This window comes from Nyctereutes procyonoides, unplaced genomic scaffold (assembly GCF_905146905.1).
Source record: "Nyctereutes procyonoides isolate TBG_1078 unplaced genomic scaffold, NYPRO_anot_genome, whole genome shotgun sequence".
Classification (NCBI taxonomy): domain Eukaryota; kingdom Metazoa; phylum Chordata; class Mammalia; order Carnivora; family Canidae; genus Nyctereutes; species Nyctereutes procyonoides.
The window spans coordinates 20,545,855-20,658,855 of record NW_026575047.1 but is presented as its reverse complement, the minus strand read 5'-3'; the positions used below and the strand labels follow the sequence as shown (position 1 = coordinate 20,658,855).

Sequence of the window (113,001 nt, the reverse complement as noted above, 5' to 3'; positions counted from 1 at the left end):
GGCCCACCTAGCAGTAAACACACTACAGAGTCGGCTGTGGGCCAGGTGGGACCCTGCTCTTTCAAAAGGAGAGATTCCTTGCATGCAAGGTCACTTAAAAAGGTGTGTTATTAATTGCAACAGTGCTTCTGTCCGGGTTTGCAGAATGCATACCAGGTGACTATGCATGCAGGAAAGAAGTAGTTATGGAAATGAAACACAAATAAAAAAGGCAAAATATTGCAAAAACAAATTATTTTATTAAGTGCAAAACAAGCCGTAGGCAATAAATAGATTAGCTCTGGTACATGTCCAAAGACTTCGGTGAGCATTCTCTCCAGAACATATTAAGGCAGTGAAATTATTCTGAACATACAGATTTAAAAAAAAAAAAAAAAGAGGGCAGAGGGAGGGGGAAAGGAAAGAAAAAAAAGAAAAAAACAACTCTACCACGTCCCTTTACACATGCTGGAGGACATCTGGGAGCTTTACATGAATTTCAGTTTGGGTTCAAAGAGAAGGTCTGCTCCGTTTGAGAGCGCACAACAGATAGAGTCTCTTACTTCGAGCTCCAGCACTCGGAACTCTAGCAGCTCGTTCTGGTCCTTCGCATCTTGCATTTCATTCTTCAGCTGGCTCTCTTCCATTTCCAGTCTGTAAATCTAGAGCAGATGCACCTGGGGGTTAGCAGGCGGGAGGACCACCGTCTCCATGGGCACCGTGGGAGACGCGGCCTACTCAGTGCAGACCAGGGTCCGGGCCGGGGCCAGGGCAGGGGCGGGGGTGGGGGGGTGGTGGTACCCATTCTGTCCCTGCAGCCCCAGAGCCTGGCCCGGAAGAGGGGCGCCTCAGAGACTTGCTGAATAAATGTCTGATGGGGAAACTGAGGCACAGAGCCATGGAGTCCCTTCCTAAGGTCAAGTGTGAAGGAGGCAGGGGTGCATCATGAGTGCTTCTGATCCCAAAGCCTGTGTGGGTTCTTTTTGCGTTGCATGCTCTCCAGCCCCCCAGGGTGAGCCCTCCCAGACAGAGTGGGACAAACCATGGCAGGAAGGCACACGCTGCTGTCATGCTGGCCGGAAGGCTCAGGAGAAGGCTGAGTGGAAGCAGCTCTCCTGAAGGTACAAGTCCATCTGGGAAGGTGGCTGCCCAATCTGGCACCCGCCAGGAGACCCTGGAAAAGCACCCTAATGGCTCTGTGCCTCAGTTTCTGTCCAAGGAGCATAAAGCTGCCACCACTCCCCTGGCTGCAGCCGGGTCCAAGAGAAGGTATGCCACCTTATCGAGGGCTTCCAGGCGGCACAGCTGCCTTTGCCTCCCCCTCCTCCTGCCTGGAGAACCACAGAGGGTTCTCCACTGATGGGGGATGCACCCCAGGGGACATTTAGAAACAGCCTGTTTTCCCCAGGGCTCTTGGAATTTAGTGAGCCAGACCAAGGGTATGAAGTGCCTCCCAAGGCACAAGCCCAGCCTGTGGGGCAGTGTCAGGTCCTGTCTCAGTGCTCCAAATGCTATAGGGAGACACAGGGCAGTGAGTGGCCACACAGCTGGCCAGTGATAGGGCTGGGGCTGGACTAAGACCCCCTCCCAAGAGTGCAAGGCCTGGCTCATCCAGGGCAGGCATTCTAGGATGCTCAAAGACTAAAGCCCAACCTAGGTCTGTCTGGTTCCACTAGTATGGAAGGTTCCAGAAAAAGCAAACCTATATGGACAAAAAGCACAACAGCAGTTGCCAGGGGGTGAGGGGTGGGAGACAGGGAGGGACAGAAGGGACCTTTACGGGAGCCTGAAAATGTTCCAAAAAATTGTGCTGTCGTAATGGCTGCTCAACTCAGTAAATTTAGTAAAACAAAACAAGTCTGAATTGTACACAAATAAGAAAAAAATAAAGCTATGGTCTGGTTCCAAAGCATTAAATCTCTTCCCCATGCTCTCTCTCAAGAAGAGTCTGGAAAGTTCCATGACCACAGAAGGAAGACAGGCTCAGCTTTGCCATCGCCATGGCCTCTGGTCCACAAATGAGACTCCGACAGCCGGAGGGCCTGCCCAGCGTTTTTGGTCTACACCAGCTCTGAGGCTTCCCCCCAGAGGACAGCACTGGGACCAATGGCTGGGAAGCCTGAGGAATCGGGCTCTGACTCAAGGTGAGGGACAGGTCTCTCCTCTGAGAGTTGGTCAGGACCTGGAGGGCTGCCCCAGAGGCACTGCGGCAGACCCTGCACAGCTCTGTGGACCTCTGAGGTCCCCGACGGTCTGGGCTCGGTGATGCTCTGAGGGGCGGTGACAGGATCTCTGCCCACATACCTTTTCCAGCAAGTCCTGGTTTGTTCTGATGAGCAGCTGCTTCTCTTCCACCCACTTGGAATCCTAAGAGAAAGCACTAAGTATGTTCACAGTCCTTGAAGCAAACAGACAGCCAAAGAGCACAGGCAGTGTCAGCGACCAAAAAGCAATGCAGAGCTCTCAGTGCAAAGGTCAGAGGAAGGGATGTGGCTAGAAAGACTCTATCGTCCCTCTAAACCTTTACACCCCAAAACGAGAGCTGGCAGGTTTGTGGGGCATCCCTTCCCCATGGCTCATGCTCCCCAAGAGCGCACAGAGTTCATGCCATGAGCATCCTTGACAGGAGCCACCACAGAGGGGCCGAATCGGCCCTGCAGACTCACACTGGCTTGCTCACCACGGCCCCTGGACTGGCACCCAGGGCACACCCTGAGGGTCTGCCCCACAACCACGGACTTGGCATCATCACAGGGACACGCTTTGGTGCATTCTGGTCCCTCTACCCATGATGCCCTAAGCACATTTCTTTGCCTGGTCAGGCCCTATCCTGGGAAGTCCTGTGAGCACAGGGCACTAGGTCTGTTTCCACTGTGGCATCCCCAGCACCTAGCACAGGGCCTGGCACACAGCTGGCACTCAATAAATACTGGAGGATGGATAAATGGATCATGAATAGTCAAAGAACTCTTCCTCCTTTTCTCAGCTCTGATGGCCTCCTGTGCTTCCTTCCGCCCAATATGTATCACCCTGTGTTGTCACTGGGTTGACATGTAGGACCCCACGAGGCTGTGAGTCCCTGTGAGGACAGAGCCATATTCCACTCATATTTTTATCTGGAGCAGCTGTCCCTTCCATCTGCATGCACACAGCCCTTTGCAACGTGACTTTGGAGCTCCACCCAGTGAGCGATGACAGCTGTTTCTCCGACCCTGAAGCTGCACTTGGCTGTGGTGTGCTTTGGCTTCTCGGATGTTAGCAAATGGGACTCAAACAGAGTCTTGAAATGTGCACGTGCAGTGAGCCCTGCCGTTTCTTCCTGTCCCCAGATCACTAGGCAAAGAAGCCAGGTTAGCTTCCTTGAGAATAAGAGACCACGACTGTGATCTGTCCTGTCCACTGGCACCAATGCCCAGACAGGACAGAGAGGCCATTGCAAGCCACCTAGCCCCAGCTGATGTGTTGGCAAAGCAGCCTCTAGAATGACTTCCGGTGAGACCAGCAGAAGAACCACACAGCTGAGCCTAGCCCAAGCTGCTGACCCAACCCATGTTGGGAGCAAATAAAAAGTTTATCATTTTAAACAAGGTTTGGGGAGGTTTGTTACACAGTGATGGCTAACTGACACATTTTCCCTGCACACCTAGCACAAAACCTGGGGTGGGGCAAGGGCTCTAGTGGGTGCTCCCTGAACAAACTCCCACTTGTTTTGACCCAAACTGGCCCTTCCATGCAGCAGGTGCTAAGGGCCAAACAGCCCCACAAACACAGGGCCGGGCATCCTTGGGTGGGAGCGAAACTGAGTTGAAGACAGTGGTCAGGCGACACATGAGCTCAGCCTCGAAGCAGTGCCGAGGTCAGTGGCAGGTAAAATAGGAGTTTGAGAACAGCCTTGTCTCCCACCTAGGCTCTTCCCTGGCTGCTACTTCTCCCCATTTCTGCTTCGTCAGTGTGTAGAGTACTATGATCACCCCGTTTCAAAGATGAGGAAAAGACATAATGTCAGCTGCACAGGACATATGACACGTCAGGCAAGCCTGTCATGGGGTGTGTGCTGTTTGCCACTCCCCTGCCTTGGTGGAGCATTCTGGGCCACAGTGACGGAAGCAGCACCCAAGGGCTGGCCGCTCGCCTACCCGCTTGTACACAGCCATGTTGCAGCGAGCGGCTTCCTGGGCCTCTTGAGGTCTGCTTACCGGCAGCCTGCCTTAATTTGAATTCTGGTCACCACCCGAGCCCTCGTCCCACTAACCAGACCCCAGACAGAGTGAGTTCTAAGGCACCTGTTGAGAATCTCGTAGAGCCCCTTCCCTGAACACCCCTCCAAGCCCCAGGGTGCCAGCCCAGGACCTCAGGGAGCCCTCACCAGACATCCTCAGCCCCCACGGCCTGCCTGTGTGCTGGAGCAGTGGTACCACCAGATACTCCACCCAGCCCCAGACAGCACTTGCCACCCTCCCAGTTAGGTGGGGCCACGTGACCGTTCTGGTGAAACGTGTGGAGGCAGCAAACCGCCTTCTGCCCTCCTCCTCCCATGCAGGATTCCTAAGTAACCGCATGGAGTGGGCGACCCCCTGCCTACTGAGCAGGAAACTCACTATGGTGTGCCATTTACAAATTCTGGTTATCTCTTACCCCGGAAAGAATGGCTGACCTTAGTGTGACCTTCTGAGAAGCTGGCCCTCCACCCAGAGTCCTCCCTCCATGGTTGTCCCCCAACCGAGGGCACAGGTCTGGGTCTGGGCTGTGCCTCCCGACTATGCCCTGCTGTCCACCAGGCCCTGTTGCACTCAGAGAATGGACACACGGAGAAACCCAAGGGCTGGGAGTCACAGCATGGAATCCCTAAGCACGAGCTGCAAGGGCCAGCTCAGTTTCCCATTTAAATCTTTGATAAATGCAAAATACCATGGACTTTCTTCAGAGAGTTAGAACAAATTATTTTAAGATTTGCATGGAATCAGAAAAGACCCCGAATAGCCAGGGGAATTTTAAAAAAGAAAACCATAGCTGGGGGCATCACAATGCCAGATTTCAGGTTGTACTACAAAGCTGTGGTCATCAAGACAGTGTGGTATTGGCACAAAAACAGACACATAGATCAATGGGACAGAATAGAGAACCCAGAAGTGGACCCTGAACTTTATGGTCAACTAATATTCGATAAAGGAGGAAAGACGATCCACTGGAAGAAAGACAGTCTCTTCAATAAATGGTGCTGGGAAAATTGGACATCCACATGCAGAAGAATGAAACTAGACCACTCTCTTGCACCATACACAGAGATAAACTCAAAATGGATGAAAGATCTAAATGTGAGACAAGATTCCATCAAAATCCTAGAGGAGAACACAGGCAACACCCTTTTTGAACTCAGCCACAGTAACTTCTTGCAAGATACATCCATGAAGGCAAAAGAAACAAAAGCAAAAATGAACTATTGGGACTTCATCAAGATAAGAAGCTTTTGCACAGCAAAGGATACACTCAACAAAACTCAAAGACAACCTACAGAATGGGAGAAGATATTTGCAAATAACATATCAGATAAAGGGCTAGTTTCCAAGATCTATAAAGAACTTATTAAACTCAACAGCAAAGAAACAAACAATCCAATCATGAAATGGGCAAAAGACATGAAGAGAAATCTCACAGAGGAAGACATAGACATGGCCAACATGCACATGAGAAAATGCTCTGCATCACTTGCCATCAGGGACATACAAATCAAAACCACAATGAGATACCACCTGACACCAGTGAGAATGGGGAAAATTAATAAGGCAGGAAACAACAAATGTTGGAGAGGATGCAGAGAAAAGGGAACCCTCTTACACTGTTGGTGGGATTGTGACCTGGTGCAGCCACTCTGGAAAACTGTGTGGAGGTTCCTCAAAGAGTTAAAAATAGACCTGCCCTACGACCCAGCAATTGCACTGTTAGGGATTTACCCCAAAGATTCAGATGCAATGAAACGCCAGGGCACCTGCACCCCGATGTTTCTAACAGCAATGTCCACAGTAGCCAAATTGTGGAAGGAGCCTCGGTGTCCATCGAAAGATGAATGGATAAAGATGTGGTTTATGTATACAATGGAATATTCCTCAGCCATTAGAAATGACAAATACCCACCATTTGCTTCAAGGTGGATGGAACTGGAGGGTATTATGCTGAGTGAAGTAAGTCAATCGGAGAAGGACAAACATTATATGTTCTCATTCATTTGGGGAATATAAATAATAGTGAAAGGGAATATAAGGGAAGGGAGAAGAAATGTGTGGGAAATATCAGAAAGGAAGACAGAACATAAAGACTCCTAACTCTGGGAAATGAACTAGGGGTGATGGAAGGGGAGGAGGGTGGGGGTTGGGGGTGAATGGGTGACGGGCACTGAGGGGGGCACTTGACGGGATGAGCACTGGGTGTTATTCTGTATGTTGGTAAATTGAACACCAATAAAAAATAAATTTATTTAAAAAATCTTTGATAAATGATGGCAGCTTTTCAGATTCATGTCAAAAATGATGTTGGTCACCATTTTGCTTTTGGAAGGGTCTCCCACTTTTGCATATTTGGCCAACAAAGAGCAAGCCAAGTGAGAATTTCATAGCACATTTTGGTTTTTTAAAACCCTGCAAATAGGTACCTCAGGTAGGATATTCTCACCTGGGTTCTGCTACTATTTTTTCTCTAACGACTCTGGAGCAAACCACATAGATCCACTGAGGGCCCCCGTTGGCACCAAGGCCACAGGGACGGCACGAGGGGACAAACATGCAATTACCATACACTCATTTCTGCTCACCTGTCCCTTTTCAACCAGTAGCTTCTCCAAGTCTTCAATTTTGGCCTGACACCTCAGCAAGTCAGCTTGTAGCTGTTCCCGAGTCTGGAACGAAAAGGATCAGAAAGTGAGCAGGTCACCGTGATGGGCGACGGGAGCGGCAAGGACAGTGCTACAGTCTGGACCTTGGAAGTGCGTCTAGGTATAGGAGAAGAGGTCTGAAGGTGGCCTACCCAGCTGCATGTAGGTACTGTTGCCTACACATATATGATTTTTAAGAATGGAAAGGTCTTGAGATGTCGTTGGCTCTAACCCCCTTAGTTTTCTAGATAATGACATGGAAGCCTAGAGTAGGGGTTAGTGTCTTTAAGGGAGTGAGTGAACCAGAAGCCAGACATGTCAGGGCTCCCTGCCATGGCTTTCTGGTCAAGTTCAGTGGCTGCCTTTACCAGCACTACCAGGCATGTTTTGTGGACCTTTTATCACCTACAGTAAGGGCTGAAAAGCCAAAATCCCTCAAGGACCAGGCCGGTTTGTGATTAAGGGAAGCCATCTACGTGCAGGGTAATAGAGGGCGGTGAGGACTGTGGCACATATTCCATCTCAGGGGAAATCATCACCTGGCTGCAGCCAAAGCTGCTCCCACATGAAACAGGAAGCCTGTGGTTGCCAGACTGAGCATGTTTTGAGCTGCCGAGAGAGGTTAGGAACCTGGATTTCTATGTGAAATCTCTTGACTTTTAAATGTTGGCAACTGAATGTAACTTTCAATGAAAACCATATAATTCAGCCCAAACTGAGCCTGGACCTCTACCTCCTCTGACCTGTAGGTTATAGGCCGAACCCTTCACTGTGGCACTGGCAGCTTCCCTCCCCACCAGCCTCGTCCACCACCTCCTACCTCATGGGGCTGCTATTGGAATGAAATGGGGAATGTGTTGAGGTAAAGCACTGGCACCAGTGGGGTGCTCTCTGGGAGTCCCCTCGCTTTCAGAGGAAGGGCAAGGGAGCTGCTAGTCCATGTGACTCCCGCAGGCTAGATCAGGGCCAGTGAGTGGAAGTTACTGGAAGGCAGAGCTCAGCCCAGGAAAATGGCAGGCATGGCCCTGACCTGGGTGGCCAGCAGGGACCGGAGTGCCTTGAGGGCACACCCCTCGACAGTCCCTGCATGGGCTCTGTGGGGGTGTTCACAGGGCTTTCTCAGCCTAGGAGGGGGAGGTGGGTGAAGTCTACAAGGCCTCCACGTCTGGGATTTCATTGCTGAGTCTTAACGTCTGAATGCATTCCTGTGTGCCAGACGACTTTATCATTTCTCCTGGCAACTCCTGCCGTCACACTGAGGATGGAGGGATAGCACCTGTGGGGGTCGCCAAGCCTTGTTAGGTGCCCCCCAATGCCCCAGAATCCCCTCCCCATGTGCCACAGGCAGGGCCGGCGGTCTGCGCTGCCCCTTGGGGCCCGCTGCACTTACCCGGGCCTCCCTCTCGGCATCCAGCGTCCCCCCGACCTGCTCCTGAAGCAGGGCATAGGCCCGCTGCAGGGCCTGGTACTCCCTGGTCAGTTGACAGAACCTCAGGTCGGCCTCCTCCCTGGTTGTCGTCTTAGCATCATGGAGAAGAAAGACATAACAAAGCACGTGACTCGGTGTGCCTTCTAATGCTGGGGTCCACTGAGACACATCCAGCCCTCACGGCCGCTGCCAACGACTCCTTAGGGAACCAGTCACTGCCAGGATGGTCACTGGGACCCTGGAGTGACAGGCTGCGGGAGGAGCCACCGTCTTGCTCGACAGCACCCTTCCCGGGAAGCCTTAAGCCCCACGCGAGGGAGAGAAGGCAAGAGTGCCCCTGAGCCGGCCCCTCCCACCAGAGCGCCCCACTCTGGGAGTTTCTCCAAAGGTGACAACCCCCTAGGAATGCAGGGCTACAAGTACTGGACGGGCACCAGCCGTCGTGGGGGACCTGTCACATTAAATGCACGTGAGAAGTCCCGCAGCTCGTGAGAGATGGCGACGTGGAACATGCTGAAAGCTGCTGCTACATACTGTTGGTGACATGTGTCTGGTACGACCATGTTTTACTTGGGTTTCCTAAGAGAATTCAGCTGGGCAGGTGGGCAGGTGGGCGGGTGGGCAAAGACCACGCCGCCCTTCTCACCTTTGTGAGTCCAGCTCACTGGGTGCCACCGTCGTGAACCTGGATGTGCGTGATGATTGGGAAATGTCGGGGAGGTGACTCGGCGTGGGAGGGCTTCTGGCGGTTTTCACCGCCCTCCGCGCTTGCCAGCATCCTGGCTTTCTCTCCTGTGTGACCTGCCATCTTCGTAATGAAAAAGCAGTTCATGCTCTTTCCGCTAGGTGGTGTGCCTGTGTGTGTGCACGTGTATGTGCATGTGTGTGCATGTGTGCACGTGTATGTGCCTGTGTGTGAATTTGTGCATGCGTGTGCATGTGTGTGTGTGCCTGTGTGTGTCCGTGTGTGTGCGTGCATGCACAAGGGGGGACCAGGGACGGGCCACCACGCAGCAAGTTTAATTGCGAAGATAACAGCAAGGTGACCACAGATTTCCTTTGTGAGAGCAGCACTGGGGAAAGGAAGGGACCGCCACATGCCGCCAGCACTCCCCTTGCCATTCTCAGAGCCCAGCCCAGTGGGGGCCACCTGCCCTCGAGGCTACAGGCTGTGATGACACAGGCCCTCCAGGCTTAGATCTTTAGGTGAGGGAGTGACTGCGGTGGCCATCAGAGGCTGGAAAGCGCCCCCGAGTCACCTCTGATGTGGGGGTGCTTACATCTTCCAAGTCTTCCTCGGGCGTGGCTGGAGCCCTGTCCGTCCTATCTGTGTTGCAGGATGTTTCTGACAATGTTTCCGAGTCCACGGACTCCTCATCAAATCCAAAAAATGTCTCCACAACATGCTTCTATAAATTTGAGACAATGCACATGACATCAGGATCGGATTCAGAATTGCTGAGTGCCCCCCCACCCTCCCACCCATCACTCCAGGCACAGGGACAACTACACACATCTGGGCCCCACAGGCATCCCAAGCGGCAGGTGGTGGGGATCGTGATGGACTGGGTGGGAGAAGAGGTGGCCGAGGACGGTGGACGGGTATGAGTCCACCATGCCTGACTGAGCAGAGCACGCTGGCCTGACCCCGGTTCCTTCTGCGGTCACCTAGCCCCTCTGAGCGCCAGCCTCCTTCTCTATCAGACAGACGTGGAACCCCCACCTCACCCAAGAGCAGCATCACACGTGTCCTGTTCCCCGGGGCTCTGATCCTTGACCCGCAGCGTGTGTGTCCCACCACAGAGGGGCAGCAGGGCCATGTGAGATGTCTCATTCCACGTGCCAGACATGGGAAAAGGGACAAGGGACAGAGAGTCCCCAGGTGGACCCTGGCTCTGACTGGCTGGGTGAGCCTGTGCTCCAGGTCCTCACCGGACCTGCACTAACAGGCAACTTTTGTTTAACTTTTTATTACAGAAAGCTTGGAATACTTAAAAAATTAGAAGGAAGAGTGTAAGGGACCCTCGTGCCCCACTCAGTCAGAGGCAATTTTAGCACTCTGTGTGCCGGCTTCCCGGTCACCCCACCCAGCACTTCTCCCACCCCAAATACCATGATACATGGGGCTTCCTTCAGCCATTTACGCATACATTCGTTCAACAAACACTCGACGGAGCACCTTCTATGGGTCAGACACTGGGTGGGGCCCGGGGAAAACACAACAGGATTAAAACCAGGCATGCTCCCCTCCACAAGGAGCTGCGGGCCCCTGGGGGCTGCAAACAGCAACCCACAATCACCAGATCAACTCCCTATGTTTTAGGGACATCGGCTTTTTTCCCCTCCAAAATAGCCCCTAGGAAGGATTTTTATTTGTTTTCACAACCGATGAATACTTCTCACGACCACAAGGAAAGAACCATAACCCAATCCGGAGCCAAGCCCCAGGCTCCTGCTGATTCATCCAGAACCCGGCTTCTCCCAGAGCCCCCTCCCCGCTCCTCATCTCACAAGGGATCAGGACGGCAGGGTGCACAGTGAGGGCACCCCCCGCTCTGCTTGTTTAAGTCGGCATGTGTCTACAACCTCAGGCGCCCACATGTAAGAAAAATGTGGCTGGTAACACAATTAGTAACATCATTAAGGAATAATTCCGCCAACAGGAAGGGAAAAGGAGACCGAGTGGCTCGTTCTGTCCTCTGGTAGAAGTAGAGTTTCTTGAGAGGTTTGGCTGGAGGCATCCACGAGGATGGGGATTTTGCTCCATGAGCGGTGGGCTCCATGGGCTTTTTTATTCTCCGCTGTGGGCCAGAGCCCAGCGCACTCAATAAATGCTGGTTGCTAAATGCGTATTCACGAACATGTCTTCATTAATGAGCTCAAAGCTAAACTAACGTGTTTGCCCACAGATTTAGGCTGGCACGTGACAGCCCTTCCCTTCATTCTCTTAGCATCAGTTAGGGCAACCACCTGGTCCCACAGCCCAGGTGACTTTAGCAGGTAGAACTATGGGGACCTATTAGGCTCCATCGATTTCAAATGACTTCTTATCCTAAGTAGAGGTTGGAGACAGTCCTATGCTCCAGTCCCCTCTCCAGGGGAGACACTTCGCTTGAATTCAGGCATCAAAAACGCTCTAGATTTCCAGGGAGCAGTGAGTGACCATGACATCCCGATGGTGACAATGGCACCTGTAGGAGTGACAGGTATGTAACACTCAAAGCTCCTCTGTGCACACACGCGGCTTACCTCCCCGAGCTCCAGGCTCCACATTTTTCTGGGCAGCCATTCACCCAACCTTATTTCTTGTAAACACTGCTAAATGCGAGGCCTCTGGGGACAGGACTGCATCAGCCACGGTGTCACTGGCAGCCAGCAGGGACGCACACTGACAAAGCGCCAGGAACCATCCCGCCATACTCTCTCCAAACCATCAGGACACGAGCAGGATGGTCAGCATCACGGACCATTCTGGGGGCTCACAACTCAAGTGTTCGTTACCCAGGAAGATGAGCTTCTTGAAACCTTGCGAGACGGCGACTTAGGTCCTCACTCACCGGGCCCCAAACAGGGCATTCACTACAGATGCTGCAGATGTGCATTTAAGGTAGCGATGCCTTTGTCAACAGCCTAGCGCCCCGGCCCAAGTGGGGCCCTCTGAAGTCCAATGTGGCCCCGGAGACCGAGACTCCAGGGAAGCATGTTGCGGTGAGGGAGGCAGGATGTGGCTCTGACGGGGCGTCAAACCCAAAAGGGCATTCCCATTATGTCCCTCTCACAGCAGGAGGCGAATCCCAAGGACCCCTCCCCGCCCCCCCCCCCAGCAGACACAACATCCCCAGCGGCAGCAGGGAGTGGCCTAAGAAGTCCCCAACCTTGTCTACAATATGGGTTGGGTTAGTCTTGTTTTTTTTTTTTTTTTAAGTGATTGTATTATATGGGAAGCCAAGATGCACCACATATATTTATGCCTTTGTTAATAAAAACAAGACACAAAAAGGCATTTTCAGGCCTCAAGTGAAGATCTGGGGATGGCTTCTTTGACGACGTGGCGACGGCTGCCTTACACCGCCTTTTCAAACTCTATATGAAACAGCACCAGCCTCGGAAGAAGGACAGAATCACCCAGAAAACAGTTTCCTCTAATGCTTGGCTCTTTAAGAAAGAGTCAAGGGCTGGGGCAGCTGTCAGGTTTTCCGTCCACCTCTCTCAGATTCCCTGGGCATTTTTTCCCCAGGAAAAGACTCGGCTCAGCGCAGCACACCTGCTGGAGGCTCGTTCCTCCTGACTTTCATGTTGCTCACCCCCAGGGTCTTGCCTTGCCCACTCCTTTTTATGAACCAACCCAAATTTTTAAGATGCAATTTGAGCAAAAATGAAAAACAAATGCATCTGCTCTGTTTACACCTTGAATATGTAGAGGTGCTCCTTCTCAGCTGAGAGGAAAAGAGGTGCCTCCAAAATAAGCCGCCCCCCATGGACTCCAGCCTCCGAGCCCCCTCGCTTCCTGTCCCCCTCGTGTCATGTCCCTCCTGACAGCTGCTGGTACAAGAAGAGGCTTTCCATTCTGGGACCGTGCATCCTTTCTCAGGACTGCCAACAGTCGCCCAGAGCCAGCCGCTTACCTTCATGCTTGTAGGTCATCTCCTGGCAGCCGGAAAAGTACAGGCACACCAGGGCACAGAGGCAGAGAAAGAAGGAGAAGTACAGCACGAAGAGGATGTACTCCATCGCCGGGCATGGAGGCAGAGCCCGGCCGCTGGCCCGTGTGTGCCGGGGGGGCCCAGGCAGCCTCACTGGCACCTGCTTCCAGGCCTCTCTCCAGTCCTAAGGGGAAGCACCACTTCTCCCCCAGAACATTCTCCTGCCCTCCACTACGCCTGGCCTGCAGTGTCCAAGGCTTCCTGCAGACTCCTGTGCCACAGAGCTCTGAGCTCAGGCTCCCGGGCGGACCCAGGGAGTGAGAGAAGCTGGTTTCCAAGGGCCGGGCTGGCACAGTAGCCACACAGGACCGCTGCTGTGCTGGCTCATTCTCTGGGGGTTGCCCTGCGTCAATGCTCTGCCACAGGCCCTGGGTCCCTGGGTGATCACCAGGCCCCTGGGAACAGCACTAGCAACCGTGACACGGAGAGAGCTTTCTTTAGGACCAGAGCCAACACCGAGGAGGCGCCTCCTGCCTCGCGTGCTTGGGCTATTTCTCTGTCCATCCCACAGCCACTCTACGTGTGCCCCAGACTAGCTAAACTCATGAGTTTCTCAGCAATCTTTCCTTCAGCATTGGTTTGGCCATTTAAGCAGACTGACTAAACACGATCCACATGAAGACTGCAGCGGGGCAGGCCACAGGAGCCTGCGTTTCGTGGAGAAGCTTCTCTCCGCATAACATCAAAATTTAAAATCCCACATGTTGGAAAAAATGGATAGGTAATACCATTAAAAAGGAAAATGGGTTATACTTTGAAAAGTATTCGAGCAAGATGAAAAGGCAAAGGACAATCACAAAAAGAAAAATACAGACAATCAAGTTCATGTAGAGATTTCAATTTCAATAACGCTCCTTCCAAAGTATCCATGATGTGTGCTATGTAACCACATCATAGTACCCCACTAAGCCTTTCACTCGTGTTTCCAAATGAGCTGCTCCCCAGGCAGAGTGGGGACTGGTTCAAGGATAAGCCTGTGACCACACTGAGCCAAGCAGCACCCGCCCTGGGGCTTTTGCTGGAACCACTGAGGAGAGATGCCCTCCTGCCACAGAAGTCTCTAGGCAGGTGTCACACCAGCTTATAGCTGCTGAAGCCCACTGGGCCACCCCATGGGGAGAGCCCGCCTGAGAAAGAGGCCAGCCCACGAGGAAAGCAGAGTAGGAGGGTGAAGAGAAACAAGTTCCAGGCCATATTGTGTAAGGATCTGGATCCAGCTGTGCCTGAAACCAGCCCCCTTAGACTTCTCAGTTATATAAATTCCTTTCCCTTCTTAAATGACTTTCAGTTTTTAATATTCACAATAGAAAGAACCTTGGCTAATGGGCGAGGGGGAGATGATCCTAGAAACCATGCTATCTGTGAGCTGTGGCGCTCTAGGAGAAGCCTGGGGCTACTTTCTCTCCAAGCTGCTCTGCACCTGGACTCTCAAGAGAAAACAGAGACCACCTTTGCCTGGCAAATGCATTCCTGGCTCTAGCAACCAAGAAACGTGTCCTGCCCATCCTGTTGGCTCCTGGACCTACTAAGAGTGGAGACACTCCCCTGCGCCCTGTCACCTGACCTTCTTCAGTGCCGATGATGATGGCCAGAGGGATGTGTGATGGGAGGGGCTGAGAGCAGCACTGCTGCCTGCTTTCCACGCTGCCACCAACCCCATTCAACCACCAGCATCCTCTGAGGCCTCTGGGCACCGAACCTCAAGAGAAACAGATGCAGAGACTGAAAAAACAGACACTAAGCCATGTGCCAGGGCAGGAGGAAGAGAGGGCCAAGGAAGCCCAGAGGAAGGGCCTGCCCATGGAGGGTGCAGGCTTGTAGGAAATGGGGACGGTTAGGTCGGATCTTGAGGGGGCGGGAGGCAGTGAACAGAAGAGGTGAGGGGTGCTGGCCTGAGCTAGGGGTCTGGAGATGAGGCGGCACACCAAATCCAGGGGAGAGGAGCCAGGCTGTGTAGACAAGGGTATAGCAGGAGGTGAGCAGGGCCAGATCCCCAAGGCCCAGTGGGTCAGCCAAGGAGCCACAACTTCATCCCCCCCAGGAAATAGGAAGCCAGCACAGGGTTTGTAGGAGGGAGGTGGCAAGGCCAGACTTCTGTCTTCATAAGATAGTTCTGATAGCTCTGGAGGGAGGAAGATGCTGGAAGCAGAGGGGGCAACCAGGAAAGTGTTGCCATGACCCCAGGACAAGCAAATCAGAGCCTGGAACCACAGAGCCTCAGCCTCAAACCCCCTCATCACCCCCCCAGCTCTGGGGTCCCCTCCTGACACCAGGCAGGGGGACTGGGGGCACACACCTTCCCCCAGTCAGCTTTTCTCCTGAGGGCTGAGACTCACCCTCACACTCATGCCCAGGGTTCGGGTCTCCGGCCCATTGGAATACCTGGAACCACCCTAACTTTCTGTCTCTTCCAAAGTCTTCAGGTGTGGCCTCAATGTCTGTGGTCACTGCTGGGCCAGATGAGGTGGCCCGGGCAGCCCTCCCTGCCCTCCCTGCGCCCCCCCCCCCCGACCGCCCCTTGCTCTGCTCTCTATCCTCCTCCTGCTGCCTGGAAACCTGTGATGTTGCCCCAGGTTGGGACACACGGACAGCATACATGGCTGTGGTGCTCAGCTGCCCTCGTGTGGCCCAGGACACAGGCTCTGTGTCTGTACAACTGTCCCCATGTTCTACCCACAGGACTCAAGTCTTCCTGAGTCCTGCACTAAAGGGCCCACACTCCCAGCAGGCAGCACACACAGGAACAGCGCCCAGGGCTTCTGATGTGAGGCCTGGCCAGGCCGTGGAGGAGGGAATGAGGTGACCAGGTCACTGCCCATCCTGGAGGGAACAAGCCCTCGTCCCCTGCAGGGAATAGCACACGCTGCATGCAACCTCAGCTGCACGCCAGCCAAGCGTGGGGAGCCAGGCAGGCAGGCAGGCAGGCAGGGAACCTGAAATGACTAACATTTCATTCAATTCATGTTACTGGGTCTGCTGCAGGGGTGGGGTGTGGGGAGCCATGCTGGGTGCCACATGCAGCTCCGTAAATGAGACATGCGCCATCCAGCACACCTCGCTCAGAGGCTGGCTGGTGACAGAGCTGTGACAAAGGATGGCCCAGGAACAAAGTTGAGCAGAAACAACCCTACAAGGCAAACAAGACTCCTTTGGCTACTTTGCAGTGGAAAGAATGGCACAGGACGACAAATGCCCCGGGGTGGGAGGCCCAGCCAGGGAAGGCAGCATGTATTGGCTTCTCTTCCAGGGCAGCAGCTAGTGACCTGTTCTTCCCACCATGAAGCAGCAGGCTTGGCCTTAGGGGGCACAAGGTCAAGTTTAGATAGGCCCCAAGTGTCTGATGAGAATGGGTGCAGCAGACACTGACCATGGGTGACCCCCCAGAAGTCCCTCAGGTGTCAGCTGCTTCCTGGTGACAGCAGCCCCAGGGGCCATTCGGAGAGGAGGGGACACTGGGGCCCAAGGAAGAGCCATCCTTCCCGGGGTGCTCTGATGCTTCTCAGCAATCTTCCCAGCCTCTCACAAAGGATGGCCACTGTCTAAAGGGCATCAGAAGCTCACCTCACTGTTACCTGAGATGGTCTCTCTTTTGAAAAGGGGGACATGAATTAGCCCTAGGGAAAGAGAGCAGGGCCTGGGAATCTGCATTCAACAGGCCCTCCAAAGGAAAGCTACTGATTGAAGGGGAAGGGAGAAGGAGAAATCATAATTTTTGGAGCCTTGACTACATGCCAGGCACAGAGGCAGATGCTCTGTTGAATCTCCTGGATGTGACGGTCGTGGTAAGAACCAGGAAACAGGCTCCCGAGGTCAATGTCACAAGGCCAGGAGCCAGAGCTGACTCTCACGTGGCTGCCAGGCTAGTGTCTGCCTCTCCCCAGGTCCCAGCCCCACTTTCACCAAGGCTCGGGAGCAAATTGTGCTGATGTTAGCCATCTTCCCACGCTCGGCTCTCTACGGAGACACAGCTCTTGTTGCTAGATAGCAAGTTTGCAGACAGCAAATCTGCTGCCCACCCCAAAGCACGGGCTGCATTTAGGGCTCACCCATGATGCCAGACCTTCTGCAGAGCAAGCCTGCCCTCCCCAGAGAGGGCCTGAAGAACTGTTCGGGGTTCTCCTGCAACTTCCCATTGGCAGGGGCGGGGAGCTGAACCAGCAGGACCCTAGGGCAGAGACTCCCACAGCAGTCCGGTCCCCAGGAGCACAGTGAGACAGGATTGGCAGCCCTCGGGTGTGCAGGCCACCCTGGGATGAGGGCTGCCACCACCACTCTGCCATCACAGCATCTGGGGTGTGCGTGTGGAAATGGAGAAGCCCCTTCTAGGGGAAATGAAGAGTCCAGGGAAGCTTGCAATAGCTGGAGAGCAAGGATGGGCTGTCAGACTTCCAGAAAATTCTGGCACAAAAAATTGTGCCAAACAAAGGCCCGGGCAAAGCAGTAAAGTACACAGATATCCAACGGACAGAGCATGATGGAGGTATTTAAGGGGAGCAATGAACTACTGAATCCCAGCAGCCTGTGGGGGGAAGACAGGGAAGCTGCCCAGGCCTGAGACACAGTGCTGGGAGGTTAAAAACCTGCTCAGCTCCCCATCTGGCCCGGGACAATGCCAGGACTAAGTAGGTGCATGTGTGGGAAGCCGCTCTACCTTGAATCTTGAGAAAAAGAAAATAGGCTTGTGGATCATAGAAACAGAAAGTGGAAAAAACCCTGAACCAGCTCAGAAATATTCCCACGGAGACCCCCGAACTCTGCCTTCTAGTGGTACTGAACTATTTCAATTAGTGACCGAACATCCCCATCTTTTGAGATGATCCTGCATCGTGCAAATGCACTTTGCCAGCAAAAGCAATTTGCTTATTCAGTCAACAGCTCTTCAGAGACACCTACTCTGTGCCGAGGCAGTGAACAGGGTGCGCACGGAGAGCAGGACAAGCTCCTGCCCTCCTCACCGGCTGTCCACGCAAGCCTAGCGAACCACAAATCCATAGTAGGCCTTTGTAACGTTCTCTTCCCAGAAACACATTCAGAAATCAGGAAAAGGAAAAACAGAATCCTTCCTTACTCCCTGAATTCTGATACAGGTTTGAAAAACAGAGTTACAGCTCAGCAGTGGGTTTCCCGAAAACCCTACTTAGAAGCTTCATGGGGTGTATAATGCCAGGCACATCTGACTCTTCGTCAAGCTGAATGCTTTCAGACTTGCTTTTTCTTGGTTTTTTTTTTTTTTTTTTTTTTTGGTATTGATTTCATTCTATTTTTTGTATAACTTTAAGTACATAAAGGTTTGTTTCCACAGGTCTCAGGAAATGGGTAGAAGTCAACAGGACAATGTCTCTTCCCATCAAAAAAGTTACATATTTTGGTAAGTGTCCTAGAGAGAAAAACTGTATTTTACATTAGCAGTGCTGTGCAAGATTCTTACATAAAACCTAAAACCAGGCTGCAGTGGAGACTTCAGTCCTTTGATCAGGTGGCCAGACAGAAACCAAAAGCAGTTGAGCATGACAGGGCAAAGAGGCAATGAAGGCGGACAGGCACCTAGCACGGAAGGAGGAAGGAATTCCAGATTCCTTGGAATGGTGTGTTTTGCTCTTTTTTTTTTCTTTCCTTGTCTAAGTTGTCTCTATAGGAAGATGCTGGGCAGGGACCGCAGTGAAAGGAAGGGGCCAAGGCTCCTTTAACTGGCTTGGGTGCAGGGCACTGCCAGCAGCTGATGCCGGAGAACCTGCACCCAGGTTCAGGCCCACCCAGGATGGAATGCAGAATAAAAAGAAAGCTTATAGGAAACAAAGTTGCTTGGAATGCTGCTAGATGGCCAAGCTTCAGCCTTTGGTCCAGGGCAACCCCTGCCTCACTGGTCAGCAGTGAGAAATTAGTTTGGTTAGAAGAACCAGCTAGAATCACACCAGCCTCTGCTACCTTCATGCTCATTGTTAGAAAAAGATGAACTTGTGTGAACATTCTGATCTGTTAATCCTTAGGGACTGCTTTATTCTTCTGGAAAAGACTGTTGGTCAAATAACCCTCAAAGGCTGAAAGCTAAACCACACAGTCCTGGTGTGCGTTCCCTAAGAACGGCCTGGCGGTGTGGTTGGGGCGATAGGGAAAAGCCATACCTTCCTACAGAAGATCAGCTGACCTGCTCTCCGGCCCCAAATCTCAGCCTCAGGTATATTTCAGGGAGGGCAGGCAGCTGTGCTTCTCGGAGCAGAGAAGCAGTTTAAGAGCAGAAAGGTAAAGGAAATCTAGAGAAGAACCGTCCTGATACAGATTTACCCCATGGTGTGAGGCAGAGGCACTTCGCTTATCCAGCAATTTCTGTCACTGTGGTGACCAACTCCTCCCCATTCCATAGGGTCTTGAACTGCTCAGGGACTGGGGATTCATTATAGCCACCGCCTTCAGTAGGAATGAGGACATTCATCTCAGAAGATTTGGCACTGACTATCTCGCAATCCAGGGGATTCTCGCTCAGGTAGACATGGCAGCCATCTGTTTTGTTGATGGAAATGGTTGGCACTTTACCCATTACCTGAACTTTGACATCCCTACTATTGATTGTCTCCACAATGCCCACCACGTCATCAAACACCAGACCGAGTTTCTTACAGTTATCTACTGTAATGGAGTTTATTTTGCCCTCGATGCGCAATGTTGTGTTGACACATTAGTATATGTAAGCCACCTGTTTCAGCTCTGGGTCATCAATCACCAGGTTGGAAACATTTTCCTCATTTTCCACCCTCCACTTCTTCCCCTCCAGTTCAAGTACAGCTGGCTCCTTCTTTGTGGTTGGCTTGGGGGATGGGCTGACTCCTGGTTTGGGGCCACTTCGTACTGGACCACTCTGGGCCTTCATGGCGGGGTTCTTGTGAGTCTTCATGTCATCAGATACATGTTTCAGGGCATGTGTGATGCTTTCCCCCTGATTCATCTGAGCAAACAGTGCTGACCAGGAAGCAGACTCATCTGAGCCTGAACTAGGGGGGACTTGTGGGGGAGGTGGGCCTGGTGAGGGAGGAGAAGGACCTGGTCCAGCAGAGGGTCCGGATGGCAATCCACTCAGTTCTTGTGCCAAGGCCCCGTTTTGCTCCAGGCCAGTCCGGTGGTATGGAAGTCCTTAGTGTAAGCCTGTAGCTCTGTCTATATATTCAAGTAAGCTTTGACCCAATCCACATGCTTCTTATTGACATCTTTGTACTCCTTGAGGACTCGGTTTGTGTGAAACATGGCAGCATCATTCATTTCTTTCACATAGAGACCAGGCTTGGGAGCCATAGCTACCCAACCCAGGGCCTGGATACTTTGGCTGACAGCTGACCAGTGATTGAACAACTTGCTGCCTCGGTTCTTCTGGAAGGCTATCACTTCTTGGATCTGCTCTGAGATGGGTGCCAACAAGTCAGAAAGCTTATTGCCTGCCGGCTGCTGACACTGAGAGGCTGTAACCAAGAGAGCTTGCTCCAACTTCAGACCTGTGTGGGCCATCTCCGCACGTTCCTGCCCATTTCTCCCAGTCTCTTTACTGAGCTTCCTCAGAACCAGCAAGGAGTGAGTCAAATGCTTGCACATATGGAGCTGCTCCTGCTTTTGGAGCGCTGTCTCCATACCCACAGTGCATGTCAGAGGCATTGGACACGGCCTCCAGGCAGCCCACCACCTTCTCCAATCTTTCCACCAGGTTTTGCGTGTGAGCCATAATATGCCACCTCAGAGTTGGCCTCACCTCCCAACTGCGATCAGCCGCTCTCCTAGACTGTTGCTTTATCAACATGCCCGATGGGGACAAGGGCTTTCATGCACATTACTGGCAGCCGGGCAGCACGGGGGCGGGAGGTCCCACAGTCTGCACCAAAGCTTTCACACACTGTGATCCGTATTCCAACTTGGGGGACTCTACCCATGGGAATAATCCAGACCCTGGACACAGCTTCCTGGACAAAGGCAGGGCACTGTGGTGGCATTTGCTGAAGCAGAAAGTCCAGTCCCTTCATGGAACGCTCGACACTCAGGGATTACCATAGACCTGGCCCAGAAAGAGCCGTCTACATAGGCATCAACACACTTACTTACGGCAGCAGTATTTAGAGCCGCAGGAGCTAAAAGCAAACATGCCACACACGCAACAGTAAACAAATTTATGACCCATCCACTCAACGGATTATGTAGCCATAAAATTTTGTATTTATGATGTCAGGGTCCTAACATGGATAAATGCTTTGTAGTACAACGTTACCGGGAAAAAAAAACAGAAAGCAAAGTATATTCGACAGTTGCAGTTACATTGTTAAGAAAAAAACGGGACAGAACAAGGACTGGGGGTGTTGCATTAAAATGTCGGCACAGATCCCCGTGGGGAGGCACCGTGGGTGATGCTCCACTTGTAATTGTCAGGTAGGCCCTGGTGCTGTCATGTTGCTTCCGTAATAAAAGTGAATATTTAAAAATAAACAAGTTCTGTCCTGCAACTTCCCATTTCTGAATTTCTTTTTTAAAAATGTATTTATTTATTTTATGGGCAGCCGGGTGGCTCAGCGGTTTAGTGCCACCATCAGCCCTGGGCTTAATCCTAGAGTCCCAGGATCCAGTCCCATGTCAGATCCCCTGCTTGGACCCTGCTTCTCCCTCTGCCTGTGTCTCTGCCTCTCTCTCTCTCTCTTTCTCCCTCTTTCTCTCTGTCTCTCATGAATAAATAAATAAAATCTTAAAAAAAAGAAAACGATTAAATATGTATTTACTTTAGAAAGAGAGAGCAAATGGGGAGGCACAGAGGGAGAGAGAGAATCTCCAGCAGACTCCTCGTTGAGTGTGAGGCTCGATCCCACAACCCTGAGATCACAACCCAAGGAAAAATCAAGAGCCAGATGCTTAACCAACCGAACCACCCAAGCACCCCTCGTTTCTGAGTTTCTGATGTCAGTGCGTAGAGACACACAGCTCGTCCAACTTGATGTGGCCGTGAAGACTTGACTTTGAACCTCCACCTTATCAGTTTACTTTGTCTCTTGGAGCTATTTCTATATTTTATTATTTTATGCCCACGTGCTTCCTATAGCCATCAAATGGAACAAACAATACCACCCTCTGGGGTTGCCATGAGGATGAGATGAGGCGGTAGACATAACCACTTATCAAGTGTCCAAGTTCGGCCACAGACATTTTATTTGGGCCACAGAGTGAACTATAAACCATCGTGCCAACATTTAAAATTCTTGTATTTTGGGGCACCTGGGTGACTCAAGTCAGTTAAGCGTCTGTCTTCGGCTCAGGTCATGATCTCAGGGTCCTGGGATGGAGCCCTGTGTGGGGCTCCCTGCTTAGTGGGGAGTCTGCTCTCCCTCTCCTTCTGCCCCTACTCCTGCTCATCCTCTCTCTCTCTCTAGTAAATAAATAAAATCATAAATAAATAAAATCCTTGATTTTATATAAAATAAGGTGCCTTGGGGGCGAATTGGGTCCCCCAAGAAAGACATGTTGAAGCCCTACCCTTAGCACTCAGTTAACAGGAGGTCATAGTGGAGCAGAGTAGGCCCCTGATCCAATATGACTGGTGTCCTTATAAGACGACAGCCATGGGGCAGACAGGGAAAACGGCCTCTGACAACAGGAGCAGAGGCTGGAGTCATGCAACTGCAAGACAAGGAATGCTAAAGAGAGCCAGGAAATCACCAGAAGCTAAAAGAGCCTAGGAAGGATTCCCCTCCGGGTCTCAGAGGGGGCACAGCCCCACCACCACCTTGACTTTGGATCTCCAGATTCCAAAACTATGAGACGATATGTTTGTATTGTTCTAGGCCACCTAGATCGGGGTTCTTTGTAACAGCTGCCCCGGGAAACTAAGGCAGAAGGGTCCCCACTTCTCTCAAACAACAGGAACATGTGACAACTCCTGCTGCTGGGGGCTCAGTTTGCCACAGGCCCGGCACTCCCTACTGCCACACTGCCACGAAAGCCTTGCATCTGTGGCTATGTGGTTGCACATCTGCACTGCTGTTTTCCTTAGAGAAAGCTTTCTCCACAACAATATCTCTATCAAAAGATAAAATTGGAGGAGCTTCCAGTCCAACAGAAAGAAGAGAAGGCCCACATCTTTGTGGCAGTGAAAAAATATTCACAGGTTTAAAAGCAAACTTTTTTATTTTTTAATTTTTTTTTACACCTGTTCCAATTTGCTCTTTTTATTCCAGTCACAGCACCTGAATTTTCCCAGTCCAGCTGTGCTCTCTCTGCCAGGACATTTGGGCACTGTCTATACAGAACCATATTTTCCAAAGAGAACACAGTTCTGTGTTATTCCAAGAAAGCCCAGAGCTCCTGACTTTTTCAGAACAGAATCTATGATGTTACAAACCAAGCCTGAGTGTCCTTTAAATCCTTCAAAAGGTCTAAGTATTTATGCTTTTAATTTTGGTGAGTGCCCCTGAGGCCTATATACTGAATTCACCAGTAGGGTTTCCATGAGTAAACTACAAGCACTGTCCATGGCCATGACTGATGTCACTTAGAGAGACGCTACGGCAGCTTTCTCACCATCAGACATGCAGAGATGTGAGTGCCTCTGCCTTGAGGGCTCCTACAGATTGCTCATGGTTCCCCGCTCCTGGGCCATCTGCCCTGCAGACCCTGGCAGGGCCATAGAGCAAGGCAGCTGTACCATTGTGGGCTTACCTTGGGGGGCTTCAGACTTTTCCCGCGATGTCTTTTGGAGCGCAACAGCCGTTCCCTCTCCTAGAAGGAGACACAACCATTGACATTTGCTGCCAGCCTCATGTCATACCAACCAACACTACCTGGCACATCGGGTCAGTCCAAGTTCTGAGCACTTGAGTGACAGACATTTCCCCAAACTGCAAGCTACAGAGCCACCCTGTCTACTCAAGCCCTTAACAAGACTGGGACTATCTTGAAAAAAAAAAATTGCCAATCCTGAAAGCCCCAGCCTGTCTACTTTGGGGGCTGGAAGCTGCACAGCACTAGGCAGTGTCGACTAGTGATATCCGCACTGTCAATGACAGAGCCCAGAATGAAATAGCTTGTGGCTTTAAGCTCAGCCTGAGCTGAGACCAGATCCCAATGGGCCTCCTCCAGACCAGGTGAAACACTTAATTTCTCTGACTTCAGGTTCCTCCTTTGCTCTGTGGGGCTAGAACCTACTATGAAGTGTGGCCCCAAGAAAGAAACAGGAGCCTGTGGCCACATGGTGGCTGCTGTCAGTAGCAATGGTGTCTGCAGAGCAGTAGAAGGAGTGACAACCTTCTGCCCTAGGCAAAAGCAGGACATCTCTCTCTTCTAACCAAGCCCTGCTCTTCCCCTTGGCTGCCAGGAAACCCAGAGACAAATCTGGTGCTTGGTTATAGCCCATATGGTCCACCCATTTGTCCCTCCTCATCTCAATGGATGTAGCTATCTTTATTTCCTCTAGTCTCATTGGTTTATTACTCCTCTTTGAACTGTATCTTTATTTTATCAAAGGTGTGTTTTCATCTTATGCTGTATCAAGTCTTTGTGTAATGAAGAAAGATGAGTGGATGGATGAATGGATGGACAGATGGAAGAAAGGAGGGAAGGATGGGAAGGTGGATGGATGGATGGACAGATGGATAGATGGACAGATAGATGCAAGAAAGGAAGAAGGGATGGAAGGAGGATGGGAAGACAGGAGTATGGGTGGATAAGAAGATGGATGAAAGGATAGGAGGGAGAATGGATTAGTGAGTAGAAGTAAGGAGGTAAGGAGTTAAAGAGAGAGGAAGATAGGCCAGCAAAGTGACCTTGATAATTATGGTCAAAGCTTTTTCTAGAATTTGATCACTGGCTTTTCTATTCTTGGAAGACCCATGAATGGAACCACCACATTCCCTCTTGGGCAATCAGATCACAGTTTGCTTCTGAGATCCAACTGCAGCTTACTACAAATGCTCCCTTATGGTGTCTAAGCTCCTTTCACTGGCGCCTGGAGAACTCTCTGGATAGAATATTCCACCTACTAGGACACAGTCATCTCCCCTTAATCTTACACAAACACACACAGTCTTAGCCAGCTCTTCAAATTCTCATCTGATTATAAGGTTCGGGCTTTCAAGTCCATGGTCTGCAACCACGAAGCTAAAAACAAAAACAAAAACAGACCCCAGACTTCTCAGGGACAAATTGTGCCCACTCTGCAGAGGCCAGAAGACTCATTCTCAAAACTGATGCTGCCTTTTAAAGACAGCAAATCAGGGAGAAGTTTCAAGAAAAAGAGTAGTCATGGCAACTGCTTCCAGGCACTCGTGGTGTCCTTTACATGAAGTCGAGGCTGCTTTCTGGAGGAACAAAGCAGAAGGTGCCCAGGACCAGCTCCATGAGACCCTGCCCACTGCAGCAGCCACACCCTGGAGCCTCAACGCATTCCCGACACGCTGTCACTTGGCGCCACATCCAGGGGTGTCGCCAAGCATGAACGTACCAGCGAGAGGTCATCAATGACGTGCTGCTGCTCCAGCACCTGCAGCCGCAGGAACTCGATCTCCTGCTCGTCCCTGGTCAGGCTGAGGTCATTCAAGGAAGTGTGCCGCTTCAGAGATGCCTGGGCCGACAGCTTTTCTTTCTGTAGCCAGAGGGAGAGAGCATCGAAGGGATGCCTGGCCGGCAGCTTCACCACAGGGCACAGGCTGTGAGCTCAGGGATATGGGATGGAAGGAGGGATGATGGCCACCCTGTCCCCAGGCTGGAGGAAGTGACAAATACGGACCAGAAGCGAGCCCGGGGCAGGGCCAGCAGTGCCCACTGCTGACAGAAAGGACTGGGCAGGCACACGGCTGGGCAGGGAAGCTGGACAGGCAAGCAGGCCACCAGCAATCACGCGCCCTCACCAGGGCCTGCAATGGGGTCCCCGGAGGAGGACCCCACACCCCACAGAGCCTCAGGCTTGTCATCGTAAGTGGGGTGACCAACGTTGCCTTGCACAATCAACCTCAGCCTCTTCCACAGACCATCAAATACAAGACACCACGCTGACCACAAAGGTGAACCACTCTGTTGGAGCAAATGCAAATGCCTTATGCAAAGATGGCCATTGCTTTCACCTCCTGAGCTTGCACAAGAGCCAGGTATTCTGCGAGGCCTTTCTCTGGCACCACTCCATCCTCCGGACAACCCCGCAATGCTGATATTTCCATGCCCACTTTCTGGATGAGGGCACTGAGATGCAGAGGGAATGAGGGGTGTGTCTAAGGACAAGGGTGTGGCAGCCAGCAGGGTGGAGGTGCAGCTCCAGGGGTGGGGTGCTGCCTGGCGTCCTCCCTCCAGGCACAGAGCCCAGAGCACTGTGGGTCTCAGAGAAGCAGGAGCAGCGGGGATGGGCTGAGACCCCTCACGAGCTTTCCAGGGGAGGCAGGGGCTGGGGTCAGAATGTGGACCGTGGGTCAGGGGCTGGAGAACCCCAGCCGGACACAAGAACACAAGGCTGGTCCCAGGTGGCCTGTGACTCACCATTTCCACATTTTCCCTCGTGAGGTTCTTAATTTTCTCCTCCATCCTCTGGATACTCTGCAGCAAATCCTCATTCTTCTTGTTCATTCGCTTGTTCTTCTCCACAAGGGGCTTCAGCTGGACCTCGGTCTCACGGGAGCGTTTCAGCTGTGATCAAAAAGATACAGGAGGCCGGTGGTTTTCAGACCCAGTGAACTGCTGATGTCGCACATCCATTCTGGGCCTTCCTTGGGACTGGAGCTGCCATCATTGGGACCACATTTCCTGGATGGTACAAACCCCCAAAAGATCCCACAGACACCTGGCTCCCAAACACAGTGTCCTACCTGAGGCTCAGAGGGCCCTGGGGAAGGCAAGAGGAGGAGGTTACAGCCCAGCGGGGGAGCCCCGCAGACCTGCCTCAGGGCACCCTGTCCTGTAGTGTGCACTCCCTTCACCTCTGGGCATAACCCCCAGAGGTCAGGAGTCACAGGCATGAAACTCAGTCCCCTGACCCAGCTGCTCCTGGCCACCATTCCTCTCCAAGTGCAGACCTAGCAGAAAACTGTCTTCTTCGGACAAGTGGGCACTGGCCCCCCATCTGTGCCAGACTCAGTGCTGGGGGTACAAAGATAAGTAGGGTAGGCATTAGCCCTGGAGGTGCTCCCTGAGTCCTGACAACTGGTGGGGTGTCCAGGGAGCCCCTCTTGGGACTGGAGCTGAGTCAAAGGGATAGCACAACAGGGTGCCCTTCCAACAGACGGAAGAACAGGGCAGAGGCAGTAAAAGAGGTACGAACGCAGTGAGACAAGTGCAGGCAGACATTGCAGGCAGGGAAACCACATGCTCAGAGGTTCAGAGTGGACAAGAACACAGCTTGTTCAGTATTCTCAGAGGGAACAGAGAATGTGGGGTAATGGGCGGAGGAAGGGGGGGCATGGTGGGGCCTGGTCTAGGGAGCTGGAGAGCTCTATCATTTAATTTCTACCCCTGGCCCTCGAGAGCTTCAAAGCAGGAGCGCTCTGTGGTCCCGTTTGCCTTCTAGAACAAACTGCAGGAAGCCCCGCCAGGATTGTTCAACCCTCAGCACAATCCAAGGAGGGAGCCCCATCCCCATTTCATAGACAAAGAAACTGACCACAAAGAGGCGGGGCGCTGTGCTGGGGGTGGGGGGGCATGCAGAAAGTGCTGGTACTATGACTCAAACATAGGGACTGAACACAGATCCCGGATTTTGGTGACCAGGCTGTAAAGTTAAGATAAAATAATCGGGTGGCATCCATTCAAATATAAAATGGACCTTTGACCCATATGTTCTACTTCTGGAACTCTACCCCACAAAAATAAAGGGTCAGGTGATAAAGATGGAAATGTATCTTCTGGGTGGCATGTTTGTAACTGCAAAGGAACCCGAACATGTTTGTACAAGCATTAAAACCATGTAAGAACCACCTCAAACCGCTAAGAGTGGTTATTTCATGATTTTAAGAGCAAGATTTCAAGACCTGCTTAATTCAAGATTTTAAGACCCACTGGCTAGCAGGTCAATTTTTGCTTTAAATACTTCAGTGTACTCGGAATTGTTTCCAGCAGGCTACATGTATTTCTAATCTTATTAGTAAGCTATTATATAGCACATGAGGGACTTTTTTTTTAGCTACTGAATATTTAAATGTAAAGTGTATATCTAATATTAGATGTACAGTCTGATTGAAGCCATTTACAAATATGCCCCTAAAAATACTTGAAGGAAATAGATTTATTTAATCCTATTAAAACTGAAAAGGTGACACTCAGTAACACTGTTCATCTCCTGTGTTTTTCAAATATGAGAGAGGCATTCACTTTCCTAATAAAATTTAGAATCAACAGGAATATGATGAGGTGTTTGTCAAGAAGTTTATGTACTGGCTCCCATTACATAAAAATTCATTTAGCTCTTTATCTGGCAAATTTACACATATTCAAGAAACCTCTCTTTTTACTATAGGTTTACTTTTTTAAGCTAAAGTACCTGTTCATTATCTTTAAAATTAGAAATACATCAAGTTTTATGCAAAAGGAAGTTATCAGAGATGCAAAGAATAAAAATGATCCATAATCACACTACGTAAAGCAACATCCCATATCCAGCACAATGACAATGTATCTTTGCTCTGTAAACTGCTTCTTAATTAATTTACTGCGAGCCAATTTCCATGGCAAGTAAATAGGATCTTTTTTGTCATTCTTAATGGTGGCACACATTGTACTGCATAAGTGGCCCATAACTATGTTGCCCAATACTTGAATGTTGAACAATTGGGCTTTTGTTTCATTTTGGGTCAGTTTTGGTCACTCGCATAAACAACACTGCAGTGAACATCCTCTCCACACACCCCACATCTCTGCCTGTTTGCTCAGGGCAAATTCCTATAGAAACACAGGGCAGGAGCAGCTTTCTTCACTGAGCGTGTATCAGATTTTTAATCAGAAATTAATGAGAAAAAAGTGAAGAAAACCAGAAGGCCTCCACACTAGCTATGTGCTCAAGGTGGGCTTTGCAGCCCTGGGGCAGCTTCCTCACACCCTATAAGGCACCATCTGCCTCTTGGCGGCTGATTACCAGTTCATTCCTCTCATCTGCCAGGAGGGTATTTCTGTCCTCCAGCTTCCGTATCACCGAGTTCAGCTCAGCAATTTTTAGCTGGAATCGCCGCACATCTCGCTCGTCCATATGTTGATCCTAAAAAAAAGGCAAGATACAAATGTGCTTTGAAGAAGCTTAAATGACTCCATGCACTCCCAGAGAACCCACAGGACGTGACAGCGAGCTCCTCATCGGGAGGCCCGACACCACACGGGGCTCCCTGAAGTTCAGCCACATAGATGACACCCCAGGCCATGACAGGGACTTGTGGGAAGACTTCACCTCAAAGTGACAAGACTTCAAGACCCTCCAATGGCTCCTCAACAGCCAAATGTAGTCTCTGGGGACCTTCATGTCTGAACCCTTGCCCACTGTGCCTCTCTTACAAAGGCACATCATGGATGTGCTAGGACATTCTTCAAGACCCACTGGGCCCAATCTTGCTGGCCACTGAAATGCCAGCACCTCATACTGATGTCTGAACAGAGCATACACGACAGACTTTCAACCCTTTGGTGAATGAGTGAATGTATGAATGAATGAGTACATGCTGCTTCAGCCTCGACTGTGCAGGTTAAGCACCAAGCTGTTGCCCCCAAAGCCCCTTCTGGCTGGCTACGCCCCTATCCATTTTGCAGGACTCTGACTTCAAGACTGGGCCCCTTTCCTCACTCCTACTGCACACCTGACACTGTCTTCATTTCTTTCTTGTCCACTGAGCTCAAGACCACTGGAGGCAAAAGCAGCCAGATGCTCACCTCTTATCCCCAGGCCTAACACCGGGCCTTGCACATAGTGAATGCCAGCCAGTTTGGGGAGGGATGGACAGATGGACGGATGGAAGGTAGGGAGGGTGATAGGAGGCAGGCAGGCAAGGTGACCAGAAGGATGACCAATAGATAGAAAGAATAACAGGTGGTGGTCAGCCATGAGGCTCGGGTGGCTTGCACCTGCCACCGTCCCCCTCACCTGGACACCCATGAGCTCAGCCATGTCCCCTATCCCAGGGGGGAGCTCTCTCTTTGGGCTGCTGTGGTACCGTTCTGCCTCCTTGACCTGAACCAACTGCTCATCCAAAGCCTCCTTCTGAAGGAGTAGCTTCTGGGTCTGACCAGTCTGTACACCAAGTTCTTTCTCCAAGGCCAGAATCACACGGTCTTTCCCTCTGATCTCGTCCATCTGCAAAAGAGAAAGAAAAAGCAATCAATCTAGGGGTTTGCAACCAGGAAGATCTCTCCCTCGTTGGCCTGAGGCCCAGGAAAAAGGTGAAGCAGGACCACAGACCTGGGTCAGCTGAGCCCAGAAAACTCAGGACAGAGGGAAACCACAGAGCACAGCCCAGGTCCTGCTGCCCTGAGCACAGAGGAGCAGCAAAGTTATGGGTTCAATGACTTATATGGCCAACTAGACACTTACTGGTGAGATACATCTATGCTCATGTCTCTCTCACCTGAATGAAAGGAAATAAAACCCTGACCTCCAGGCCCCCCCAGCTGCCTCACCTCCACAGCTGAGCTTCTTCACAGAATTGGTGGGTCTCATCTCCTACTCACTCCCCAAGCCTCTCCTGTCTAGTCACAGCCCCTACTTCTCCACCAAAATAGCTCTTGCTAAGGTTTTTAATGCTCCCTGGGACCCCAAACCCACAGGACAACTTTTTTTCTGTCCTCCATCCTCCTCACCAGCATCTGACCCTGCCACCCACTTCCTGGTCCGTGAGCCTCTCCCACCCCTCCAACCCTCTACAGTGACTTCTTGGTTTCTATCTTACTGACTCACCTTGCTCTGGCCACCATTAAAGTCTGGAGTTTCCAAGACTTGGCCCTCTCCCAAGTCGTACCCTTGTCCCAGGCAGCCATGTCCTCACCCATGACATTAACTTCCCCATACACAGCTGACACCCCAACCTATTCCCCAGGTCCTGACTTATCTTGGAGCACCAGAATCATAGAACAGGTTACTTGATGTCTCTGCTGGAGTCTCTACAGGACCTTAGCCTCTCTACATGCAAACCTCAAAGTCGTCCCCAGTTTGCCCAGCATTCCCCAAAGGAAACCAAGCACAAAGAAGCTTACAGAAGAGCAAGCTTTGGCCCTAGGCCATATGCTTCATCTGATTCCAGACACAAAGCCAACAGCTGGGAAACTGCCTCAGTAAGGGTGCTGTCCTGGGGTGTCACACACCCACCCCCACCCCACCAAATCCATGTCCTTCCTAGAACCTGAGAATATAATGTCATTTGGAAAAGTGTTGCTGATATAATCAGTAGGAGGAGGTCACAAAGGAGCAGGGTGGCCCTCCTGACAGCGTCCTTAGAAGAGAGGAAGAGAGTCACCTGGGTGTTGCAGTGGTTGGGCTTTTGCCTTCAGCTCAGGGCATGATCCCGGGGTCACGGGATCAAGTCCTGCATCGGGCTCCCTGCAGGGAGTGTGCTTCTCCCTCTGCCTGTGTCTCTGCCTCTCTGTGTGTCTCTCATGAATAAATAAATAAAATCTTTTTAAAAAGGAAGAAGAAGAAGGAGGAGGAGGAGGAAAAGATGACGACGACAACGAAGAAGAAGAGAGGAAGAGTAGCGGACACACAGAGAGAAGGCTGGGTGGCGGTGGAGGGCAGAGGCTGCAGGGAAGAACCCAGGAGCTCAGGAATGTCGCGGGCTGCCTACAGCCATGAGCGCCCAGAAGGAGCAAGCACGGCTCCTCCCTATACTCCTCCCCATGTGCCTCCAGACTGACCCCTGGATCTCAGACCTCCCGCCTCCAAAACTATAAGCCAATGAATTCCTGATTGCTTTAGCCACCCAGTCTGTGGTCCTTCATTACAGCAGCCCTGGGAAACTGAGGCATGCTTTAAAAGGGGAATGCCCCCCAACACTGAGGTTTTGTTAATGGACAAAGACTACAAGAGCTTCGGCTACAGTGATTCCTCTATCATCTCGGGATTTAGAAATAAATGCGGTCTGATCTAAGGCACACAGCCAGCTCTGAAAAGAACACCAGTGCTTTACTAAGAGTGGTTTCGACACAATCCCCTATGGATAAAGCCCTTGGGATGGAATATCTGCGGTGTTATTTAATACGTATCTGGGAGGGCCCCCCACGCACGGGCCGGTGTGGAAGCAGCACAACACAATACTGCCTTGATCAGCCAACCGAAAAGTGATAGCCAGTTGAGATCAACGACTTTGCAGAGTGGAGAAAGCACAGCATCTGGGGCAAGACATTAGGATGGGCACACGGCTCCCACAGGCAAGCTGTGTGACCTCGGCCAAGCCACATAACTGCTCTACACCTCAGCCTCTTCACATAGAAAAGGGGACATAGGAATAGTCACCCAAAAGGGGAGCAGAGACAAGCAGGCTGGTGGGGAACCAGGCCACGGGGCCCAGGCCGCCTGCCTTAGAGCCTTGACCCTACTGCTTCCCGGCTCCATCACCTCGGTCGTGTTCCCTGATTTCCTCCTGCACCTCTGTGTTCTCACCTGTGAAATGGGATAAGAACAGCACACGACTGGGCTGCCTGGGGGACTCAGTGGTTGAGCGTCTGCCTTCAGCTCAGGGCGTGATCCTGGGATCCTGGGATCAAGTCCTGCATCAAGCTCCCTGCGGGGAGCCTGCTTATCCCTCTGCCTGTGTCTCTGCCTCTCTCTGTGTGTGTCTCTCATAAATAAACAAAATGTCAAAAAAAAAAAAAACAGCACATGATGAATAGGGAGGGATATTTTGCAAATGAAACGTGCTCACACGCAGAAAGCGCCTGGCATGAAGCAGGCATTCAGCAGACGCTAGCTCTAGTGAAAGTTGTCCAGCGGCACATAGTAGGTCTCCACAAACAGTAGTACCTGTCCTTCTTAGACTGTCTCCTTTGGGTATTTGGATATTGCGGAAATAAATGAATACAGTAGATGTTTGAATTGTGGTCCTTCAAAAGACATGCCCGTGTCCTTACTTTGGATTCCTGGGACCATGACCTCATTTGGGAAGGGGGTCTTTGCAGATGTAGTTAGGTTAGAGATAGTAAAATGAGGAGATCATCCTGGATTAACTGGGGTGGGCCCTAATAATAATAAATAATATAATTATATAAATATATTATTTATATTTTATTTATATTACATTAATACAATTATATTAATACATATTATATTTATATTTATTATTATTATTATTATTATGAGCATCCTTGTAAGAAGAGAGGACAGGGAGAGAAAGGAGAAGCCACAGGGAGGAGGCCATGTGGAGACGGAAGAGAGAGGGACGCAGGGCCAGGAGCCCCGGCAGTGGGGAAGGGCAGGAAGGACCCTCCCCTGGAGCCCCCAGAGGGGCACAACCCTACCGACACATCTGACTGCTGGCCTCCAGACTGTGCAGGAACACACTTCTGGAGTTTTCAGCCACTAAGCTTGTGGCCATTTGTTAAGAAAGCCACAGGGGAAGAAGACCAATGCCCTTCTCAGCACAGTCAGCGTGAATAATTAAAGCCGACTGTGATCTGTACCTCTTCCTGTGACTCGGACACCTCGAGCCTCCAAACACACCGCCACGGCGAGCAATGCTGGTCAGAGCCCCGCCCTGGCAGCAGACCAAAGTGGGCTCAAAAGCCTCCCCCCATACCCTGTGTGACGTCCCGGCACACAGGCGGGCCACCTGTCAGACCCAGCCTCAGCCTTCTGTAAGGTGGGGACCCGGAGACCTCTCTAGAACCTACTCGGTCCAGTTGTGGAGATTTAGATTGCAGGGCACAGCCTGGCATATGACAAGCTGCGACCAACGCTGGCTGCCACCACTCATCTGAGTTAGCTCCTGGTGAACATAAGGCTATCTTGTTTAAGCAGCAGACCATTAAAAACTAATCAAATAATGAGATTATGGAAAGGAGAAATGGTACCAATCCACCCCAAATACCAGGAGGTTTTCATGCAAAATCCTACAGTTCTGGAAAATTCTCTGAGTCACCTTTGAGAGTAAAACGTGTGCTGCCCCCCTCACATCCCCAGCCCAGTGTGACCATCTCCCAGGCCAGCCCAGGGCCAGCCAGGTGGGGCTCCTGAAGCAACTGCTGATGTGCCCGGGGCTCCCCCTGGTGGCGATCCACCAGCAGCTCCCCACCTCAGCCGAACCCCCTCTGAAGGTCTCCCTCCCCCCAGTAGGGAAGAATCAAAAAAAAAAAAAAAAAGAATCCTTGAGGATGCAAAAGACTTGTTGCCACTGCCGATGCCAGTCCAGAAGCAGTAAGAAGTATGTGAAAGGAGTTCATTAATTAAACCACTCACCTGCTTTCATTAATGCAACAAATACTGAGCCCGGTGCCATCAATGGGTACTGAGAAGCCTCTATGAGCAAAACAGACCTGCGTCCCTGCCCTCAGAGCTTCCATTCTAGAGGGGGAGGTAGCCAATAAACATAATAAACAAATCAACCTGCAGTAGATCAGAGAGAGTGCTCAGTGCCAGCAGAAAAAAATAAAGTGCAGGAATCAATAGTGCTGGGGGTGGAGGGGGCAGCGGTGTTGCACATTTATGTGTAGGGTCCCCCATAGCACCCAGGCCACATGCTTCTTGCTTTGCACTGGAGCCTAGAATTGGAGCCCCCACCATGCATTACACCAGCTCCTCCCACACAGAGCAGCAGCATTGCAAGCCAGACACTTCTGGAATCCCAAATTCTGCACCAAGATAAGTGCCAATTCTCCCACTTAGCCCAGGCAATGAGCAGAGAGAGGGCTTACACCCATCACTCTGGCAAAGGTTCCTAGGAAATAGTCCCCAGCAGCAGAGATGACATCCAGGAACAAATGGTCAATGCAGAATGTCTTCTGGAGTCGACCTCGGCTAGGTTGTTCTAGTTCCCCAGCCGGCACCCTGAGGTCCCCTGAGGTCTTGCCAAGCTCACACAGCCAAGGGCAGGCACTCCATTTGCTGACTTTGTGTCTGGCTCCCAGGCTGAGCTCTTCACCATCCTGCCCCCTGCCCCCAGGACCCTGACGAGGCCACGAATCCCTCATGTCGAGAATACCTGACCTGCAACACCTGCGTGTGAAACCATTCCTCTCCCAGCTTCTGGTCTCAGGGTATGCTTTAGGAGAGGGGTGGGGCCGAAGCCATTGCAGCTCCCAGGGCAGGCCCTGATTGGCTCACACCAGCCACATGTCCTGCCCTCTGGCAGTAACTGGCCCTGGATGGATACATGAGCCAGTCAGAGCCAACGGCCTGGAGGCAACACAGCTAGGACCCCCGTCTCCTCCTCATTAGGAGCCAAAATAGAGCCTTTCTCTGGGCTGTGCATGTGAGGATGGGGGCCTAGCACCGCGGTGGCATCTCACCAGCCCAGTGCGAGCCCCCACAGGCTGAGAATGACGCAGCAGGAGGCAGGGCAGAGCCTGACAAACCAGGATCCCACTCCTTCAGCTACAACAGCTGACAGAGGACGGTTCAAGGTGGTTCAAGGCAGAATTTCTGCGACTTGCAACCAAAAGAGCCTGACCCAGAGTTAGGGAAAGCACACCACCTGGGCGATGGCTGTTCCTTCCTTCTCGTGTGCCAGTGCGAGCTCAGTACTACATGCGAACTGATGGGCCATGCTCTCTCGAGGTCTTCCCAAGACCCTCACAGGAGATTGCATTTACCCCATCTTACAGCCAGGTGAGGCCCCGGGCGACGCACACACCCAGGCTCCAGTTAGCAGCAGAGCCATGATGCAAACGCAGGTCAGCCTCTGCAGAACCCGCGCCATCCCATGTGCCCCACACCCAGCAGGACATTCGTCCTGGTGAAAATCTTCCTGCCTCCCGCTCCCGACATGCCCACCAATGTGTGACTAACTCTGTTAGCTCCGCTTCACCCCAGGATTTGGGGAACAAGGAATGAAGCTGAGGCTGCTCCCCCCATACCGGTTCTCACCCTCCTCCTTTGGTACCTGTGGCCAGTGACTAGTAGGAGCATTCACCCAAACTTCACATCCACCCTAAAAGTCAGAATGAGATCTTATTTGGAAACAGGGGGTGTCTCCGCAGATGTGATGATGATGTAAGTGAAGACGAGGTCAGAGCAGATTAGGGTGGGCCCTGGATCTCCCAGTGTCCCTGCCAGAAGGGGACCAGACACAGACGCACAGGGGAGTTGAAGGCCACATGGCAGCAGAGCCCGCGATCTGGAATCTGGGAACACCAAGGATTCTCGGCCACCACCAGAAGTTGGAAGAGGTAAGGGACGCTTCCTTGGAAGCTGCAGAGGGAGCATGGTCCCACTGACCCCTGATTTCAGACTTCCAGCCGTGAGAGAATAAATTCTGGTTTTAAGCTACTGACCTTGCAGTAATTTGTTACGGCAGCCCTGGAAAACTAACAGAGGACCGGGCTGGGATTTATTAGCAGCTGCTGTGCACTCAGTAAAAGGACATTTCCCAGGCCCCTTGCAACTAGGTGAGGCTGAGTAAGTGCTGGCCAAAGAGCTGGAAGGGGAAGTGTATGGAACTTCAGGGAAGACCACGTCCTTCTTCCTCTACCCTCCTACTGTCAACCCAGGATGATGATGTGAGGGCTGGCACTCCACGGGGATGAGGGGCCATGAGGACCAGAGCCACACCCAAAGCCCATTCAGAGGGCAAACCTGGGAGGTACATGTATCCCTCACTATTCTGTGGAGCCCTGTGGCAGCCCTTTCCAGACTCTGTACATGAGAAATGTCCAGTTTTTAAACCCCAGTGTCCTGGAGGAGTTGTCTATTATGTGCAACCTGGCCAAAGCCTAACTGGTCTAGGAAATGAGTCCAGAAACTAGTGTTACTGCCCCACGTGGACCATAACCACCTTTTCTGATTTGCCTCTCTTAAGGGGCATGTTGATGTGTGAGCAGGGCCCAAAGGCCTTCCTGCATTCCTAATCTGATCCAGTGGACGAAGAAATGAAGCATAGGCCACCCTCCAAACACATTGCCATGAGCAACAGGCTTGCCTGAGGATTTACATTTTCCAAACTGGCGGATAACAGGAGAAATGGACACCTGATCTTGTCACTCAATTCTCCAAGTGGCCCTTTAAAGAGAAAATCACACACACACCGAGGACACCTGAATTGAGGATACTCCTATTTAGCGCTGAAACGGAAACCGGCACCAAATCCGTTGGTGAATTTTGAATCAAGCTCAAGCAGTCCCTGATACAAATATTTGTTCCTTCCTCATTTTATTTGCCTTAAATATAAACTTCTCCTGCAAGAGAGGAATGTGAGTTCACAGGTCTCCTCTTATGGAAAATGATAAGCTGGAGTCCGCTGTACTCTCATCACCCTGGGGCAGGTATGGGATTGCTCCCATTTCGGAGGTGAGACGCCACAGGCTCAGAGATAGTAAGCGACTCAATCGGGCTCACCCAGTGAGCAAGACTGGATTCACACCAAGAGCAGACTTTGTCCAGGGATGCCTGGATGGCTTAGCAGTTGAGCATCTGCCTTCGGCTCAGGGCATGATCCCAGGATCCTGGGATTGAGTCCTGCGTTGGGCTCCCCACAGGGAGCCTGTTTCTCCCTCTGCCTATGTCTCTACCTCTCTCTGTGTCTCTCTCAGGAATAAAATATGGGAGGAAAAAAAAAAAGCATACTTTCTCCAAAGGCTTCCCTTCCCCTGACATGATAATGCCTCCTCCACTCTCTGAGCTGGATATGACCTCTGAAGTCCCCTTCCCTGGACTGCCTTTCTGTTCCACAAAGTGAGACAGCAGGTAAAGAACCACTTCCTGCAATGATTCTGTCTACAGAAACCCGACAGGGAGAACGGGACACGTTCCTGGGCACTGGCAACATCACCCGCTGCTCAGCCGTCCGTCCTCCCCACCCCCACAGCCAGAGCCCTGGCCCTACGTCCTGTGGTGCAGGGCCCCACGGAGGGCAGTTTTAAAACCACAGCGAGGGCATTTTGTGTTGTGCCCACCCGTGAGTGTCCATCAGGATATAAGACAGGATGCAAGCAAAATGCTTTCCATCATTATGCTGCCACCCAAGCCCTGCATGCATGCGTGCTACGATGAGGTCTGCCAGAGGACATCCTCCAGGGAAGACACCCCCTTCTGAAATGTGTCATTGACTACAAGTCATCGGAAGGCAGCGTACCCTTTATAGCTGCATGTGCATGGGAAGTGCAATCATGCACTCCAAATTCAGGGGCAGCGGCCTGGACACGGGCAGGGGGGTTCAATTGTGCCTGGATACTTCTGTGTGATGGGTACGGAAGGGTTTATTATCTCACCTATACTTTTTGCCAGAAACATTTCATAATTATTTTTACAGAGAGAGAACCAGAGGGAAAGGGAGAGAGACCCTCCAGCAGGCTCCACACCCAGCATGGAGCCCCACATGGGGCTCAATCTCACGACCCTGAGATCATGACCTTAGCTGAAATCAAGAGGGGGATGCTTAACCGACTGAGTCACCCAGGTGCCCGAAACCTTTCATAATTTTAAAACTTTTATTAAAGGGAAGAAAATAAAGTCTCTAGTATTTAACAATGGCAGGTACAACTGTATTTTCATTTAATATTTTATTGGGAATTCATGAACCAAACATCACTATGGCTATTTTAAATTTACAATAAAAATGATCACACTGTGCTCCTACTTCCAGTGTCTTTCCCTCTGCATGCAATGGTCTCTCGTCATTTGACAAACTCCTATTCATCCTTCAAAACCCATGTCACTTCCTCTGTGAAATTACTCCTGGGTTGACATATCAGAGTCACCACTTGCTCTTTTTTGCTGCCTTCTGAGCTGGCCTGGTCCTACCACTGATCTCACACTGTGATAATCTGTTCATACTTCATCACCTGGGTGACTGTCAGCTCTTTGCCGTCTAGGTTCACAACTTATTCTTTGCAGCTCTGGTGCCTAGGTTAGTGCTGGAACTCAGGCAAATAAATATTCAATGGACGGAATGACAACTCTACTTTCTCCAGGGTCATCCTGATGGAGTATTTCATCATGGTGGGTGCTGTTTACACCCTCAATATTGCCCTCTTTCTTACTGCCAAACAGTTGTCCATTATACGAACATACCACATTTTATCCATTCCCCAACTGATGGACATTTAGGTTGCTTCCACTTTTTTACCATTACAAAGTGTTGCTGTGATCACATTTGCGACTTTATGTAAACATGTGTTTTCATTTCCCTTGGGTCTCCACCTGGGGGTGGAAGTGCTGGGGCAGCAGGTAAACTGTTATTTTAAGAAACTGCCAAATCATTTTCCGAAGTGCTCAGAGCATTTTATGATCCCAACAGCAGTGTCAGAGCATTCCCACATCTTCCCGAGTATCTGTTATTGTCTGTTGTTTTTGTTTTGTTTTTTTAATTACAGCCATTCAAGTGGGTGTGAAGCAGTATCTAGTTATAATTTGTGTTTCCCTGATGATCAGTGGGGTTGGGCATCTTTTCATACACTTATCTGTCATTTAAGTACATCTTTTCTCTTTCAAAATATCCTTTTGAATCTTTGCCCATTTTAATTATTTTTCTTATTGCTTCAAAGTTGTTTTTATAATCCAATAGAAGTTGTCAGTGATACATGTGTTGAAAATATCTTCTGATCTGTGCTGTATCTTGTCTTTTATTGATGCCTTTGGATGAACAAAATTTATTTTTTAAATCTTTGGTGTACAACCTTCTCTGAATAGCGCATTTATATGAATAGTGTGTTTGTGTCTTGTCTGAGAAATATTTACCTACCCCAAGATCATGAAAATATTGTTCTGTGTTGTCCTAACTGCTTCACTGTTCACTTTCTAACATCTAGGTCTATGGTCCACCTTGAATTAATCTACAGATAGAATGATATGAGGATCACTATTCCTGTTTTATGTTGTTTTTCTTACAGACGTCTGACTACTTTCAACACTGTTTATTGAAAGACCATCCTTTCCTTACTGGACTGAGGTGTTATGTTTCCTAAACCAGGTAGCCACATGTGCATAGGTCTGGTTCCAGTGATTTACCCACACATCCTTCAGCCTGTGTTGATAGTAAGCTTGGTTATATGGGAGTATGAGGTTTATAGTTTTTGCTTGCCTTCAAGATTGTGACTTTAGGTCTTTTAATTTTTTATATCAAATTTAGAAACTACTTGCCAATGTCTACCAAAAAAAAAAAAGTCTGTTGGGGTTATGATAGGGATTGTCCTGAATCTATAGATCAATTATGAAAGAAATGATATTGATACAAGGAAAATGGCTTCTCCCTACATTAGAACTCCTTTATTTTTTTTCCTCAGTCATGTCTTCTAGTTTTCAGAATGGAAATCTTATACAACTTCCATTAAACTTTATTCCTAGGTCATGGTGCTCTATTATAAGTGGTCTTTTTTAAAGTTCTATTTTCCCATTATTCATTGCTAGTAAATAGAAGCACAGTTTATTTTTCATATTTTCTTTCCACATAGAGATTTTGATAAATTCACTTACTGATTCTAATAGTTTGTAGAATCTCTTAGATTTTCTCCAACACAATCATAACAACTATGAATACTTTTTTTTCAATCTTTAGAACTTTTCTTTTTATTGTCTTTTGTATTTGAGGTCCTAGCCAGTGCAATGCTGAACAGATGTGGTGACAGTAGATATCTTATTCTGTCTTTGAATTAGGAAGTGTTCTATATTTTATCACTATACACATTGTTAATATTTTTTAATAGAACTCCTTACCAGATTCAGGAAATTCTACTCTATTCATAGTTTGCTGAGAGTTTATATTGTGAAGTTGAATTTTATGAAGTGCTTATTCTGTATTAAAATGATCATATGAGGTTTTTTTCTCCTTTATTCTATTACCAATTAAATTACACTCACTGATTTCTGAATATTAAACCAATCTTTGAATTCCTAGAATAAACCCAACTTGGCCATAGCTTATCAGCCCTTCTAAATATTGTTGGATTGTATTTGTCAATATTTTATTTAGTACTCTGGTGGCTAGGTTTATAAAGGATACTTTAAACCTTTTCTTGTAGTATCACTGGTTTGGGGATCAGTTATGCTGGCTTCATAAAATGAATTCGAATATGTTCCCAATTTCTCTTCTGGAAGAGTCTGTCATTAGTTTTATTTCTTCCTTAAATACTTAGAAGAATTTACCTGAGAAGCTTCTGGGCTTGACCTTTTCATCCTGGGAAAACTATTAATTACAGATTTAATTTCTTGAAGAGCCACAGGACTACTCACATTTTCTATTTCTTATAGTGTCCGTTTGGTTAAGTCATATTTGTTCAAGGAATCTGCCCACTTCACCCAAGTTTGAAGTTCACTGATATATGCTGTTCATAAAGTCCTTGTACTATCTCTTTAACTTCTGTAGGGCCTGTGGTAGTGCCCCTTTTATATTCCGTATACTAAGGACTTGTCTCTTTGTCCCTTCATTGGTATTCCTCAGGAATTATCAGTTTACCTACTTTAACTTTTGATGTGTTGATTTTCTTTACTGATTTATTTCAGTGATTCCTGCTCTTTAAGGACCTTCATTCTGCTTTCTCAGAGACTGATTTGCTGTTCTTTTTCTTTCTTCTTGGGATGGAAGCTCAGATTTTTTATTTTCACTGTTTCTTCCTTTTTGTCTAAAATCTATTTTACTCTAAAGACTACATTTTAAATCTAAACAGTACATACAAGAAAATGTGTATGTCTCCTTGAAAAGAATGTTATCTGCAGCTGCTAGAATACTGTATTGTTGGTTTAGGTCCAGTCAGTTCACTGTACTGTTTAAATTTTGCGTATCTTCGTTCATCTATTCTCTGTGCTCTATCAGTTGCTGAGACACAGTGCTACTCTCCAAATATAACTGTGGATTTGTTTCTCCTTTCAGTTTTGATGTTTTTCTTTTGCACGTTTTGAAGTTTTGTTATCAAGTGCCATTAAGAATTGACCCCTTTAAAAAAAAAAGAATTGACCCCTTTATTATTAAGAATGATCCCTCCTTTTCTTTAGTTTTACTCCTGGCCTTAAGATCTTTGACATGAATACAGATAGACCAGCTTTCCTTTGGTTTGTGTGTGGACATTGTACCTATTATTTCTATCCTTATAATTTTCAGTCTAATCATGTCCTCATAATCAAGATGTGCCTCTTGTAAAATATCACTATTGTTGCTGTCGACGCTACTCTGAGCAGCTTAGCTTACTTGCTTTTTCAACCTTCTGAAGTGTACACGTTCGAAGTCCAACAGTTGTCCCAAGGGGCAGACTGGTGATGTGCCTGTTGCAGCCCCTCTGTCTGGCCAGCTGTTTCCTAAGTATGGTATGGCTCTGGGAGAGTTTATTCTGCCCTTTTGCCCGGCCTTACTTGGCCTCCCTCATCACCCCAGAACTCCATGAATATTTTAGGGTAAAAACTGACCCATTGTGTGGGATCCTCTAGTCTCCTGTTTGTCATGCTGACCCTGAAAGATGGCAAAAAGCCCTGATCACCTCACTCAGCCCTGCCTGAGTCTCTTTGCTGGGGGAAGCCCAATCCCTAGCCCACACCCAGGATGAGCAAATGCCCCCAAGGGAAGAAAGTGGCTAGTAACTGTCAGTTCATCTGAACAGGCTCTCTCTCCTCCCTTTGAAATTTTAACTATTCTAGACCTCAGAACTCCATAGCTCTCCAGTCCTTAAACATAGGTTTGCAACTTATGGTTTTCCCCAGTTGTTGCAACAGAATGGCTGGCCCGTCCCTATAAACTCGTCTTATCTGGAGGTATAAATGTGCTCTGGTTCATTAATTAAATGAATAAATAAAGGCCCAGCACTTCACTAAGCTTTCACGGTCCTTTCTTCCAATACCCCTGCCCCTTATCTATTAACCTCATCTTACAGGTGAGGAACTTGTGCATCTGAGCTGTTCCACGCAGTACCAAGGATCCCACACCTAGCAAGAAGAGTTCTAAGCACCCAAAGCCTCTTTGCCACCACGAGAATGGGCAGGAACTTTGCTAGAAGCCCAGCATCTAGAACCACGTCTTTGCTCACTACACAGTGGGTCCTCAGAACTCTGTTTACTGCACACCTATGGAAAGGAAAGGATACATGCAAGCGGGGGAGGAAAGAATGCATGGAGGACAGGATGCACGTGGGCGGGAAGAAAAAGGTGCATGCACGCCAGCTGGGAAGGGGTGCAGGCAGCACGTACCAGCCTGCGGATGTCCCGCTCGCACTCGCGCTTGATGCGATGCACCTCGTCCTGGTGCGCCTGGTAGGCAGCGCGAAGATCCGCCGCCTTGGTCTTGTCAGCCTGCATGCAGTTGCTGAGCGCCTCCTCTGCCTGTTTGCGCGCAGCCTTGAGCTCCAGGATTTCCTGTTGCAGCCGCAGGCGCTCGCCGTCAAAGGTCCTGCGCGCCTCCTCTCGCGCCTCAGCCAGCAGCGCAGTCTTGACCTTGTCGGCCGCGCCGTCCCGCAGCACATTGAGCGTGGCCTGCAGCCGCTGCAGCTCGCCCTCCTTGATCTTGGCCGTGCGCGCCGCCTCCTGCTCGTGCTGCCGGATGAGCACCTCGCGCAGCGCCTGCAGCTCCTTGGTCTTCTCCTCGTGCAGCTTGGCCCTGAGCTCCGAGATGTAGGCCGTGTGCCGCCGCTGCTCCTGCTCGCGCTCCAGCTTGGCCTCCTGCAGCCGCTCCCGCAGTTTGCCTACCTGCGGCGCGAGCCACGGGAGAGGTGGTCAGGGTTAGAGCTGGGGGAGCCAGCCAGACCCAGCCACCACCTCCCCATGCCCCTTGGTGCCAGAAGGCCCCTGAGACCCTCCCGGGCCCCCACGCCCCAATATCCCAATATCATGCCACCCCCACTGTCCTGACTCTCATCCATCCCACCTACTGTTTTACTTCCTACTATATTTCCTACTATTTTCTTGAGAATTTCTCTAGAGGTAGAAAAACATCTGAAGATGCTGGAGAGGGCAGTCAAGCCTTTGACATCTCTTCCAATTTGGAGCTTCACAAGAGAGGACAATTTCTCAGTGATAAAACACAAGACACACAGGCAGAAATCATCTCTCACCAAAGATGAGCATATTTCACACCAGAAATACCTTTCCAGTGCCCAGGCGTCGGATTGTGGGCTTAGGAAAGATGGAGGTAGAGAGAGGCAACCACTCTCATTGAGCTGCCCCCTCACAGGCTGGGGGCTCCAACAGATCCCCCACATTAACTCCTAGGAGCCTTGAGACCGAGATAACGGTTTTGAGGTTGATAGCAACAGCTTAGAGATGCATCCATGACCTGCCTGGGGGTGGGGGGAGGACCTGCTGGGGGACAGAACCAGGCTCACCCCCCAGGCACCTGGCCCCAGATCCTGGCTCCTCAGGTGCCAGGCTGCCAATCCCACCTGAGCATATTTTTCTAATCAACAAAATTTAAAACATGACTTATAACATGTGCCAAGGGGATATTTTCTTAAAACACTCCAAAATGCATTATTCAATCTTTGCAAGTATCACACAAAACACACACACACTCACACACACACACACATACAGCAGGAACCCTTTGCAATCCATTAACTCTCTAAATCATACCAGTCTCCAAAGAATGGAAACCAACTGTATCTCAGGGAAGATAAGTGCTTCCGTGGAAGGTGGCAACAGTTTTCCCAGACTGTGCTGTTGACGGTATACTGATGCGTTGAAATTAACTTCAGGTGAGGAATTTTACAACGTCCCTGGGTATTGATCAACCCTTATTTACAGCAGCGGAGAAAGAAGCAAAAGCAGCCCAGGCAAAGACAGAAGATCAGCACCTCCTTGCATCAAATACTTGCAACCACAGAAATAAAACGGGGAACCTTTGGTCCTGGACCTACCCCTCTCCCAGGGGTGGAACTGGGAGTCTTTTCCTAATGGACTGAATGCCAAGGAGCTAGAATTTTAAATATTTAACATGAGTGTCCTTGTAAGGGACTAAATGCTTTTAGCATTGCCCTTTCTAGGAGGCTACACTGTCCTGATTTCCCAGGCTACTGCTGACAGGGATCAGAGTCAGAAGAAGGAGACTGGTCACATCCCCAGCCTGCACTGACGGGTGATACTGAGCCTCAAGACAGTTAATGTTAGGTGTCAACTTGGCAGGGCCAGGGTATCAGGCCTTGTGGCCAAACACCAGTGTAAGATGTTGCTGTGAAGGCATTTTTTTTTTTTGGTGGGGGGGAGGGGGAGATGTGATTCACATTTAAGTCAACAGAACTTGAGTAAAGGAGGTGACCCTTCATAATATGGGTGGGCCTTGCCCAATCAGCTGATGGCCTCCAGAAAAAGCCAAGCTCCCGGATGAGAAAGGAATTCAGCCTCCAGACTGCTTCAGATTCTAGGCCGCAACATCAGCTCTTGCTGAAATTTCCAGCTGCCTGCTCTGGAAGTTCAGATTTGTCAGCCTCTGTGATCATGTGAGCCAACTTCTTAAAAAAATATGTCTCCCTCTCCCTCCCCACCCACATACACATGCACGCACACATTTCCTACTGGTTCTGTGCTTCCCTGAAAAAAACCTGGACTATGCACTCTGAAACAGAACAGCTGCCCGTGAGGACTCAGGTGGAGGAAAACCAAAAGTGGATAAGTGGGTAAAGGGAAGTTTTCTCACAGGTTGACAAGGAAGAAAGAATGTGGAAGGGAGCGGAGGTGTGTGCAGGGCAGCCTGGGAGAGGTCGGGCCTGCTGAGACAGGCCAGGCCACACCGGTGTACAGGGCAGGGATGCTGACAGAAAAGATGGGATCAAGGGACAAAGCCCTCCTGGGTCCCACCAGCTCTGCCCTGAGGAGCCGAGGGCTGAGCCTAGGGGCCATGACCCAAGTGTAGCAGAGCAAGGCTGGCTTGGCCTGGTGTGGACAGAGCACCTGCTCCTTACTCCACTGAACTAAGCAAGTCTAAAAAGCTGCCCGCACTTCACCTGCCAGATGCCTCTGAGCTACTCCCCAGGTCCAGAGGCAGGAGACAGGGGCCCATGCCAGCTGCTCCTCAGCACTGGGCTCCAGATGAGGCAAGAGCAAAGTGACTGGGAGGGACCGCGCCCAGCTGGAGGTGGGGAGGGCGGCCAACACAGGGAATATCTGAGCCAGCACCACCTGCAGCTCCAGCTGGATGGGGGAAATCGGCCTCCCCTTGTCTCCTTCCACCCCGCTCCTCATCTGATCTATCAGCACTGGCTCCCCATGTCCAGGCCTGGCCACTTGTCCCACTCCCTGCCACCATCCTGATCCTGCCACCAGACTGTGGCAGCCACCCCCCAACCAATAATGTCCTAGCTTTGCCCCTGCCCACCCCAGACCCAGGTCTCGGCAAGTCAGGGACTGTGCCCCACGGGCCATGGCAACCTCATGGGTGTTTCTGGACACTTGGAATGGTGTAAGAACCATTCCCTTGCTCACTAGCCAACAAGAGCCTTAGGGGTTGGCTCCAAACAGCTTCTGCAAAGCCTTCCCGGGCCCTCTTGCCCCTGCACCGTGTCCTAACATTTCCCATACAACATGGAGCAATGGCACACGGGTTGTTGAATAAATGAATCAAGAGATACATTCAGCACCTGCCTTCAACCTACAGTTCAACAGGGATCCTCTGGGAAAACGATGGCACTTTAACTGTGGCATCAGCAATAATTTTATGCGATCATATAAAAATGTCATTTAAAGGCAACTATAAAGTTTATATCTATGTTTTTCCTGCCAGCCCGTAAGCATATTGCTGAATTCTCTGAGAACAGAAGGTCCCCCAGCAGTGACACACGGAAAGCCCTCCCGAGGGGCCACAGGGGTGGCTGGGCTGAGACATCAAGCAGCCAGGGCGTGCCCTGTAGGGAGGCAGCCTGGTGACTGGGAAGCACAGTCCCCGCAGGCCTGGCTCCCAACCCAGTGCCACCACCTACACCTGTGCTGACCCACTGTTAGAGGCTGAGGTGTGTCCCCAAAATCCCCATGTGGAGGTCCCAACCCACAGGACCTAAGAATGTGACTGTATTTGGAGATAAAATCTTAAAAGATGTAATTAAGTCACATGAGGTCACCTGAGTGAGCCCTGATCCATGATGACCCGTGTCCTTAAGAGATCAGGACACAGACACATAGGGAGACGGCCCTGTGAGGACAACAGGCAGAAGATGGCCATCTACACGCCCAGGAGGGAGGCCTCAGAAGAAACTAACCTGCCCACATCTTCATCCACCACTTCCAACCTCCAGAATAAATTTCTTGTTGTTTAAGCCACCAAGTCTGTGGTGCTTTGTGATAGTGGCCCCAGCGAGCTAGCACACCTGGGCAAGTCACCTCTCCTCTCTGACCTTCAGACTGCTCACCCATAAACTGGAGAAAGCCACCCCTGACTTCACAGGGGTCACTGCCAGGGTCAGGAGGCTCTCTAAGGCACCTGGTGTGGCCTGCATACTAGACGCATAATAAATGTCAGCTAACTGACGAGTGACTGTGTGTGACAGGCAGTGCGTGTGTGTGACTGTCTCCTTCAAACAAACCAGGGAGACAGGCACATCAGAGAACCTCATTTAACAAACGGGAAAATTGAGGCACAGGGTGGTTACATGGCTTTCCCAAAGACCTCAAAGTGAGTGAGGTGGTGGAGGTGGGATGGAGCCCAGCAGCACGACCCTGGCCTTATGGCTTCCCCAAAACCATGGGGCTGTTGCTACTTCTGAATGGGATCTCTAGCCCCAAGGGATGCTAGCAGGGGAGTCCCTCCTGAGCCACATAACGCATGGACAGGCTGGCACCTCAGACAGCCGTGCTGGCAGAGGGTGACTGCCCCAGGTCTGGAGTCCTGAGTGTCTGGGGAAGTTGGGGGCATGTCTGTCCCCAAGCTCCAGGAGCCTGGCCTTCATCCCCCCAGGTCCTGGACTCTGCCTCTGCTCTCCATGGTGCTGACCTGAGCAGGGGGCTGGGAGCTGAACCCAGCCTGGCCCCTCACTGCTGTGAAGCCCCAGCACTCAACAAGATGGGAACCTATAGCAATTCCCCAGCAGTCCCTCTCGAGGTTCCAGATGCTGGAGGGTTCCAGATGCTCAGGGCCCAGGGATAACCTCCACAATCCCGCCCAGCACAGGCTAGACCCTTGGCCATTGAGGCTGCCCAGGAGCAAGCTCCACCTCCTTCTCCTCTCCCATGGACACCACGATGCCCCCACAGCTTGGCCTTCAAGCCACCCAAGTGACAACACCAATGGGTCTTTGTGTTGTATCTGTGACATTGGATCTTTAGGACTTTGACCGGTTAGGATTCCTCCACTGTGCCAGGCCGCCTATCACAGCTGCACTTTGACTGGATGCTACAGTCTGCCTGGCACCCAACCAGGCGCTGCACTGACCTGCCCCAAAGCTCATTCTCACCCCAAGACAGCTCACCTGCCCCATCCCAGACCCAGACTCTGCTGAAGCTCTTTAGCAGCCTTGCCTCCTAACTCCCACCCACAGGCCCATCAGGTGGCACATCACAACCCCATGTTGCAGGTGAGGGAGGTTATGGCCCGGACAGTGGCATAGCTGCTCCGAGGTCACAGTGAGATGGGATGGGGCCAGGATCAGGACCCAGGTGGTCCCACCACTGCTGTTATAGCCATTTTACCAAGGGGCAAGCTGAGGCTCAGAGGTCAAGTGCCCACCCGCACCCCTAGCTTGGGAAGGCCCTCACCAGGGACCCTGCAGCACCCCCTCTATGGAGCCAGGGCGCCTGCACCCCTCCCACCTTGCTCTTCTCTTGCTGGAACTCTATCTGGATGCTCGTCAACTTGGCCCGGAGCTCCTCATTAGCCATTTGTACGGCATCAGCCTCCATCTCGGGCTTCTCGCCCTTGTTCCGGCTCTTTTTAGACATACTTCCTCTGGGGTTGAGACACTGAGATCCCGAGGTTCACGCCCACTGGCCAGCAGGTGCCGCTCCAGGCTCCGCCACGCTAACCAGTCGTGCAGGGCTTAGTTCGTCCTCTGCGTCAACCACCATCACTTGGGACCCTGGAGAAGAGGGAGGCTGGGTTAGGAGAGAGAGAGAGAAAGAGAGAGAGAGAAGGGCTGGCCTCATGGCCTGAGCACTCAAACACAACAGCAGTCAATGCTGCCTGAGGCCTCCCTGCCTGGGCCTGGCACCTGCTTGTCCCAGGGAGGCCCCACGATTCACAACACCGACCAAGCACCTCTCACTCATACTGGCTGCCACACAATCTCTCAGAAGCTCGTCAAAGTAGACAGTCTGGGCCCACCCCCCCAGAGAAGCTGATCTGCATCGCTCATAAGCGCCCAGGTGATGCTCCCCAGCTGCCAGAGCTTGAGTAGTTCTGGTGTACCTCTGCCCTTCTCAAGAGGAGACCCCCCCCCCCGAGCAACCTGTAGGCTGCCAGCTGCAGCTGTCAGCGAGCCCTGGTTCCCAAGGGTGCTTGCTTCAAAAGGCGGGTCCCTGGGTAGCCCAGAGCTCAGAGCATGAGGTGCATGGTGGGACTGAGGAATCCAGATGCTCCATCGACACTCCCAGGTGAGTCTGGACTAGGATCTGGGGACTACACCCTGAAAAGTGTCCTTTTAGAATTCATAAAGTTTGGTGGTTCCCCCTACATGGCCCCCAGACTAGCACAGCACTGGTCACCCTGAGCCACTGGCTCTGTACCCAGTGGTGGTGCCTATGGTCCCTCCAGGCCTCTATGTCTGCCTGGCCAGGCCCGAGCTGGCTCCCTGGTGGACAGGGGTGTCATGATGAGCTAACAGCCCCACCAGCACTCACATTCCTCCTGGAGAGGCCTAGGCCTTCATTTGGGAGGGCTGCCCTCCCAGCCCATACAGTGGCAAAGCCCAAGTCCTTAAAATAAGGTCTGGAGTGACAGCTGGTACCACTGTGTCCTGGGTGTGACACCTAGATCACAGCTCATCAATCCATGCACCTGCCCTGCGAGGGGAGTGATGTTGCCCAGGGTTGCAGATGAAGGACTGAGGCCCAGAGAGGCTGAGTGCTAGTAACAGTCACACAGTCACGATGAGGCAACATTAAACCGGTCAAGCTCCACAGCCAGACTGGACGGGTGAGTCCAAACCCAGACGCTGAGGCCTGAGCCCTGTGTTAGCTTGACCCCAAGCTGCCCTGTCTCTGACAGCACACCTAGAGTCCCCCCAGGCCCCTTGCTCTGCCTTCTTGCTGTTTTCCATATGACAAACCGTGTATGTACTTATTTCTTGTCTGTTTCTCCTACACCAGGATGTGCACTCCAAGCAAGCACGGTCTGTATTCTCTGTGCCTGGCCTCAGAGCTCAGCATGCAGGAGGCACTCCAGCAGCATTTGTTGAATGAGAGAATGAATGAATCAGTGAATGAATGAACGAATGAATGAACAAATGAGTGAAGCACCTACTATGTGTCAGGTCCTGTGACAGGAGCTTGGGAGTGTATTGTCCTTGCAGCACCTGGAGAGGTAGGTACAGATATTAGGCCCATCTTAGAGATGAGAAAAAAATCCAGGCACAGAGAGTTTAGTATGCTACCTAAGGCCACAAACTGTTAAGTGGTGGCCCTGGGGTTAAATCGCCTTGGGAAAGAATGCACAGTGAAAAGAGAACTTTCCAGCATGGAGGAATGCCAGGATTTGCAGGTGGAACAGAAGGGATGAAATCAAGGAATACTGTAAACTAGAAGCCTGGAGATAGAGGGGAACAAGGAGGACCAGGGAGGCTAAGAGAAGAAGGGGTTCTAGGAGGTGGTCAGGCTGAGGATGAGGATGGGGATGGGAAATTGGCCACCAAATTCAGGAATATGGGGCCAGTGGCATCAGCAGGAGCTGCTTTGTGGGGTGGGAGTCGGGAGGCAGGCAGACATCAGGGAGCTGGAGTGGGGTCTCACGGACGCCGGCACTTCGGGCAAGTGGCAGAGGCTCAATGCCTAGGATGCGCTGGGGCACAAGGATGTCCCATTTGGGAAGGCAGAGGTAGAAGCCAGTTTGACCCCTGCTGAACAGGAGGGTGCGGTGTTTCTCAACACCACGCCTTGAGGGATTATTCAGGGGTAATGAGCATCCCCACTGATTGATTCCAGAAAGGTACATTCTGTCTCCAGTGAGTCTGAACTCCATTTGCTCTGCCATGACTTATGAGAGCACAACCCATAATTCATTCCTCGCTGCTCTGGCCGGCCTGCCTCTACCGGCACGGCAGCACCCAGAAGCGGCCCGGACCCTGCAGAGTCCCCGCAGGGCGGGAAGCACTCGTCAGATCCGGCACCCAGAGCGGGGGAGACTTCCCTCCCTTCTAGTCCACCCTGTGGCCCAACGACATCACCCCTAGGAACACCTAGGGTAAGGATTAACCAGAGAGATGGCCTCTGTTCTTCCCAGCAACCCAGCGCTCAGCCAAAGGGACTTAACCAAGGACAGCAAAGTTGTGACACAGAACTGTAAAGAGAAAAGTGAATGTCACAGGGTCAAAGAACAAACGTGGTTTGTGATCTCAGTTTTTCAGACACAGTTGTTCGCTGTTTCCATTTGGTCACAAATAGTTTTTGCGCACCTGCTGGGCACCAGGTCCTGCACCCCGGGGACACAGCGGTGAGGACCACATGGCCAGGGCTCCCAAACTTCAGCAGTGACTGCCCGAGCGACAGGTGACATTTACCTTCCTCTATATACTCTTTCTGATAAGTCAGATTTTCGCTTTACAGACAAAATGCTTTACAGAATGTTCCTGCTTTACAGAAAAAATGATGCCATTTTTCAAAGGAAAGCAAGCAAGTTTCGGAAAACCATCTGGATCGAGCTGGGAAAGAGGTAAGAAAGAAGCTGAAGGAAAAGCCTGTGGGCCCTGTCCCCAGTGCAGTGACAGCGTGGTCTGGAGGCTGACTGACTCTCCGGGCACAGCCAGATGCAGCTCCAGCTCCGCCTGAGTCCTTAGGGGCTACCTGCAAGGTAAAGGTGTACCTGACAAGACAAGACACAGGTCACACTCGCCGGGGCACAGCTGACCATTCTGTAGGGCGGCCTCGTCCGCCACCAAAGGGCCACCCTTCTCAGTAAGTGTGTCCTCTTGGCTCACACGTGCCTGACTGGGTGGTTCTGGGAAAGTCACAGAACTTCTCTATGACTCAGTATTCCCACCTGTTTAATGGGATCCGTGGCACAGACCTCACAGGGATGTGTGGGGATTGCCAGGATCCATAGCCATGCTCAGCGAGGTGCTCAGCCCTATGAAGACACTCCCCCAAACAAAATGAAGCTGAATTTATTAGGAGGAGCAGTGCCAGCCTTCCAGTAACCTCCACGAAGATCAAGATAACAGGTGCTAAGACAAGGCACCTCAGGAAGCCACCACATCGAACTGTGGCCCATCTGGGGTCCTGCTGCCACCACTTCTCAGCAGCCCTAGTACAATCTGAAGGTCCATTCCCTCCCCCAGCAGCCGCTCCAAGGGTCACTGAAGATGCCAGGGAGGAAGGGGTAGCAGATGAGGCTTCTGGGCCTCAGGGAGGTCAAGTGCCCACCCAAGGCAGCACAGCACGCTGGCTGCAGACCGTGAACCTGGTCCACTCCTCAGCAAGGCCCTATGACAGCAAACTGGCTGCTGAGAGGGGAGGGGGAGAGGAGACCCAGGCCGTGGGGAGACAGAACCCCAGGAATGTCTGAGGGACCATGGGAACAGTGCGGGTGGAGCCTCAGGGCCAGTCACAGTCTCCACTTTTTCTCAGACCCCTGGCCAGCTGGACCCCAAGGCCTCCTAGTCTTCCGGCCCAGCTCTCAAGGCCCCAAGAACAGAAGGGCCAAAGGGCAGGGACAGACAGCGGCAGGACAAGCCAGACACCCAGAAGGGGGGCCCATGCCTGGGGACGGCCCGGCGCTTGCCCCAGCCGCAGCAGCCCCTGGAAAGGCGCGTTCACACCATCACTCAGCAGAGCGTCGGCACGTACTGCCCGCCTTACAGATGAGAAAACAGATCGACATCTGCAGACACAGAGCTGTGCCTCTCCTGCTTCGAAGCCACGGGAGGCTCAGGCTACCTTCGGAGAAAGCCTGGCCCGTGAAGCGTGCAGGTCCTGCAGGGTCTGACTCACACCAGCGCTCCAGCCCTGCCACCTGCCCCACACTCCATGCCCGGCACGCTCCCTGGCAGGCCCAGGGCGTTCAGTTCCCTGATGGAGAAAGGCACGCCCCCGCCCCCTCTCATGGCCACCTCCATCGCTCCCAGGGAGCCTCCTCTAAGGAGCCCATCATCAGGTGCCTCCTCTGAGCTCCCAGGGTGGCCGAGGGCTGCCCTGTGTGTTTGCCCGTCTGTCAGCCCCTTGAGCCTGATTCCATCTTTGTAGGCCTCACCCCGGGCTCAGCCCAAAGTCCAAGCTCTGTGTTTCCAGGAGGAATACATTCCAATGAGCAAACACCAAGCGTACAGCGAGCAAACACCAACGCTCACTCTCAACATTTGCCGGGCCAGGGCCTCAGTAAATGTTGAGATGAGGGGATAGGAGACAGTACCCAAAGTTATGGGCTAAGTCCATCTCAGAGCTTTCGGTGGGCCCCACACGGCTGGCCTCCATGCCAGGAACGCACCCATGGCTGGTCCGGCCTGAGGCTCAGAGTGCCACTGAGTACAATCAGCCCGCAGCTACTGACCTCCATGAGGGCCTCACCCATGGAAGCAATAGCAGGTCACTCTACCTGAGATGCGGTCGGTACCCACTCTGTGCCAGGGGCTTTCCACTTCAAGTCCATGACGGCCCACTGAGCAGATGGCAAAGCCCAGTACCAGCAAAGGAACCCCACAGAGGCTCAGCAAACATCCTCCCAAAGCCAGTGCACACCGCACAGTAGGCAAATCTCCAGTCCCTCACTCAGAGCCCATTATCTCGTGTTTTACATACAGTGCTAGCAAGCTGAGCTGTCTGTTCTCCCGGCCCAAAGCAGAAGGAGAACAGGAAGACAGTGTTTTGCAAAAGACAAACACAGACAGGGAGTAAAAAGACAGCAGATTTTCCACCATACCCACACCAAAAAATAATAAAAAAAGAGAGCAAAAAAATAACTTTTTTTTAATACTTACAAGAAAAAGCCTGAGAGGCCTACACATGAACTTTTCAAGGAGTTGTCATTCTCCACTTACAACAAACTAATAAGGCCCTTGCTGTCCAGACTCTATATTAGTGCAAAGTAGTCGGTGGGGGTTTAAAAAAAAAAACTTCCGTAAAGAATTATAAATGAAGTCAAATGAGTTAGGTTTTCCAACACCTACTCTAGCTCAGGGGTAAAGTGCTGCAGAGAGAACCCAGAGTGAGGAGCGGAGGCTCAGTCACTCATCCCAGCCCTGCCACCAACCTGTGTGTGGCCAGGCCCCAGCTCTGTCTTCCTCAGCCAGCACTTTCCGTCTGTGAAGTGGAATGGGCTGTGCACACGGTGCCGTGTGCAAGCAGGGCTGCTGAGCATTGCTAAGCTCAGGGAAGGCCAGAGTAAGCTGCCCGCAGCCAGGGTTCTGAGGCCCTCGTGTCCTAACACAGACCCCAGAGGCTCAGAGCTGGTGGGTCCTGGAAATGACAGAAGAGCCACCTGTCCCAGCACATTTGGGAGTCCTTGGCTACCCAGGCCCTGTTCTGAGCCCAGTTCAATCCTCACATTGGCCTCAGGGCTCCCAAACCTAAATATCCAGCCACCAAGCCTGTCCCCACTCACCAGTTCTGAGAGGCACTCCCTTCTGCCTCCAGCCAGCCCTCACCCCTTCCTGCCTGGAGCAGTGGCCTCCCCTGCTCTCCTGGGCCTGCATCCGGCTCCATCCAGGCTCCAGGGGCAGCAGGAGTGACCTTCCTGCCATTTCCTGCTGACGACCTGCAGGGTCGTCACCCAGAACCCGTGCCAGCACCCCGGCTCCCAGCCTAAGGGCCCGCAGGGACCCAGGACCCGTGCCTGCACCCCATCTCCCAGGCTCCAGCCCCGTGGGGACCCAGGACCCGTGCCTGGACCCGGGCTCCCAGCCTCCAGCCCCGCGGGGACCCAGGACCCATGCCCACACCCCGTCTCTCAGCCTCTAGCCCCGCAGGGACCCAGGACCCGTGACTGCACCAGGGCTCCCAGCCTCCAGCCCCATGGGGACCCAGGACCCGTGGCTTCAGGCGGGCAGTGTGCAGAATTCCGGGACAGCGGCCGTGTTGTCTAAGTCACATGGACACACACACACACACACACACACTACACATACATTCCACACCACACACACTACACATACGGCACATACTACACATGCACTATACACCACACGCATACCACCTACACTATACACACACACTACACACCACACATACGCACATATATGCACACATTACATACACATGCAGACACACCACACACAAATACTCATGCTACACACACCACACATATGCACATATATGCACACACAACACACAATATGCACACTATACACATACACAAATACACTACATGCCACACACACTATACACACACACATACTATATACACATTATACTCACACCACAGACATATATACACTATGCACATACTACATACACTTACACACATGCACACAACATACACAGTATACACAATGCACACAGTAATGTACACATGTGTGCATACACAGTAATGCACACATTACTTCCCACACACTACACATACTGCACACACTATATACACGTGCATATACTATATACACATATGTGCATACACTACATTTGTAAATACACCACACAGCACACATATGCACACACAACCACCCATACCACACACACTACCCACACAGTACACACCACATACATACATATACTACACACCCCCACACACACACACACCACACACTACACACACACTAGCCCAGCAGTCCCACGCAGGATGGGAAAATTCCAGATGTGCAGGAGAAGCGTTTCTGGGATGTGCAGACCAGTCTCCCCAGCCTGAGTAGCGGAATTCTCACAGAGGGGTCCCGGGCATCTTGTGAAGACCATGGGTCTCCAGTGTTGGAAGGCCCGGCTGCTGCATGATATTGCCACACCAATACCGGGAAGCACACAGTGGCAGGCTGGGAGCAGGGGGACTGTCAGGCCCTAGGCCCTGTTCTCCCGCGGGGGCACCAGGCGCCGAGGGCTCTGCAGCTTGCCCAGCATGGGCAGGTGACCTCTCAGACTCACCCACCAGCTGCCCACCCTGGCCCACCACACCTCAGCTGAGCCACGGAGCCTCTCCAGGGGGAGGCAGCATAGAGGTTCTCCCGATTTAGAGATGAAGCAATGGAGCCTTAGAGACACACACCAGGAAACCACACAGCTGGGTTTGCTGAAAAGCTGGTTGTTCTGGAAGGAAAGGGAGTGAGTGGAGGAGTAAAAGGGCACGGGCTGCACCTCAAGTGTGTGTGTGCAGCATGCCCGGCAGGAGCATCAATGGCCAGCCTCAGGTGCCATGAGTCAGTGCGATGCCCTCACTGGCACGTAGGTAAGGACCACATGTACTTGGAAGCCACGAAGTATCCCCAAAACGGGCTCTTCACGGTGAGGAACAAACCACACACAAATCACACACAAAGACCAGATCAGCCACCAGATGCAGGACTCTCAGCACAAGAAGTTGGGACTCCAAGGCCCACCTGTCACCTCGTGGCCTTCCAGGCCCCATGGAAATCCCCTCCTCGGTCCCTCCTCCACATTCTCCCAGTGACAGAAAGCCCACTCCCCACCGTGGGGACACCTGCTGCCCTAGGGCAGCCCCTATGGCCCTGGAAATCACCTCTGATTTCAAGCCTAAAAGAAACAAACCAAAAAAAGGACCCCTTGTGACTTCTCCCCTGGGCCCCTTACAAGACTCAGAAGCTACCCAGAATGATTGCCTCTCCCTTCCCCAGAGAGCGACCCATCAGTAATCTGGAGACCGAGCCCTACTCCCAGAGCCTTCTCTTCTCCGGGTAACATAAGAATGACAAGTGTTTTTGGAGCACACGCTTACATCAGACACTACAACCAGCCTCATGCAGGACAGGCTGCTCAAGCAAACCTCTAATGACTGGGACGCAGGTCCTACTATTACCCCCATCTCATGGATGGAGAAACTGAGGCCCGAACACAGTAAGTTACGCATGGTTGGGAAAGAGCCTGGGAGATGTGGATCTAAATCCCAAGCGGGTCCCTCTGATGTTGGGTAAGTCACCTGAGTTCTCTGGGGCTCAGTTTCTTCATCTGTGAAGTGGAGATCTTTACTGCCTAGGCGGTAGGTGCTTGCAGTGGAGACAGGGCACCGCAGGTAGTGTGCGCTGCAGAGAGCTCAGGACACGCTGCGAGGAGGGAGTGAGGGGAGCCTTCACTGACACCAGGTTCCAGGTGTAGTGCCCTGGGAGTTCATCCCACCATGGGAGACTGGCTGGTGGTGCCTGTGTGTCTCTAGTAGGGACAAAAGAATAGCCACCTGCCACCCCCACAGGCCCCACCTAAGCCCCACAGTGCTACCCACCAGAGTCCCTCTGATGCCCTCTCAGGTGTCACCCAAGCCCCACAGTGCTACCCACCAGATGCCTTTCGGAGCCCTCCAGGGTCCCTTTGTCTGGCCACCTGCAGACCTCTGGACCTCAAAAGCCTTCAACAGTCTCTCTGCCTCACCTCCCAGCTACCTTCTGAAGTGGAAATCCCCACATCCCACCCCAGGGTAGAAAATTAACAATACCAGTGACAATGGCAGTAACAACCACCAAGCTTCCCAGGGCTCATTGCCTCGGGGGAGGGCACCAACAGGATCTTGCAGTGGGAAGTCTGGCTGATAAGGCCCCCGCTGCTGGCCCCCCACTGCCTAGCCTACTTGTTTGCTCCCCCTTGCTCCCTGGATTCTCAGCTCCTCCATTTATAAACCACCTGATTTACAGTCTCCAGTGCCAAGCAAAGTGCCAGCTCTAAGCAGGTGCCCAAAACATCAGGACCCCTCCTTGGATGTCCTCTGGATGTGACAGCGTCATGTACTCCTTTCACACCCACCCCCATGGTTCAGTTACAGTGTTTAGGCAGGACACAAAAGAGCCTTCAAGAGACAGGTTTCCTGAGTCCTTGGTAAAAACACACCCTATTGCACAAAGCCAAGCATAATCACACAAGAACTGGCATGTAGGGACCCCTGGGTGGCTCAGCAATTGAGCGTCTGCCTTTGGCTCAGGGTGTGATCCCGGGTCAGGGGATCGAGTCCCGCATCGGGTTCCCTGAGAGGAGTCTGCTTCTCCCTCTAGGTCTTTGCCTCTCTATGTGTGTCTCTCATGAATAAATAAATAAAATCTTAAAAAAAAAACAAAACAAAACACTGGCATGCATGTGGGTAGAGGCGGGGACACCCAATGGTGAGCTCAGCTCACTTGCAAGTTGGCCCCTCCCCCTGCCAGCCAGGCTCCCTTGGTATTTAAACATGACCATAGCTCAAAGACCAGACACTGAGCATCAAGGATCTTGGGTCTCGCTCTTGGGGAAAGAGAGCTGTGAGCAGAGGAGCTCAGCCGGTTGAGTATGTCCAGCATGAGATTACTGCCTGGGTCCTACCCACAGGTACTATGGTGCCACAATAATGAGCAAGCCACACCTTGCCCTGCCCTATGATGCTCACAGCCTCTCCTGTCCAAAGCCCCCTCATTACAGACCTCTGCCTGTCTGTCCTTTTCAATATCTCCACACATCAATCAGGAGGAAGCCACCTCTGTGTCCTAAATACAGCCACAGAAGGGCACAAATGGGACTCCTCTATGGGCCACTGCACCTGTCTCTAGTCAGACATACCTTCCTTTTGGTGGCAGCATCACCAGCCACTGTCACTTGTCATCCTCACCCCAGTCACAGAACAAGCATGGTCATCTGTGAAGCTCAGGGCCAGGTGGAGGGCTGCAGCTGACACAGCAACAGCTGGACACTGTGAGGATACCGCCTTCATCAAGGGCCAGAGGGCCCAGGAATCTTTGGATAACCTCTGTCACCTGGCCCTAGCATGTCCATCTTGATATGTCTCAAGGGAGTAAAGTGTAGCCAAGTTCAGGGAAGTGAGGCCTCTCAAAAAAAAAAAAAAAAAAAAAACACACAGAGAAACCTCCAATCAGGGCAACACTGTGCAGTCACCTAACCTGCAGCCACTTTGGCGAAGTCCTGCCCAATGAGAAGGGGGTAGGGGCATACACAGGAGGAAGGAAGGGTGGGGAAAAGAAATGAAAGAACAGGAGAGGAAGAGGTGGAGGGAAGGAAGGAGGGAGGCAGGGAGAACATAGAAATAACTGAATCCAACTTCTAGTTTCTGGTCTGGCACATAAGGAGCTTGGAAGTCATCACTCCCATCCACACAACAAGAAGACTGAACAAACTGAAAATCAGTAACTTTTCTTATATCCATCTGAGAACTGAGATCACACGGCAAAATTTGGAGAGGCAGACAGATGGATACTGAGAATAACAACCCTACCAGAGCAGAAACCTCCATGGGAATTAGTCCGGTTCCTTTTACTCAATACCTCCTGTCCAGCTCTCAAAAACAACAACAAAATTACAAGGCATATATACAAAGCATTCAAAACCCAGTTTGAAGAGACATAGCAAACATCGGAACCAGGCTAAGATATGGTGGTGATGCTGGAATTATCAAACCAGGACTTTAAAATAACTATAATTAACATGCTAAGGGCTCTAACGGAAGAAGTAGACAGTATGCAAGAATAGATGGCTAATGTAAGCAGACATGGAAGTTCTAAGAAAGGACTGAAAAGAAATGCTCTTAAAGATTAAAAAAAAAAAAACAACCACTATAATAGAAATGAAGAACACCTCCAAGGAACTGTAGATTGGACCCAGCTGGGGAAAATACTCAGTGAGTCTGAAGTCCATAAAACCATTCCAAACCCAATGGCAAAGAAAACAATGACTGAAACAGAACAGAATACGCCCAGAACTGTGGGATAATTACAAATGTGTAATGGGAATACCAGAAAGGGGAGAGAGAGAGAGAAAGGAGAATAAATATTTGCACCAGTAATGTCAGAGAATTTCCAAAAACTAATGTTGGACACCAAACCAAAGACGCAAGAAGCTCACAGAACACCAAACAAGATCAATACCAAGAAACTGACGCTTACGCATATCATATTCAAACTGATGAAAATCAAAGACAAATAAAAAATCTTGAAAGATGCCAGGGGGCAGGAAACACCTTACCTACAGAGGAACAAAAGTAAAGATTATGTCAGACTTCTCTGAAACCATGCAAACGAGCAAAGAATGGAGTGAAATCAGCTGAGAGAAAATCCCACCAACCTAAAATTCTATACCTTGTGAAATTATCTTTCAAAGTGAAGACTTTCTCTGACAAAATTTGAAGAGATCTGTCACCAGTAGATCTTTCTTGCAAAAAGAAAAAGTTACAAGAAGTTCTGAGAGAAGAAAGATGATGTAGGTCAGAAATACAGATCTAAAACAAAAAAAATTATTGGTTTAAAGAAATACAGATCTACAGAGGAGACAGAAGAGAGCTAGACAAAGAATAAATGAAGGAAAAATAAAAACTTTTACTTTTCTTATTCTTAATTGATCTAACATAACAGCGTCCAAAATAATAACAGCAACAATGTATTATGTGTTGACAGCATCTAGAAGAGTGAATAAATAAATAAATGAATGACAGCGGTGTGATGTGGGATGGGAGAAAGGACACAGGAAGACTTTGTCAAAGGTGCCTCCACTACACGTGGAGTCACATGGTGTTATGTGAAAAGGGATTTGGACTGGCCACACATGTCTGTTGCACATTCTAAGGCCACCACTAAAAAAAAAAAAAAAAAAAAAAAAAAAAAGAAGTAGAGGCATGCCTTGGAGATATCACAGGTCTGGTTCCAAACCAGTGCAATAATGTCAGCATCTCAATAAAGGAAGTCAAATGACTCCCTTTGGTTTCCCAATCCATATAAAAGTTATGTTCACACTACACTATAGTCTGTTACGTGTGCAATAGCGTATGTCTAAAAGGACAATGTACGTACCTTAATTTTAAAATATGTTATAGCTAAAAAATCCGAACCATCATCAGAGCTTTCAGCAGGTCATAATCACAGATCACTGATCACCCTAACAAATGTAGTAATAATGAAGAAGTTTGAAATATTTTGAGAATTACCAACATGTGACATAGAGACACAAAGTCAACAGACGCTGTTGGGAAAAGGTGCCAACAGACTTGCTTGATTTAGGATTGCCACAAACCTTCCATTTGGAAAAAAAATGCAGTATCTGCAAAGCACGATAAAGCACAGCTAAATAAAATGAGGTGTGCCTGCATAACCCATATGCTGCGGAAGCAGAGAAAATGGGAACACATAGATGCTCAGTTAAATCCACAAAAGGGGCAGCCCGGGTGGCTCAGAGGTTTAGTGCCGTCTTCAGTCCAGGGTGTGATCCTGGAGACCTGGGATCGAGTCCCACGTTGGGCTCCCTGCATGGAGCCTGCTTCTCCCTCTGCCTGTGTCTCTGCCTCTCTCTCTGTGTGTGTGTCTTTCATGAATAAATAAAATCTTTAAAAAAATAAAAATAAAAAAATAAAACCACAAAAGGAGGAACACCTGAGAAGCTCAGTGGTTGAGCATCTGCCACTGGCTCAGGTTGTGATCCCGGGGTCCTGGGATTGAGTCCCTCATCAGCTCCCCACGGGGAACCTGCTTCTCCCTCTGCCTATGTCTCTGCCTCTCTCTGCATCTCTCATGAATAAATAAATAAAATCTTAAAAAAAAACACAGAAGGCAGAAAAGTAGACAAATAGAAAAGTAACAAATGTGGTAGATATGACTCCAGCTATATCGATAATCACTCTACCATCGGTGGTCTAGCTGCACCAATGAAAAGATGGGAACTGTCAGAGTGGGTGGGTAAACAAGATGCAGCTATGTGTCGTCTACAAGACAGCGCTGAACTTCAAGACCCGAGAGGCTGCCAAGGAGCCAGCCAACCGCTGCACGCTCATAGCTAAAGGAAACAAAGCTCAAATGAACTCCCAACCACTGTTCATCTCTCAGTGCTGACAATCTACTAACCTATAAAATCCAAGACAGCAAACCCCACCCCTTTTGAATTGAAGAAAGATCTTTGTAATAAATTCAGTAAGATAAATCTGCATTATACAAATGATGCTCAAGAAGCTCATTAGGAAGTAATGTGGCCCAAAAGAACACCAAAAATCGTAATGATGAATCTAAATTAAAATCACAAGCAGAGGCAAAGCCCTTGCCGGTAAGAATGGGGAGGAGGTTGGCTAAGCATGAATTCTCTGGATGTTTTCATGAGCAGGCTTCTGTCCCACTTCCCCACCGCTGCCAGCATCTCCTGAAGTAACGGGAAGGTAACTCTGTGCACAACCTCTTTCAAAGGCTTAAAAGATTCATAAACAGAAAGGGTTCACTTTCATATGCAAAAGCCTACCATACGTACTCCACGTTATTTATACTCTGAGAGGGATGGAAGGAGATGAAGGAGACAGGACCAATGCTACACCCAATTCCTTAAAAACAGAAGTCACCTAATCCTTCCCAACCTATTATAACCAGATTCCCTTTACTCCCTGAGCTCTTATCCTTCCAAGAATCTCTTTTCCAGGGACGCCTGGGTGGCTCAGCAGTTGAGCATCTGCCTTCAGCTCAGGTTGTGATCCCGGGGTCCTGGGATCGAGTCCCACACCAGGTTCCCTGCACAGAGCCTGCTTCTCCCTCTGCCTGTGTCTCTGCCTCTCTCTTTCGCTCTGTGTCTCTCATGAATAAATAAAATCCTAAAAAAAAAAAAAAAAAAAAGAATCCCTTTTCCAGCCATTATTTTGATGCCCCATAGTTGGGGTTGGGGTGGGGGAGTCAGTGTTTCATTGAGTTCTGGCAGAGCTGGAGTCCTAGGACTGTAATTCCCATTGATGCTGCATTCTCTAGGGCCCGGGTACCTCTGGCAAGTGGGTTCCCCGTGTGCTCAGCAAATCCCCCACCTGCTTCCCTCCACTTCCCAGATTCCTTTGCAGTAGGCAGGGTCACATGACCAGCCCTGGCCAGTGGTGTGCGAGCAGCAGTGACTTGTGTCACTATAGGGCTGAGGCACAGATGAGCCCAAGTGACTCCTCTTCTCTCTCCCTGGTTGCAGGGACCTTAGAAGCCATGTGTTGAGATGATGGTGTGAGCAGACAGGAGTGCTGGACCCTGAAATCACCCACTAGAAGAGAACCTAGGGTACCTGCACCAGAGCATGTGTGACCTAGAACTGATCTTTCAGGGCTCCTTTGTTACGCAGCACTGCCCCACCAAACCTAGCTGATGCTCTCTTCCTAGAATGCCCTTCCTTCCCCCTTTTCCCACCCATCCATCTTCTTCAAACCTCACCATGGGCATTACATCCTTGGACAGCTGGCCCTGATATCACATCCCACCCTCAGGCCAGTGGGGGTGTTCTCTGCACACGGTGGCACCCTGAGCTTCCCTTCCCCTCACAGCCCTGATCATGCTGTGTTGGCACATGTGTCCACCCCAACGGACCAGGCACTCTGTGCTGGCGAGGCTTTAGTGTTCCTCTACCTCCTGAGAGCTTGGCCTGGCTGAGTGCCTGTCCCTGAGTGAAGGCAATGGGCACATGCCCGGGAGATGGATGTCCACATGCACAAGCAAGAAACACTGTGATGCCCTCCTTTGCATATGCAAACACTAGCACACACTGCCCAGGCCCAGGGGTAGAGAGGTGACCAGATCCAGATCATGCCCCAACCTCTCCCATCAGGTCTTCAAGTCCAGCAAGGCAGGGGTGAGGTGCCCACAAGTGGTCACAACCTGAAACAGAAGAGGAGGGATAGCCCACTGTGGATGCCCAGAGGCAAGAGAAGCACCTTCCATGAAAGAGGAAACATATGAGCTGGCCCAGCAGGACCAGCAGAACCTAGAGAGGCACAGAAGAAAGACAGATGGTCCATCTGTTTGGAGCCTGGTGGGGGCTGGGACAGGGCTGCTTCGTCTCCTCGGGGACCACTTCTCTACGATTCTCAAGCTATGGGATGTCATCAGAGCTGACCCAGCCCACTCCAGAGATGGGCACTTCCCTGGCCCAGCCTGGCCCCACCTGAATAAAAATGCCATCATGTACATAGCACTTTGCAGAGTGACGTAATCTAGGCCCCAGATATCATCACATCACCCACCACAGCCCGCCTGAGGAGGCATCTTAAGGCCCATTTTACAATGGAGAAAACAGGTGCGGAGAGCCGCAGCCAGCCAGCATTTGAACCCAAACCTTTGAAAGCCCAATGCACCGGCTCCTCCCCCAAACCACTTCCCAAGAGCACTTCCAGCTCTCATGGACGTTCTTACACACATTTTCAAGTTATCACCCAACACCATGGCAGAGACTGGTGTCATGGGAATCGAGAAATGTGGATATGGGAAAAATTTCACGCTGAGTATACACCTCCTTCAACATTTACAGAAGGGCTCAGACTCCCAGCAGACATTTAAAGACCTGTATTTTGGTTTGTTGAAACCCAAATAACCAGAAGAATATTTAAGCACTTTTGGAAATCCTATTTCAGCATCCCAGTGATAATACCTTCCTCTGGAGTAGGCATGAGGGAAGCACCATAGGAAACTATTCGAAATGCTAAGTGTCAGCCAAGAGTCATCCCTCTAACCCTATCGAGCTCCTGAGAGGGAGGTTTCATTTCCCACACCTTGTACAAGAAATAATAGAGGCAGAGAGGCCAAGCCACTGCTCAGGTCCTCATCCCCTTCCACGCCGGCCAGCTGGCCATAACCTCTGGCAGCGAGTCCTGACTGCACTCAGACAGCTCTGGCAGAGGGCACTCGGGGATTGAACAAGTGATGGGAGATGCAGCAGCTCATCTTCCACCAGCCATTTAAACAGAGTTTTGTCCTGAACCTCAACAAGCTCATGGGATATAATCAACAACCCCATTTTACAGGTGAAGACACTGAGGCTCAAGGAGGTGAAAGAGGGGCTAAGATTCCACCCGGCCTGACTCTGCAGCCTGCCAGGTGCGGTCCTCCTCTGCTCCATGACTCAAACTCCCACTGGGTGGCCCCCACCAGATTTCCCCTGGGATAGGACCACCGCTTCTTCCCCACCCCCACCCCCTCATTTTCAGGCTAAGGAGCTGCCTGCTGCTTTGCTTCGGGAACTTCCTACTTCCTGCCCCAGAAGAGAGCCATGTGCAGCGCTGTCTCCTCCACGTCACTGGACATGTGCTTGCAAAGGCCCTGTGTTCCCAGGGCCTCCGAGCCAGGGTCACCCAGGTCAGGGCTCACCCAGGTTGACTGAGCAATGAAGCTGGAAGAAGGCATGCTGTCCTACTAGGAGCAGGATCAGATTCAGGCTGTGTTTCCTGCCTGCATCCCACATAACCCAGCTCCTGAAGTCGCCTCATACCCTGGAGACAGTACTGCTGCAACCCCGAGAGGAACCCAGGAATAAGGGAACTCACTGTGAGGAGTTTGAAGATTTGAGATGGCAGCATTACTCAGCCGATCCACACTCACATCACCCTGACAAAATGACCCCAAAGGGGGACCAAATGTGCCATCCTGAACTGCAAGGCCAGAAAGCCAGAAACATTTCCCAGACTCCCTTGGAGCTATAGCTCTGCATGTGACTTTAGATCCATCATACATTTCATTCATTCATTCATTCACACAAGATTTCACTCTAGGAAAAATGGGGACTCAAGTGGCACAGCAGGGTGCCCATTTGTTGGTATAAGCCTGGCAGGGGGTGCCTTGGTGCATATGGTGTCTGGTCATCATCCTTGCTTACAGCTGTGGCTGGAGTCACCCTGGACACAATGGCTTCTGACCCCCCAGCTCCCCAGAGGGCAACTCTGGGGTGTGACTCTGGGGTCAAACCTGAGGCCTAGCTGAGACCCCTCCACCTTCTAACCACTCCTGCTTCCCTGTATTACACCCCTCTGTTTAAAGTAGCCCAACAGATGAACACAGATGGAGGTCAGGGTGCCCCAGAAACCAGAGTTAAAATTAAAGAAGGAGGGGTACCTGGGTGGCTCAGTGAGTTAAGCATCCACCTTTAGCATCATGATCCTGGGGTCCTGGGATGGAGCCCCATGTCGGGCTCCCTGCTCAGTGGGGAGTCTGCTTCTCCCTCTCCCTCTGCCCCTCCCCACCCTGCTCTCTCTTTCAAAATAAATAAGTATCTTAAAAGAAATTAAAGAGGGACACACTAAACAACTTTAAATAACACAGCAGAAAACTTCATGCTTTGCTGATGCTCACTACAAATAGACCCTATTCACACCTATGCTCCCCTGATGGAACTTCATGTTCTAGAACCTCCAAATGGCAGTGGAGTAGAGTGTTCTCAAGGGCTGGCTCAGTATCAGACTGAGTTAGAATCAAGACCCTACCCCTTGTTGGCTATGTTCCCCTGGGCAGATTACTTGTCCTCTTTGAGCTTGTTTCCTTACCTGGAAAAATGAGGAAAATAGTACCTACCTCATGAGGTTGAGTTATTGTGAGTACAGCATGAGTTGCACTGGCTCATTAATAATTTGATTATTGATAATATTCGTGAGTATAATGATTAAGTATTATGTGTTCATTGTGAAAAGCTTGGAGAAGATAAAGATGAGATTAAAAATCACTTATTTCCGGTGAGTGCATGGTTCCTTCAACATTTATAGAAGGGCTCAGACTCCTGGAAACTGGGAATATCTGGGACAACTGATTATTAACTATTAATCAGTTCATTAATGTTACTAATTAGCAATACTGATTAACCCATACCTGCATATACCCATGCACACACGCACACAAAAACAACAGCAATGGCCAACTCTACTCAGCTCTGGACTTGTCTGAAGTCTGGGCACGCTGCCCCCCAACTTTAATTTGCTTTTGAGGGTTCTATATGGGCTTCAGGATAAGATTTTGTTCGTTAAAAATGTTCCACCCCAGCTAAAAATGCATTTGAAAATTAATGTCAGAAGAAGGATACTGGAAAATGTTCCTGATATACGCATATCAGGAATTCATATATTGAAGTCTTAACCCCAATATCTCACAATGTGGCCTTATTTGGAGATAAGGCCTTTAGCAATACAGTCAAGTTAAAGTGAAGTCATTAAGGTAGCCCTAATCCAAAATGACCAGTGTCCTTATAAAACGGAAAAATCTGGGGACTGACAAGCACAAGGGACAAAACCACGTCAAGATGGAGGCAGAGATTGGGGTGTCTATAAGCCAAAACACTAGAGAACCATACACCACGACCAGGTGGGATTGATCCTAGGATGCAAAGCTGGTTTAACACCCGAACCTAATCCATGGAATGAATGAATATAATAATAGGATAAAAGACAAAACTTCACGATCATCTCAATAGATGTGTAAAGGCACATGATGAAATCACCCGGGGATGATAAAAACACTCAACAAACTAAGAATAGAAGGAAACTTCCTCAACCCAATAAAGGGCATCTACAGAATGTTCACAACTGACATCTTACTCAATGGTGAAAGCCTGAAAGCTTTCCCCCTGGAAATAGGAACTAGGTGAGGATGTCTATTCTCACTACTTCTATTCAACACTGTACTTTTCTCTGGTTTATCCAGAGGGGAAAAAAAAAACAAAAATAACAAAAAGCACCCAGATTAGAAAGGAAAAAATAAAACTATCTCTATTTGCAAATGACAGGATCTTATGTATAGAAAATCCTAAGGAATCTACAAAAACAAAACAAAAACGAAGGAAAAAACCCAAAACACAAAATTATTAGAATAGATGAAGTCGGCAAGGTGGCAGGATACAAGATTAGTATACAAAAATTAAGTGTATTTCTATAGAGTGCAATCAACAATCAAAAACAAAATTGAGAGAATGCCCAGATATAGTCCAGACGACACTGATCTGGGGTGGGACACAGACACTGATAGATTTCCAAAGCAGCCAAGGGGATTCCAACATGCAGCCTGGGTGCCAGGGTCAAGAACATCTGCTCTGAATAGTCAGCAGAAGTGGAAGCTTCTCCATTGTCTTCTCCCGCTTTACCCTGCCCGAAAGACATAGGCTGCCCCAGGCTATGATTCCTTCCAGATACAACCCTGCAACTCATGTAGGGAAGCCAGCCAAGCTGAACTCATCCCCAATTATGACATATCTTAAATTTTCAAGACTTGCCAAAGAAAGGTGTGCACATTATTCCTCATTTGTTTTTTAAGGATTACCCTACATAGAGTCCCTAAAAGGACACATAAGGTGTTATCTCAAAAACACAACTTCAGATAAATTAGGTTGAGGTTGCAAAACCAGGAATCAGAAAACTCTGGTTCAGTTCTTAGCTTTGGACTTCTCATGTCTGTCCCAACACCCAATGAGATGGGAATGATTATGGTCTTCAGCTCATAGGCTAAGAAACTAGAAACTGAGGCTCAGAGAGCCTTAACAGTGAGCTGAGCAAGGTCACACAGCTCACTCCACAAATCAGTGCCCTCCTGTGCCCATTAAATCCCAATGAGCATGAAGGAAATGAGCTTCATTCATGGAGCCAACTTTAATTAGCAAGTTCAGTCAATCAAGACAACACTGGGCACTGTCACTCTAGGGCCAGATGCCACCATCTCCAACAGGATGGGAATTAAATCATGCTGGGTGTGCCACATGCATTATCTCCTTTACCTTCCACATCCCTACTACCACTGCCCCTGGGTCACATAGCCAGTATATAATGGAGCAGGCCTACAACACGGGTCTGGATTCTTCCCAACATGCACTTGACGTGATGTGAGGAAATGACACAAGAAACTTCTCTGCCTCATTCACATTAATGGCATGAGAAGTTTGAAAGGACCAACTCTTAAAATTCAGTCACTTAAAGGACCTTTAAGCCATTTAAGGAGGCTAACAAAAAGATGCTTATTTCAAAAAGTGTGTATCAGTAAGTAACTGGCCATCCATAGAGTATGTTCTGGCAGCACCAGGTGAGTTAAGAGCTGATGAAGACTGGCTCTGAAGGATTGCCTCACCTGTATCCCAGGCCTTGATGGCCCCATCATCCATGGGGTCTTTTAGGGCACCCCATCATATCACTCCTCCACTTAGATGGCTTCAGGTGGTCCCCCCACCTTGGGGCCCAGCCCAAGCCTGCCAGCCAGGCCTACAGCATGCTACCCACCTGCCTCTGCTTCCTCTGAAGCCCCCCAATGCCACCCTCACTCAGCCCACTGAACCTTCACTCCCCCTACTCCTGGGCATGGGTTCTGCCCCTATGCCTCCCTCTACCAGAGGGCCTGGACGCCCTGTGGATACTTTCCTCCTCACCTAACAAGCCTCCCCGAGAAGCATCTGTAATCTGCGTCAGGGCACACATGGCTCCCATGCTCCCCCCTCAACTAGCCACCCTGCGCTGGCATCACCTTCTACTTGTTCTCACCAATCACTCATTCATTTCACCCAATCATTTATTCATTGAAGGATTCGTCATACCTCCGCTCTCCTGGACACTGTTCTCAGCACTGACCTGAGCTAGTTAACTTCGTGCTCCTGGACCCGATCTACCTCAGAGCCCGGTACTGAGTAGGTACTCAGAGAATAGTGAGTGACCAAATGAAAATTAGTCATGAAAAGCTGTGGGTTGGGTGACACGTACGCTAAGTAAACACTAGGGTATCCCAAGTTGAATGCCAGCTAGCATGCAATGATTTGATGGCAATGGTGCATCTATTTCAGATCAAGAGTAGGGCAACTGTCTTTCCTGGTGACAGACTCCATGCAGACAACGGACTTGTACTCCCAAATGCTGGCTCACCCAGCAGATTTTCCCTAAGCAGGAGTGCTGCCATTTTGCATTTGTTTCTTGCTAAGCAAATAAGGATTTCAAGCCCCAGCTTCTGTACTCCAGGAAATGCACGCAATCATCCCTTTTCTCCACAGCCCTTTGCAATAAGCTGGACCCCACCCAGAATCCGAATGCTTCCTATGGGCTTGGCTCCATGAAGGGCAGGTCCACCTTTTCAAGATGGCGGAGCCAATTTCTTCCCCTCTTCCACCCAGCTCCATTTGCCAGCATTTCCTGGGGGCCAACCACGTGCTGGGAAAACTGGAACTGAGAGAGTGAGCTTGTAGCTGTCCCTCCAGGAGCTGCAGCAAATGCAGACTTGCATTTTTCATTTATTTTCCACTTGTTCGCCGCTTCTCTCCCACACCCACCCACACGGCCCCACAATACACACCAAATATAAAGTCCAGGACACTGGGACCTTATTTGAAAATTCCTCGGAACATCCATCGTCAGGCCTGGCTTATAATGAGCACTCACTCTTCTTTTGTGAGTGAATTCCCAGGCACAGAGACACATAAAAGGACAGGGGAGTTTCCAGCCAGGGCCAGAGCCTGGATAAGAAGACAAGGGGAGAAGGCAGACAGACACCCAGGTTTCTGGTATGGGTAACCTCGTGGTGTCATGGGATGCTTTTAGGTTTGCAGGAGGCAGGGGGAGCTTGCAAGAGGCTGCAGAGCTGGCCCAAGAACATGCACCTAGGAAACAGGAGACTGGTGGTTTGCACCCTGGCCTGATGTCATCCAAGGTCCTGGGGCTGGAGGGCTGGTCAGGCCTGAGGGCCTAAGAGCCTGAGGCTCATGTTTATGGAGCAAAGGGTTTTGCAAAAGTACCAGTGCCCAAGTGTCTCCCTTCTTCCTGGCTGCCCAGGAATTTCAAGTCTTTAAGACAGCATGTGACGTCTTGCCTCTGTGGGCACAGGGCCAGTCTACAGAAACACAGACTCAACCAAGCAGATTGCTTTGTCAGGCCTATTCTTTATAAGTTATGTTCTTCAAGGAAAAAAATAAAAGCTTATCAAGGAAAAACTGTGAGGGGTGCGAAAAAGAAGACAAAAGTAATTTACAACACCCCACCCCCACCCCAGAACACACACAACATCCTGGCAGCCTTCTTTCCCCAGAAGGAAATGACCTGCAGTGAGCGAGCATTCGGTCCCGGCCAGCTCTGTGCAGACCATCACACTCGACCCTCAAGTCTTACCAATGAAGAATTATGCTCACACTTTACAGACGGGAATGCAGAGTTTCAGTGAAACCAGGTGTCAGGGCCCAGGGCCGCCCTGGTAAGAAGTACCGAGTCCAGGACCTGAAGCTAAGGCCGGACTCTAAATCACAGAATGTCCCACACGTGCCCAAGATGAAGGGAGGTCCATTTCACCGACCTTCCAAAGATTATAAAATTGACCCAAAAAATTATCTAACTTAAATTCAATATTTACATCTGCTCCCAAAGCCCAAGTTATATCAAGTCCTCATCCTACCTGTGGGGTCTTTTTCTCCCAACCGGGCTATAAGCTCTGTAAGATGAGGCCACGGCCCACGCTTGCCTCCCCACAGACATAGAGCAGGTCCTTATCGGCCACCAGGCTCGAGAAGACGAGACTGAACCCTTCTTGTCTGGGCAAAGGATGCCTGGGTGGCTCAGTGGTTGAATGTCTGCCTTTGGCTCAGCGTGTGATCCTGGGGTCCTGGGATCAAGTCCCACATCGGGCTCCCTGCGAGGAGCCTGCTTCTCCCTCTGCCTATGTCTCTGCCTCTCTCTTTGTATCTCTCATGAATAAATAAATAAAAACCTACCTGGGCTCAAAAGCTGGCCTCAGGACCTCCACAACCTCATCCAGCTGGCGGTCAGGATGTGTAGCACAGCCCAGCTGAGCCTCCCTGCCAGCGCCCAGCCCTTCCCATGGAAATCCGTCCCCCTCACTCCCTGCCTGGGGCCTCCAGCCCGCCCTCCTCGGCACCCCTGCTCCTTCCCTCCCCATCTGCCCACAGCGCCACCCTTCTTCCTAAGTCTCCACCCCACCTAAGGCCCAAGTCGTCCAAGGCCAATGTCATGTTCATTCATTCAACAAACACACACAAAGTTTGCGAGCACCTGCTATACACCCAGCTGTGGGAGGAAAGGGGAGAGAGACAGGTAGTACCCCTGCGCCCTGGCTTCCCTCCAGCACAGAACATTCTACCAGGTCAGTGAGAGAGAGGACTGGGCAGCTCCTGGGGTAGGCCCTGGGCTCTGAGCTCTGTGTGTTTCAGCTCAGGGGCCTTCATAAGGCTTTGAAATAGATGGCCTTTATTCTTCCCATCCCACTCCCATTTCAGAGAAGGGGACAAGGGAACCCCCCAAAACTAAGTGACCCACACAAAATCGTGAACCTGGAAGTGGCACCCACCCCTCAGAGTCCTATCTACCTGAACCCTGCCTATTATGCTGTGAATTTCAAGGTCAGTGTCTCCTGCTCATCCACGTCGGCGTCCCCAGGGCCCTACACAGGGCCCTGACGCAGCAGGGACACAGCCCTACTTGCTGAACAGAGTGGTTTCTGCATCCAGGAATAGACACCCGCTTATGCTCCCGGCTTTGACGTGGCGTTGCCGGCCCTCCGTGGCCTCCCGATCTTGATGAATAGCCCGCAGTGCTGGCAGCGGCTGCATCAGCGTCTGTCTGGCTTCCTCCCTGAAACCCAACAGACTCCATCTGGACCCTTGATGCTCTGCTGGTAGGGAAGCAAAATCTTTTTTTTTTTTTAAAAAAAAAGCACCTTTGTGGGTACGGGCCTCTAGAATCAGCTGCCTAGACCAGGACAGGAAGCAGAGAACATGTTCATCCACACTTGGGCGCTAGGGGCCTCCTCCCCAGCAAGATACTCATGGTTTCTCCAGACAAAAGATGCTGCTCCGTGCTGGAGCAGGTCAGCCTTTAGGGAGCTGGAAGGGGAAGGTGGCGGCAACGTCGTCCGTTCTTAACATGAGATTCCTAACTCCTCGTGTTGTCCTGAGAGGTAAGTGAGAGATGATAGAAGGAAAACCAGTTGGCCCAGTGCTAGGCACAGGATACACACTCACCAAACATTAGCTCGGGTCCATAGGATCACTTCACTTGGTAACCACTGTGGTCCACACCACTGGGCCTGATGCCCTGGAACCACAGGGAGGGAGAGAGGGGGAGAGGGAGAGGGAGGGGCAGGGAGAGAGGGACGGAGGAAAGGGCACAGAATCTACCAGGAATACAACAGCCTACCCAACAGTCCCTAAATGGGAGCCAAAAAGCGGACTTCTTTGACTTCTGGCCACAGCGCCCCACGGCGGCGGCAGAGCTGGTGAACTGCCCCGACCCATCCAGGCCCCTGGAGGAAGCTGCCTGGGGTCCAGATGCCTTGTCTGAGCCCACAGCCCCTGAACTGGGTGCCCCACAGGCTCGGCCGCCCACCTGCTGCTGAAGGGAGACAAGGCCTGGCCCAGGGAGAGCTGGCATTAGCCCTCAAAGACACTGGCCGTCTCTAAAAGAGAAAATGGGGCATTTGGAGCCGGTATCTGGGAGTGCACAGATGAATCCTTGACCCCTCAGTGCAAACTCTGGTTCTCTGATCCTGAAACTTAGCAAAGTCCCCTCCTACAGAGCCTCCTCATAGAAGCAGGTGCTCCTTGGCAATTCCAACAGAGCCTTGCCACCTGCCTGCCCAGCTGAGGACCACACCCATGCACGGCCACCTCCTTGACAGGTGAGCAGGCCAGAACGGCTGGTCCCTCCACACCAAGCCCCGTCCGATGTCCTGCCTCTGGCACAGCACCTGTGTGGCACCTGCCGGCATCCGCCCCTCTATAGCGTTGGGCCTAGGCTGGATCTCCAGATAGATGTCAGTCATCCGGGTGTGGCCGCTGTGACTTCTGTATAAAATACGTACAATGTATGCTCACTTTTTTAAAAAAAATCAATTTTACCGCAGTTTTGTCTACACTTGAAGTTACAGGTCAAAGAATTCTAGCAGCCGTGATTAAGAATATTTTGGGGGGAACCCCAAAAAAGTTCCAGCACACCCCTTTGCAACTTACCTTGATTTGCCTAATATTTTTCTTTACAATTACTGACTTTTAAAAATGTATAAACACTTTCAGCCTTGATCTAAGTGATACAGCATCCACCAAAAACAAAACAAAAACACGTTTCATGTGTTATATTTCCTGTAACACACACTGAGCTAAATACTATTAAAATAAAACACGCCTGGCCACGTGCCACCTAAAACCTTCTCCTATACCAATAGAGCCACACATTCCATGGAGAAATGACCACTCCCTGAGGCCCCCTCCAGCTTAGGAAGCCTGGATTCCACGGCTGATTCAGAGTCTAGCCGGACGCCTGCATACAGCAGGGGCTTACTGTCTGCTAAAAAACAGTGATGATTCAAGGCCCAGTTTTCCATCTCTCACCGCCCTAGACCCACCACCCCTGGCGGGAGGCAGCCAGCTGATTGCCTGCAGGGCTGATAAATACCGTACTTGGATCAGCTCTGGGGGCCGAGGAGGAGGAGGCTGACTGAACAGGACACCAGGCGGACGCAGAAGAGAAGCAGAGGGATGGAGGCACTGAGACCATATTCTGGGAGCCGCATCTTAGCCCACTAAGTTATTTTAATAACTTGGTCGCTTTCACATCAAACTTTTTGCAAGAAAAGCCTTCCGAGATGTCGCATCTGCTTTCCCAGAAGGGATTTACCACAAAGCGTGTAAAGAAAGACTGGTCGCCTTCCAAGTCCCAGTTTCAAGACAAGCTAAATAATTGAAGGGGAAGCCTTCTGTGCCCTTAGCAATTAGGCAAGGAATTTGTCAGATGGCTATAGTCCTTTAAAAAGATAGGAAATGAGTGTGAGCGCATTTCAGCCCTGGAAAGAGGCACAAAGAGGTAGACACGAGGAAATTTAGGGAGACTGTCAAGAGCCCTACGATGCTAGGCTCGCCATGTGCAGGAACCAGGGCCCACCTCGGCAGGCCACTCTCCTTTCAACATACTCATTATCCAGCCCTACTCCAACACCCCACACCCAGCCATGACCTACTGACCTCACCCCAAACACACTGCCACACCTGTATCAACACCAGCTCATCAGCTGGAACAGCCCTTCCTTCCTTCTCCACCTGGAAAACTCCTATTCATCCCTTAAAGGCCGAGGGGTGATGGTCATCACCTCCTACAAGAAGCCTCTGGTCACACACAACACAGAGCCCACAGGGGTGGGGGCAAGGCTAAAACCAAGTTCTAAAGGACCTTCCCTCCTTGTCCAGTGTGTAAAGGAGTTAACAGTTTGTGCCCACTTTGGGCAGCAGGATGTCAGGGAGGAAAGAAACAAACAGAGAAACACATCCAGACCAGCGTGGGTAGATGTTTCCAGGGGCAGCGTGGGAATCAGGCTGAGACTGGATTCGTGACATGAGGTCCATCCTCCAGCATCAAGTCAATATGCTTGGCTACGCACAACCAGAGCTTCCGTCCACAGAGCCTCTGCCCAAGCTGTGAACGCAGGCAGCATACAGAGCAAACAGTCCCCGCTCCACCTGCAGCATCAGGACTCACCCCACCACCACAGCCAATACGTGCACAGCTCTTGCCACTGGCTCTGCTCATTTCCTCCTTACAATAGTCCTACAAGGTAGATACTATTATTGTCCCATTCAGGGATGAGGAAGACAGTGTAGCAAGGCAAGGAACTTGTTCAAAAATGCCCAGCTGATGAGTGGGAAGGAAACACAGGCAGTTAGGCTCTGGGGCCAGATGTAGTGGTTCAGAGAACCACAGTGAACTCCTACCTTACCTTAAAAACTCAGCCCAAGGATCTCTGCCCAACTCACCTTACAGAAACCACGGAGGAGGTATGCAACTATATAGCTGCAGGGACACTCGTGGATGTGCTGTTTACAATAGGAAAGTACAAAACCAACTACATATTGGCTAAATACCCAACAACTAAGTGTATTCTAGAACATCTGTACAATGGAATACTACGAAGTCATTAACACTGAAGCCCTCTGTCACATTCCGGTTTGGAGTCCTCCTATCCTGGGACCTCCTGGCGTGCTGGTGAAAATGTAAGTTCCGGAGTCTCACCCCAGACCTGATGAATGGCAAGGCCTGGAAGGAGGGCCTGGCAGTCAGAACATAAATTTTTTACGCATGAATATTTCTGCACAGCAGTGTGTGGTACGGCTGCTGGGGGTGCATATCGGTTGCCATGGAAAGGATTGGGCTCCATGAGAAATTTGGTTCACTGTGGGGGCTCTCAGTGCCCACAACAGTGCCTGGCACATACCAGGTGCTCGAGAAATAGTGTGTGACTGAATGAACCCATCAATCAGCAAACTTCTGAAACGAGTCTGTTTAGCGGGTCTACGTCTCTGAGCAGTCCATGTGCTTTTGGGGAGCAGGGACTGTGAGCATCTCTTCATCCCTCGGTGCCCACACAACACCAGCCCTGGGACGTGGTCTGCCAGCAAGTGAACAAAGGGGCACTGCTGCACTGTATCCGTCCTGTGAGACCCGCTTTTGCTCTTTTGAACATTTCTGAAATTAGAATGTGTCTTACAGCCTAATGCTGTCACTGTTGCTTTTTGTCCCTTCCCCTAGTGGTACAAAAATAACAATGCATCACTCAATTGATGGCATCTTAGATTTAATAGAATCTGGTAACTAACAGAGTCCGTGACGCTGATTTAAAAAATTAAAATCAGATGCCGACACAGCTAACAGATTGTTGTGCACTCCCTTTCTTACAATTTGCAAAAATTAATCCAACGCCATCTGTTCTGAGCTTTTGGCTTCAGCCCTCAGTAGTCCTGGCCATCCAACTCTTAGCTCCTGAGATATAAATTCAAGATCTTACGCAAATGGCAGATTCATCGGTCTTCACCTGGATGCTCCTGATAGCATCAGCTGGAGGCTTTTCCTACAACATCTTCCTTCGAGGTGTAGGATGTGCCAGAGGCCAGTGTTGGGTCGGAACTGGGTTGCAGCCAAATTCCCTAGCCCTGGATGTCCAGCAGGGCATGTGGTCTGCCCAAGACAGCTGTGGGTCCTGCGCTGACTTCATGGTACCCTGAGGACCTGCACCTATGGGCTGACGCTCAGCAGCCCCACGTGTCTTCTAACTGGTCCCACAGCTGGTAAGAGAGTCGAATGCCCAGTGCAAAGGCATCTATCTGAAAAAGGGGTTTGGAGGTGGGAATCTGGCCCACCACCCAGGGTTGTTCTGAGAACCAAGGGAGATTCATTTGAAAATTCTCTATAATGAGCAGCAAGTTCTACACGAGGTAATTAGTGACATTAGGAAGCTACAACATGTACAAACAGAAATCCTCACTTTCTGATAAAAACCTCAGCATGTACTTTCCATCATAATGCTCCCCTTTTTGACTAAAACCCATTCCTGTCTTAATGTTTCCACGCTTCCCCCGTGGCGCAGGCCATCAATCACAGCAGTGAAGGGGGGAGAGCTCAAGTGAGAATCCCGGCCCGGCCACCACCCATGTCCCCCACCCTTCCCCACACCAAGCTACCTTGGACACGGCCCCCGAGCTCTGTGAACTGGAATTAACTGAGTATCTCTTCACACTCCCAGTGCATAGACCTGCGTCCCTGCAAAGCCACAGGCCAGAGTCTTGCATGGTGCGGAGGGAGGTATTCCCAGTGAAGTTTTTGTTTATATCAACAGTGGCGGGCTGCCTCGGCTTCCCTTCTAGGGATCCTTTCATTCTCCCCAAACAACAAAGCTAACCAGGCCTGTACAACTCGAGAAGAGTTCTCTGGGCAGTACTCCCAAGGCTACAGCCCCAGGGAGCAGTGCAACGAGCCGGGATGGTGGGGATCTCAGAGATGCTGCCAATGAGCACAGCGCTATGAAGTCTCATGGTGTGGGGAAAAAAGGCGTCAGGAACTGTGCCTTCAGAAGCTCCTGGGTTGCTCATCTGGCTACCCTGGCACAGGCTCGGCAGGGGAGGTGGCGAGCCAATGCCTGTAAGTTAAATAAAGACTCGGGTTTGGGGCCACGGGTCTGCAATGACCAAATGGAAACTAGGAATGAAGATACCCTAGAAAAGCTGGAGCAGAGGGCGATCACCCCCACAGGGTCTTCTGGGCTCCGCCCACCCCCACTCTAGACAATAGCTGTCCTCCTATGACAGGAAGTCCATCTTTTTTAGCTTGAAATGAAATCTGGTTTGAAAACTTCAAGCTGGAAGTTTGTGCCTCTCTCCACAGGGAGGAAAACTAGGCTGCTCAACAGATCAATGGGACAGAAGAGAAAGGCCAAAACCAGATTCAAGGGCAGACAAGAATTTAACACACATAAGTGGAGACAGACACCAGCTAATCCACAACTACCACACTGGGTAAAGGACTAGATGCTTTGGGAGCAAATAAAACCGGATATCCCCTTAGATCCCTACAGCGAAACAACTTGCAGGTGGATTACAACCTGAAATAAACACAAAGGAACCACAAACCAAAGAACCTCCCCCGCCCCAAAAGAAAAGGATATAGTAAAGGAGGTAAAAAGTCTAAGCAGTCACAGAAGGCACCAATGTTGAGGCTCTGCGGACGGAAGGCATCGCAGACAAGAACATTAGACCACAGGCTGGGAGAAGATATTTGTCCCATATCACAGACCACAGGCTAATATCCTTAATGAACTAAGAAGCTTTACAAATCAGAATTGCCTTAAGCAACATGACAATAGAAAAATTAGGATGAATTCTGAAGAAGTGATTCCCCAAAGAAGAGAAAGCACGTGGCCATCAAGGCGTGTGGCCTCGTCGCTAACCGACGGAATGAGGACCAGAAGGAGAATTCTCACTTATCCCATTAGCAGAGATGTTCAATATTCATTGTTGGCAAGGTTCTGGGAAACTGCTATTCTCACTCACTCTCGGTGGGTACAAATTGGCATGACTTTTTCTGGAGTGCTGTTTGACAATTTCTGTGAAGAATTTAAATATGGATTGCTTTTGCTCACTAGCTTCGCTTCTAGAATCTACCCTGAGGGACTGATCGGACAAGGGCATAATGGGAATGCACAGAACTGGTTAAATAAAGCACAGTGAGCCCAAATCATGGAGGCTGTGGGAAGATCTCGGGCACACCCGCTGCATGTGAAAAGCCAGTCACAAGCAGGGAGATCTCCTTTCTCAGGGAAAAACCCACACGGACAGACACCTGCTGACATCATAGCCCTAACAAACAGGGTGAACCAAGGAAGCTATTTCCATTTGGGGGCAGGCAGAGGAGGCTGTGTGAACAAAGAGAATTCTTGGAAAGAGAAGGTGGCCTGCTTCTACCAAGGGCAAGGGAGATGGAAGAGGGTAGCTTTGGGCCAAGAAAACAGGGGAAAGAAATGGACGGGGAAGAGTGTAAGGCACACATCTGTTCTGAAATACACTGATGGGGTTGTCAGGGTCCCCTGAAGCAATGAACAGTGGCTAGATGCTAAAAACAAAAACAAAACACAATTGCTCTCTTGCCTATATACCAGCAATAAGCAATCCGTGCAGAAAACTGGAAGGTGATTCCATTTATAACCAAATCAAAAGAGGCTATGAAAAATATTCATAGCATGGAATATTCAGGAGAGAGGGGGAAATGATATTTATTAAGGACACAGAAGGAAAACTGAACTGAGCCCAAACCCCCAAATCAACATCCCCTTCTCTCTGGCCCTGGACCCCCTTCCTCCCCACCTTTCCCCAAAACCTCCCCACCCTGTCCTCTCTCCAGGAGTGCCTCACCATTAGCTTGTCACACTCAGGTTACTCCCATTAAAAAACAGAGCCCCCCCCCACCATGCCTTGTGCCCAATTCCCCCAACCTCTGCCTCTCTGTGCTTGTCCACAGTCATTCAAGGCTGTCTCCATCTGGTGTCTGCACAGCATGGCTTCAGTCTCTGCAGCTCTGCTGGCCTCCACTAGCTCCATCAGCCTCCACTTACCTCCCCTGGCCTCCGCTTACCATCCTTGCGCTCTTCAGACATTCACGCACCTCCACGGACCTCCCCCCCCCACTCAGATCTCCACTAGCCCCACTCACCTCCCCTGACCACCACTCACCTACTCGGATGTCCACTGGCCTCTACTCACTTCCCTTGACCTCCATGTTGCCAGATCAAGCCCATATTTGTAATCTTATTTGACCATTACGTGGGCTTTGACCCCACTGACCCCAGCCTCCCTGCCCAGATACGCTCTTCCCTGATGATCATTGTCATATTTAGTCCATGACGTGATGATCCTCATTGCTCAAGATCACTGAATCCTCCCCACATGCAGGTACCATGCTGGAGCATGACAGCCCCATCATCTTAGTCCACCCTCTGAGGGGAGATTGCTACCGCTGTCACTTTGTAAACAGGGAGCCCCAAGGCACTGAGGGCTTAAGGCCCGTTGTCCAATCCTGCCCTGTTCTCTTTCCACGATGCAATGCCACCACATGGGCCGTGGGAGGGCTCTATGGAAACAGAAGTCATCACAGACGAGTGAAGCCCCTACTGGAAGCAGATGCAGCCTCCCCAAGGTTAGGAGTCACCTGGGCGTGGAACTCTCTCCAGTGACTATAGCCTTTTACTGTTGAATGCACAAAGGCAAAGGCTTTCAGCAACAAGACATAAAAGTCTAGTTTCCATTAAAAAGCTCCCTCTGGCTACCCAGTGGACTCATTTTGAGACATAAGAGTGGAAGCAGGGAGGCCTGCCATCCAGGCAAGAGGATGCACCCCCAGACTGGCCAGCTGATGATGCAGGGTCCTGGGAAGGAAAGGCGTGGGCTCTGGTTAGACAGCATCATTGCCATCGAACACTGGTGAGGTCCTCCATCATACCCCCCAACAGCCCTCAGACCTCACATCCTCACTTCCTTGGTCACTGCTCCCAGCCATATTGGTCTCCTGCTGCCACTCAACCCACTAAGCATGCTCCAACCATGGGCTCTTTGCACTTCCTACTTCTCTCCCTGGACCATTCTTCCCCCAAACACTTGCATGACTTCCTCACTCCCCTCAAGCCTCTCCATAGTTCTAGGTCTCAGCACACCCCCCATCTCATACATTTGTCTGTGTGGGTGCTCCATCTCCCCTGCTGTCAGATGAGCTCCAGGAGGACAGAGACGTAGTCTGTCGTGCTCACCACTGTACACCCCAGGGCCTAGCACAGCTCATGGCATGTAGTGGATGCTCAGGGTCATGATTTGCACCTACTGGGTTCAACTCATTCACATCCCACATGCCTAGCAAGCATCTATTCTGAGTGCCACCCATGTGGCGGGTCCCTCCCTGCCTCTGTGAAGTTGTCGGTCCAGTGAGGAAGATCACTGGGACAGAGAGGATGTCAGAGCTCTGACAGGGAACCCCACAATCCTGTGGGGGCCCGAGATTTAGGGAAGGTCCTGGAGACAGTGGCCCTGAGCCACCTGAGCATCAGCACCAGCAAGGGCCAGCCGGGATGGGGGCTGGACCCTGGGAGAGGAGGGGCTTCGATCAGAGCACAGGTTTAAAGCCCAGAGGAGAAAGAAAAGGGGGCTCTTTGGAAGAACCACCTGATTTCCTCCAGATTTCTCCAGCCATTCAGTGGGGACCACTCACTGAGCACCTCCTCCATGCACAGCCCCCAGGTACTGGGAAGCTAGTGTCCAGAAGGAACGTGCACATGCCACCCTCGAGTGGGAGGAGCAGACACACATCAAACACACGTACAACTGAGCAGATTAGCCCCAGACAGGTGCTCTGAAAGGAAACTGGCCAGTGGGAGGCTCAAATGGTCCTGGACACAGAGGTCCCCAGACTTATTTTTCTTAAGATTTATTTTAGAGACAGAGCATGTGAGTTGGGAGAAGGAAAGAGAATCCTCAAGCAGACACCCCCCCCCCGCCCCCAAGAAAAGAGCCCGTCATGGGGCTTGGTCCCAGGCCCCGGAGATCCTGACCTGAGCTGAAACCAAGAGTAAGCCACTCAACCGACAGAGCCACCCAGGCGCCCCTTCCCAGAGACTTCAAGCAAGCAGTGATGCCAAGCAGGCTTCTGAAGGAGGCAGGAAAGCTGAGCAGTGAAAAGGAATGGCACATTCCAGGCAGGTGCAGCAGGGGAAAGCAAGGAGCCCAGGTGGAGGGGAGGCGGTCAGGAAGGATCATTGGGAGGAGCTGGGGATGCACAGGCCACACGGGTCATGCTGGAGCACCTCTCGTGTCATGTTTGCAACATGTACCCCACTGATACAATGGAGCAGCCAGGAAGAGGAGGGTTTGCACGGGTAGATTGTGAGTGCTGGCTCAGCCACATCTGGGATGGAGCAGGCTGGGACCAGACGGGTGGCTGAGAGCTCAGCAGGATGGGGGAGGGGGCAGCAGGGGGCTTGTGGGGGACACACTACTGAACTCCAACGTCATCTTACTGGAGGACAGTGGAAACCAGTGCACTTACTGGAGGACAGTGGAAACCAGTGCAGGCCGCTGCTCCAACCAGTGATGTGACTCAGCTGTAGGAAGGTCTGCCAAGGTGGTGGCCAGCTCAGGCCACCAGGGGCCTGGACACAGCCCAGCACCACAGCTGAGCCAGCTCCTGCACAGTCAGGTCAGCCGGGGCCTGGGAAACCCTGCACCCATGCAAGCCTGACCCTGGCCTCTGCCGATGAGGTCCCTGGGGAGCTGAGTGGCAGGGGTGGGTAAAAACAGAGGTCTTTGCTCTTCTACACAATCTCGGTAAGGTTTTACATTGTTTTAATTCCCAAAATGCAGATGTGATCGTACTTTATGTAACAGGCTGACTTGCACAAGGCAGTATGGCAACGGGGAGGTGACCATCCCATCCCATCCATCAGCTCTCCCACCGTCAAGGCCACCTGCCGAGGATGCAGCATTACCGTGTCATCAGCATCCCCATCTTAAAGGGGAGGAAACTGGCTCAGAGGGGTTGAGCGACTTGACCAAGATCACCCAGCCAGGAGCTGGGTATGGGAGCCAAGGGTGTCTGCTTCCAAAGCCTGTGTCCTTAGCCAGCAGCACTACTCACAACCCAACAGGCCAGCAGACACGGTCCAGGAGGAGTTTAAGGAGGGGGTGTGGGACTGCGGAAAGACTGTGGGACCGCTGGGAGGACTGATGGACAGCCTTGCAAATGCAAGCCCATGCCTTAGCACCTGCAAAGCCGCTCACTGCTGCGCTCTCCCACCACCAGCAAAGCACACATATCCATCCCAGCCAGGGCCCCCACCGTGACCATGTGAGGCCACGGCCTGGGGCATGAGAGATGCTGGAACATCCAGCTCAGCTGCCTCCTGATCAAATCCAGCCTCAGGCTCTGCAGGACTTTCAATGGAAAGAAACGGCTGTGCTCCTGAGAGCTGGCAGCCTGGGCTCTGCAGGGTTCAGACGCTGGGGTTCCTGGCATGCAGAATGCCATTCACTTCCTGGGGCTGCTATCACAAACACGCACAGACTTGGTGGCTTAAAACAATACAAGGTAATCTCCCGTGGCTCTGGAGCCCAGAAGCCCAAATTCAGATCACAGAGCAGAAGTCATGGTGTCAGCAGGGCCTCACGCTCGAGAGGTTCTAGGGAAGAACCCCTCCTTGCCTCTTCCAGCTTCCGGTGGCTGCACGTGACTCGGCTGGTGGAGCCCCTACCCCAACTTCATGCTGCCTTCTCATCTGTGTGTCACATTGCCTGTCTCACCCTTATAAGGACACGTATCATTGGATTTAGGGCCCACCCACATAATTCAGGGTAACTTACTCCTTCAAAATCCTTATTGGCATCTTTTGCCATGTAAGGTAATATTCACTCTTAGCATATAAGGTAGCATTCAGGTTCCAGGAATTAGGACGCGCACATTTCTTTGGGGAGCCACCATTCAGCCACAACAGATACCATATGCGGAAACTAGCCAACAGGCAAGGTCTGTTAGCAGCCACAGAGGCAGGTTGCAGTCCAATATCCTAGATGCACAAAGCATAGGCTCTGGGCTCACCGCTCTAGCTGTGGGCCTCGGACAAGTTTCTTAACCTCTCTGTGCCTCAGTTTCCTCAACTATATTGGTAGTCTCTATCACTCAGGGTCTGGCAAGCATTGCATGCAACAATCCACCTCCAGTACTTTGGACAGTGCCTGGCACACCAGATGCACTCAGTGACAGCTGCTGTTTTTAGAATTCTCGAAATCCATCTTACTCCAAACCTGCTCCTCCTCCCTAGTTCTGCAAAAAGCCACCCTCGAGGCACCTGGGTGGCTCAGGTGGTTAAGCATTTGCCTTTGACTGGGGTCATGATCTCAGGGTCCTGGGACTGAGCCCTGCATCAGGCTCCCCAGTGAGGAGTCAGTCTGCTTCTCTCTCTTTCTCTCCCTCTGTGGTCTCTTCACTCTCATTCTCTCATAGATAAATAAATAAAACCTTAAAAAAAAAAAAGCCACCCTCCAATCAATTATCTAGGCCTGAGCCCTATGAGTCCTCCTACATGACCCCCCTCCCACCCTCTTACAACTTGCAGGCCCCAAGTCCTGCCAGGACTAGCTCCTTCGTCTCTCTGTCCCCGCTGTACTCCTGGAACAGCCCTGTCTCCTCACTTACCTCCCATACCCACCTTCTCACCCTCCACCAAATCCTATTTCATCAGAGCTGAGAAGACTCTGATGGTGGCTAAGGGCAACAGTCCCCAAATTTAGAGTTGTTATGGCAGGGTAGGAAATGAATACAGTATAAAGATGATGGAAATACAACCCACAGGATGGGAGAAATGCGTCCAATAAAAGGCCCATATCCACCATAAAGAACTCATAATTCAACAATAAAAAGACAATTTCATTTTAAAATCGGCAAAGGAAGACATCCAGATGGCCAACAGACACTTGAAAAGATGCTCAACATCACTCATCAGGAAAATGCAAATCAAAACCACAATAAGGTATCGCCTCACACCCGCCAAAATGGCTAAAATCAAAAACACAAGAAACAACAGGTGTTTGTGAGGCTGCGGAGAGAGGGGGAACCCTTGTGCACTGTTGATGGGAATGCAACCTGGTGCAGCCACTCTGGGAAACAGCATGGAGGCTCCTTGAAAAATTAAAAATAGAGCTACCATATGATCCAGCAACTGCACTACTGGGTATTTCCCCAAAGAAAAACAAAAACACTAATTTATACGTGTGTGTGTGTGTGTGTGTGTGTGTGTGTGTGTATACGAAATCTGGGTGTCCTTCTTAGCCACTGGCTAATAATAACCATCATGTATCAGATTCCCCGGCCATCAGGTTATGAGAATCACATCAGTGGTTCTCCAAGTGCATGTATCAGAACTCCCTAGGGGAGCTCACGAGGCTCAGCTCTTGGAGGCCCAGGCCATTCTCCCACCACTGCCCGTGTTTAAGAGCTGCTGCACATGACAATCCACAATAGCAGGACAGACTCACCTACTAACCTAAGAGGGACTCCTGGATGTCAGGCACTGTTTATTTCTCCCACTTTACAGAGAAGAAAGAGCTCGCGAGAGGAGAACAAAGTCCCATGGCCCAGCAGGGGAGCAGCAGAAGCAGAGTCTCCCTGTAGGTCTCTGACTCCGAGGCACCTCTCCCGCCACAGGCAGGAAGGGGAGGCTCGGGACAAGAGGCCACTCCCCAGGGCCGGGGTCCAGCAGTCCAGGGAACAGTGAGGGGGCCCACCCCTGGTTCAAGGGAGAGCTGCTCTCAGCCCCACTGCCCACTGGAAACACCAAGAGAATCTATTCTTCATACCACTGCCTGGCTCCACCTGGCCACTGAACCAGAACCCTCTGCAGGCAGGCCTGACTTAGCATCCTGTTACCTCTCTGGGCACCTAGGCAACCAGGGTACAAAGCCCAGCTCTGGAGCAGTGGGTCTCAACCTGGGCTGCAAGTGAGCATCTCTGGAAACCAACAATTCCCAAGGCCTGGGCTCTGCTCAGTCCCACCGACTCAAGACACCAATGTTGGGTCCAGGCCTCAGGGGTTTTTAAATTGATTCCAGTGTGCAGCCAAAGTAGAAACGTCTGGCAGGGGGCCCTACGTGCTCCAGTGAGGTCCCCAGGTCAGGAGTGCCAGCATCCCCCGCAAACTTGCTAGAATTGCAAGATTTGAGGTCTACCCTAGGCCTACTGACCCCAACACTCTGGGGCGGGATGCAGCAGTCTACATTAGCCAGCCTTCCACGTGATGCTGATGCCACCTCCAGCGTGATAACCTCTCTCAGAGGGCCTGGCTACTGGAAGTAGGGCCACAGGCCAGCCACCATCATCCCCATCACCCCCGGGCTTTTGTGAAACCTAGTCTCAGGCCCCACCCAAACCCACTGAACAAGCACTTGCAAGTTAAACAAGGTCCCCAGGGGATTCAGGCACACACCAGGGAGTGAATAGCACCCACTCTTTCTCCCCTCTCTCCACCTCCACCCTTAAATTAGAACCCCTCATCTCAGCAGGGGTGAGACCCATGTTCCAGGTAAAGGGAGTGCCACACTGCTGACAGGCATGTCTCAGTAACAAGACCAGAGTCACATAAGCCTGGGTCTCAGGTGACTCAGCCACTGAGGACAGGACTGGTGGCAGCTCAGGGCAGTGGTCCTCAACCCAGATGTGCCTGACAACCACCCTCCGAGCACCTTCAATTCCCCTTCATTGGCCCCTGCTCAGCAACATGGACCGAATGGTGTGGGGGCCCTGAATGTGCATTTCCACCAAGTGCCAGGGTGACACCTGGTTTAATATTAAAAAGTCTACCAGGCTTTGAATCCTCTTCTAACAGGCACTGTGTGGCCCTGAGCCTCAGGCATCTCACCTGGAAAATGGGCCGTGGTGGTAACGAATTACAGGTTGTTGTGAGGGAGATTTGGAGAGCTAAGGTGATTATAATAATGCCTGTGACATGCTGGAATTTCCAGTTTTACTGCCACTGCCACTCCTACCCCTGTGCCCATAGTCACTGCCACCATCACTTCCACCACCACCACCATTACCATCACCATCTCCACCCTCCCCACCAATAGCACCATCATCACCACCACCTCTACTACTACCACCTTTACCATCACCATCTCTACCATGTGCACCAACATCATCACCACCATCATCACCACCTTCACCACCACACCATTTCTACTATTACCACTTTGACCACCATCACCTTCACTACTACCAACATATCATCACCACCTTCACCATCACCCCTATATCCACCACCATCACCATGATCACCATCTCCACCCTTCCCACCAAGATCACCATCATCACCACCACTATCTCTACCACTATCACCTTCACTACTACCACCATATCATCATCACCACCACCATCACCAGATATTCACAATACAGTCCCAACAGCAAAGAATGCTGGTTTAGATGGAAAGACAGAAAGAAATTGACAGAGAGAAGGACAGAGAGCCGGCTGTCACATAAACTGCTTCCATTTGCTTCAGCATTTGTTCAAAACCTAATGCCAAAGGCATAAGTGCAAAATAGTGACCGGTGTGGGAAGATGGAAGAGGAATCTTTGCGTGTCCTGGATACCCATAGTTCAACCTCAACAATCACCTAGCGCAGGTGTGCTCTGAGGGCATGACATGTACTTCTCATCTCCAAATTCCACTTCCCTACACAGGGTCTGGCACAGAATCAGGGGAGTCAACAAGCCCTGATGTTCCAAAGCCACTTTCCCACTCAGCTTATGCCTCCATTCAACAGGGAAAGTGCTGGATTCAAAACTGGTGAAGTGGATATTTTTGCAAAGCTATGTAGATATGCAACAGCTAAGCATTACTGATATTTATGTTAATATCAACAATTAATGGAAACACAGAATTTCTCACTTCTCCACAATTTCCCCAAATGACACTGACCATTCCCAGAACACATCCCATACAGCACCATACAGGAATCCCAGCTCTACTCGCTTCCTGTAATATAACTCCTTTGAAACAACGGACAATGCTCGAATGTCTGCAATCCCACCCTCAGACCAGTGGGCCCCTCTGACCTGAGATGGGGGATGAGCTCGGGAGAGCTGCTCAGAGCAAGGGATGCTTTCCTCTACACCTGCCTGAGCACGTGCCTGAGAATCTCGCCACTCATTTCTCCATCCCCACTTAACTTTCAACTTCCTCAAGCTGGCAGGGACCCCATCCTTGGCATCAATCATACAAGCTGCAGATGACATTAATAGATCCCAGCTGCGGAATACTGCCTCTAATGAGGAAGGAGTCAGGATCATGAAAGATAAAGAGACCTAGGCCAGCCTCACATCTAAATCCTGTGCTGCTTCCTGTCACCCCTAAGACCCCCGGCAAACCAGGCCTGACTGAATCCTAGGGACAAGGGAGGGCCCAGCGAGGGCCCAGCCCTGGCCCAGCCCTCGGGTAGCTCATGGCCACCCCATCAGCCCAACCCACATAGGGCATTAGCACCAGGAAAGAAACAGCCAGGGCATGGTAGCCCTGGGGGGGGGGGCAGTGTCCACATTCCCTAAAGTGACCTTCTGTCACCAGACAGCCAGGACTCTGGCATTCTCTTTCCCCGGGCCAGGAGGCACATTTTGAATGAGAAAGCTTCTCCTACCTGCAAGGATCTGCTCATGCTCATGAGGCTTCCTCATTCAGGATGCCTCCCGTGCCCATTTGTGCACTCCACAAACACTGTGCATCTCCTGGGCTCCCCACTCAAGTGCAGACTGTGAAACAGTCATAGCTGCCCTCGTGTTACCCAAGACTTGGCAGGGGAGGTGGTGCGGATTCAGAGGATTGCAAAGGATGAGGTCAGCACAGAGAGCCGCCTCGGGGGCTTCCTAGAGGAGATGATCCCCACACTGCATCTTTGAGGAGAGGTAGAAAGCTGGGTCACCAGGTGAACAAAGGATAAAAACCATAAAACATCAAGCCCTGCAGGATATCCACACACATTCTTATGTGTTTCCACAAGCACAGGAAAAAGTCTAGGAGGTTCCAACCTACCACTGGCTAACCCTTAGGGGATGGAGAAAATGAGGATCTCTTAACTTCTGTATTCTCTGAATAATTACCACAACAAATAGTATTCGTATACCCCAGCCATTTTAGAAGGCAATACAAATTTAAGAAAAACTTAAGGGAGAATAGAAAATTTGAAGGAAAGTTGGTCCCAAAACAAAGATTCTAAAAATATGATATCTCTATAGAGGGAGGAATACATTTTCTCAAAACCCTCTGCCACTATTTCAAAACTGGACCCAAGAGTCTGCTCAGAATTGAGCCCTGGGGCAAAGGAGTCCTCTCTGCCTCAAACTAAGACAAGGATGGAGAGGTGAGCACGGAGCCGACAGGTGGGCCCCGAGATCCTCAAGACACCTCCCTACCTAGCATACCTAGCAGCCCTTTTTCAAAGGTTTTCTTCTACAAAGCTGGAAAACTACAGGAAAGTTCCAAGAATAGTACAATGAACTCCTTATACTTTCTTCATCTAGACTCACTGATTATTCAATTTTCCACATCTACTTTGTCCACCAATAAAGGATACGTTTCTGTTTTTGCGAACAATATGAAAGTAAACTGCAGACATCAGAGCAATTCACCCTTTTAAATGCTGTGGCTTTTATCTCTTCAGACCAAGGACATTATGAAATCTCAACACAGTAAGCAAACCCAGGAAGTTTTATCATGGATACGTTTCATATTCAGTTGTCAGCAGTTGTCACAATAATGCTGATGCAGCAAAACGATGATTGGTCTTGACCCAAGCCTCAGAGCACTCATTAAAAGAAAATGTTTATGGGACACCTGGGTGGCTGAGTGGTTGAGCATCTGCCTTGGGCTCAGGTCGTGATCCCAGGGTCCTGGAATCAAGTCCCACATTGCGCTCCCTGGAGGGAGCCTCCTTCTCCCTCTGCCTATGTCTCTGTCTCTCTCTCATGAATAAATAAATTTTAAAAAGACAGGGAGAGAAACTGCAGGATGCAGTCATGTCTCTGTCAGAAGTATTCTAGACCACAAACTTCCCCGAATTAATCAAGTAGAAAAGTAAAACCTGATGATCATGAATAACAAGCATCATCAGGTAAAGGATAATCTTTGACAACGGGGCACAGCAGCTGGAAGGGATTCTGGGCAGAGAGAGAGAGAGAGCATTACAAGTCTTCAGCTTATGCCAGCCCTGGTCTTTGGCTCCTTGTCTAAGAAAACACAAGCCACATCCCCCAAGCCTGACTGCAGAGTTCCCTCTGTCCTTGGGAGCTGGCAGCTCGACCAGTCAGGCCACGGTGCAGAAAAACACCTGGCCTCCCACCTCTCAACCTGCTGAGTCACTCTGGAGAAGTCACACAGCTGCCCTGGGCCTCAGTTCCCATCTCCGAGGGCCCCTGGAGCAATTACGATGGGTGCCCAGCCTACCCACAGGCTCTCTTGAGCACGGGCTCCTGGGAACGCAACGCCCCATCCCCTCCTGGCCCAAACCTTTGTCTCCATTCTGATCCCTCAGCATTCCCAGCTCAACCACGACCCCCATTTCCCAGCTAAGGACTGGTTTCTTCTGACCCCCCTCCACAATGTGTTCCCCACTGGCCACCCCCTCACCCTCTGCCCCACCCACCCACTTACCCGTGGTCACCCTGAGCCACGCAGAGTTCTGAATCAGGGTCCCTTGACCCTGGCCATTACCACTTCTCTAAGAATCAGAAAACAGTCAAATATATTCACAGACTGGCTGCTCTCCACTGCCCCCGGGGTGAAAACCACACTCCTGGGCCCGAATGAGGCCCCTCCTCATCTGTTCCCCTGCCTCCACTTGCCACAGATCCACGCCAACTCTCCGGACCCACCAGACCAACTCAGCAGCAACCCCAGCAGGTGGGTGAATTCTCTAGGGGACCACTGAGACCATGGGGGTTCAGAGAGGTTGAGGAACTTGCCCGACGTCACTCAGCTCAGGAGTGACAGACCCAGGTCACAAATAACTGAGATCCCTCGTTCTACATAAAAAGCAAAGCGTTTCATGGACTTGCAACTTTCTCTATTCACGCTGCCTTGGGACAAGGCTGAGAAAACAGTGGTTCAAAGGGTGGTGGGGATACAAATGGAGACCGTTTTCTTGTTCTTTTTGCAAGACTTTCATCCCTTTCGTATAGTTTTTATGTTCACGGTGGGAAACTGTTAATGACTAGCAGATATCTGTGATAAAGAGTCCCAAAGGCAACTCGCTATCACCGCATCACGGGTGCACTCCGTACAGGTGATAAAGTTGGGGGCCCGATTTTGGCTGAGGACTCACCCAGCATGGCTGGCACCAGGTGGGATGTCCCACGCAGCTCTGCCCAGGCAGACGGACGCTGCCCTGGACCACCACCTGCCCACACCTGCCCCATGCTGGCCAATCCTCCGCTGCCTCTGAACCTGGAAAAGACTTTGGATTCAGGGCTCAGCCTTTTTCTCTCCCATAAAGTAAGAGATGCTTCACAACTCCCTATGAAGAGGTTAAAAGGGTAAGCATGTATTTACTCAATGATCATTCTGAATCCCACCAAGACCCCGGTCTTCTCTGAACCTGTTCCCTCATCCACGTAAGGGATGGTAATACTGACATTCCTCCCAGTGGATGAGGTACCCTGCTGTACAAACAATAACCGGCACCACTACCATTTCTTGAGAACCTATTAAGGCCCGGTTACTTTCCCAGGCACTAAAGATGCAGGGACGCCTGGGTGACTCAGTGGTTGAGCATCTGCTTTTGGCTCAGGGCGTGATCCCGGGGTCCTGGGATCGAGTCCCATATCAGGCTCCTTGCATGGAGCCGGCTTCCCCTGTCTCTGCCTCTCTCCATGTCTCTCATGAATAAATAAATAAAATCTTTAAAAAATAAAAATTATCTTAAAAAATAAAGATACAGAGAAGAACAAGGCAGTTCTGCTCTGGGATGAATGGAGGTCTAGCAGAAGGAATATAAATCCCTAAAGGGCTTGAACTTGACCTTGAGCCCAGCAGGGAGCCATAGAGAGGTTTCTACAAGGTTGGACACATGCATTTCAGATTAGTTGCTCAGGCTCCACACGGAAGGCTGCCTGGAGGGGGCTCCCTGGAGATGGAGACAGCGTGTCCCCATCTGCTGAGGGGAGAAGAGGCCAGAAACAAGCCATGGGTAAGAACATTTTAGGAGACAGAACCACAGAGGACTTACAGCCCCAGTGCAGGGGACAGGGAAGAAGTCCTAAAGCTCAAGTTACACTGTGTTGTACATTTTTATCTATTTTCGAATCTCTCCATTTACCAAGCTCCTTATCAGTCCTGGCTGCTGAGCTGTTTCACTGCAGGAATGAAAAGCACCACGTCACCCTGACCCACTCGGAACGGGGCAGTGGGGCCAAGGAGATGAAGGGCTGCGAGATAATCACTCTACATCTACAAATGGGGAAACGGAGGCTCTCAGAGGTGGATGGATAGGCCTAAACTTCCAGTGAACCCACAGCAAGACCAGGGATTTGAACACAGATCTGTCAGGTCCCAGGGCTTGTTTCGTGGTATCCCCTACAGGGTGGACCTCCTAGCAGCATCCACAGCCTGGGTGGCCAGAAGGAGTCAGAGCTTTTCAAAACGGTGGGCGGGGCACAGTCTTTGCAGACATGAAGTGACCTGGACACCCACTGGCATCCTGAAACTCCAAAGGGAGTTTGGGGGAGAGGGTGTCAGCAGTCAGACCTCAGGCTCCCTAAAGGGAAAAATACTTAGCAAACATTGATGTACAGAAGAAGTGAGCTCCAGACTTGGGAGGGACACTTTAGAGGGCCCCCTGGTCCCATTTCCCCAGTGCACAGATGAGCCAGAGAGCCTAGGGAGGGTGTGTCTAATCCAAATGTGCATAGGGCGGCAGCACTGGGCCCTGGCATCACACCCACCTGCTCCAGGAAGCCCTCCATGATCACCAAGGTCCCTCCCCCGAAGGCCCGGGCCTCCCCAGAAAGCCTGTCAGTCAGATCCAGAGTGGACCCCCAGCTCTATCCCTCCCTGCCTGCGGGACCCGAGCCCAGGCTGTCCTGCCTCCTGGGCGGTGGCACAGATTAAGGGAATTAAGGCAGCCCCTTCCCTGGCCTGGCCTGGCCCGCCGACCGACCCAGACAACTAATGGCTGCATCCCTCCGACACCCGCACTGCCACCCGCCTCGGGGTCACCATCCCCACGACGCCCTGGGAAGCACCTGACTCCATCGTGCCTCTGACCCTCTTGCGCTGGGGGGTGGCCCTCTCCCCTCCCCACCCCTGCCAGTTTCCCCCACTTCTGCAGGCCTCTTCCCCTCCCCCTGCCAGGCTCCCCCACCTCTGCAGGCCTCTTCCCCTCCCCCTGCCATGCCTCCCCCTCCACCCCTGCCAGGCCCCCCCTCCCCACCCCTGACAGCCTCCCCCACCTCTGCAGGCCTCTTCCTCCCTCTCCCTCTCCCTCCCTCTCCCTCTCCCCCTGCCAGGCCTCTCCCCAACTCCTGCCAGGCCTCCTCCCCCACACCTTTGCCAGGCGTCCCCCTCCCCACCCCTGACAGCCTCCCCCACCTCTGCAGGCCTCCCCCTCCACCCTGCCAGGCCTCCTCCCCCTCCCCCTGCCAGGCCCCCCTTCCCCACGCCCCTGCCAGGCCCCACCCCTGCCAGTACGCCCCCAAGCCGAGGCCAGTCTGCACCCCAGGGTGCCGAAATGACTCCTCAAGGCCCGGCCCCGCCACTTCCGGCCCCACCCACTTCCGGCTGCCCGCTGGGCCGGGCACGCTGACTCCGCCCCTTCCGGTCGCCGGCCCCGCCCCTCCCCGGTACTGGGGCGACTGGGGAAGCTCCAGCACCGACACGTTGGTGTCGTTAAAAAGCAGGCCGGGTTGCCAGGTTGGTACAGTGCGGCCCTGGTAAAATATGACATTTGCACACAAATGTGCGGGAACTTAAAAAGGCCGGACTGTGCTTCTGAAACACGTTTTGCGTTTCTCGCGCAATGAAGTCCTGCTGAGGGGCCCACACGGAGCTCCCGACCTCAGCGTCCCGAGCCGCCCTCGCCCTCCCCGGTCCCCCCTCCCCGGTCCCCCCTCCCCGGTCCCACCTGCGCCGCCCCGCTGTGCTGTGCCTGGGGAGGGCAAGCGCTCGCCCGAGGGCCCACGGCGCCCCGCTCTGGCCGCTGAATGGCGTCACCTCCCAGGGGTGCTGGAGAGCAAGGGGAGCATGAAGCATCCCGGGGGGGGGGGGGGGACACCCGGTATGCGCAACAGCTGAGATGACTGCGCCGGACAGGAAGCCCAGGCCAACGCGGGGCCCTGCCCCATCCACCACCCCCTGCTCCTTGGCTTCCCAGAGACCCTCCCTCGACCCAAAAGCAGCAGCCAAACCAAGAGCTGCCATTTCTAGGAGCCTACTCTGTGCCAGGCAATGTGCGGGGCATACCCATCTCCATCCATCCCCAAAACCTCTAAAACACAGAACAGTGTCTTTCCCACTTGACACATAAGGAACACCTTTGAAAGAGCTGAAGTCACTCGCCCGATGTCCACAGCTTGTAAGCGGCAGAGTCAGGACTCGAACGCAGGTCTGTCTGGCTCTAAGGCCACTTCCCAGCTTGCCCAAGGAACTGGGCAAACAAGGTAACTGTTTGTTTTCTATCCTCGGGACTTAGCAGCAGACCAGACACGCTCCCAGGAGGCGCCCAAGCACATTTTTAGGGAGGAACAGCCAGGCTCACCGTGCCATCACCCTCCCAAAACAAAGCATATTGATAGCAAATTAAATACCACTGAATTAGCCACGACACTTACATAAAGCTATAGTTTCAAAATATTCCAGGTCATGAAAAGCTTCCAATATCAACGACAACAACAACAACAACAAAAAAGCCACCTACTTCAATTTCCCACCAAACGCTCCCACAAATAAACAATTTCTGATAAAACTGCTACTCCCATTCAAAACCCACATCACAAAATCCCCCCCAAATGGAGGATTGAAAGTCGTTATCAACAGACACAAGAACATGAGGAAAGTTCCTCCAGAACATTCAGTGCCTGCGGGGTTTTCTTTTCTTTAGCTTTTCACTGTAAAATCTTACAGATGCTGGACGGGAGGGAAAATCTGAGGTGAGGATGAACAATGTGAAATGAGGCCTGGGCTGCAAGAAAAGTAAAGCGTCCTGGCAATATCCACATCCTCTCCCATCAGACACAATACAATGTAACTCAACCAACATGCACCAAGTAATAATAACCACAGTAGTCCCTGCTCACACTGCCATCCCTGTGTGCTACACACTGTTCCAAACTTTCCCAATCATCTGTTACTCCACAGCCCTAACATGGGTATTATTAGCATCCCATTTTAGTGTTCCAGCAGGAAGAGGTAGGTAACTTGGCCAAGGTGACCCAGCTAGCAAATAGGGGTGCAACGATGAGCAGGTGGTCTGGCTCCAGCATCCATGCTCTTACCTGCTCTTACCTGCTCCAGGTGTTACACCAGGACCTGAGCACAGAGCCACAAGGTAACCCGGACACTGCCTCATCCAAAGGAAGGCCAAAGTAACTACATTTATTGAGCACCTAGCTAAGCCTCAGCTATTGTGCACACCTGGGGGGAGAAGGTTGCTATTTCCTGGGCAGCCGCCAGGCATCAGGTGCTTTACACACACAATCCCAGTGCTCATAAGGTCCTAGAGAGACGTGTTATTCTCATCTCACAGGAACAAAATTTTAGCTTAAAGTGAGTAAAAGATTCACTCAAGTCCCTACCTTTGCTCTTTCAGCTGCTACTTGCTGGCTCCTGGCAAGCTCCCTGCTCCATATTAGAACATCCTCTTTATTGATGTGCATAGTCCCCTTAAGAAGTCCCAGAAAAGGCCCCAGCTGTCAGCCCATTTCTGTCCCGCCTCTGCTGAAATGAGTCACCAGGCTGAGAATTAATCACACCAAGAACAAGCAGGGCAACCAATGACTTTCAAGCAAACTTCGTTTGTGGTTTCCACATCCTTTCTACACCAGCCACTCAACCTGGCGTGCTATGCCTAGGGCACACTCTTCAGCAGACACCTACCAAGCACCTGCTCTGTGCACAAAGCTGGAGGGGAGGGGACACAGAGCCTATGTCCTAGCTTCTCCCAAGAAGGTGACTCTAGAAATGACAGGGGCAGGGTGGGGCTGAGATAGGTAGGGAGAGACCAGGGCCTCAGAGAGAGAGACACTAATTACAGAGCTGGGGTGCCTGGACCAAGATGTGCTCCCTGCCAGGTTACTACCAGCTAAGTAGGGAAGATAGTTAACAATGACTTCATGAGGTGTAGACACTTGTTGGACCCAGGCACAGAAGCCACAAACATGCGTCCCACGTGGGTCCTCAGCTGCAGCCAGTGCACAAGAAGGACTATGAAAGATGACAGCCCCAGAGTGTGGTCAGGGCTGTGATGAAAAGATGTTCAGGACCCAGGGTGGGCAAGGAAGCACCCAAGATGAGCCTGAGCCATCTCTAGAGGCAGCAGAAAGGCAGTGCTAGCAAGAAGACACAGAAGTACAGAGTCAGGAGGAAGGAAGGGGGCCCGGTAAGTTCAAGGAACCCCTCATGGGGCTCATCAGGGAGGGGTCAGGGTCACCCGAATCCCTATGTTGAAACCCAAATCCCCAGTGCGATGGTATTTGGAGTTGGGGCTTTTGGGGAGTAACAAGGGTTAGGACGAGGTCAGTGTACGGTTCTCAAGATGGGATCAGTGCCCTTATAAGTAGAAACACAAGAGATGGACACTTGGGTGGCACAATGGTTGTCTGCCTTCAGCTTAGGTCCTGATCCCAGGGTCCTAGGATCAAGTCCCCCACGGAGCTCCCCATAGGGAGCTCCCCATAGGGACCCTGCTTCTCCCTCTGCCTGTGTCTCTGCCTCTCTTTTTCTGTGTCTCTCATGATTAAATAAATAAAATCTTCAAAATTAAAAAAGAAGAGACACATGAGAGCCTGCTTTCACCCTCTCCTGCCTCCTCATGAGCACACAGTAAGAATGCAGGAAGACAGATCATGCCAAAATTGACCAGCAGCCTGATCTTGGACTTCCTAGCCTACAGAACAATGAGAAAAACATTTCCCATGTTTCAGCCCCCCAGTCTATGGTATTTTTATTATGGCAGCCTGAGCTAAGACAGTAAAAGCCAGAGGATCAGGATAGGTCATAGATATAATGACAGAGTGTATGCTTCATCCCTGGCCACCGGGAACCCGTTAGGCAGAGGAGTGGCATAGCCAGGTGTAATTTCAGGAAGAGATCCCCCTTTCCTCGTCTGACTGCTGTTCTCTCCAAACACCCAATAACTCTAGAGCCATTATGCAGAAGGAGCGGGCAGACGGGACCTGCAGCCCTCCTAGGAGGACCCTGGACCCTAAGGATCTGCTCACAGAGATAAGATGAGGCAAGGGCTGGCCCTCACACAGCTCTTCCTCCCACACAGCTCAGCTCCATCAGTGATGGCCCTGGAGACTCTGCCTTCCCAGGTCCCAGACTGAGCAACATGGGACACTTAGGAGTTTGAGACCAAACATGGTACTAAAGGGCAGATGACAGCCTGCAAAGGGACAATGGCCAATGTCTAAATCGGAGCAGAACCATCAGCACTTCGCAGGGCTGGGAGGTGATGAGGGCCTGGATTGCACACTCCATTCCATGAAGATGCTTGGGGGTCAGGGATCTAGAGCAACACGTTTGATTCCATCTTTTCAGGCATAATCAACTTTTTAAAAGATTTTATTTATTCATGAGAGACACACAGAGATTGATACAGGACTCAATCCCAGGACCCCAGGATCATACCCTGAGCCAAAGGCAGACACTCAACCACTGAGTCACCCAGGCATCCCTCAGGTATAATCATTTTAAACAAAACAGACAGCGTGCAAATTCAAATGACCCGCACACCAAACGTTAACCCTTTGCAGACCCCGTTGCATGGACCTGAGGTACCAGGTGAACACCCAGCTTTGTGCAGCTGTTTGCACAGACTCTCCTACCACCTCCAGTACAGGGCATCCCGAGACCGCAAGCCAAGTTGCCGATCAAACTGTAACCCTTACCAACAGCAAGTGTGGTACATAAGGACTCTCAAAACACAAACTATTCCCACAACACAACAAAAGCCTGGCAACACTGAAGATGCCACAGCTGTTAAGACCACAACTATCACCCCAAGTTTTTCATTTCAAAAGCTCTAATCATCAAAGCAGCCTCACTATTCTCATGCACTGACCTTATAAATGTCATAAGTTTAAGGTCATAAAATATATCCAAGAACAAACCATCATTTCCCTGTTTTGTATATTAGGGTAGATTATGGTATAAAGATCATCTTACAGTTGGGGGAAACAAATCCAGAGAGAGGTAAGGGTATAGTGTTGTTCTGCAATTGTCTATGATCATCATCCTTGCTCACTGCACTTCAAGAGGGCAGGGACCAAGTGCCCAGCACACAGCAGGTGCTCCACACACACCCTGGGAGAAAAAGGACCACTGCAAGGCTACAGCAGTAGTTGGGCAGGATACAAACCTGAGCCTTGGGACTCCAGGCTCAGGGGTGGTTTTCACACTCTGCCACTTTCCCTCTTTCCTAGAAATGAGATTATAGCCCACATCCATGACAAAGAGGGAGGGAGTACAGCACAAGAAGGCCAGGACATCTTCCTTCTTCCACAGGAAACCACTGGAACCCAAGCACCCTTCACTCTGAGCACCAATGGGAACATGCTTGTGCTTATTGGACAGAGAACTGCCTTCTAGGAACTGCTGTTAGGAAGCAAGGGTCTCTGTACTCAGTTGTAGATATAGCAGGACAGCATGGGTGATTCCTGCCTACTGGAGGGAACCAATCAGCTGTCAACTGTCTTAGTGATGACCAAATAGACCAACTGTGTAACTACTTCCTGCTCTGGTTCTCAGACTGGAGGGAGTATCAGAATTTCCCACAGAATTTGTTAAAAGCCAGGCTGCCAGGTCCCAAACCAGTTTCTGATCCAGTAGCTAAGGGAGGAGCCTAAGAATGTGCATTTCTAAAATGCCCCCAGTGATGCTCGTGCTGCTGGTCCAGGACCCCATTTGGAGAACCACTGCTCTGATCAGTTGCTTACACACTCTCCTCATTGTAGCTCACTAAGGCAGATGTTCATGGAAGGTAGGAAGGACAGGATGCAAACTTAGGAGACAGGATGGGGGTGGGGAAGGCAAAGGAACAGACATTTCAGGAAGTGAGGCAGCATAAGCAAATGCAAGGAAGCTGGAAACAGTGGGTGGGAAAGTCAGTAGCTCAGTCAGGCCAGGAAGTAAAGGTATGAGTGAGAGTGATGGAGGATGAAATCAGAAGGACAAGTGGAGGTCTTAGACGCAGGACTCACAAGATGAGAGTTGAGCATCAGCTACAGGCCAGGCACTGTTTGCTGGTATTGCCTCCTGAATGTCATTGCCTTGTGGTCAGAAAGCACATTTTGCATTATTTCTATTCTTTTAAATGTACTGAGTTTGTTTTATGGCTGAGCATATGGTCTGTCCTAAAGAACAATCCATGTACACTTGAGAATACATATTCTGATGTTTCTGTTAGCTCTAGTTGGTTTACAGTGTAGTTCAAGTTTTCTATTTCCTTCTTGAGCCTCTATCCAGTTGTACTATCTATTACCTAAAATGGAGTATTTAAGTATCCAACAATGGACTGAATTATCTATCTCTCCCTTCATTTCAGTCAGTTTTGGTTTCATGGATTTTGACACTCTGTTGTTAGGTGCATATGTGTTTATGGTTGTTTATACCTTCCTGATAGATTTACCCATTTATCATTATAAAATGTCCCTCTTTATTTTTTTTTTAAATTTTATTTATTTATTTGAGAGAGAGAGAGAGAGACCATGAGCAGGAGAGAGGATCAGAAGGAGAGGGAGAAGCAGACTCCCTTCCAAGCAGGGAGCCCAATGCAAGGTTTGATATCAAGACCCTAGAATCATGACCTGAGCCAAAGGCAGATGCTTAACCAACTGAGCCACCCAGGCACCCCTATCTCTGTTTTTTATTTTGTCTATCTTATATAATACCAATACAGCCACTCTAGCTTTCTTGTGGCTTTGCTCTTTATATATCTTTTTCAATCCTTTTACTTTCAATCTATCTTATATTTGAATCCAAAGATATGTATCTCCTATGGACAGTATATAGTTAGATCATTTTTATGTTCTGATAATCTTTGCCTTTTGATTGGATTGTTTAACCCATTCACATTTAATGTTAATATTTGTAGAGCTGAGTTCAACTCTGCCACTTTACTGATTGTTTTCTACATGTCTCATGTCTTTTTGGTTCCTCTGCTGCTCCTTGACTGCATTCTTTTGCACTAAGTGAATAAGACACTGGGTTTGGAATAAAAGGTAGAGTGACAACTTCAAAAGGCTAATTATTTTTAATCCAGATAGCAAAATTACCTCTCTGACAATTTTTCAGTTTCTTAAATGGCTTTTCTTTTCTTTTCCTTTTTTAATAGAGTGAGAGAAGGTGAGCAGGAGGGGGAAAAGGGAGGGAGAAAGAGAATCTTAAGCAGACTCCATGTCCAGCATGGAGCCCAAAGCAAGACTTGATCTCATGACCCTGAGATTGTGACCTGAGCTAAAGTCAAGAGTTGAACACTTAACAGAGCCAGCTAGATGCTCCCAGGTGGTTTTCAAATCATTCATGATTTTTTTTTTCTCTCTGGTTCCAGCAAACAGGAGCACTTCAATTATTTGTCCAACAGCCATGGAACACCATCTAAAGAAATATCTACTACCAGTTTACTGGGCTGGAGGATTTGGAGGTATAACTTGACATGCCCACAAGGACGGATGGGACCACTTGCCATGTTTTGGGAATCTCCTTCATGACGTGGAGCAACAGCTCAGTGCTTTAAACCAAAGTAGGAAGGGATGGTTGGAATTCACAACAAAGTCCACAGTATGGGTCTTTTCAAATGTCATGGCATTGCTCTTGCAGACCTGGCACAGATGTTAATGAAGCTCTGGTGAACAGAGGTCCCTTGTGTACCTGTCCCAATGGACAGTTAAAACGCCATCCCAAACCGATCAGCCCACATCCCTGCCTGAGTGACTTATGCCTCCAACATCCCAGTTACTTGACCTCTTAGTTTCCCTACCAAGCCCTCTGCTCATCAACAAACATGAAGGGAAGCTACAAACCAGGAGTTTGTAAACCGTGACATCCCAAATTCACAATCTATATTGTCAACACCTGATGGTTGGGGCACCTGGCACCCCTCCCCCATCTTCTGGCTGGAGCACCCCCAATTTCCAATAGCCTACCCAGCAACAGGACTTGCCTGTGTCCCTGGTCTGAACTGTCTTGTATTTGTTTTTAGTCACCCCTGTAGAGGACTCGGGGGATCTCAAATGCCCAGGCTGTCATCAACTGGGTTCGTCCTGGGTGACTAATCCAGGGAGACATTCATGTCAGTGAAGAACCCATCTGCCTGAAGGTTAAAACAGAACAGGCACAATCTGTAGGCAACCTGGCCCTTGTTCACCATAAAGTATCTGGTTGGCAAAGAGATCACCTACTCCCCAGCCTGGAAGGACCCAGACTTGCTGCAGGAACCCAATTACTACCTGGCTTAATGAGCTCACTGGTCCAGTTGCTCTGGCCCAGGGAGCAATCCTGCCAACTTCCCGAAAGAAGCCACGTCTTCCAAAGCTGCATTCGGAGGTGCAATGGGGGAAAGGGAAGAAGTAGGACAATTTAACAAGAACTACAACCTGGACGCCTGGGTGGCTCAGTGGATGAGCATCTGCCTTCAGCTCAGGACATGATCCCAGGGTCCTGGGATCAAGTCCCACATCGGGCTCCCCCTGCAGGGAGCCTGCTTCTACCTCTGCCTGTGTCTCTGTCTCTCTCTGTGTCTCTCATGAGACACAGATTAAAAAAACTTTAAAAAAAAAAAAGAACTACAACCTTCAGTCAACATGAGATGTTTTTGATTCTGAAGAACAGCTTTTTAGCATATCTGTAGTCCTGAACTGAAAGCAGACTGCAATGCAAGATGGTGAAATCCATGTGTGGGCGATCCTTTATGAAGAAGCTACAGAAGCTCCACAATGGTCCCTCTGGGCTAACACGGCCACCAGGGTGTCTCTGCCCCAAGTACTGGGTTATCTAAGGTTTGCAGGGTAGTCATGAGGTGGCTGCTGCAGAGAGTGGAGTGACACTAGTTAAGGACAGGGCGGATCCGACATGAGCAACAGAGACAACGGACCACCTCCCCCCTGGGGCCCCTCTTAGCACTGACATTATCATGATCTGTGAGACCAAAGGCCAAAAATCTATTGACCCATCCTGTGCCAGGCTCTGGGAATCCTACTGCAAATCAGATGGCATCTCAAGCTTCCTAAAACCTTCTGGAACCTTCTGCCTAGTGGGAGAGTCAGACAAGTCACAGACAGCTGCAATACCATGTCCAGGACAGTAAGCAGGGAATTCTTAGGGCAGCAGGAGCCCTGGGGACATGCCTGACCTGGCCTGAGGAAGGGGAACGAGAAGGGGGACAACAGGGAAGGTTTTCTGGAGGAAATAAAGCTAGTGATGGATTCTAAGCACAAGTGGAGGGTGTTCACTAGCTAGATGAGGACAGGAAAAGCGAACAGGCAAATCTATCAGAGGGAACAGCATGTGCAAAAAGCCTGGCTCAGTCAGAAACAGTGGACAGATGGTGTAGCTGGACACATGCCCTACTGAAGGCGTGGGATGAGAGAGGCAGGAGCAGGCCACGCCATGCTAGCAAAATTGAGATGAGCAGAAGCAGCTCCTTTGGTGCATTCTTCTGCTTCCTGGCTATTCCTGTCTTTATCCAATCCCAGTGACTTCATTCACTCAATCCGAACTTGTAGGATAAGCAAACAGGTCTCTCCTGGGGGCCCAGCGAGAATGGAGGAAGTGACATCCAAGCTGGGCCATGGAGCAAGCAGGATGTCACAGGCAGAGGGAGATGGCATACAAGGATCTGGAAGAAAGAGCAGTGCTGAGCAGGGAGGTACAGCTCACTGGAGTAAATGATGGCAACCGAGCTGGGAGCACACCATGGGACCTTTGAATGCCCAGCTAAGGTCTGCACACTTTTCATATGCAATTAGCAACCGTACAAGTAGCCAGAGCAGCCCCACCACTGCCATTTCTACCTGTGCAACCTCCGGTAACTCACTCCGCAACACTGAGGTGGTGCGGGCTGAGAAGGGCAGGAAAGGAAGATGCTCCCACCCTCCATAACCCACCTGAGGCTCATTTCTGCTTCTTCGTGAGCATGCCCCACTCTCCACCTCCCACCCCAGCAGGCAGTACCATGCCAGGCACCTGAAGGCCGGCGTGCATGTGGAAAACAGGGACAATGCCAGGTGACCCCTGCAAAACTGAAACAAAGCCCTTCCCGGGCATCTCTCCATGTGGAGGGAGCACAAGCAGCTTGTGATAGGGACATGCTGGGTACCTCCCAGGACGCCAGAGCTCCCAGGGGTGAAGCGACTTGTCTCCCTAGTGGTTCCAGGCTGGATCGGGGATGAAATTCAGATTCCCTCCCAGGCCTGATAGGAGGCAGTGGAGATGGCTGCAGAGTAGACAAGATGCACACAATACCAGGGAGGCCGTGCCACGCCCCAGAAGCTGCCTTTGAAAAATCAAACCTGGCCATTAGCTGCCCTCGTCCAATCAGAGCTGGCTGGTCAGCTGCCCTCGTCCAATCAGAGCTGGCCATAGGGAAGCTTCTAGGATAGACTCCTGCATTCGGTAGCCACAGGAAATGCACTGCACATGAGGTTGCAAATTCTTCAGAGGACAGCAGCAAAATCCTGATGTGGTCATTACATGCGCTGGGATTAAAAAGGCTAGAGCCATCATGTGGAGGTTTGCTGGGTAGAGTGACCCAGCGCTCTTGAGCCATTCCCGAGTAGTCATCTCCGCTGCCAGTTACAGAGAACCTGCTATGCACCGGGCTGGATGGAGAGCCATCCCTGCTGGCTCCCACCTCGAGACCAGCTCTCCTGGAAGGTATGATGTCCACGGCGCCTCCTTCCTTAGATTCTTCAGGGAAGCATCACAGTCTTAGTGACAGGGTTTGTGATTAATTTAGATTGTGTGGGTCCCTCCTTCCCCGGAATGAAAGCTGATGTGGGCTGAGACCTTGCCACACCTCCTCTTCATGGGGCCCTCTTTCCTTCCAGGGACACACAGGAAGCCCTCAAATATGCACTGTCATTGCTTGTCATCAGACTGAGCTTCTTGTTTACAGAGGAGGAAACTGAAGCACAACGGAATTTAATTAACCTGCCTAGGGCCACGCACTTCATAGAAGGCAGAGCTGCAGCCCTCCAGAACCTGGCCCCTGCTCCCAAGGACGTGAACCTCTAAAGCAGCACTGCCCGAAAGAAAGACAATGTGAGCCCCACCCGCAAAGTTTAATTCTCTAGTTGCCACATTAAAAACAAAAAGAAACAAGTGAAATGAATTTTAATAATACATTTCATTTGGCCCAACAGATCCAAAATAGCATTTCAATGTGTAATCAATGTTAACATTTTTCCTGAGATCTTTTTCACTCTCCTGCTGATACAGTCTTAGAAATCGAGTGTGTATTTTTTTTACTCACCACCCCAGGTCAATTCAGAAGAGCAACATTTCAGGGCTCAAAGGCACTGAGCAATGGCGAGTGCCAGGAGCTCAGCTTTAGGAGCCCCTACCCATCTCCGGGCGAGCAAGTATATACATCACCCAGCACATGGAGACTCATCCACAATCGCTATGACCACATCTCCAACTACCACCAGCAGCAGCACCGGTTACAAACACCTACTGCACACCAACACGGCTCTGGGCGGTCTGCACAGGTTATTCTGACCTGCGCACCAGGGCTAGGGACACTGGATGGCCTTCCTATTGACCGAAAAAGGGAGTGAGGCTCAGAATGATTAGGAGATGTGCTCTAGGTCACGAAGCTAACAAGGTGCAATCAGGTAGTTAAGTTACATCTGACTCCAAGCAACAGCAGCGATTATTTATTGAGCACCTACTGTGTGCCAATACCCTGTGTTGAAAGATGAGCACAAACATGCCAGGCAAGGTCCCTGCCTCCTGATGCTTTTGCCCTGGCTTATGGGGATGGAGGAATGATGATAAACGAGGAAAAACCCCTTCAGATGGTGATGATTTCAGAAGAAAAAAGAATGCAGTAGAAAAGAACAACAGCAGAAGGGAGACAGGTATCTACCTACAGTGGACAGGGAAGACCTCTGGGGGGAGGGGAAATTCAAGCCGAGATGTGAAGCATGAGAAGACCATGGTTCGGGTGAGGACAGGGAAGAGTGTGCCAGACATCAAGCAGCAAACACAAACCTTGGTGCAGGAAGAGTCCAGCGTGTTCCAGGAGCCAACAGAAAGGCAGCCGGGCTCCCATGCCAGCAGCCTCTCTGGAGCAACCAGGTTGGCCCCCATGCCATTCCTCCTGCCTCAGGGCACTCCCATGCCCCGGCTTGGAAAACGAGAAGCCAAGAAATCATTCTCCAGATGTCAAGAACAAGTCCAGGCTGGAGGCTCCCAGCACAGTGCCTGGCATGAAGTACAATCCAGGAGCATGGGCTGAGTGGCTGAATGATGGACTGGCAGTGAGAAGACAGAGTGGAAGTGCCAGAACAGAACCTAGGCAGGACAGATCCCAGGAACAACATTTTAACTCCGTAAGCCTTGCTTCAAACCCTAGGTACACTAGCCAAAAAGTGGAAGCCACCCAAACATCCATCAACAGATGAATGGAAAATATAAAGCGATCTAGCCACACAATGAAATACTACTCACCCATAAAAAAGGACCGAGGCACTGACACCCATTACAACCTGGATGAACCTTCAGGGCATTATGCTGTCGCAAAAGGCCACACGTAATAGGATTCTATCAACACGAAATGTCCAGAATGGGCAAATCCTTAGAGATGCAATGCAGACCAGTGGTTGCCAGGGGCTGATGGGAGGGTGGGGAGTAAGTGCTTAATGGATACAGGCCTTTCATTGCAAGAGATGAAAATGTTTTGGAACTAGAGACAGACAGCAGTTGCATAACTTTGCAAATGTACTAAATGCCACTGAATGGTACACTTTAAAATGGTTTGTCTTATGTCATGTGAATTGCACCTCAATTTTTAAAAAGCAAGGGTACAGGGGCAGAGAGGGAGGGAACTGTTTCACCAGAGAATCTAGGTTGTGACCCCGTTGAATAAAACCCCATGTCTCAGCAAGCAGAAAGGACTGACCCGCGTCCAGAAGCAACAGGATACAATGGGAATGGGGGGGGGGGGTGGACAGGGGCTCCCAAGGCTAGGAGAAGTAGAAAGCCACTTCACCAGATCACTCCTCACCTCCACTCCCATAGTTCGTGATCCTCGCAGGCTGCCTACCCTGCAAAGAAAGCAGGGCACCCTCGGAGGTATTTCCCACCCCTCGAACTGAGGAAGAGACCAGGGGCCAGTCCAGGGCTCCCAAATCAGAATGCAGCCGAGGTGGAGGCACTGGGGCCAGCAGGCTGAGCCAGCGCGTTCCCTGACCTGGCACACACAAGGGCATTACTGCCACATGGGCAGCCCTTGGCAGTCTCAGGATGGCATACAGAACCTCCTTTCATTCCCTAGCATGGCCCTGCAGCCAAGTCTGGGCCATTGGGTAGAAAGGACAGCAGGAGGCCGCATCCACACAGCATCTGGGTCCTCTGAGGCGCAGGCAGGGACTTCAGGGCATGTGCTAGGTCCTGAGGATACTTCCAGGGCCTGGAAAGGATCAAGGGGACACCACAGGCCTCACAGAGAAACAGACCTAACACCCCATTAAGGTCTGGCTGCTCAAGGGAACAGAGTCATAGCTACTGCCCACCGCAGAAGGCTGGGCCTTCACCTCTGTTTAGTTCATCCCCATGCCCATGTGCCCGGCAGGAACAGGGACTGGGGCTGTCCGTTTTACAAATGAGGACACTGACTTGTAAGGGGTTCAGAAAAGTACACAGGCTCGTCCACCATCAGCTGGCAAATGGCAGAGCCAGCATTCAAACCCAAAGCTGCCGTCAAAACCTCCCATGCCAAATGATGATGCCACCACCATTTGCTTTTTTTCCTACAAAACTCATACAAGGCAGTATAGGGTCATGGTAAGATCATGGACTGCCAGTCTGGGATGATGGGAACATTCTGGGCTTGATGGGGACGGCTGCACAACAATATGAACATATCACCACTGACTCGTACACTTAAATATAATTAACGTGATCATCATTATTAAATAGTACATATATATTTAACACAAAGATATTTTAAGAAATGATCAGGAATCAGGTCATTAAGGAATTGTCCATAGGGGCACCTGGGTGGCTTAGTTTGGTTAGGCATCCAACTCTTGATTTTGGCTCAGGTCATGATCTCAAAGTCGTGGGATGGAGCCCCTTGATGGGTGTAGAGATTACTTAAATAAATTTTGAAAAAGAAAAACAGCTATAGGAGCACCAGGGTGGCTCAGTGGTTGAGCGTCTGCCTTTGGCTCAGGGCGTGATTCCAGGGTCCTGGGATCGAGTCCCACATGGGGCTCACTGCAAGGAGCCTGCTTCTCCCTCTGCCTATGTCTCTGCCTCTCTCTCTGTGTCCCTCATGAACAAATAAATAAATAAAATATTTTTAAAAATGAAATAAAATAAATCTTTAAAGAAAGAAATTGTAAATAAGTTTTTAAAAATAGATAACATACTATATTCTCTAAACATGGTAAAATTCAATTAGGAGCTAATAAAAAATATGTCCCCCCAAAAAAGTAATAATGTAGCCTGCTTGGGTGCAGACCCTGCTCCCCCACGTACCAGCTCTGTGGCCCTGTGGCAGGCTTCAGAGGCTGTCTGTACCCATCTATAAAGTGAGAAACACAAGGCACCTCCCTCTGAGCTTGTGTCCAAAACCGAATGAACTCAAATCAGGGACAGCACAGACCAGGAGACAGCAAACTCAAGCTGCAAAGGGCCAGGTAGTGCTTCTGGCTTTACAGGTGATGGCAACAGCTGCGCAACTCTGTCAACAGAGCAGGGAAGCAGCCACAGACAACAGGTGCACAAATGGGCATGGCTGAGTGCTAATAAAACTTTATTTACAGAAGCAGACGGGGCTAATAGGGCCACAGCTTGCCAACGACGGCATGCACCCCAGCCCCTGGTGGGTGCCTAACAAGTATTAACTGTTACAATTAAGAAAAAAAAAATGGCATTTATCTCAATTCATTTCTAGAGATGAATGAGAGGTAAAATATTTCCTGTTGCAGTTCCAAAAATAAATACTAATACCGAAGGCGAAAGGAGAGCCTCAGTCCCTGCTGGGGAGGGGGCCTCACCCTCACTCTGCTACTTTCGGGCCATTCTGGACCAGGCTCCCACCTCGCACAGGAGGGGCTTCTAGCCCCTGCCTCACAGCCTCAGGCTCTCAGGCCCCCTCCTTGCTCATGCCCTCCCCCCAGCTGGCTCATAGTCCCCGGGCTGCCCACCTGGCGTTGGAAAGGCCAGAGCAAAAAAAAAAAACATTTGCTGACAGGGATCCCTGGGTGGCTCAGCTGTTTAGTGCCTGCCTTTGGCCCAGGGCGCGATCCTGGAGTCCCAGGATCGAGTCCCACGTCAGGCTCCCGGCGTGGAGCCTGCTTCTCCCTCCTCCTGTGTCTCTGCCTCTCTCTCTCTATGTCTATCATAAATAAATAAATAAAAATCTTTAAAAAAAAAAAAAAAGAAAGAAAGAAAACATTTGCTGACAGTATTCTGGGCTAGAGTGACAATGACAAGCAAGGTCCCACTGCTGGCCTGCCCTGGAGTCCTTTCCTGAGCCTCAGATCACAGCAACACTAATGGCTTCTGGCTTCAAGGTAACCTATTTCGATGTAAAGCCCTGAGAAGCCTCCTCTGATTGATTCCTCACATGGGTCCTGTAAGAAGGTCGACGCTGCTTTACAGGGATCAGCGTGTTCCACGGAGCAACCCCTAGGATCTGGAGCGTGGGACCCCCGCTGGTGAGTTCCGCCCCCGCCTCCACCTCCAGGCTCAGCCCCTGCCTGTCAGGTGCTCACATAATCTTTCCCTAGAGAGGTGCTGTGCAGCTTCCGTGAGATAATTCACAGGAGGAGGGGGAGTTTAAGCAACGATAGCTATACTCCTCCCATGAGCATCACAAGAAAAGGAACCGGGCTACAGACGGTTAAGAGATTTGCCCAGGGTGGCACAGCCAGGAGGGTCCCAGCTGGTCCTTGATGCAGCCCCTCCTCTGACCTGGCCCTGTCCTGTCCCAGCTCAGCTCACCTAGCTGGTGCTGATGATTTGTTCTTTTAGGGGTATAAGAGTCTTCCTAGGAATTGAGCGGAAATCACTGTAAACACTGAGCAGGAAAGCAGCCCAGATGACAGAAGCATCAAAGGAGCTGCTCAGGCCGAGTGGGTGGCCTTGACTGTGCATACTATAAACTCAGGACTCCTGCCCACAGCCCTCGACATCTCACACGGGTGTGCACTCACTCCCATCAGCCAACAGGTACCCACTCCCTTCATCTTTCACTCCCATTGATTGAATATTTAGCTTATTGGCCTGATGTTGTTAGCTAGGGAAGGAAGGGCTCAAAGGGCCTCTAAATGGGGTGGCTGCTCTGGGACAAAACCAAAGGATGAATTTTTTAACCATAAGCTCCCTCACCATCACCACTTAGGAAGTGGTGCCCATGCCCAGAGACCACACTTTGGTCCCCATACCAGCCCAGCCAGAGGGACCCCTGCCCCAATTTTGCACAGGAAATGGAGGCTCAGAAAGGTTAATCCTGTTGTCTGAGATCACACAGCCTTAAGGACCAGGACAAAGGTGAATCGATTTCAGAAGCCCTACAAGGCGACTCAAACCCCCCCAAGAGACCAAGCGAGGAGAACCAGAACCCAGTGCAGTCGTCCCCAGTCTTTCTGAGGGAGGCACCCCGTGTTAGTTACAAAGTCACAGCTGAGTGAAGGGCAGGGCCCCAATGGAAACCAGGCAGTCTGGCTCCAGAGCCTGCAGGGAGGCAGGTCCCATTCCCAGGGACTTCAGCAAACAGCTCCAGCACAAGTGGCAATGGCTGCTGGCATGTGTCTGGCTTAGCCACGGTTGCTTATGCCACTCCTCTCCTGGCCCCAACCTACCGTCTACGCTAAGAGAGCGGGGACCTCCATCCTGCTTCCTCAGCATGAAACCTGCCAGTCAGACCTGCAGAGAGACCATCAAGCTCTGTCCCCCGCTATGCACGTCCCTGTCATAGCGCTGACATGATGGGTGCCAGCGTAACTACCTCTCCAGGAAGGTGGAGCCCCCATCCAAGCAGGGCTGCCCCTCAGACCTCATTGTGTCCCCACTCTCTGGTGCGCAAGGTTTGCTTAAGGAAAAATGTCACACATCTTCAACTATATATGGAAATATGTTCTAAAAGGGCACAGGTGAGAGAACCCACAATCTGTACAGCAAAGTGAAGAAACACCAGCAAACTGAAACAGGAGACCTGGGCCTTCATGTATGAATAGGAGTTCTCCAGGCAGACGAGAGAGGACATTGCCCAAAGAAACCAAAACCCAAAACCCAAACCAAACAGAAGCACGATATGTGGGGAGAAGCCTGCGTGTGAAGACATGTCCGGGGAACACAGAGGTGGCACATGTGGCAGGGACAGAGTTGGGCCAGGGAAGCCAAGATGTGGGGAACATGGGAGGTCACAGAGGCAGCAGGAGCTAAGGATGGTTTCTGAAGGACAGTGGCAACGTTCACATTTGTTGGGGCCACACTCAGACCCTATGAGGGATTCCTCACTGGGAGAAGTCTCCTCAAGGTGGGAGTTACCCCCAGCTCCGGAGACATGCTCGGCATCACAGACCACGTGCAAGAGTCCCAACAGCCATCATCCACGGTCAAGAAGACCTTTCTGAGAGCAGCGGATCTGGGAGTTGCCCTGCTGGGCAAGCAAATGACAGGGGTCCTGACCATCCCATATGCCATCCCCAAACCTCCTTGCCCACCTGGGCTCATGGCAGTGCCACCCACCCACCCGAGGTCTGGAGGAGAAACCAGCTCCTCCACAGACTCACCCTACGCCAGGGGGTCACTCAGTGGGGAAGGGCCCCCCTCACGTGGGATATTTACTGTGAGCAGAGCCCTCCCTGTGTGAGGGGCTGAGGCTCCACTCGCCCTTCTACATCTAATCTGGCCTGGGAGGCTGAGGCATCAGACACGGCAGCGTGTCCCACCCCACCATACAGGGAAGCTCCGGCGGGGCAAGGGGTTCTCCTTGACCTTGCTGGAGAAGGAGCTGGCCAGTGGAAGGAAGGGCGTTCCCAGAGAGGGAACAGCACAGCAAAGGCCAAGGACACTGTGCCTCCCAGTGTGCGTGAAAAGGGTGGGGGCGGCGGAGGACCAGCCGTTAGATACCGTATCTCTGGCGTCTAAAGAGCCGGGCAGAGGCTGGCAGAGAGCCCAGGCCGGCCAAGCCATCAGTAAAAGGCAGACTAGGGTGTGTGGGGACGGGGGGGGGGGGGGGGGGCGGGGGATTTCGGGGCCGGGGGCCTTCTATGGCGAAAGACTCAAGCCCGGCAATTGGCCTCCATCAGGGAGGATGAGGCCGGATCCTCAGGAGCCCGCAGCAGGGAGGGGGGGTGAGGGGGTCAGGGGGTGAGGCGGGGAGGGGGCAGCGGGCTGGGGATGAGGGCACAGCGCGCTAACGCAGGCCCACAGCCCGGGCCTGAACGCAGGGCGCCCCGGCAAGGTGCCCGGCCCGCGGAGCCAATCCCTGCGCGCCATCTCCCGAGGCTGCGTGCGCCCAGGGCGCGCCGGCGGGGCAGCAGGGTGGGTACCAGCCTTTCTTCCCAGCGCTTCAGCCTCCTCCCCGCGCCCACGTGGGCGGAGCCGCGCGGGGGGGTGCGGGGCAGGGGCCGCCGCGGCGGGTGCCGTGCGCGGGGCGGGGGTGCGGGGGTGCGGGGGTGCGGGCGGGGCGGCCTCGCCCTCCCGGCCCCCCGCCGCCCCGGAGCGGCCCGCGGCTCCAGCCTCTGTGCCACCTCGCCCGGGACCTGGGGGGACCCTGACTTACTCAGTGGGCTGGACTCGGAGGGCACCGGTCGGCCACGCCCCCCGCGCCACTCCCTGGGGCTGCCGGTGGGTCCCCCTCCCCCTCCTCGGATCTGGGGCGGAATGGGGAGAGGAGTGGAAATGGGGGTGGCGTGAGGGAGAGAGGGGGCTGGGGGGCGGAACGGGGAAGGGGCCTACGGAGGGAGGCGACGCAGAGTCCTCCTGCTGGGAGACGCCGAAGGGGGATTTGGAGGGAATGGGGGATGGGAGCGGAAGGGTGGAGGACCACGGAGGTGAGACACGAGAGTGGCAGGGCATCTGGAGGGGCGCGAAGGCTGGGGAGGGTGGGTGGGCGATGGGGCGGGACGGCGCCGGTCCCCGCGTCCCGTGCCGCGGGGTCCGCCCATCAGCCGGTGCACGGGTCCCCTTCGGCCAGGGCGCGCCCCCACCCCTCCCCCCCACGGCGCACCTGTACCCACCTGCTCGGCGCTCGGGCCCGAGCCGGGCAGCAGCTGCGAACGTAGCGAGCGCAGCCCCGCGCCGCATCCTCCGGCCGCCCCCTCCCCGCCCCGAGCTTACGCTGCCACCGCCCCCGCCTTAAAAAGGACAAAACGGAACAGAAAAAGGTTGCGTGCAAAAAAAATAAAGAAAGAAAAAAAGAAAAAGAAAAATCGTAAGAAGCCAACGAAGAAGATGGGCAGATGCGCGCGGCTCGGCGGGGCGGGGGTCGAGGTGCGGCGGCACCGGGGACCGCGCTCGGGGCAGCCGGCAGGCGCGTGCCGCACGCTCCCGGCTGCAGCTCCTGCGATCGCCCGGCGCCCGGTTCCCGGCGCGGCCCCGCCCCTCCCCGGGCCGCCCCTCCGATTGGCCCGTGCCCCTGCCAGTCAGGGGGAAGGCGCTGCGCTCGCCCCGCCCCCGCCCGGGGCCGAGGCCGGGAGCGGTTCGGCGGCCGCCAGAGGAGGTGCGGGGAGGCCCGAGCGTGCGCACTTGGCCCCGCGGCCCGCGCGGGGGAAGGCTGGGGTCTCGCGGCTGAGCGCCCCGGGTCGCGCGGGGTCGCGGCGCCCGCTGGGTCGGAGCTGCCCTGGGGATTGCTTGCGGGC

The 113,001-nt window shown here is 51.2% G+C and overlaps 1 protein-coding gene and 1 pseudogene across 2 annotated transcripts; both read right to left on the bottom strand.

Moving 5' to 3' along the window:
* Positions 1-274: 274 nt before the first annotated feature.
* JAKMIP1 (janus kinase and microtubule interacting protein 1) lies at positions 275-112,407 on the bottom strand. 2 transcript variants are annotated; one of them, XM_055326439.1, is made up of 14 exons: positions 112,381-112,407; positions 50,379-50,434; positions 48,735-49,000; positions 43,197-43,691; positions 30,033-30,242; positions 29,040-29,159; positions 26,456-26,602; positions 25,431-25,571; positions 23,651-23,710; positions 9,554-9,682; positions 8,235-8,363; positions 6,785-6,868; positions 2,284-2,346; positions 275-641 (listed from the first exon to the last, which is right to left on the bottom strand). In XM_055326439.1, exons 3-14 carry the CDS (start codon positions 48,861-48,863, stop codon positions 468-470), a joined length of 1,881 nt encoding a protein of 626 aa, XP_055182414.1. In that variant the 5' UTR covers positions 48,864-49,000; positions 50,379-50,434; positions 112,381-112,407; the 3' UTR covers positions 275-467. The 2 variants fall into 2 exon arrangements, with proteins under 2 accessions (XP_055182414.1, XP_055182413.1); XM_055326438.1 differs by lacking the exon at positions 43,197-43,691 and having other exon boundaries at positions 112,381-112,400.
* LOC129510085 (adenylyl cyclase-associated protein 1-like) lies at positions 19,287-20,681 on the bottom strand (annotated as a pseudogene).
* Positions 112,408-113,001: the final 594 nt, after the last annotated feature.

What these genes read in the sequence shown, in the direction of transcription:
- JAKMIP1 (XM_055326439.1), bottom strand. Translation starts at nt 48,863, where the DNA reads ATGTCTAAAAAGAGCCGGAACAAGGGCGAGAAGCCCGAGATGGAGGCT. An exon ending in CAGATGAGAGGAATGAACTG is followed by an intron (nt 26,603 to 29,039) that starts GTAATCAGCCGC and finishes TTTTGATCACAG; the next exon opens with CTGAAACGCTCCCGTGAGAC. An exon ending in ATGCCGAGAGGGAGGCCCGG is followed by an intron (nt 6,869 to 8,234) that starts GTAAGTGCAGCG and finishes TTTTCGTTCCAG; the next exon opens with ACTCGGGAACAGCTACAAGC.